Raw genomic sequence first — 144,179 nt, forward strand, 5'->3', positions numbered from 1 at the left:
TGCAAGGGAAGATGGAAACTAGATCGCTCACTCTACGAAAGTGAAGGAAATCATGTCAGAGCAATGGAAGGAAGGCACAATGACCCAGAGATCTGACAAGAAATGACATTAATGAAGGGAGAGAATGGTTGACTAGATCAACATGTCAGTTAATGGGACCACACAGGAAAGGTGACTCTAGAGGAGGCCATCTGTCCACTGGTCCTATGCCCTTTGCCTACTTTGGAGGTCACTACAAGCAGCCTTATGGGTACTGGTGGCTGCACCATCTCTGCCTGGTGGGGATCCTTGCCCTTGGAGCCTGGTCCAAGCCCACAGTAGGGGGTCCCTTGTGCCTGAGAGTTGGTGTCGTTGGAGCAGATATTCAGCAGCAAGGGAAGGAAATTGGTATAAAATACTCCAAGTCCTCATCCTCAGGAGGGCAACTCAGTTCTAAAAGGCTGTCAGGATGAGCAAGTCCTTGTGAGCAACGGTAATAACCCCCTCCAAACAGTCCCTCTTTAGCTCACTTTATTTCATCTTACTACCCACTGGCTCACAGTGCTTTCCAGAACCACCTTTCAATGAAACTAGTTGTCCTTATGTCCTTATCTCAAGGGAAACCCAAAGATAAACATCCAACAACAAACAAAAAAACTCCAAGCAGCCTAATAGATAATGGCTTTTGTGGTGGTAGACAGATAGATACCTTCCGTGTTAGGTGGATTCTCTAGTGGTTCAAGCCCCTCTGTTACATATAAGGGTCAGTGAAACCTGCTCTACACCACAGCCTCCTCGCTGTATGTTGTGGAAATTAAATCAAAGGAGCCAGTGTTCCCCCATCCCCCCACCACAGACTTCTGTATAAAGGAAAAGAGACAGCAGGAGGCACTGAGATGAGAGAAAGAGACTTCAGAGGAAACAAGAATCTGAGAAAGTGACTCCTGAAAGGAATAAAACCTTCCAAAGTATCCAGAGATATAAGTGACACTGATAAGGGTTTTCTCCTTATGCATTCAAACCATTTTAATTTAATATAAAGGAAAATGGTGGCCAAATCATATGGAAGACTTGGAAATACACAGGTGGGTCACCTAGACTTCACATTCATCATTTCATTGGGGTCCCTTTTCTGGGACTGGAATTAGGAGGTTAGACACAAATGTAACATTCCTTCATGGAGGGAAACAGGTAAGATATAGCATGAGTGAAAGACACAATGTGCACAGGAGTTCAGGGGGTAGGGCTGGACTCCCTCCAATGGGGGACTGCACAGGGCTGATGGGTGACAAGTGCTAACATTTTGTTTGACCTCTGAGAATCTGGGTGATTTGCACAAGGGGAACTGCAGAGTAAAGGGACACTTTGGTGTGAACCAAAGTACATGTTTTCACAGCCTATTCAGTAAAGTAAATGTATTCACTTTAGAGAGGACTAAATGACCACAGAAACAGATTTTTGACATATAAATTTTTAATTGAAAAAATGTATACTTTGCATCCAGAAAAGCAAAAATATGAGCAATAAGATGATCAATAGCTTCACAATCTCAAAGCACTAAAGCTTAATCATCCTTTCTAGATTTTTATTATCATGAATATTGGTGTCAAAGTGAAAAAGAGGTGCTAAGCTGAAGTGATCTGTATGCATTGAATCCAGCAAACTAGCCTGATGCCTCTTTCTCCCTTCTGGGAAAAATCACAGTGATGACTTCAGGACTGATTGTCTTGCCTTGTCTCTCTCTAGTTCCAGTAGCTCGATCTCCAGAGACAGCTTATACACCTCCAGGGCCATTTTCACTGCGTCTGGGTCTGGGAGACACTGTGTGAGTTTCCTGCCTTTGAGCACTTGTTCACAGCCTTCAAGGACCTCCTGAAAGAGATGTGGGTGGAGGGTGTGATGGAGACTCTTCTGCTGCCCATCCAGAAGTTGAACAGCAATACAATTATGGTCTAGGAAGTCATTCTCCCAGGTAAATGGGACCCTGCTCTCAAAGGGGCTTAGTTTTTCCTATTCTTAACTGACAGAAGAAAAACTTGCCACTTCCAACTCACCAGAGTGCTTCAGAGAAGAAAAAGGGAGAGGGAGAAGGAAAAGGAGAGGGGGAGGAAGAAAGGGAAGAGAGAGAGAGAGAGAGAGAGAGAGAGAGAGAGAGAAGAGAAGAAAAAGAAAGAGAAGAGGGGGAACACCATTTTTAGGGTTTGACTGCATGAACTTGCTTAAGTTGTGCCACTTACCCATTCACATGTGGGCACCTGTGGATACCAGGTTGCGTTTTCTGAGCAAGCAATACTTTGGGGACCCACCATTAAAAAGCCAGAGTTACAACTGATGGTGACATTCTCAGATTCAGTATACTGTTCCTTATCCACAGACAGCTTTCCGTTTTCTATCTCTGGTTTCAGACACCGAGCTATAATGGGAACATATTTTTAGGTAATCTGTAAATCTAGACAAAAAAGGAGTCTAGGATAGTGAGAATAAACTATATTTAAGTGAGAATTCTTCTTCTAGTTTTCTTTCATTCTGATAACAATAATATTGGTTGACATTTTTATTGCTATTGAGAATGAGGACTGAGCATTTCATGTGACAATCTCTTTTTTTTTTACATATATAATATGCATATATAACATATATTACATACATTTTATTTTTTTTTTTTCATTTTTCTTTTATTATTCATATGTGCATACAAGGCTTGGGTCATTTCTCCCCCTTGCCCCCACCCCCTCCCTTACCACCCACTCCCCCCCTTCCTCTCCCCACCCCAATACCCAGCAGAAACTATTTTGCCCTTATTTCTAATTTTGTTGTAGAGAGAGTATAAGCAATAATAGGAAGGAACAAGGGTTTTTGCTGGTTGAGATAAGGATAGCTATACAGGGCATTGACTCATCATGTGACAATATCAATTAACTCTCAACGTCCTATGAAGTGAATTCTATTTATCCCATTTTATATAGGAGACAGTTTAGAGACATAGACGGTAAGAAACTTGCCCATGCTTATAACATACTTAAATAAAATGATAGGATTTCTTTGGGGCTGGGACTGGGGTTTGAACTCATGCTTGCAAAGCAAGTGCTGGACCACTTGAACTACACTCCCAGTCCATTTTGCTCTGGTTATTTTGGAGATGAGGTCTTGGGAATTATTTATTTGGGCTGACCTCAAATCTTGATCCTCCAAACGCAGCCTCCCAAGTGTCAGGATTATAGGTGTGAGCCACTGGATTTATTTTTTAAGGGATGAGAACCCAGATTCTCTGCTAGCAAATTAACACTAAGAGTCTAGGCATGAAGTTTTCTAACTTTATCTGTGTGGAATGGAGACAATGGTTCCAAATAAATCCCAAGTTATTGTTAATATGGTAATATTATTATTGTATACATGAAAAAATATATACCCAATCTTGACTACTCCTGTTCCCACAGTTAGTTGGCACTAGGAGTCTCCTCGACACACATTGTCCACATCACGATGGTGTCCAGGAGGAGGTTCTAACAGAAAGACTTGTCTCTATGGCATTCGGATTCAGCCCAGGAGAGCCTATGTTCATGCTAAAACAAGCTTCATTGAAGATGTTACACAGGCCCACAGTACAATCATAAACACTGATGTTTTTACGATAAAAGCTGCTTCAAGAAGGTTGAATTTGGTGACTAGGAAAAAGAAGTAGAGGGGGAGTAATGTTTGTGTTCTTTGTACTTCTTGTGTGAGGTACCAACTGCATATATTAATCATTGAAAATAAATAAAATAAAATCAGGTGTTTTTGTACTGCCACTAGCCAAGAAGAACTTTGCCCTTGATCCTCTCGTGACTGTTCTACCTACTTTGTCATGGGGCTGAGAAACGAAAGCAGTTACCTTTACACTGAGGGACTGCTGGTAACCAGCGTGAAAAATCACAGGAGAGTTTCTCTTCTCCAACCAGAGTGTATCCTTCATCGCATTCATATGTGGCCTCACTTCCAAAGAAATTTGAATTCAATTTATAACGTCCATGGGCAATTTTAGGAGGAAACTTGCAATCTTAATAATAAGACAAAAAAGCAAGAGAGTGTGATCCTGTAGAATGTGTGAAATAGTACATCCCAGAATTTGTGTGGTTTGGAGAAGTCTTTTCTGCTTATAAGATCATTTGGTTAAACCCTTGCACATAGCAGCCTTCCTTTAAGTTTCATGTTTAAGCACTAGAAAGGCACAATACACAAGCTGCTATAATTTGGATGTTCAAGTTCCAAAAGTGGCCCCAAAACTAAAGGCTTGGTTCCCTGGGGCAGCAATATTGGGAGTTGGTGAGACCTTTAAGAGGTGTAGCAATGTATGAGTTCTTAGACATTAGCATTGTACCCTTGAAGGGGCTCTCTCTCTCTCTCTCACTCTCTCTCTCTCTCTCTCTCTCTCTCTCTCCTCCCTGACTCATGATGGTATAAGCAATTTTGCTCTATTACACACTGCTGCCTAGGCACAGGTCCAAAGCAGCAGGATCAACAGGTCATGGCCTAAAACCTCCAAAACTATGAAACAAAATGACCTTTTTTTCTTTATAAATTAGTTGTCTCAAGTATTCATTAGAGTGACAGAAAGCTGACTAACACAAACCCCTCAAGTCTTCTTTCAGTTTATTGACAGTTCATTCAACTTTATATTGTTTGGGGACCATTTTTGCATAAAGACTGGATTTACTCCTAAGTCACATTCAAAATTGACACATAACCAATTCCATGTTAAATGCCAAGATATAGAAAGGACACCAAAATATTTTCCATGAAACTTTTGGATTGTTCAGTTAAAGAGAGAGAGGACAAATGATAGACAGTGAATAATATTGAAATACATTGCATCTATGTATGAAGATAGTAGAACAAAATGTACTGAGAACTGTTGAATAATAGGGGATCATGGTGATAAAGAGTAAGTAACAGGGGTTGATCTGATTAAAGTACTGTGTGTGTGTGTGTGTGTGTGTGTGTGTGTGTGTGTGTGTAATACCAAGGAGAAACCACTTTGAACAATCAATACACACTTAAAAAATGAAGGATAGGAAAGTAAAACAGGTCCTGTCCAGGGGTAGGTAAATGGAGCGGGTGAAGGAGGACAAATATGGTGGATGTACTTTACATGCATGTATCAAAACACAACAATTAAACCTGTTGAAATTGTTCTAAACTGTTCTAAGAAGGCAGGGAAAAGAAAGAGGGAGAATGATGGAGGGTTGAATCTAATTAAGAAACATTGCAAGCACATATGTAAATGTCACAATGAATCCCCCTTGTGCAACTAGTATATGCTAATGAAATGTAAAAAAAAAAAGAATTCTTATAAGAGGAACACCAGCATCAAACACCAGAGATAATTATAGGAAAGTCCATTAAAGTACAAGATTCACCAATAGCAATAAAAAGAAGTGCTTATATGTCATAGAAGCTAAGTGAATGCAACATTGTAATGCATTGCAAGGACACCCATGTTTATCATGGCATTATTCACAATAGCTAAGATATAGAATCAGCTTAGGTACCCACCAATGGATGAATGGATTGAAAAATTTGGTATATATACACTATGGAGTACTATTAAGACATAAACATTTCTGGGGTTTTATTTTTTACATTTTCGTTTTTTCTAACAGAGTGTGCTGGATGTCTCGACAATTTTGTTCACAGGACTGCAGAATCTGGAAAAGCTGTTGCTGCTATAGATGCATACATACTGCTATTATTGGTATTTTATATAAATATATATAAACATATAAATAATTTGAGTATTTGGAAACTTTAGCTGTGCTGTCAAGTTGGAAAAATTATCCCAGTTTGCCATGTTGAGTTGACATTGTACAGAAATTAATAGCCATATCTGTCTAGAAAGATTAGGATTAACTTTTCCCATTCATACAGGGGTAACACACTGAATTAAATATGTAGGGTCTTTATCTATGTGGGTTTGATTACAGAATCTAATAAAGTATTCTATAAATTAAAAAAAGACATAAACATAAATGGAATTATGTCATTTACAGGAAAATGGGTGGAACTAGAGATCATCATGTGAAACAAAATAAGCCAGACTGAAAAAGAAAAATATTGCATGTTTTCTCTCACATGCATAATCTGTATCTTTTTAAAAATGAAAAAATAATATGAGTGAAAAAGGGGGGTGTTGGAGGGGAACAAGGGGGAAGGGGAATAGCAAAAGGAGAGGACAACAGAAGGATAAATATGATCAAAGTACAGAGTATACATGTTTGAAATAAAATAATTAAAGATTGTATGGGAGGAGAGAAAAAGTGACCTTGGGGGCAAAAACTAAGGGTCTGTGGAGCAACGCCTCCCAATACAAAAAGAAGGGAAGCTTCTAAACTGAAAGCAGTCCTGCAGCAGAAAACTGACATTTGACCATCCCCACCCTCAACTCACACACAGCACCAACTGTACACTAGGAACTACCAGAAACTCCAGCTAGGTTTCTTCTCTCTGTATAGTACAACAGATAGAGTCAATTGCCCTGCACATGTGTGCCTGAATGTTTGCCTACTGAGCTATACTCCAAGTCTGGTCATAAGAAACTGCATGTCACACTGCCAGTACTCAGTCCTGCCTGAACATTGAGAATACTTTGACTAAATTGATACAGATGATTAAAACTTCCAACTACAACCTGGCCTCAGGTGCACAAGTTCTAATTCAGAAATATAAGAACTATAATGAAAGCAAAGCAACATGACTACTCCAAAAGTTAACAGCTCCAGAATATTATACTCCAATGATAGTGAAGTGAATCTCTGGCAAAGAATCCAAAAGAATACTTATAAGAATGATCAATGAAATTAAAGAGGTTATGAATAAACACCTGAGTGAATTCCAAGAGAATACAAATAAACAGGTGAGTGAAATAAGGGGACCAATGCAGGATATCAAAGAGGATTACAATAATAAAGATATAAAAATCCTGAAAAATTGAATTGAAATTTGGGGAATGAAAAGCTCAATAAGTCAAATAAAAAACTCAGTTAAAAGCTTTGCCAACTGACTGGATTAAACAGAAGACATAATATCAGAGCATGAGATGAGGTAGATGAATTACAACATTCAGACAATGATAAGGAAAAATAATACAAAAATACAAACAGAACACCATTCAGAGACCAAACCTGTGTGTCATGGGCATAGAAGAGGAAGAAGTGCAAGTTAAAGGCATATAAAACTTTGAAAAAAAATAGTAGAAAATTTACCTAATCTTGAAAAAGAGATGGTCATACAGCCATCTTCTATCTATAAGAGGCCATTAGAACACTAGAGAAGACCAGAAAAAGATCCTCTCCACATCATATGATAGATAAAATATTGAGTACACAGAGTAAGGAACGAATATTAAAAGGTATAAGAGAGAAACACCAAGTCACATACAAAGGTTAACCCAACAGAATAAAAACAGATTTCTCAATAGAAACTCTAAAAGCGGGGAATGCATGTAATGATGTATTTCAGGCCCTGAAAGAAATAATTGTCAGCCTAGTTTTCTGTATCAAGAAAAACTATTTTTCATAATTGAAGGAGTAATAAAAAAAATCCTCTGTATAAACAAAAACTAAAGGAATTCATGACCACTAATCCAGAACTGCAGAAGATACTTAAAGGAATCCTACACACAGAAAAGGAAGATAAACACAACCATGAAAAAACTGAAAAGAATAAATCTCATTTGATGAATAGATAAAGAAATGAGGATTAGGAAAGACTCAAACATTACAAAAACAACAGATGCAACTGACAAGAAGCACACTTTGTAGAGAATGGGAGCATCACAGTTTGAAGCTAACCTAGGGAAAACGTTAGGGAGACCCCCATCTCAACAAATAAGATAGGCATGCTGGTACATGGTTATAATCTCAGGTATGTAGGAGGCCATAGGTAGGAAAATCATGGTCCAAGTCCAGACCTAGGCAAAAATATAACACCTTATCCAAAAAATAACTAAAGGAAAAAAGGGCTGGAGGCATGGCTCAAGTGGTAGAAGACCTGCACAGTAAGCATGAGGCCCTGTCTTCAAAACCCAGTACTGCCAGAAAGAGAGAGAGAGAGAGAGAGACAAAAGGAAGGAAGGGAAGGGAAGGGAAGAGAAGAAAGGAAAGGAAAGGAAGGAAGGAAAGAAGGAAGGAAGGAAGGAAGGAAGGAAAAAAGAAATGTACCTTACTGGCAAAGAAAAATATGCTTAAAGTAAAAGATGGAGAAGATATTGCATACAAATGGAGCTCAAAAGCAAGCAGGAATAGCTATACTAATATCTGACAAAGTAGACTGTAAACCAATACTAGTCAGAAGAGACAAAGAAGTTCATTTCATATTGATAAAGGAAACAACTCATCAAGAGGATATAACAATGGCAAACACATAAGCACCAAGCATTAGTGCACCCAATTCCACAAAACAAACATGACTGGACATAAAAACACAAACCCCAACAAATAATAGTGGATGACCTTAATACCCTACTCTCACCAACAGGTAGGTCATCTACACACACAAAAAAAAAATCAACAAAGAAACTTTAGTTAAATCATTCCATGAATCAAATGGACTTAACAGACATCTACAGAATATTCTACCCAACAACTTCAGAATGCACATTATTCTCAGCAGTCCAAAGAAATTTCTCCAAAGTAGACCACATTTTAGGTTGTAAAGCAATTCTTAACAAAGACAGAAAAACTGAAATAACTTCCAGTAATTTATCAGACCACAATGGAATATAACTAGAAATCAATGGCAAGAGAAACCACACAAAATACTCAAGCACATGCAAATTGGACAACATATACTTTTCAATGGTGACTTGATCATCAGAGAAATTGGGGGGTTATTAGAAAATTCTTAGAATCAAATGAAAATGAAAACACAACTTATCAAAACCTTTGGGACACAGCAAAGGCAGTACTATGATCTCCCACATTAAAAAATCAGAGTGTTCACAAATAAACTAATGATGCACCACAAGTTCTTAGAAAAACAAAAACAAGCTAAACCCAAAAGCAGTAGATGGAAAGAAATAATAACGATCAGGGCAGAAATTAGTGAAATGGTGATGAAAAGAAAGACACACAAAGAGTCAATGAAACAAAGAGTTGGTTCATTGAAAAGATAAGCAACATTAGCAAGCCCTTAGCTAAAATAACAAAAAAAAAAGGGAGAAGACATGAATTAATAAAATTACAGATGAAAAGGGATATCTTGGGCAGGGAGAGTAGCTCAAGCAGTAAGAGTGCCTGCCTAGTAAGTGTGAAGCCCTGAGTTCAAATCCCAATAGTGCCAAAAAAAAGAAAAGGAGTATTCTAATAAATATCAATGAAATTCAGAGAATTATTAGGGTATATTTTTGCAAACTTTTGTTCCAGTAAATTGGAAAATCTAGAAGCAATGGATTTCTATATACAATTTACCAAAATTAAACCAAGAGGAAATAAGCAACTTAAACAGAGATCTGTAACAAACAACAAGGTTGAAGCAGAATTAAAGTGTCTCCCAACAAAGAAAAGTCTAGGACCAGACAGATTCATTGCTGAATTCTACCACACCTTGAAGAAGAAATAACATCAATGCTCCTCAAACTATTTCATAAAATAGAAAAGGAGCACTTCCAAATTCATTCTATGAAACCATTATTACCCTGCTACAAAATTGGATAAGGACACAATAATAACAAAAAGAAAATTATAGATCAATTCCCTTGATTAATATGGACACAAAAGTTCTTAATAAAATACTTGAAAACTAAATTTAAAAATACACTAAAAAGATCATACACCATGATCAAGTTGGCTTACTTGACTCTTACTCAATATAGCACAGGAATTCAAGCCAGAGCAACAAAGTAGGAGAAAGAAATAAAGGGGATTCAATTAAGGAAAGAAGAAGTAAAATTATCACTATATACAGATGATATGATCCTATACTTAAAATTCTCTAAAGACTCCACCAAAAAACTCTTAGGTCTGATAAGCACTTTTGGCAAAGTAGAAGGTTACAAAATCAACATACAAAAATCAGTAGCTTTTCTATATGTGAATAGGCCAAGAAAGAAATCAGGAAAAGAATCCATTCTCAATAGCCTCAAAAAATACCTTGGAATAAACTTAACTAAGGAGGTGAAAGACCTCCAAAATGAAAACTATTAAACATTGAAGAAAGAAACTGAATAAGACACAAGAAGATGAAAAGACCTATGTTCAAGGATCAGCAGGATTCATATTGTGAAAATGGCTGTGTTACCGAAAGCAATCTACAGAATCAATGCAATTCCCACCAAAATTCCAATGGTGTTCTTCACAGAAAAAGAAAAAAAATCAATCCTAAAATTCATATGGAAGCATAAAATACTCTGTGTAGCCAAAGCAATCCTGAGCAAAAAGAGTAATGTTGGAGACATTGCAATACATGACCCCGAATTATACTCAGAACCATAGGAACAAAAAAGAGCACCATACTGGTACAAAACAGACATGTAGATAAATGGAACAGAATAGAAGACCTAGAAATAATCCCGTAGAGCTACAGCCATCTGTTTCTGACCATTTCCAAAACATGTTGGAGAAAAGACAGCCTCTTTAACAAATGCTATTGGAAAAACTGGATATCCACATGTAGAAGACTGAAACTAGACACCTATTTCTCACCTTGTACAAAAAAATCAATTCAAAATGGATCAAAGACCTTGATGTAAACACTAAAGCTACTAGAAGAGAAATAGAGGAAACACTTGAAGATATAAGCATAGGCCATGACTTTCTGAATAAGAACTCCAATAGCTCAGGAAGTAGAAATAAAAAATGGCGAATGAGATTGCACCAAATTAAAAAGCTTCTGCACATCAGATGAAACAATTACCAGATTGAAAAGACAGCCTCAGAATGACAGAAGATTTTTACTACCTATTCAACAAATAAGGGATTAATATCCCAATATAAAAAGAGCTCAAAAAATTGAACATCAAAAGAAAAAAGTCACCCATTAATAAATGGACTACCGAACAAACAGTTCTCAAAAGTACAAATGGCCAATGAATACATGAAGAAGTGTTCAACATCCTCAGTCATAAAGGAAATGCAAATCAAAACTACATTGAGAGTCCATCTCACCCCAGTCAGAATGGCTATCATCAAGAAAACAACAAATGCGGAAGAGCATGTGGGGAAAACAAATCTTCACACAGTGTTTGTGGAATGTAAATTAGTGCAGCCACTTTGGAAATCTATACAGAGATTCCTCAGAAAAACTAAAAATAGAACTACCACATGATCCTGCTTTTCCACTCCAAGCATATATCCTAAGGAAAATAAGTCAGCATACAGTAGGGACACCATGTTTATTGCAGCACTATTCACAATATTCAAGCTATGTAAGTAGCCTAGGTGTCCATCGACTCATGAATGGATAAAGAAAATGTGGCAGATATACACAAAGGAATGTTATTCAATCATAAAGAAGAATGCAATTATGTCATTTGCAGAAAATGCATGGAACTGGAGACCATCATATTAAACATACTAAGCCAGACTGAGAAAGACAAATAACACATGTGTAATTTAGACCTTTAAAAATGGAAAACATGTCATTAGTGCAAAAAGGGATGTGTTGGAAGGAGAGTGAACAGGATGGGGAGGACAAAAGGAGCAAGTGATGGGGGATGAATATGATTGAAGTACATTATGTGCATGGATAAAAACAGAATATAATGAAACCCACTAAAATGATATACAGGGTGAGAATAAGAAGGAGTGATCAAGGGGGTGGAATGATCAAAGTACATTACATGTATGGATGGAAATATCATAATGAAACCTCTTTATATGATTAATATATACTAAAAAAAATGTGACCTATTCACGTTGATTCAGAAAATAAGAGGAAACCTCAAGGAGAGGGAAGAAGCAAATCATGGGGGAGAAAGAGAAAGTTGGGTATATTTTAAGAATCATGCAGAGTATGTAAATTCCTTCACCTAATTTTAAGCCTCTCTTGGTGTGCATGCTTGTGTGTGTGTGTGTGTGTGTGTTTTGAAATAAAGCCTTCTATGTAGCCCAGGCTAGCCCTGGCCTTGAACTCTTGATCCTCCTGCCTCAGCAGCTTCTCTTAATAATCTCCATCACATTGATATAAAGAACCCCCCCCAATACCAGTTCTAAAAGTTCTTACTGTGATCACATGATGGCTTTCGTGGTTGCCATGTGCCATCTGATTTGCATACAGCTGAAAACATCTTGTTGTCATGACACATATATGATACTACATCACCATAGAAATAAGTTTCTTTAGGTTGAATGATTACAACATTTTCAAACTCTGGTCTTGGACAATATACCTCTAAAAAGTAAAAAATGAGGATAATGATTAGTAAACAAAATAAATAGGTTTTTATGATGAACAATCTCATTTCCACATTTGGGAGACCTCCCTACTGAAGAGAAACTGGGGAAACCGAAGAGGAGTGCTGGGGGGCTGTGCGCCCCACTCTGATTGCTAAAGAGCGCTAGTCCAGTCATTTCCCTCCAGCTAAGCATTTTCACTAGGAGCATCCAAATGAGAAGTCATAACAAAACTGTGTGAAAAATGTAAATTTTCAAAATTAACCCTACTTGGGGCTCCTACACCAGAGCCAATTATCTTGGTGAGAAGAGTAGAAAAGGGGATCGACTCCTGTTTCATTCCACAACCTCAAGTCCCATTGTCAGCAAGATGCCTTATAGGTTGCATATAGCACTGGAACTTTGCTAGAGTGATGGCTATCCTGTCAGGGTCTTCTGGACTCATTCTCCATGTCTGTACCTAACAGAGCCTCAGTACAACTGTTTTAGAAGAATGGCTATTACCCTGGAACTACCATTGCACATTAAGACATAGCTGCACTCTCTAGTAGATAGGAACTGACCCCACAATAAACTTTGATAATAAACAAAAAATTATTCAAGAACAGTGACAAATAACCTCTATGTACTTATGACTTCATTAGGTTGCCTTAAGATTAAACTCTACTAATTTATACTTCTCTACTTACAAGGAAGATGAAAGTTATCAACAGTTTCTATCCACATGACAGCTAATGCATAGATTAGAATAATTATAATTAGAATAATTAGAAATTATTGCTTATGGTCAAGATTTTTCTTTTTGATTCAAAATTTAAGAGAAATGTCTGTTCATTTTTAAAACAATAAGGGCTGATATAGGGATATAATTTTTCATTCATTAGTAGAAATATCTTAAGCTGGAACTTATGTTGCCTGGTGTAAAGTATTAGAACAGAAAAAAAATAAATTATTCTCCAACAAGGAACTTAACCATCATTAAAGGGACTCTTGTAGGCACACTCAAATACTTTCAGTGCTCATCTGTTTATGAAATATAATAAAATAACCCAACATTTATGTGGTTTGATATGATTATTATTATAATCATATAATGCCTTACAATATAAAACACTATTAAATATGTATGTCATAAAGTAAATTCCTACTTAATCATATTTTAAAATGTGAATAAATACTATTTCACTTCTGCTTTTTAAATGGTTAAAATATCCTTTATTAAGTGATTAAATCAATGACTTGTGAGCAAAATAAATATGATTAAAAAGTAGGCTTTTAGTCATCTTCAAGCCATACTTTGTTATGTAAGTGATGACAATGAGTTTTGTTGAATATATTTTAATTGAATTCCTTTATTAAAAACCTTTTATTCCACTTCCCCAAAATGACTCTAAAACTGCAGCTAAACTTCGTTAATTTTTAACATGAAATAAATAGTCTTTTGATAGGTTGATCTAAACTACCAATTTTCATTATTTGTGTGCATTTCATACATTTTTCAAATTCTAATCTGTACTATGCAATTCCCTGTACTTTTGGTTGCAATGTATTCACCTCTACAATGGCAAGCTTCTGGTATGTGGGTAGAAGGAAGCATTTTCTCTCTTTCTTGCTAATTTCATGGAGGCACATGAAATAGCAACCATCTGCCCTGAGATCCCCACAAGTAGACACTGGGTGCTCTCTGACCAGTAAATAGGAAACCTCCTTTCTAGGCTCCTGAGGTAAGAAAACTGGGTCAAGAGTTAGAATCTGTCTTCTAGAAGCAGTTGAGACCCAACTCTGTCAGCCTGCTCTCTCCTGGCTCAGAAGGCATGAAGCACTAGTCAGATTGCAATCAGTTGAATTCATGACTTATATGGATTTCCTTCTGCCCAACACCCTAAAGTTTACACTGGGAAGGAACAGGCTGTGAAGGAAGTCTGACTCTAACAATATTATACTGCTTTCTCCATTCTAGCTTTACCAGTAATGAAGCAAATTCTTAACCTGAACAATATTCAACTTCTGTGCCAATTCTCATTTGATTCTGAAGTGGGCTAAGGAAAAGTTTCAGAATCTTAGCATCTCAAACTGTAAAGCCTTTATTGTCCTTCTTGGCAAAAAGTAGTTTATTGTTTGGTTGAAATAATGTACTCTAAATTGATCTTGAGGAACAAATTACATTCACTTAAAGTAAAGAATCCTATCTCCTACTAGACATTTAGTATACAAAAATATTTTAAAAACAAAAACTCACTCTTACACCCTTTGAATGGGCTCCATCTGAAATTTCTCTCACAAGTCACAGTTGTAGGCTCATTTGTATCAGGTTTATAGCCAGAATTACACTGGTACCTTAACACAGTCCCAGGCTGATACATATCTCCTTTCCTTGGCCTGGGGTACCCTATCCAAGAAGCATGTGGAATGTCTGGTAAGTCGATGCAACTGTCTGTTCAGAAAGCAAAAACAGAGAGAAAAAGACACTGTTACCAAGGCTGCGACAGTACAGTGAACCTTCTCTACCAAAGGGTGTCATGTGTTCAGTCAGGAACTAGACTGCAATGGCTGATGTAACAACCATCCCAGAAAATACACAGGGACATTCACCCAACTGTGCCCAGCACCAGGGAGGTTATTATCAAGGGCACTACCAGATCATTTATGGGTGCTGTACCAACTAAACACCATATTACTTCTCCTTCCTTTCATTGTACTTCGAAAAGCTTAGTTTCTGAATGGAATGTTGTCAAGGTTCATCCATGTGGTGGCATATACCAGTACTTCACTTTTATTGTCACATGATATTCCATTGAATGGATGTACACTTCTATTTATCTGTTAGTCAGTTGATGGGTACTTGGGTTGTTTGGCTACTATGGATAACGTTGCTCTGATCCTTCATGCAAATTTTTTATGTGGATATCTGTCTTCATTTCTCTTAGAAAGATGCCCAGGAGTGTGGCTGCTGAATTATATAATAAAACGTTGGAAGAATTGTCAAAACTACTTTCCCAAATGGCTGTACCAATTTATATTTCTACCAGCAGGGTATGAGAGCTCTAAATTTCCACAAATGATGGTGAAGATATCTATTTTTTGTTATAGCCATTCTGGTAGGCATGAAGTATTATCTTATTGATTGTAGAAGACAAATGTAAGAAATAATAGAAAAAAATTCTTCAGGCTCAAACCAAGTGACACCAGACAGTATCTGAATCCACACAGGAAAACAATGAACACTTGAAAAGATCATTATGTAGGTAATTAAGAAGACCATAGGATGTGAGGGTGATCTGGCTGCAACATCTGTCACCCCATTGATCTCCAGGGTTGATTTGGCTGATCTGGCTGGCTAGGCAGGTGTCCCCTTTCTCCCTCACGGTTCCATGTGTGTCATTCCCGAAGCTGCACACTCCGTGGAAAAGGACGACCATCTCCCATAGAGGAGGACCATTCTTCAGTCAAGGGTATATGAGTAGCTGCAGTCCTCTGCTAGGTCCTCCAAACAAGCTCTCAAGAAGACAACATATAATCATTCCTCAGTATCCATGGGGATTGGTTCCAAGACTCCCTACATATAACAAACTTCACAGACATTAAAGTTCCTAATTTCAAATGGCAGCATATATCCATATAACCTACACACATTCTCCCATACACTCCAATCATTGCTTTGTTACAAATGTATCTAATACAATGTAAGTGCCATTAGATAATTGTTATACTGTATTGTTTATGGAATAGTGGCAAAGGAAAATGTACATATTCAATAGACACAATTTTCCTTTCAAATATTTCTAATCCACAGTTAGTTGAATCCCAGGAAGCAGAACCTGTAGCATTTCTTCTCCTTTATTTTCTTAGCTGATTTAAACAGAACTTGCATAAAACAAATAAGTAATGACATTATTATATCTATAACATGTGGAAATGTAGTATGTTTGATATTAACAACACAAGGGAGATAAAGGTGAACAAAATTGCATTAGAGAATGAAAACAACAGCAGATAATAACTTGAATCTACAGGGAGAAATGAAGATAGCCACGGCCAGAGGTGTAGCTCTGTGGTACAGTGCTTGCCTAGCATGTGGGAGGCACTGGGTTTGATCTCCAGAACTAAAAAGAAATGAAAATTAACATAGTAAACTATAAATATCTACTTATTCTCCTTTTTCTCTCTCAGCTATCATAACAAAAATGAAATGTAAAATTACATAAAGAAAAATTACAACGATGTATTGTGATGTTTCCAAAAAGTATAGACATGAAATGTTTTGCTGGATTCTTGGCTGATGGATTTTTTTTTTTCTTTCTGCACTTCGAATGTGTCATCTCACTGTCATCTAGCCACCATTGCTTCTGATGAGAAGTCAGATGTTAATCTTATTTATGTGTTGCTTTTCTCTTTCTGCTTTTAATATTTTCTCTTTATCCCTGACCTTCAAATTTTCAGTATGATATCTCCAGGACTAGAACTTCCTTTATTTATCCTCTTAACCTCAGTGAGCATCTTGAATGAATAGATTAATGCTTCTATCAAATTTGGGGAGTTTTCAACCATCTTTTCACTGAATAGATTTTCTCCTTTATCTCTCTTCTCTTTTGAAACTCTTATTGTACAGCTGTCTTGCACCTTAATAAGGTAGCTCACATTTCTCTTATATTCATTTTCCTTATTTTTTTCTCTCTGTACTCTAGATTGTATAATTTTAATCAATCTTCAAATTCACTGATTCTTTCTTCAGCTTATTCAAATCAGTCATTAATTTCCTCTTCTGAATTTCTCATTTTTATTTACTGTGCTCTTTGACTCCAAAGTTTCCATTTGATTTTTTTAATAATTTCTATCTATATTGATAATTTCTATTTGATAAGACATTAACATAATGTCTTCCTTTAAACATTGTTTCCTTTAGCTCTTTCAAAATATTTGTAATAGCTTCTTTGAACTTCTTTTCTGCTATGTCCAATCTCTGGGCCCCCTCAAAGGCAGTTTCTACTGTCAGCCTTTTCCTTTTGTATGGGTTACTCTTTCCTGTTTCTTTATAGTCTGATTATTGTTAAAAAAAATGATAAGTTAGATAATATATTGCAGCAATTTGGGATCTGATTCTCCCTCATCACCTTGGGGACCTGTTGTTCTTTCCTTGTTTGTCTAGAGTTTTGAGTGAACAGTTCAGTTAAATTTATTTTCCTCCAAGTATGCAACATCTAATGTCATGCCTCAAGAAATGCAGTCTTTGGGCATACCACTAGTCTTACTAACCACCAGGAATGTCTGTGGGTTTTTTTTGTTTTTTTTTCTTTTATTCATATGTACATACAATATTTGGGTCATTTCTCCCTCCTTCCCCCTCCCTCCCTTTCCCCTGCCCCCTCCTTCTTCCCCCAACCCCCTCACTACCAGGCAGAAACTATTTTGCCCTTATCTCCAATTTTGTTGAAGAGAGTATAAGCAATAATAAGAAGGAACAAGGGTTTTTGCTAGTTGAGATAAGGATAGCTATACAGGGAGTTTACTCACATTGCTTTCCTATACGTATGTGTTACATTCTAAATTAATTCTTCTCGAACTAACCTTTTCAATGACTGCTTTTTGTCTTCAACTCTCTCATCAAGTATTTGGCTAATCTGCCTCTTCATTATTACATGTAATGTTTAGCTTTCAGTATTAATAGCTAATCCATCTTTTTTTGTGTGTGTGTGGTACCAGGGCTTTAACTCAGGGCCTACCCCTTGAACCACTCCACCAGCCCTCTTTTTTTGAGATAGGGTCCCATGGAACTATTTGCCTGGACTGGCCTCAAACCGAGATCCTCCTGATCTTTGCCCCCTGAGCAGCTAGGATTACAGGTGTGAGCCATCCATGCCTGGCCAATCCATTGTTTTTTAACAACTCCCTTGTGGTAAAATGCTTCATAGTCAAATCAAATTAAAGTCAGGCCCTTAGGCACAAGGTGTTGACAGTCCTTGAAGCTTATTCTAGATCCCATCTGGAAAAACTTGTGCTACAGATCAAGAGCTAAGAGAAAAAAGGAAACTCCTTCATACATACCTCACCAAAATCCCTCCTATGGTATAGGAGCTATGAAGAGGGGGAACATGTGCATTGGGAATTAATACTTTCCTCCAGCTCTGTCCACAGCCCAGAGTAGTGGGATGAGATATGCTAATATTCATTGACTTTCAAATCTACCCATAATAGTTCTCCCATGTTAGAAAAATGGGAAAGATGAGAGATGGTACTCAGATGCCCAGCCTACTAGAACAGTTCTCTTGAAATATATAGCTGTGTAGGAAAGTTGCCTTACTTGGACCCTCCATATGTAATGGAAGTTGGAGTGGAGAAAGAGATGATGATGTCTGGCTGCTGACATCTGTTTAATATAATAAGCCTTTCACAGCACATGTCTTTGGAAAATTCACAATATTCACTGGCTGCCATATCCATCTCCAAATACCTCTTCTATCCTGGGGAGCTGGGAGAGATGGTAACTGCCACTTGTGAGCCCATAGAAACAGTTCTCCACAAGGTAGTGCTGTTGGGGACTAAGCATAATCCCTGGTCTTAATGGAATAAAATTTATATTGAGTCTCCATGAATTTTCTGAATAAATGCTCAATTTATTGTAAGCCTTTTGATCAATCTCCAAGAAGCCTTGAGTGGTTTTCTTCACTAATTTTGACCAATTTAATTGGAGATGAGATTTGTCTAACTCCTCACACCACCATTCCAGAAGTCCCCAGGGTAAAGGTTCTTGACATTTCACAAGCAAAACTAAACACAAGGTATCAGTGGCTTCCTCCCCTTACCAGCGGTATGATCTTAGACAAGTCACTTATTATCTGTGAACAGTTTCTTCATCTATAGAATGAGCAAAATAATAGTGCCCACAACTGTTCAGAGAATTCATTAATTTAATTCTTACTATGTACTGGGTTTAGTTCCAACTTAATCATTATTGCTTTTATCCCTATTTTAGTAATTGGCATTAGTTTATCATTTTAGAGTTAGAATCATAGCTAATTCATTCAATAGTTCCATGCAAGTTAGAAAAAAACCTTTTTCCTCAAATTATTGCCATAATGTAATGATTTTGTTAGGACAAGACAATTTTCTATCAACTTCCAAAACAATGTTTAAATAAATATACTAATCTACCATATCTACAATATTAAGGCCTCCCCATAGGACTGGAGTGTGAATGACATGCATAGGTTTATGTGACAGCCTTCTGTGATGATAGATGACCTTGAAGAGTATACCAAAATCATTCTTCTTTCTAACAAGAAAAAAATAAGCTGGGTTCCAGTGGCTCATGCCTGTAATCCAGCTGATCAGGAGGCAAAGATCAAGAGGATCATCGTTCAAAGCCCAGCCCAGCAAATAGTTTGTAAGACCCTATGTAGAAAATAACCAACACAAAAAAGGGCTAGTGGAGTATCTCAAGTGGTACAGTGCCTGCCTGGCAAGTGTGAAGCCCTGAGTTCAAACCTCAGTTCCAGCCCCCCCCAAAAAAGAAAAAGAAATATTGATCTAAATTTAAATTTTTAGAGATTCAAAGTAGATATAAGCATGCAAGTACTCCCATACCAACATTTCTGGATAGCTTTACATAGCAAACATTGAAAATCCTTCATGGTTCTTACTTACTAAGCTCACAAGTGGGAGGAGAAGGATTCCACTTGCTATCAGCTTCACAGTGGATCACACTGTTGCCTCTGAGGACAGAACCTTTCTGGCAGGTTAACACAATAGAGTCCTTGTAATGATAGATGGGTCCAAATCCAGAGATGATCTTCCCATGTGGAATGTCTGGTGAAGGACAGATGATTTCTAAAGAAATGTGAGGAAAGACAAGTGGATTTTAAAAGATGAATGGTAATGAGAATGCTACTGCTAATCCAGTTATTACTAGTACAAATGACTAATATAAATACATGTCAAATAGTTACAAAGGAAACATTTGGAAATCTTTAGGAATTTTTAAGCTGTGGCTTTGAAAAGCCTCAGTAAAATGAGGTCCCATCGCATTGGTCCTTCTATGGGATGACTGTGGATATTCCTCCAACTTGCTCACCAATAAAGTCTAGTCGTGTGTGACCCAGAAGAAACACGTGTCTGCAAGCCCCCCAAAACTTTCAGTATGATGGCCTAACTTCCTGGATGATTTTGATTGCAGGTCAGTAGCTGATGGAAATGATACAATATTTATGAAGAGGCAACCAGAGTATCAAAGACTGGCCCCCAGAAGTATAGACAAACTGCACCCACCCCCACCCTACATCCAGACAATCATCAAGTCATCTCAATAAAATCACCATTGACTCATCTATAATCCTAAACTCCTCCCCAGGCCCACTGCCATGGCTACTGTTGAAGCTATCTTCACTTCTTGCCTGGGTGGTTGCAGTAAGAACTGCCTTACTCCATCACTACTGCTATAACAAAATGCCTTAGACTGAGTAATTTATAAGTAACAAAATAGATTCCTCCACATTTCTGGAGACTGAGAAGTCCAAGATCTAGGCACCAACAAATTTGGCTCTGGTAAGGTCTTGCTTTCAGCTTCTAGGACAGTGCCTTTGTGCTACATTCCTGTCATGGAGGAAGGGATGAATGCTGTGGAGAAGGGTAAAAAGGACCAGGTCTATTCCTCCAACCTCTTTAAAAGGGCAGCAGTCTTATTAATGATGGCAGAGCCCTCATGAGTTAATCACCCCTGAGAGGTCTGCCTCTTAACACTACTACATTAGATTGTAGGTTCCAACATGATTTTAGAGGGACACATTCAAACCACAGTGGGTGCCTATTTTGTCATGCCCCACTTCACACTGTTGTTCCTCTTGTGGCCACAGTTACCTTCCTAAAATGCAGCAAATTTACTCTTCTGGTTAAAACCCTTCAGTGTCTCCCCTTCCCCTACACTCTGAACTCCTGAGAGTGACACAGGAGGCCCTTTGTAATGGGGACTTTACTCATTTTTCTAGCCTCATCTCCTGTCTTGTCCATCTGTTGCAATTCTGACTCAGGCATTTGAACTATCTGAAGCATCATGGTCTCCTGTCTCCCTGATTTGATAGTGTCCTGAAGTGGGTGAGAATAGTAAGTGATACTGTGTAAACACTTCAAGTTAGCAAACTAATAGTACCATAGCATACTTTCCGGTTCTATTATTGCTGAACTTGTCTTGTTGACTTTCTGGTATTTAGTAAGTTTTGTTTTCCCTTAATGCATATGTGAGTAACATTACACTGCTAATAAATATTTCCATTCCACTTTCTGAATAGATAAAAGACTATATCCCCCAGTCCTCTAAGAGAAGGTAGGGCCTACACGACAGTATTCTAGACAAAGGCTGTGATGAAGAATGACATGTGGTCACTTCCAGGCCAGAGATCTTAATAGCCAAGGTACATTTTTGATATGGAGATGTCACAAGAGCAAAGCAACCTGAGCTGTTGATCTGGTTACTAAGCTAGCACAGCTGTCCTGAAGACTCTTCTGGACATGCAGTAGACTCCATATGAATGAGGAAAACTTACCTTACCAGTGAGGTAACGGTACTGTTTGCTACCATATTCTAACACAATAAAGATCTATTGCTCAAAATAAATGACTGCACCAGTGCTATCATTAGTTTGTCTTGAATTGTGCTATTTCCTCAATGAATTCACCTTCTTTTTTCTTATAAACCAACAATTCAAAGCAGAACTTGTCACTGTGACTTACGTTTGCAGGTAGGAGGACTGGGGCTCCAGACGCCTATTGTTTTATTCTCAACTGTACAGGAAATGGAAGCATTGCCTAAGAGTGAGAAGGGAGGGTCACAGTTGTAGGTGATCGAAGAGCCATACGTGTAGACTTCTTCATCTCCACCATTGTGCTTCCCGTTGCTGATCTTTGGAGGGGGCTCACACTTGGCAACTGAAATGAGTGAGAAGCAAGAAAGAAATACTCAGCATGGACTTCATTACAAATGTAAAATTCCTGCAAATTCCTATGGAGGGTATAAGTAGCAATAAAGATGCACATAATTGCTAGTCCCTAAGAGAGTTTAAGTTTATAGCCAAGTCAGAACAAATCTTGTATGCTAACTCAAAAATAAAATAAAATGTGGTATCTATACACAATGGAATTTTATGCAGCCATGAAGAAGAATGAAATGTTATCATTCACTGGTAAGTGGATGGAATTGGAGAACATCATTCTGAGTGAGGTTAGCCTGGCCCAAAAGACCAAAAATCATATGTTCTCCCTCATATGTGGACATTAGATCAAGGGCAAACACAAGGGGATTGGACTTTGAGCACATGATAAAAGCTTTAGCACACAAGGGAGGGGTGAGGATAGGTAAAACACCAAAAAAAATTAGCTAGCATTTGTTGCCCTTAATGCAGAGAAACTAAAGCAGATACCTTAAAAGCAACTGAGGCCAATAGGAGAAGGGGACCAGGAACTAGAGAAAAGTTTAGATCAAAAAGAATTAACCTAGAAGGTAACACCCACGCACAGGAAATTAATGTGAGTCAACTCCCTGTATAGCTATCCTTATCTCAACCAGCAAAAACCCTTGTTCCTTCCTACTATTGCTTATACTCTCTCTTCAACAAAATTAGAGATAAGGGCAAAATAGTTTCTGCTGGGTATTGAGGGGGTGGAGGGGAGAGGGAGGGGCGGAGTGGGTGGTAAGGGAGGGGGTGGGGGCAGGGGGGAGAAATGACCCAAGCCTTGTATGCACATATGAATAATAAAAAATAAAAAGAAAAAAGATATATAGATAAAGAAAGAAAAAATCTTTACTTACTTACACATACTGGGAAAGGATTACTCCACTCAACTCCTTTATCTTGGATTACACAATGACTAGTGGTTGAGCCAGTTAAGATATATCTGAATAAGATAAACCACAGATTGTAATGGAATTCTTTCTACCCTAAATTAAATGGGATAAAAAGGGCTAAACAATTGAATTATTAATATTAAAATGAAGAAATCATTTTTCTCAGTAATCACATCCCATTGAGCACACGACTTAGTAAAATTTCACCACTACAAAGCAATGTGTGTTTGTTCATTTGCCCTTTTTCTTTTAATCTAGAATTGAAGATCAACATGAATATCAGGCATGAAGCTCAAGTAGGACTCACTCGAGTGTGAACTGCAGTTTTATTTGATTGACAGTGCCTGACAGATTCCTGACCCCAGCCTTTCCCGGCCTTGCTAGCTCAAAGCCTCCTTCTACTAGAAGATGCTTGGCTTACTTGCATACACCACTAAGTCCCCATTTGCCACATTCTTTTTTATGGATCTTCACAAGACCTTAGTTTTCTTCAGTTTGACTTCCCTCCAGGTCTTATGATAACAGAAAAATAAAAGGCATTGCTAGGATAACTTCACATTGTAGCATTGTCAAGGAATAAGTGTCACTAAGGCAAATGTCACCTTTAGTAATCTAAAACCTCCTGGAATATACTGAGGAATAACTTACTTAAGGGAAAAAAGTGTATTCTTCAATAAGGTAAAATACAGCTAGAATTAACCATTCCTTTACTTTGAATTTCCTGAAAAAGTAGTTTTTGTATGAAAAGCAAACAGTATTGTTTCTGTTATTGCAACAGGAGCAAATTAGTGCCCCAACAGCACCTTAGTTCTGAAATATTCTCACCTTCTCTCTTAAGAGACATACACAAAAGGGAAAACAGGATAAAAACAAAAAATCAAACAAAATAAATTCACAACAGAAAAAAGATTACAGAAAAATAACAGATATCAATGACAAGCCAGGAAGAATAAGCATATGCTTTATGGAGAACAAAATAGCTATTTTAAAATGTACATCTGTTGGGGTACTTTAACTTGCAGCCCACCTAGCCTAGAAATCAGCTATAACTGGCATGACCCTTGGGTAACCTCGTGAAGAGGAAGATAGCCTTGAAACAGGGTTGTAAACCATGGTAAACTGTCAATTAAAAGCTGTAACCTCGACAGAGCTGTGAGGAATTGTTCATTAGAGCCATGCAAAAGTTCAGACTGAGATGAAAGGCACCATGCAGAGATAAGCACCCATTCCTGCCTTTCTTTGTCTCCACTTGTAAATAAACTTTCCAAAGCAGGACTCCCCTGCTGTTCTTATCTAAACCTTAGGTTTCTATTCCACTACTAGCCCCTAATTTATGGGAGAACACATTCCTTGTAACCTGATAAGTAAGCCTCTGGTGTTTCCCCAGTTCCCAATAAATAATATTACCCCACCACCAGGATGTGGGCAAGATCAGGAAAATGTGACCCCAGGGGCATGAGGAATTCCTATCTGACGATGATTGATGCTTTAAAGAGTATAAGACCTGCTTAAACTTTTCTCTCAGTGTCCTTGTTGAAACCTGCTGCGTCAGGCGGATGCTCGGACCCTAGCTGGCTAGAAATAAACCTCGCCTTGTGACTTCCTTTGTCTCGAGTGTCCTTTGTCTTCTCAAAAGGTTGTCAGCCTCGTACCCTAACACATCAAGTACAGGTTACTGAAGTAATACTTTAATGTACATATTAAAATTACACATCACATAGAAACAAACATTAAGAGGCGTGGCTTCAGTTACAATGCGAGGGGAATAAATGGCAGAAGTGACTCCATTTTAGGTAAGAAAGACAGGAAGGCATCTTTAAAAGCAAACATCTAAGGAGAGGTGAGAAGCCAGACTCTCACCAAGATAATGAAGTACAGCAGTCATTCTCCTAGATAAGGGACACGGGAAGCATCTTTAAAAACAAACATCCAAAGAGAAACAGGCTCCTAAGGAAAGTAAACCAGCAAATGTCTCACCAAAACAGCAAACATGAAGCTATAAAGTGTAAATGACAGGCCTCAGGGCCAGGAGGGCTGACCAGACCCTCCTGGAATGTCCAGTTCCATTAGGATGGGGTGGCCAGGTGGTCAGGTTCAGCAAGAAGTCAACAAAATGATATCCAGTCACAAACTAGTTCCAAGGTAGACTAGGAGGACCTTAGTCATCAGAGCCATATATCATCTCCTAGACTTCAGCCATTCCTTGGCTTAGCCCTTTTCATTAAGCCTCTCCCATCACGGGAGCTTTGCTGTCCTTTTAATAAACTTTGTGCTTACTTTACTTTTAAATTCCTGGTCCAGCATCTTTGACACAAACTTGGGATCAGCAATCCAGTTTCAATAGAGCACTTGCCTAGCAACTATAGGGCCTATGTTTAAGCTGTGATACCAAAAAAAACCCCCAAAAAACAACAAAAAAAAACCACTAAGGAGCTGTGGTGGCATACATCCCCACACTAGGGAGACTGAGACAGGAGGACTGCCAGTCTGGGCTTCATAGTGATTTGAGCCAGTATAGGTTACATAGTAAGACCCCTGTCTCCAAAAAAAGAGTAAAATCATTAGATTTCAAAGATAAAGAATAATATCTTTGGACAGAACATCCAAGTTATACATAAGAGAAAAAAACTGAGTTGAGTGCCAGCAGCTCACACCTGTGCTCCTAGCTACTCAGGAAGCAGAAATCAGGAGGATTGCAGTTCCAGGCCAGCTGGGGCAAAAATTGAGACCCTATCTCAAAAATACACCCAACACACACACACCCCTGGAGTGCCTGCCTAGCAGGCATGAAGCCCTGAGTTTAAACTCCAATACTACTAGAGAGAGAGAGAGAGAGAGAGAAATTGAGGTCAGCTTTAGAGTTCTCTACAGCATCATCCACCAGCCAAAATATGATACATACCTACAGAGACAAAGTACACTGTCTCTTAAGTATCAACAGCTCAGGCATATTTCAACGTGCAGGAGCACAAGAGATAATTTTCTTTTGGTTTATTGGCTTGGTTTGGGAGGTTTTGTTTTGCTTTCTTTGTGTTTTAGGAAAACACTGCAGAACATACTATAGCCAACCAAGAAACCACAGGGCAACTTTAGCCAAAAACAAAGGAAAAGCAAAATAAAACAAAAAAGTGGTAGTGAGCATTGAATATGTAGATCAAAGACAAAAACCAAGATAGGGTTAAGAATTATTGAGTGAAATATAAATGTTATATGCTTAGGCAGTGCTGACATGATATAACTAATAAAAACAGATCTTGCCTCTTCTGCAAGATTGGGAGTGATATCAACCTATGTGTGCTCATTTAACATTAATGTTAAACACAAGTACTAAAATAATAATGAGGCAGGTTAAGATAGGAAAAGTTTGGGACTCTTAAAACATCTATGACTTAATATTGTATTTCAGTTTGAACATTCTATGTTTTCTCTGATCCTTCTTTTCAATTGCAAACACGTGAAGATTGTTTTCACCTTGGCCCAGGGACAACTCAAACCACTCCCACTTCAGCCCAGGGGCCATCCATGCCCCTCCCACTCATTGATTTTTGGTGGATGGGATTCACCACGTTTTTCCCCTCCCATAGGTTAGTGTAGATTTTTAAAGCACTTGAAAGAGAAAGAGGGCCCCCTTTTTCCTTTTCTATGCATCTCCCTCATATCCCATCATGGCCGTTTGAAACTTTTTCCATAACTTTTAATAAAGTCCCTTACCTCCCTTACTACACCCACATGTCCTGCCTGGATGCTTCCAAGTGGAACACAAAGAATTTGGGAATATTCTGATCAGAGACTACACAAGCCTACAATAATACAATTAATACAAATTTACTGCTAGAAAAGATAGAGAGGGTAAGAAAGGAAGGAGAGAATTCCAATTTATTGTTGCTTACAAGGAATAAATTTAAACATCTAAAGAGAAGCAAGAATAATAATAGTTAAATATATAAACATAACCACTAGAACCAAGTTCTGAGCCTTCCTAAATGTCAAGGACATAGGCATATTAATATTAATGTTAACTGATTAACATTAATTATGAATTATAATCAATTGATAATAAACTATAGAATATTCAACATTCTCTGTTGTATTTATATCTGTCAGTCTAAATATTGAATAGAAAAAAAGATGCACATGCATACATGCATGAAATAATACAACAAAATTCTATATATATATCAAAAATGTAATTGCTCTCCAGCAACCTACTGGAAAAAATTTTGTGTGTGTTTTTTTTTGTTGTTGTTGAGACTGGGGTTTGAACTCAGAGCTTTGCAGTTGCAAAGCAGGTGTGGTTTGAGTCACACCTCCAAAAAAAATCAATTAATGGATGGATCAAAATTCAATTTTATGTTGTATACAAGAGACACTCTATAAGAGCCTCAAACATATTAAAAATAAAAGGAAGGGCAAAATTATATCAAGTAAACGCAAACTAAAAGAAAAGCAGAGATAAGGATTTCAAAATTCCATGGCTTGCACATCAGAGCCAAGATTGATAAATTACACAAAGATCAGTGTTTTATAATAGTAACTATTTTGATATTCAGTGAATATTTATAAATATATACCAAAATATGTGGTAGCCATTTTAATAAAATAAAAACACAAAGGATATAAAAAGAATGATCAAAATATGCTATTAATTACTGTTAATTTATTTTTTAGTATTTAAAATAATTATGAAAGCTATTAAGTTACTTTAATTTCTTTATATTTAAGACATATAAAAAAGAACACAATGAAAGATTAAAAACTCATCAACAAAGATCTGATCTATACACTAATCATAAAAAGAAATCTTCATTTCAAGTGCCTGTGGAATATTAATAAAAACTGACCATATATTAGGATGCACCCTAAAACCTCAGTAAATTCTAAGGCAGAAATAAGCACTATTCTCTATTGTCACAGTTTTAGCTTCCAATGGAGTAATGCTTCTATCATGGTAAACAGCAAGACTTTCAAAGAGAATGGCCAGATAGGATGGCTACTTTTAAAATTAAACTTGAATTTCATATAAACAACAAACATTTTTAGGGTAAGTGTGGTTCAAGTATTGTGCAGAGTATCCTTAAACTAAAATGATGTGCTGCTTATATGAAATTCAAATGTAACTGGGTATCCTTGTGTTTTACCTGGCAGTCCTAAATTGAACTTGAGACCTGTGGACTCATGGCCCATTGAAATCTGTCAACTCTTGGTCCCCTCATACAAGTGAATGAATAGGCAAAGAAGTGGTCATTCCTGTGGCTGAGGTGATTAATCCTGATTATCAAGGGAATTGGATTGCATCTGCACAGTAGTGACATGGAACTATAGCTGGACAAATTTACATACATGTATCTCCCTGTACAACTAAGATATGCTAATAACAATTCTGTGCAGTTGAAAAGGAAATTAATGCAGAACTTCCTTATATCCAAACATGAAATTTTGCCAATATATACTAATAAGTAAAAAAGCAAAGTGAGATATAAAACCACATTTGTCTAAGGAGACCCTTAAAAAGTTTTTTTATTTAAAAAAAAAGCCACATTTGTTATTGGAAGGGGAAAAATTAAGAATATATGCTAATTTCTTAGCTAAATTTAAGCTATATATAAATCTAATATAAGGATACTCTAGAAAAATATATAAGAAACCAATAAAGGTGAATCCTTTCTTGAAGACAGGAAGAAGTACAGTATATGGAGACAGGATGGAAATGAGAACTCTTAATATGTATCTTTTTATATCACTTTACAATTTGAACTATATGAATGCACTAGCTGTTTCTTAAGTTAACTTAAAATCATTATTTCTTGATTACTTCGCACTCACCCTTCTGAACAGCTGAATTCTATTTGTGATCCAAGAGACAAATCTGTCTTAATTTCCACATGTCCATTTGGTAAATCTCCTGGATTTCTACACCGTTTTTCTGGGAGAAAAACTTAAATGGTTAGTGATTCCAAGTTTTCACAGAGAAGACATCAAAAAAGAAAACTAATGGATCAAGTTCCACTTCTGCTTCCAGAAAATCCTAGTTGTTTAGATTTGTACTTATTTTATTTTGTTTTGTACATTTATTTACTTATTTAGATTTTATTGAGACAGGATATTATCATGTAGCCCAGACTGGCCTCACACTCAGGAGCCTCCTGATTCTGTCTCCTGAATCCTGGAATTACAGACCTATATCATCCCACACTTGACTGTAGAGTCACACTTGTTTCTGGTCCTGATTCACTGAATTTTTATTTTGAAGGAAAAATGCTTGCAAAATTTGATCCTTTTTTTTCTGGTACATTTTACCAAGGACTATGTGTCAGTTACAAAAGGGACAAAATAGAGTAGGTATAGACTGTATACCCTTATATTGGAAAACATCAGAATGAATTCCCAGCTGATACTGAGTCACCTCCTTCCAAACCCAGCAGATATTTTGGGCAAAATTACTTTAACAGCCATATCACTACTTTCTAGCCACTTGACAATTCATAAAACTTTAAAGTAAATCTTGTTTTCAGTACATCAAAATGGAATTGGTGGTTCATTTCTGGGTTTTTTGTTTGTTTGGTTGGTTTTTTTTTTATCTTTTGACAGCACTGGAAAGATAAACTTGGGCCCCCGTGCTTGCTAAGCAGATGCTCTTACTGCTTGAGCCATTCCGCCAGCCCCTGTGGTTCATTTCTTGAAATAAGTGTTTGGTTAATTACAATATAGAATAGACTTCTTGCTGGAGATATTGTTCAAATGGTAGAGTGTCTGCTAGCAAGCACCAGGTATTGGGTTCAAATCTCAAAACCCCCACAAACACACACACACACACACACACAACAAACAAAACCAAACACATACGTAGAACAGATTGATATCCTCAGTGCACTCTGTTTTTCAAAAGTGTCACATATGTGACCACTGAAATCAGTAGTCAACAAACTGGATAGTTTCTTAGTGACTAAGGGTTCAGGAAGCTTAGATCCTAAGACAAGTCCAAAGTTGGCAAAAGCACCATGAGAAGAATAAATGTTGACACTTACTGTTACAGAAGTTATCTTCATAGAACCATGTGCCATCCCTTGTACAGACAACATTCTGATTGGAGGAGAACCTACTATACCCAGGCCGGCAGGCGTATCTCAGAGTAGTTCCGGTTGTGAAGTTTGTCTGGTCCAATTTGTTTATATGAGAGGCAAAGGCTAACTCAGGTGGGGGACCACAGTTTCCTGGACACAAAATGACAAGAAGTACCAAATATTATTTCTTGGGACACAGCATCTCAATGTTTCAGTAGTATGATTTCAGAGCAAGGACAGTTCTTTCTTCTTCTAATCAAGAAAACTCATAATTCCACTACACTCTCTGTTCAGTGAATCCTGTCACCAGTCAGTAAATATGTTTGTTGATAAATGGTAATTATACAAGGCATTACATTTTTGTCTCTATTATTTATGCGATAATTTATCTTAAAAGGATGACAGACACAACTTTCCTCAGCCTTTCAGATTTCCTATCTGGCTGACTCAGGATTATCAATGCAAAGCCCGGAAGTCTGCCTTAACAGAAACACACTATCTCGTTAAATAAAACATTACAAGCCAGTAATGCCAGTAATCTCAGCCCTCAGAAGGGTTAGGCAGGAGGATTCCAAGTTCAGATCCAGCCTGAGCTACACGGCGAGTTTTACAGGCCAACATGGGCTATTCTGCAAGACTCTGTCTTAAAAACAAAACAAAAAATAGAGTATTATATAACATTGATTGCTTCAGGGAAAGGAAACTGAGTAACACTAGCAGAGATCAGGAGGACAGAGGTTCAAAGTCAGCCCCAGGCAAATAGTTCTTGAGATCCTATCTTGAAAACACCCATCACAAAAATGGGCTGGTACAGTGGCTCAAGTGGTAGAGCACCTGTCTAGGAAGTGTGAGGCCCTGACTTCAAACCCCAGTACCACCAAAAAAAAAATTTTAATTTATATATTTAAAATTTGGACAACATGGTAGAGGAATTATAGAGTCCTTGAAACATTAAACTCTTAATCCTACTTTCATCACAAAAATTAAATTCAGGACTGATTAACATTTTAAGAGCTTGAAGAAGTATTCATTTCACCTCTCCATTCTGGATATACTGGCAGGCAATGAAAACTATTTAATCAGACTGATAGATGATATAGATTTGTTTCAGGTCACAATTGGGAGACAGTTTTCTTTGGAAACTCTTATAGAAGAAATTCTAGAGCAATTGTCTAGAAAACTTCCTCTTTCACATACAAAGCAAATTCCCCCTAAATTCCACCTGGCTAAATAAACACTTTGTTGCAGAAACTGAATTTCTGCTAGAAGCTTAACTGTCTCTTTTTTAGTCTCATATATGCTGATGGTCTTAATGATTGTTCACCTGGACTTGTTTCCCACTACTCACCAAGAACAGTAGCCAACAGAGCAGCAAACAAGGTCATTTGGAACAGAGTTGGATCAGAGCCACTGCAAAGCCCAGAGAAGGGCCAGGCTGCCATTTCCTCCTTTCTATGAAGGGTCCCATTTGGAGCTCTGGAGGGGTGCATGAACTGCTGCTCCTTCTCCAACGTATTTCTATCACAAAAACTCAATTTAATAAGAAGTCATTGAATTCCTACTTGTCATAAAAAACTAAGATAAATGCTGTGGGATCCATGCCAAGAAATTTACAGCCTGGAAGAAAAGACATGAGCATAAATGTCACAACACAAGATAGTGAAGGTTGGCCTCAGCAGAAGCCCTGCTCAGAAGAAAGACAGATTCTAGGTGGAGAGAGTGGACTTTTGTAAAGTGATTGCATCTGAACTAAGTATGCTGTGAAGTTAGAGAATTACATGTAGGTCATGCTAGGGGAAAGGAAGGGGGGTAGGAATTACTACTTCAGTTTGCAGGTCAGCAAAGTGTCTGAGATGGGGAGGTGGGTGTTAAGAGGACAGCTTAAAAACAAAAACAAAAATAAAAAAAAAAAAAGAAGAAGGGGACAGCTTAGGTGCATCTGAAGAGGTGAGAAGGCCAAGTTTAGGAATTTGTAGACTCTACTCTTTGAGGGATAAATAGACACTGTTTTTTTGTTTAGGGTTTGGTTTTTGAATTGTGTGTTTGTAAGCTAAGGAGTGACATGAATATTGTCTTAAGAAGATTGCTATATTCAAAATAAACTGAAAGTTATAGAGAAAAAGAGAGGGAGATTGAAACTAGTACAACCGCTCTGGAAAAAAATTTGGAAGCTACTTAAAAAGCTAAACCTTGATCTACCATATGATCCAGCAATACCACTCTTGGGGATATACCCAAAAGACTGTGACACAGGTTATTCCAGAGGCACCTGCACATCCATGTTTATTGCGGCACTATTCACAATAGCCAAGTTATGGAAACAACCAAGATGCCCCACTACTGACGAATGGAGCAAGAAAATGTGGTATGTATACACAATGGAATTTTATGCAGCCATGAAGAAGAACGAAATGTTATCATTCGCTGGTAAATGGATGGAATTGGAGAACATCATTCTGAGTGAGGTTAGTCTGGCCAAAAAGACCAAAAATCGTATGTTCTCCCTCATATGTGGACATTAGATCAAGGGCAAACACAACAATGGGATTGGACTTTGAGCACATGATAAAGCGAGAGCACACAAGGGAGGTATGAGGATAGGTCAGACACCTAAAAAACCAGATAGCATTTGTTGCCCTCAATGCAGAGAAACTAAAGCAGATACTTTAAAGCAACTGAGGCCAATAGGAGAAGGGGACCAGGAACTAGAGAAAAGGTTAGTTCAAGAAGAATTAACCTAGAAGGTAACACACATGTACAGGAAAGCAATGCAAGTCAACTCCCTGTATAGCTATCCTTATCTCAACTAGCAGAAACCCTTGTTCCTTCCTATTATTGCTTATACTCTCTCTTCAACAAAATTAGAGATAAGGGCAAAATAGTTTCTGCTGGGTAGCGAGGGGGTTGGGGGGAGAGGGAAAGGGCAGGGAGGTAAGGGAGGGGGTGGGGAAGAAATGACCCAAACATTATATGCACATATGAATAAAATAAAAATTAAAAAAAAAAGAGAGAGGGAGATTGATTTAAAAGACACTGAAAATAGCCAGATGAGTCACCAAGGATATCTGAATAAGGAAATGGCAGTGGAGTTAGAGAAAAGAGAATAAATGTGAAATCAAACAAAGCAAAAAAGGCAGGAAAGGGATGAGCTAGAGAAAAGAGTTTGTGTCACTACATATAGTATTAGGGGTTTCTCATGGCAACCAGGGATAATAGTCACACCATCAAGCAATTGGTAGTTTCAAAAAAAATGTTTTATATATGTGAAAAATACACATGACAAAAGTGATTTCATTTTTAATCAGGCTATTTAATGACTTGTTGAAAGAAAAATTACCAAGGACATTTTTCCTTTTCACCACCACTTCCATCCCTTTCAGAAAACACAATATATCCTGTTTACATTAGACATGTTCTGTTTTCAAAGAAATATGTGAAGTTGGCTCCCAATAAAGTATTGAATTTTTTATTGTATTCTCATATCTCTATCAGATCCAAAAGGTCAACATTGCCATGTGTCCATGATTCAGACTAAGGCCATGTGCATTTAAGGAAAGGGAGTTTCCTCAGTGTTTCTCTCAAAAACGTTTCTGTCCACATTATGGGGGTGGGAGTAGTTTACAGTGGCCCTTCACTGTATGTGGAGGGGCCTAAATTCTTCACTGAGTGAAGACTCATATAAGCTTCTCATCTTTCTAAAACCCAGTTCTTACAAAGCTATTCATCTCCTATTGTCAGTGGTGGGCACCCTGCTTCACCCACATTCTATTCTATGAGCTCTATACATGGTGACTAGGACAATTCTGACAAGATATAAGTTCACCTACAGAAAACAATTTGCTTCTGGAAATATGGTTGCAGAATTTGCACTGAATGAATCCAGATTATCTAAAGAGTTTGGGATGAACCAGGACCCTCATGCTTCTGTCTTCCTTATGTTTCCCCTTCCCTTTTTCTAGAATCCTCTTCTGTCTCTAGTTTCTCCTCCTTCTTCCTAGCATTATGAGGAATTTGGAAACAGCTGAGAGATAACGAAGTTGCATATCATGAAAAACAGCCTGCTAAGTCACCTGTGAAATTTACAAAATGTGATTAATCAACTTCTCCTACCCAATAAAAACCTCTATGAATTATGAAACCCGTAGGAATAAGTTTCTTTAATTTCTTTAATAATCGGGTCAACAGATTTGGTATGTTTATTGAATGTCAGCAAACTGAAAAGATTAAAAATACTCATTGGTGCTGGCTCAAGTTGTAGTGTCTGCCAAGCAAAAGCAAGGTCCTGAATTCAAAACCCAGTACAGTTAAAAAAAAATACCAATGTGTTGGCAAAAAAGACTTTAACTATGAAAAATCAAAGAAATAACAGTATACAGTGAAAATTTCCCATGTGAATTGCTGCACTTATATTAACAAAAAATCTATAAATATTGAATATATCCAGGATGATAGTCATCACTATTTTTATAAGAATATAGACATAAGATTAAATCCTTAGCTTTAAGAACAAAAAAAATCTAAAAAGCTGTTAAAACACACATATACTTTAGCTGTATTCAAAAGAATCAATTTATAATTATAAAATATGCTCAAAATGAATATTTCTGAAACAGCATCAGGTAAATTGATAGTTTGATAAATTCAGCAAATTGGTTTCAGTGAACTGAGCCTTCAAGAATTGACATTTGCTCTGGTGGCTTTGGTGACTTTCAGAAGTTTGACATGAGTCTCCTGTCCTGGACAACTGGAATTCCTGACTGTTCCAAATACTTTCCCAGCTCCTATTCCTGCCCACATCACTTTTTCTCTCCCCCTTTCTGGCTTTCACTCATTCTGTCAGTCCCTTCTCCAACGTCCCTTTATCTTCCAGACCTGCCTCCTTATATTAAGTTCAGTTTCGCACTTACCATTCTTCTTCTGACTTGTCAGTTTTGTAAGTAACATCTGAAGTCTGTCTTTGCCACTAGACCATATGATCTCTGAAGTTGGAGAGTGGGCACCTATTCCTTTCTTCCCCAGCTAGTACCCAGCACTGTGCCTCACAAAGTCAAATTGCTCAACAAATGTTTGCTGAATGTAAATCCCAAAGCACCTAAGTGATAAGTTTCAAAGAAAAATAATACTGATCCATGTCCATACTTACCCTTAAAGTGTTTGCTTTGTCAAGGTCAGATTGTAGCTGATTTTAAAGCAAGGCACATTTGTATTTTAAGGAAAACCAACCACCATTAACCTGAATCAGGTTGATAATCACATCATCAACTAGTCAACTGGGAACAGCAAAAGAGGGGAGGGATAAACAAAACCTAGTTCACCTTTCTCCTTTCTCCACTGGTTATGATACAAACATATATAGACCCTATACCTATATTTTACTTCTCTACTTCAGAATCACATCATGGCCACAGCCATGGTGCTAGGGCAGGAAGGCACTGTGCCCAGGACCATGGGCCTGGGCTCTGGACTCAGATCCTGACCATGTGGGTTTAAGCCACCATAGGCAAACCAAGTCTTGAGGGCAAGACACTCAGTCCTTCTGTGCTTCAATTTTCTCCTTTATAAACTAAGAATGATAATTGTACATGTCTCTCAGAATCGCTGAGAGGAGCTTGGCACAGTGCAGGGGTGGCCCATAGTATACACTCTAAAGAAACGTTAGAGGAGACTTTGATGGAATTGCCCTTGGAATGGCACTCCTAGAAGTCAAAATATCATTACCAAAATGATTTGAATTACAATAATGCTGACTGCAATTACAATAATGCTTACAGCAAAGAAACACACACTGGACATAGGGCCAGAAGCCCTTGGTCTGATCTCTGTGGTCTTTGGTAAGGTTAGGATCATGTGAAACTCAGAGCAGAGAGACACTGACTGGCAGGCAGAAGGGGCTGTCCTGGGCAAAGGGAGGGGGCTCCTCCCTCACCCTAAACTTTCTCTCTGGGAGGAATTTGTTCACATCTGGCTTTGGTCATTGCACAAAAATTACTCATGGATCTCTAGGCCCAATTGTGTCCTGTAGGTGTAAAAACTTACATATACCATAAATTAAATTGGTAAAAATTATTCTGTCTTATCCAAATCTTCATACATGTAAATTTTAAGCCATTCAGGCCTGTCTTCTTCATTCTGATTGTTCACTAATGGAATTCCTGTGCTCAGCCTTAAGACTATAAGCCTTTATAAAGTCAGTGAAAGAAATGAGGAACTATTTTCTCTTCCCCTGCAGCTACAAAAGCAGAGGTGACAGTTGCAAAAACCTCAAAACGTTTGTAGCCAGCTTCCATGTTTACACCACTATATCCCTCAAAAGTAATTTACATGTTCCCCAATTCCCCATTCCTCTCCCAACTGTCTACCCTCCCTCCCTTTCACAAATAGACAGATAGAACAACACTGCAATTCAACCTCATGAAGGTACTCACCTTTCCCAAAACACATACTGGGTTATTTTAAAAAAACACTTGTAAGCATTTGCATATAATGTCTGTTGTGCTTGAATGCTCTTACCTCTAACCTCTTCTTTATTCACTATCCACATCAACTGTCACTTCCTTGAGGAAAAATTGCCGGACTCCACCAAGAAATCCCAGTGTCTCTGTGTTCCCCTGGTGCTTTTCAGACACCTTAATTGAACACAACATTATATCGCAACTGTCTATTTACAATTTCCTCCAGGACTGTGAATTCATTGAAGACAAGGAAGACATTTGTTCAACTTTCTATTTCTAACCTGTTATTATAATTGGTATATAATAGTTACTCAATAAATGTAAAATAAATGAAACTCAACTTCAATTTAGTTTCATCTTCAGAGTGAGGATGATTAAATGTCCCACTGAGGACCAAAGGGACTAATGTATGTGAAGAGCTTTGTCCACTTTGAAAAGAAGTAATGTGGTGTTTAGATGTCTCTCACGTATTCACTTGTCCAGCTGCCTCTTGGGTTCCTCGGAAGAACTTGCACAGAACTCAGCCATCCCCAGTGTGGGGATGCAGAGAAGGACTTGCAAGTCAAGGAAACCTGAGAATGAGCTCAAACAACAACACAATCTAACTCTGTGATCTTTAAGAAGCTACATCAGCTTTGTGGGACTCTGTTTCCTCATCTCTATAATGCTGACATCAAACTTAGTTTATCTATTTTATTCCCTTCAAATTCTGCAATTCTGTAACTGCCCACTAAAAACCTCTGACTACACTAGCAAATGTCTTTGTAGTTCAAGGGTGTCATCATCTGTTTAATTTTGAAAGAAATTAAATGAACTCATGAATTATAATCAACCTGGCAGATGTCTCATGAAAAAACACTATTGGCACTTGCCTATGGAGTACAATTTGAGAGATGTTAGGGAACTTTTCAGTCCCCCAATTTTTCCTCCAATTAGAGAGATTATCTTTTAAGTTATTGTATTTCCTGTCTAAATTCCCCCTTTTAAAATTCAACTTACCTCTGAAAGAGATAATATTTGTCCTTACACTCAGGAAGAGTGTCTCCTTCCTTACACCCAGACTCTCAATTATATCACTTGCTAACACCCCCGAAGAACTTTCTTTCATACATCCCCCTCTATTCCTTGAATCTCTCTCTCTCTTTCTCTCTCTCTTTCTCTCTCTCTCTCTCTCTCAGCTCATTCCTCCTATGCTTATATTGTATTAGCATGTATTCCTAAGACTACTTACTGCAAATCTTATTAGATATTTCTGCTCCTTCTATATACTCTTATTTTTATTATCCACCATATTTATGGATAAGGAAGGGTTATTCAACAAAAAGACAATTCAGATAAGGACCAGAATGGTACTGTGACCTGACCAACCAAGGAGGAAGAGAATTTTAAGAAGAAAGGGTTTATTGGCATCATCAAATTTGGAAAATGAGGGAGAGAAAGGAGATGAGGATGACTAAGTCTTCTAGTTTCAAAGACTAACTGAAAACTGATCAATGTTTTCTCATGATCAAATCTAAAGGTCTTTTCTTAAGGTGATGGAGATTCAGAGGAATTAATAAAATCCCCCCCCAAAAAATGGTACTAATTTTTAGAAGACAGACTGGGGAAAGCTGGTCTCCTGTAATCCCCTTTGGGAAGTCTGGTTTACCTCTTGCCTCAATACCCCTAGGTGGGAAAATGGTGAAGGATCAACAGACCAACACACTTACCTCTTAGATGCAATGACAAGAGCAATGTCATTTTACACTTCTTCTTCTGCTTTACTTTATCTTAATATGCACTATTATTCCCCCAACACACTTATAATAAAAGGCTCAGAAGGGGTTAAAAGTGCTTTCCAATGCAATGCTCCTGAAAAGGTTTCTACTGAAAACGCTGCCAAGATTTTGTCTTGGCCTTGTCCTTCCAATCCTGCACTCTGTAAAGAGACAAAACACCAGTCTTTTCCCCAAGTGCCCAGTAGCCCACTGACCTGCAATAGCAGAGGAAGACAACTCTATGATGGTGCTTTGATCTCAGTAGTCTTAGTTTCTCCCAAGATCAGGGCTTGTCATTATATCCTGTTGTTGGCACTAACTGCTTCACCAAAATGTCCCCAAATTCTACCCATGCAGTCAGCAGCTGATCAGGGATAGCTGAATGCAGATGGATGAGCAGAAAATCTCCTTTGGCTCAGTGAATGATTAACACCAGAACCAGACCAACAGTATTTACCGGACCTCCTTCCTCTTCAGCAGTCCTCATTCTTGATCAGATGTTGCAATCATTTATTTTCTCCTCTGCCAACCATTTCCCCTAAGTGAGAAAGGTAATTTGAATGTAATGCCAGAATTCCTTTTTTCCTTTTATAAACACAAGAGGATTATGCAAGACACAATCCAGTGAGTCTGGAAACTTTAACTATTGAAAGGTTCAGACAAGCTCCACCAAAATGACCCACTTCCCAAAGCAACAGGTCCAGAGGTTTCCTGGGATTTCAGAGTCTGGTGGTCTTGCTATTCACTGATCTCCATTCATCTAAGAAAGCACAGAAGGTGTAGATTTATCAATTTATTATAGATTCGTCAGTTTATTGGCAGGGATTGATTTCCTGTTGTGTGCTGTGTTCCTGGAACATACTCATAGATCAACAAATGTAGTGTAAACAGCTACCACCACCACTACTGCTCATGCCAGACATCGAAGGATCTCCAGAAGTTGGCTTGTCATTGATGCTGCTCAGAAGAATGTAATAAGACCTAGGAAGGAACCCAAGGCCTGACATTGACCAATTAAGATATAAGTCCTAAAACTTCAGATTTGTGTGCCCATGAGATTGCTATTAAAAAAGTAGTTCTTTCCAACAACATAGTTTTTTTTTTCTTCCTGTAACAAAACCTAAAAGTTCCATAAAGGTTTTAGAAAGGAAGAAGTAAACCATAGCAGGTTGAGTTCATCAGGGAGGATTTCACAGATGTGAGATTTAGGCTGGACTTGAATGAGAGATAGAAATTATTAGATGAAAGCAAGTCTATCGGAGGTAAAACAACATAGCCACATCACACAGGTGAGAGAGACTGATTTGACAAGTGTGAGCAGAGAGGAGGATTCCAGGTTGTACAGTCTTGAGAGCTAAGTTGGAGGAAATTAAACCGTTAGAATTTGGGGGTTGGGTGTGGTAGTACTGGGATTTGAACTCTGGGTGCCATACTTGTTAGGCAGGCGCTCTACCACTTGAGCCACTCCATCAGCCCTGAAATAAACCTTTGAACTTAGGTCTTCAAAATATTATTTCCTAATATATCAGACTCTTTTTCTCTACTTTCTACTGTGATTGTTGCAATTATTCTCTTCGGGTCACCACATTCTTACTCTCAGAAGACAATGTTACCTCCTATTTTACTAGTAATCAATCATTCTACATTATCCACAGCAGTATCGAATTTTCTCTTATTCACTCCTGAGTCAAAGAAGAATTGCTTCTTCTCTTCCTTCTTCATTTTCCTTGTGTGTCTAAACCTCAGATTTCATTTTCCTTCCTTTTGTAGTGAGATGCTACCCTTCTCAAAAGTGTGACTATGCCTTCTGCCCATTCTTTCCCACTGCCTTTGAACCTGGCTTCTACCATCTTTCTCTGAGTCATGTCCTCCTTTCCAAATCCAAAATGTCTTTTATTTCTTATGGTTTCTCGATAGCCTTTGACATTGACTACTTCCTCTCTAAAACTCTCTTCTCTTTAGACTTTCATTACCCTAAACTTTCCTGATTCCCTTCCCTTATTAATTTCTCATTTACTTTTTTGTCTCCCCTTCCTCTTAAATGTACATCTATTCCATTTCCTTCTTTTTAATTTTCTTTCTCCATAATGTCAATGAATTTAGCAACTCCCACAGCTTTAACTGTTCTCAGTAGGAGGGCCACCCCATGTTACATCCTTTTCTCTGACTACTCTCCTAAGTTCCAGACATACATCTTTTGTTTCTGCTGTTCACTACAGGACATCTTGCAAATACTTCACACTCAACACATTCGAAGAGGAACTTCTCATTTCCTGCCCAGAAGTTTCACCACATGACCCCACCTCTAATCTAGATTCTCAGGAAAGAATTTCAGGCTTGCCTTTGAACTCTTCTTTATGTAATTCAGTTCCTTGATAAGTTCTACTGATGCTTTTTCATTCCTGCTGCCATCAAAGCAGTTCACATAGGTCATCATTGTCTCCAGAGAGGATGTCTTAGTCTATTTTCTTTTGTTATAAAAAAATGCCTGAGACTTGGCACCTTTATAAAAGTCAGAAATTCATATTTAGTAGTTTTGTATTTTTTAGCTTTTGTGGGGCTGGGGACTGAACCTGGGACTTCACATATGTTAGGTCCCTGGCATTCTTGGGGTGGGCAGAGAGTCCCAAGGCTAACATTGAAACCAGACCCCCCTGATTTATGACCACTTGCAAAACTCCCCTGATTGTTTCCCTGCTTGCAAAATCTCAAGGACTTCCCGTTTCTCAACTCGCTATGCATGTTGACCCATTCCATCTGGTGATCACAGATAAATGGAGGCCAGAGGCCTGGCTGTTCTCTGGGAGGAACATCTTCCCTCCCTCATGGTGTGGCCCCTCCTATAAAGCCCCCTACCCATTCCAGCCAAGCTGCTGCACTCTGAACCTGAGAGGGGCAGCCCAGCAGTCTGTGCTTCAATAAATCTTTCTTTTCCACATGTGGTGTGGTCTTTATTCAGCAATTCCTTACAATATGAAAGGCAAGCAGCACTCTGCCACTGAACTACATCCGCAGCACTTTATTTCTTGTAGTTCTAGAGGGTGAACTGTCCAAGTTTGATGAGCTTGCGTGTGGAAAGGGTCTTCTTGCAATATCATTCCAAGGTGGAAGGCACAGGGCAAGAGAGCAGACATGACAGAAAGAGGGAAGGGAGCTAAACTCATTCTTTTATCTGGACCCCTCTCCTGTAATATCTAACCCACTGAAAAACAATACTAATCCACTCATGACTTAATCACCTCTTTAAGGTTCTACCTTTCAACACTTTTGCATTAGAGGTTAAATTTCCAACACTCAATCCATGGCAGGGGACTATTGCAGTAGCATCTTTATTGCTTTCTCTTGTCGCAATTCCTTCCCCACCTCAACCAATACTGTGTACTATTGTGAGAGAAATCTTCCTCCATGCTCTATTCTTCTCATTTCCTCACTTGAAAGTCTCCTGTGCCTACTCACTGCCTAGTAAATTCTCTAATGTGCCATTCAAAACCCTCTGTTAACTGGCTTTCACTCATCTTTTCAACCTCCTCTCTCACCCCTTCCATGCTTCATTCAGGCTAACCCAGGCTATATGCTATTCCCTAAACACATCCTACCTTTCCTACTTCTGTAATTTAACCATCATAAGACAACAGTTTTCATCTGTGTCTATTACTGTCCAGTCCTTTTTGCAAAAATAAAGGTTTTACATAAATGTAATCTTAAGTACTTATCATTATTCTAATTTTACTTATACTTTCAAGATTTTTTTACATCTTTAAAATTATGCAAAATGCTATATAACATTTAATGTACCATAAATCTTTTAATATTTTCCTAAAATTGAGCCAGGTATTGTGGCAAAAATCTGTAATCCCAGTATATGGGAGGCTGAGGCAGGAAGATCACAAGTTCAAATTTAAGTAAGACCTTATCTCAAATTAAAAAAAAAAAAAAGACTTTTCCTAAGATTGGACATTTTAAGTGTCTACAGGCTTTGATAGCATAGGCAACATAGATAATAATATAATAAATATCTTCAAATTAAAAGCAGTATGTTTCAATTAATTAATCCTAGGAATTGATTTACTTTGTTCAAAAGCTTAAGACTATTACTCAATTAAAAAAATCTTCTTTCCACCTGGACTGTTCTCCTCCTTAATCTTTGTCTCTAAATCCTACTTTTAAAGGTTCAAATAACTATCACCTTCACCCTCCTCCCAGCAGAAGTGACCCTCTCCTCTTCTACACTGCCATAGCATATCGTTCTCTGAACAGGTTTTCGTCATTCTAATTACCTTAAAACAATGTGATGTGTATATGGTTATATGTCTGCTAAAGGACTCTCATTCTCCATTGTAATGTCACCTAGAGATTTTTCCACTATTCAAGCTGTCTTCTGTTTTTGATGTAGTTTATCCATGTCCCTTGTGTGCTGCGGGTAAGGGACAGGGTGGGAGATGCTTGGAGAAGCCTGTCATGTCAGCTCAGTATAACATTTTCATCCATGGAAAGTCCCAGGATTCTTACTTCTTCTTCTTCTAAAAAAAGGAGAAGATCTTTAGGAATGGGGACCAGGAACTAGAGAAAAGGTTAGATCAAAAAGAATTAACCTAGAAGGTAACACACACGCACAGGAAATCAATGTGAGTCAACTCCCTGTATAGCTATCCTTATCTCAACCAGCAAAAACCCTTGTTCCTTCCTATTATTGCTTATACTCTCTCTTCAACAAAATTAGAAATAAGGGCGAAATAGTTTCTGCTGGGTATTGAGGGGGTGGGGGGGGAAAGGGAGGGGGTGGACTGGGTGGTAAGGGAGGGGGTGGGGGCAGGGGGGAGAAATGACCCAAGCCTTGTATGCACGTATGAATAATAAAATAAAAAATAAATAAAATAAAATAAAAACATTTTCATCCATGGAAAGTCCCAGGATTCTTATTTCTTCTTCTTCTAAAAAAAGGAGAAGATCTGTTCCTTTGTGTTGCTCCATCTCAGACCTCACGGCAATGTTGGGCTGGGTTTCATCCAAGACAATAAGCAACACTGCTGCAGAAGACTTAGAAACCTGGTTTCATAACCCATATGTAAGAGAGAGTTGGGTCTAACTGCTGTCTCAGTGGGTCATTTTAAAGGGTGTAAATGTTACAAGATTATTTCTCCAGAAGGAGATGTTAATTTTTAAATCATAAGTTTTGGATAATTTGAGGTTCATATTTGCCTCATAATTCATGTCTCATATTAAAACAGGAGGGAAACTTTAGTGGAGATCCAAGCTCCCTTATTCTCTTGCACACAGGAAATTACACTCTCCACTCTCCATTAATGTGTTGCCAATTTTGATCTTAAACAGATAACCACCACACTGTCCCTTCCACATTCTAAGTACAACAGTTCACATAGACAGACAGACAGACACAGGACATTATCCAACTGCAGCTGGCTACTATGAAGTGGCATTTCAGCCCAGTAAGAGACCATCTGAAACCAGTTTCAGAACCAAGAGGAAAATTTATTCATTTCTATTACTAGTCTGCTCAGCTATAATATTTCAACAACACTTTTTTGCCTCCAACTCAGCTTTCTTCGTCTCCAGAAAATATTTTACATCTTCCATTGTTAAGCCACTTTCCTGTAATCTTTTCATGAAGTTCTCTGTGGCACTGCAAAGGTCCTTAGTCCCCTGAAAGGCAAGCTGAAGAAGGAAAAAAATTGTTAAATTACAGCTGGAGAGCTGAGACCAGCTCTGTACCCTGAAGCAGTAAACCCCAGGTAGGTCTTTGAAGGAGGGAAGGGGGAGTTCAGAACCAGGGGGTATCAGCAGGGATCTGGATATTCAACACAATGAATCATTTACATTTTCTGACCAAATATTCTGATTAATATTTCCCCAGTAACAAATGTGGACTAAAAAGAATCTGAGGGAAAATAGATCTGTTTAGTGCTTATTGGAGTCTAGAATTTTAGAGACTTTTCACAGCAGTCAGTACTAACAAATCTGAGGTTCTGAATTTATCTACCTTGTTATACAAGGCAAATGAGACAGTGATTCCCACCAATGGATTTTTACGAAGCATTTGTGATGGTGGTGAATGGAAATGTCCTTCTTTAGAAATGTAAGTTGACAGTTTATCAGTCTCCTTCTGAAATCAGGAAAAGGGTAATCCATGCAAAACCATTATCCCAAACTGAACAGATATCTACTGAGCATGTGTCAGCAGCAGTGCCCAGCTGTGAACATGCAGCCGAGAACAAGGCAGACAGGAGCCCCTACTTACAAGTGCCTTCTCCAACCCAGACTGCAGAGCTGTTTTGGGAGCTTCCTGGATCCACTTACAGGTGGGAAGTCCACTGCTCCACTCACCATCAATGCACTGCAGCTCCTGTGTGCCCACTAAGCGGTACCTGAACAGAAGTTAGAACAACACCAAGACTTTCTATCTTCCAAATTGGGTAACTGAGGCTGGTTTTGTGTTGTTGTGTATTTCAAACTGTGACACAATCCACCTCCCTGCAACTGAGGCTTAATATATGCTTAAGTTATCTTAGTCTTACAAAACAGTTATAAAATAAAACCACTCTTTGGGGAGGACACAAGGGATGAATGAACCCACAAAACAGAGAGGTGAAAAATTCTGAATCAGTGCATTTGAGCACAGTTTCTGCGTGGTGAGGGTGAGGGAAGAAGCACTTTGTCATTCAGTAACCTAAAAAGGCATCTGTCATCCAAGTTCTAGAAAGTGAAGAAAGTTAAAGACACCTCTCAGTGGATGGGCAAAAAAAAAAACCAACTTTTAATCAGAAAAATGTCATAGCTGACTGCAAAGCCTATGGAGGTATGCATGAAACTGAAATGTCAGGGAAGCTACATGACTCCACCAGATGGAGGCATGAGAAAGAAAAGGATACAAGACCCATAATGGGGAAGAAGCAGTCTAAACTAAGGTTAGAGGTTAGCCAAGCAAGGTGGCTTATGCCTGTAATTCTAGCTACCAAGGAGACAGAGATTAGGCGGATCAAGGTTCAAGGCCAGCCTGGGCAAAAAGTTAGAGAGACCCCATCTCAACAAACAATCTGGGCATGGTAGTATGCACCTGTCATCCCAGTTACCCAGGAGGCATGGGTAGGAGGATCACAGTCCAAGGCCAGCTCCAAGCAAAAGGTGAGAGACCCTATCTAAAAAACAAAGTGAAAGAAAAAAATGGGGTGGAGGCATAGCTCAAGTGGTAGAGCACCTGTATAACAAATGCAAAGCCCTTAGTTCAAATCCTACTACCACCAAAAAAGTTTAGACTTTAGTTAGGACTCTTTAAGGGTCTATACTGTAAATCTTTGTATTTCTGAAGTTCTGTGTTTCTTTGATTTTTTGTTCTTGACTCTTTAGGAAACATATATTTTTAATACTCAAAATGGTATTTTTGAGAGTAAAAAACAATGATACTTTCCCTGAGATAAACAGCATACTCTAATGGAATCGGTCTGTTTTTTAGGGATTGAGGAGAATTAGCAGTGGGCTGAAGCAGCTTTCAAAATCAAAATAAACCCAGAATCCTGAGGCAAGAGGAAATTAGGGGATTAGGCAGGTACAGACTGGGGTCATTCTCCAAAACAAGGCAGCCAAGTACCAAAATCTCATAGTTGATCTAGATTATTTTTTCCCTTCCCCACCTCCAACTTGTTAGGCAAGCACTCTACCACTTGAGTCACTCCCCCTCTAAGACCTCCTATTCGAAAGGCTGTGTGCACCCACCTCTCCTCACAGTAAAAAGCAATGACAGCTCCCGAGGTGAAATCTTCTCCTTCAAAATAGCCATGGTCTGGATTCCCAGGAGAGTCACAGTCTCCTGAGAGGGAGAAGTACAAGAGTGACATGTGGGGGAGGGGAGTTGTGCTCAGTGAACAGCACCCCACCGCCAGCAGCTGCATCTGCACAGGCCATGTGCACAGCAGTGCAGGCGGGACCCTGGGACTGTTCGCCTCCATTTATTTCCTTCTCACCAAAATCCTACTGGTCTATGGGAAAGACCCCTGTCCTGGCTTGTCCCCTTCCTTATGAGGGATTCTGATTATCAGATTATCAGAGCTCAAGGAAAGGAAGTATCTCCAATCTCCCTGAGATAGGAAAGGTGGACAGAGATGTGAAATGTGAGCGCTTCAGAAAAAAGGGAAAACCCAGCTGGCATGCTAGGAGTTGTGAGTTTTGATTCTGGCTCTTCCACAAGCTGCACGGCACCAAGGAGACCATTTAGCCCCACCTCAGCTTCCTTTCTAATAGTTTAAGTAGGTTAGATATCACTATTATTCCTTCGGTCCCTCCTTATCAGCTCCAACATTGTATGAAGTGGTGATCAAGATTAAAGGCTAGCACCTGCACACCCATGTGTATTGCAGCACTATTCACAATAGCCAAGTTATGGAAACAGTCAAGATGCCCCACTACTGACGAATGGATTAAGAAAATGTGGTATCTATACACAATGGAATTTTATGCAGCCATGAATAAGAACGAAATGTTATCATTCGCTGGTAAATGGATGGAATTGGAGAACATCATTCTGAGTGAGGTTAGCCTGGCCCAAAAGACCAAAAATCGTATGTTCTCCCTCATATGTGGACATTAGATCAAGGGCAAACACAACAAGGGGATTGGACTTTGAGCACATGATAAAAGTGAGAGCACATAAGGGAGGGGTGAGGATAGGTAAGACACCTAAAAAATTAGCTAGCATTTGTTGCCCTTAATGCAGAGAAACTAAAGCAGATACCTTAAAAGCAACTGAGGCCAATAGGAGAAGGGGACCAGGAACTAGAGAAAAGGTTAGATCAAAAAGAATTAACCTAGAAGGTAACACCCACGCACAGGAAATCAATGTGAGTCAATGCCCTGTATAGCTATCCTTATCTCAACCAGCAAAACCCCTTGTTCCTTCCTATTATTGCTTATACTCTCTCTACAACAAGATTAGAGATAAGGGCAAAATGGTTTCTGCTGGGTATTGAGGGGGTGGGGGGGAGAGGGAGGGGCGGAGTGGGTGGTAAGGGAGGGGGTGGGGGCAGGGGGGAGAAATGACCCAAGCCTTGTATGCACATATGAATAATAAAAGAAAAAAAAAAAGAAATAACAGCATAGAACTAAGGGTGTGGCTCAAGAGATCGGGTGCCTGCCTAGCGAGTACAAGGCTGTGAGTTCAAACCCCAGTATTGCCCCCAAAGAAACAAAGAAGTAGCATAGGCATAATGATATATGGTTATATAAAACATTCATTTCAGCATTGTTCACAGTAACAAAAATATGGAAATCAGGATCCATCAGTGTGAGAAGTGAATAGTAAATCATGGTGTAACTACATGCAGTGGGAAAAATTCCCATGGATATTGTTATGTGAAAAAAAGGTATTTAAAAATACATATAGCAAGATCTCATTTATATACATACATATATATATATATATATATGTACACATATACATAAAATCATACCAAATCACATCAATGTAGGACAAAGACCATAGGTATGCCTTGTGTGTTCATATATATAAAGTATATACCTTGTGCATATGTATTTGTAAATGTACTATACATATGTATACATGTATGTGTATTTATCTATACACACACAAATGCTTTCTTAATGTTTATTTAACTTAAAATATTTTATTTGGGTACTTGCTTTAAACGTGTGCATAAATACAAGAACAAGTCATAACATAAACACATCCAACTGATGACCTCTGAGAAGCATTAATTATAGGGATATAAAGAGTGACTTTCACTCCTTCAATATAATTTTGCAATGGAAAAGTTATGGTCTTTTTTCCAGTTTTTTGTATATTTTCAAATGACAACTTTAAGTCACTATCATGAAATAAAAACACAACATAGTCAATGTCCCAAACTACCTTTCAGTAGACTTAGTAGCACAGGAATCCTACTTGCAAACAGAGCTGTTGTTTGGACACTGCTCATTTCATTAGGATGTTATCACCTGAGTGGTGGTTTGCAAATTCCATTTGTTTCCTGGTCATCTGCTAGATCTCAAACTTTTCACAGATACAGAAAAGAGGAAAGATTGCAGGTATTTGGGAAACATTAGTGTGACACCACTAATCAGTATTTTTGGGTGTCCTGATTGCTTCCTTGGAACTTACGACTTTTGCAGATGGGAAAGGGAGGCTCCCAGGTGTGGTCCTCCAGGCACTGGCTCCAATTGCTGCCCTTGAGGAAGTAGCGGTCGTTACACTTAAACGTGATTTTGTCACCTATATTCACAGGCCCTGAAGAATTGAACTCGCCATTCAGCAGCACAGGGTCAGGACAGTGGCCCACTGAAAAAGAAAACAGATAATGACCTGCAGGGGCCAGATTGAAGCCTATGATAGCAAAACTTCCTCAGGCTTCAGAGAGAAAATAGTCAATTGGAGTTTAATGCTCCCATTTTTAACAGGGATTGGTTCATGGTACCAAATGATATCAATGCAGGATAAGAAAAGACCAGTTTGCCACAAGTATGGCAAAAAATAGTCTTGGTCATATACAAAAATTGGCAATTGAATTCACTAAACATAATTAAGCACCTAAGCAGAAATTACCAGTACTGTGTTCAGTTTGCTTTTATGTTAAACATTGCTCCCCAAATTCTTGAGTCTATGTTATACACAAGTCTCTCCTTCCCTTTCATCCAGCCAAATATATGTAGTCACTGATCACTCTTTGCTATGTTTTGTTTTATTCTGTTATTTCTCTCCTGTGGAAAAACAGGAAAGAATACAGAACGATGTGAATTTTTTCCATATGAATAAAAGTTAAAATATTTAGTGTAGGTATACAGAGAACTAATACAGCTATTTTAAAAAATAGTAATAATAAAGAAGATATGAATTAATTATTCTCCATCTCTACAGGGGATAATTAGTTTTGTGGCCTCAAGCACATTTCTCACCACATTTGTAAATTAAAAGCATATATATTTCCTCGTTTAAGAGTTATATGATGGGTGCAATTATAATAATAAAAAAGGATGCAGATGAAACAGGATTGGTCATGTATTTATAACTGAGGAAGCAGTGAGATGAGTATAAATGTCAATTTGACTTTTCTGAGTTTTGTATATATTTAAACTTTTCAATAAATATAAGGAGGTTTTTGTTTTGGCAGTACTAGGGTTTGAACTCAAGGCCTTACACTTTCTAGGCAGGCATTCTACCACTTCAGCCACTCCTCTAGCCCTTTTTACTTTAGTTATTTTTCAAATAGGATGTTGCTGTTTATACTCAGGCCAACCTGGACCACAGTCCTCCTATTTGCATGCTTTCCTCCTAGTTTGGATGACAGGTGTGTACCACCATGCCTAGGTTTTATTAGTTTAGATGGGATCTCGCCAACATTTTGTAGGTGCTGGCCTCCAAACAAAATCCTTCTGATTTCTGCCTCCCAAGTAGCTAGGATTACTGGTGTGAGCCACTGCACCTGACTTCAATAATACAAGAATTTTAAAAAATAGGATGAGACTAAGTAAGTTATAGTGAAAAAAAACTAGCTTTAATATATAAAAAAATTCTTTTGGAGGACTGAGTAGTAGAGTGTGTGCTTAACATGTATAAGGATTTGTGTTTGATCCCAAGTACTGAAAAAAAATTAAAAACACTTCTCAGAGGAATAAATGATTCTATTAATTCAACTAAATTAGAGCTAATCAAGAGCTGATCTTACACTTTCCAAGAGAAGCTTAACCACTACAATGCTGCAAGTGGATTCCTAGCAGGGCATGGTGGTACATACCTATAATCCCAGCACTGAGGAGGCTAAGGTAGGAGGATGGTGAGTTCGAGGCTAGCCTGAGCTACATAGTGAGTTCCAGGCCATTGGCATACATAAAGAGACCCTGTCTCAAACAAAAGAATGAAATTAAGCCATTTTCTGGAAAATGGGACAATTATGGAGATCAGCAAAGTGCAACAAGCCATTCGCATAGACAGGTATTACATATTTTCTATCACTAGTGGAAGCTGGGGGAGAAATAAAACAACCAAGGTCATGAAAGTAAAAGTGGGACTACTAGGGAGGCAGAAGGGGAAAAGGAAAGGGGGAGGAAGGAAGCAAATAAGACAGAGTAATAGAGAGGAGCAGTACGGTCAAAGTACATTGTATGCAGAGACATGGACCAGGCACACTAACACCCCACACTATGTACAATTTAATATACACCAACAAAAAGTGACAGCATAGTGTATAAAAAGTGGATTCCTAGAAATTAAGAAGTTTTTGAATAAAGTTTTAACATGGCCTACAAACAAGAGGGGCAAAAAAGCAGAAAAATCCAACTTACAGTAGCACTCAGTGGTGGAGACATTCCACTCTTCAGATTCATTGCAGAAAAAGGTTTTCTTTCCTACCAGGTGGTAACCCTTGATACAAAAGTAAGTCCCCAGAATTTGCCCTTCCACCTCCGTTGCGACAAATACGCTGTTATTCACTGGAGGAAATTCTGGACAGCTCTCTGCTGGAAGGAAAAGGGTAGCAGATTTATTTGGCATATGGCTGGCTTTAACGGACCACCAATTAGATTCCTGCACCCAAGGTCTTTTTTGGTAGATTACTAATTGTGACTCCTTCATATCTATGTCCATCCCTGTCCCTCTTTCTCCAAGGGCTTCCAAAGGGTAACAGGTATGTCACTCAAATTTAGCCACAAGTTATCTATTTCTGAACAAACAACTCCCTCCCTAAATAACAATTTTTGAGTTTATAATAGGTACAACCTCTCAAGGGTTTGAAATTGGCACCTTTTCTTGCTCCCAAGATAGGAAGAGAAAGTGAACAGTAACCACCCACTTCGCAGAGCACCCACTTCATTAAATATACACTAATTCCCAATGAGTATAGAGCTTTAGGTGAGGTAATTTGAGGCTTTTCAATAAATGAAACAAATATCACAAATGTGAATTTCATTAAAACTCTACATGAATGCCTCATAATGCACAAGCTAATACCAACTGCCTTGTAAACTAAGTTTAAAGAAAGCATACATACCACTTGAGGCAGAAATCTGCCTTACTATCATAAGACAGCACAAAATCCGACAAAACATCTGGTGATCAATTATCTGACCCAGACTGGAACTAATCCAGCCCCGATACCTAGCTTGGATCAAAACAGATCTTCTAGTACTGCTGAAAACCAGACCAACCAATCAAGGTTGTATTGATTTCCCTTCCCTTGAAAAAACGTGCAAAAAGAAAACTATATCCAGAACAGGAAATAAAAACAGTGGTAAGGAAGCTGGTATAGGTGAGAATCTTGCAAAGCCACAGAGATAGGTAAAGAGCTGCCAGTTTTAAAACTCAGTTTCAGAAATTGAACTGTCTCTTTTAACTACAGGTTAATCCTTCCCCAAAAGACGTGAGCCAAATGGTCTTGTCATGACCTTGATTCCTGTCAATATTTGCCAGGGTTTACAGTCCTTCTTCTGCAAACAGGGGATTAGAGGACAGGGTGCAAATCAGTGGCACTTTTCCAGATGAGACCCACCTCTGAGCGCTACCTCCCTCCCCTTTCCCAAATACCAGCTATCCCAAGGTTGGAATCAGCACTGAAGACTGGAAGCTCAAGGAAGTAAGCTAGCCTTACCTGTCTCTGTCCTTCAGGTCCATGGCTTCCCAGCAAGGAGCTGGACTCCAAAGTCCTGAACACCACTTTATCCTTGTTTGCCAGGACATTGCCAGGCTTCCCACTCTGTAGTTCTTCTTGGAGTAGGCTTTGGCCTGACTCCAGAGTTAACCAAATGAAAGCAGAGGTGAGGGGTGAGGGGACTGCCCTGGTATCAGGAATGAGGTCATGTTAAATGCTTTGGGGTTCTTATACCGTGTTGCTCATGAATATCATAGCACTTGGTTGGTTCTCTTTGCTTCAATTATAATATTGGGATAAAATTTCTACAAAGTTTTGGATTTCAGTGAAATATATGGTAAGCATTTAGGGACACACAGTGAGCACTCAAATAATATTCTTTTCCCCACCTATTATCATTATCTTATAATGATCTTCTGATGTCTTCTTCCTGAAGGAGATCAGACTATGCCACTCATAAATATACCACTGTCCTATAAAGATGATTTAAGCTGAAGGCATTTCTAGTTCAACAGGTGCAGGGGAGGGGGCGGGGGAGCTTTCTCGGACCTTCCCCTATCTAAAAGCAGCAAACTCTGAGAACTGATATAAATAGACATACATTTTCCATCAGTGCAGATCTACTCCCAGAAGGGAGAATGCCAATAAAACCAAATTCCTTCTCCAAGAGAGTTTTATGGCCTTGAAGGAAACAAAACCACCATTCATCCTCATATGGACAAATATTATGAAATGTCTTACCTCCTTGTTGTTCTGAAAGCCCATTTATCTTTCAAAAAAAATCATCTGTTTTCTTATATTTTCTCTTCCTTCCCATTACCTATTAAGATGGTATATAAACCCCTACGTCTAACCACTCCTTTGAATTACTCATACTCTAGTTCTCCCATACGTATTTGGTTTAGATTAACTATTTTTTTTGTTGTTGTTAATATGTCTCTTGTTAGTTTAACTCAAGGTGTCAGCTACTGAATCTAAGAAAGTTTTTTCCCCTCTTCTATACTCCAACACTAAACCATTAACAATTCTGGGATGGGGCCAGTGCCTCCTTTGTGTTGTATTCCCTTCCTCCCATTGCTCCTCCCATTGCAAAGCAGAGTTGTTTGCTAAATGAAGAAACACAATGTAAGAATAAATGAAAAGAGGACTGGAAGTGTGACCTATGTGGTAGAGCACCTGCTTTGCAAGCATGAAGGCCTGAGTTTAAACCCTGGTACTGACAAAAAAAAAAAAAAAAAAGAATGGAAAGAACACAGGCATTCAGAAACTACCATAGCACCCCTCCCCAAATCCATAGGTCATTTTATCATTTATTGTGTATTGCCTTATGCTTTTTTCATCTTTTCTCAATTTGTGAACTCATGTAAATTCTTTGTAAAATATGATTTTTCAACATTAAAAAATGACACTTGTGTGAATATAAAATGAGTATGTCAAAGATTTTATTCAACTCCTTAGTTATGAGGAGCCATTAAAATATTACCAGTAATACAGAGAAGAATTTGAGAAGTAGAGATTTACATAGTCAAAAGCATTCAGAAATGACTTTTCTAATAGATGCAAAACTAGTTAATGTCCTAACGAACAATTCTTGGGACTTTTCTACATAATGGTAATTAATTAAAATAAAATGGACAAAATTCATTTGCTTTTCTATCACCACGAACATGTGTATCGTTCTCAGATAAGAATAATTTTCATTTTCATCCATTTGCTATGAATTAAGCTCTATTCTTAGATAGTTTTAGAAGAATCTAATAGAAAGTCAATCAATGCTGCAGACCCCTATGGAATTGACAATCCCTAGACTGTTTGCTTAAAAAAAAATGCCCAGTAATTCACTGAAAAATTATTCCAGTGATTATTTTTTCAGAAAGTTTTGAATTACTATATCACATATTCTATTTCTCGAGGGATACATACTCTTTAGTGTCTTATATACAGCTATGTACAAAATATTTGTACAAGAAAGGATTTAAAATGGAAAGAAAATCTAGTTTAGTCCTACCTAAATCTAGACATAGAGCACATATTGCAGAAAAAGGCAAATAAGTCTTCACTTCAATAGCTTACTTCAGATTTATCACTAGTAGGACTTTGGAAGTCCATATTACTTATACTATCGTCTTACTGATATTTCTCCATTACATATAAAAAATACTTACACAGGTAGGATATATAGACTATAAACATCCTCACAAGTTCAAGCCAGGTTTTATTGTTAAATGAATTAAAAGAAAACTTTGTTTTCAAATTTTGCAATTACAGAGAAATGAATGTCACTTGAATATATACATTTTCTAACATGTCAAGGGGAGTAATAGAGGAAGGAGTGTGCTCATTGTCACCTAGCTCCTGTTTTCCTACCCCAAGATCCGGGGCTGGGCTTCAGGATGGTGATCCCTTTAAACTGTATGTGAAACTAAAGTGCACCTGCCTTTTTCTGGGAAGAGAATCCTTAGCTTGTCAAAGCTCAAATGAATGAATGTAGGTTTCCAAGAGAATAAGTGTAGGTTGGATGGTGCAGAATATGGGTAGGAATCACATATTGTGATAGCATAATGCTAGGCCATTGCCAGCCGGCCACAGGAAGTGCTGGTGACTGAGCCCCAGGCCTCACATTTACTGCACTTGTTAGGCAAGCACTCTACCACTTGAGCCACACCCCCAGCCAGTTTGTTTTTGTTTTTGAAATAGGGTCTTGACAGCTTTGCCTAGGCTTGCATCAGTTATACTCCTACTGCCTCTGCCTCCAGAGTAGGCCAGTGAGGGGTTGTCATGGACAAGGGTAAGCTAGTGAGCCTGAAGGTTGACACTGCTCACAAAGAGTCCAGATTGAAAAACTTAGAGAGGTTTAAGACATGATGTAATAATTAAAGCTACAGGAGAAATGCAAATAATAAACACCAGAGCACTCTCTGAGTCATTTTCTGGCTTTGATGTCTCTGTTAAGCTACCAGCTACATTTTAAAATGATATGGTATGTGTTTCTTGGGTCTTCACTGTTACAAATCTGACCGTTTACCTTGCTGTGAGGCACTGGCTTTGACAATTCCAAGTTAGGTATATCACTGAATAGGGTGGGTATTCATTTACCTACCTGTAAAGAAGGAGAATTATTCTTTTACAGGGGGTGGTTGGATGCTGAATTAGATAACACTTGAAAAAGTGATTGGAGATCTTTTCAATGAAATTACACCTTTGATGTCATCCCGTCACTGTCGTTACTCTTCTAGTTACACTATGAAAGCACAATGTATGCGTCAATACTGATAACCTCTCTCGCTCACTTTCAAACTTGAATTTATAAGTCATTTTTATCCTACCAGAAGAATCCTTGAACTTAGAGAACTTGGAAATGCTTTATTGCTATTATGGACATTTTATTTATCTTGGCTATTGGCCAAGAAGAATGTTCCCAGTTCCTTTATCATACACATCTACATTTACATAACTACTATCTAATAGCAATTTTGGTCAGTCCTTCATGAGGGGAGAGAATGGGCTCCTGACCTGCTGCTAACATTTTCCTTTCCAAAAATATGCTCTAGAAAAAGGGTAGGGACTTGTTTGAGCCATTGCCTGGCAACCAGTGGGCATTCATTAAATATTTGGAAATAAGTGAATAAAAGTCTGGAATATGAATAATGCACGAGGGTAATAGTCTCCTGATCACAATGAAAAGCGAGTGAAGCTTGACAGATATGAGTCACCAATTAAAACACCACTGTGTCTGAAAAAATACATATTGTCTAATAATTTCGGAATCATTTTTAAAGAAGCTAGTTTCAAACACATTTTGGACCATTTTATTAAAATTTTATGCACGTATAATGTACAAATGCTATCTTCTTTTGTGTATGATCACAAAAATCAATTGCTTTCTTTAATTAAAAATAACTTTTATTGTATCTTCTTATTACAAAAGCAATACATGTTACTGACATATTTTAACATGATTTTATTTACCAAGGAGATGGACGTTACTCCAGAAAAATACATCTCTTGGCTTATAATAAAAATCAATGAGAAAAACAGTATTTAAAAAAACTCACTGTGACATAACATGTTATTATCCTCTTACAGAACAGATGTTCATAGTCTAGAAATTTAACTTAAGGTAATACTATGAACATAAGACTTGAAAGTTCAAGCCAACTACATTTCTACCAAAAAACTGACAACATAAATTACATTACATTCCGATTAAATACATGCAAATGCTGATAATGAGAACTTCAAAATGCCTTACATAGAATAAATAACTCAATAAAAACACTGATCATCAGAAGATAGGGTTTTTAGATGCAGAGAGAAACCTGCACCGCAAGAACAAAATCATTACAGTACAGCATGCTACAAGTAGCCAGCTGAACATCATCTACTACAGAGCAGGGTGAGGAGCCTTTCTGAAGGCAGCTTGTGCGTATAAAGTAAGTTCTGCATTGCTGGATGCTGGACTGCCTGCAGTCCAGCTCATCACATTTTAGATAACAGTCTTTGTATCATCTACAGTATCAAAGAACCATTCAGCAAAAGCTGTACGTCATTACTTTTCTTGCTATTTATCCTTTTGCCCAACAACTTATCTTAGTGAAAGGAGGAAAACATTTAAAGTTAAAAACATCCAGATCTTAAAAAAATAGATATAATTTACTTGGGGGAGTCTGCATTCTTCCTCAGGAGTAGTAACATATTAAAATCACATTTAAAGAGACCTATTTGTACATTTGACACCAATTGACTAATGAATATATCAAGGTCTTTCTTCTCCCGTGCTTCTGCAGTGTGACATGAAAGACCAGCTAGCAGATCATGATAATGACAACTAGCTCAGGGGCAGCTCTCAAAGTCACAGCACAGCTCTGTTAGAGACCCCAACAAGGGGCATATCTATCTCTACTTGTTTTGAAGCCGAAAAAACAAAAAAACAAAAACCAAAAACTCCCTGGTAGAGTTGACTCCCAAGGAGTCATCTTTCTTTCTTTCTTGGATATAAATAACACCCTACTTTTTTTTTTTACCAGCCCCCATTCTCAATTATCCAGGAGTGTTAAACCTTGGGTAGAAAATAAAGTAGTTACAAAAAAGAACTTAAAGATGGGCACCCTTTGGGGGTAGCAGGTGTCTTATAGTCATTCTGTCCTGGAAGGCCTAGAATGAGAATAAGTTCTCTGAGTCAAAGGGATGCTAGAGAAACACTCTTTCATTACTGTAGAAGAGACAATTCAGGGACTGATTTCTCAGATACCCTCCATACAGCAGGCGATTTGTCTCGTTTCAAGTGTGACCAGAATGACTGCTAGCATACAGGCACTGGACTCCAGTCAGCTTGTCTGCCACAGATGCAAATACCAGCTCTAACTGCATGGGAAAGGCTTCCTGGAGTTCATTCCTCTCACCTAGAAACTAATTTTGAAGAAGTGTATTTGCACTTTAGGCAAAGGATAGCCAGCTGAGGGTGCACACAGTAACAGGGTATAAAATGCCTAAACAGAACAATATTTGTAAACCTGAGCCAATTTCAGCAAAGAAACAATAAAAATTCATCAGTTCAGGCTGTTGAACATTGTGAGGCACAGTATAGCTAATACTCCCATTAGGAATGAGGGGAAAAAAGGTGGTGATATTTTTCTAGGCCTCATTTTGGTGGCCCCAAATTTGCAGACCCCACTTAACTTCCTGTTCTAGCCTCAGTGGTGCTGACTTCCCAAGCTTTTCAGGAGATGGATTCCGTGGAGATGTCTGGCCTCAGCCTCACAGCATCGGAGCACAGTGTGAGGGATGCCATGGAGGGGGGTATAAGCACAGCCTTCACATTCTCCTAGGAGTCAGAGGGGAAGAGATGCAAAGCCATTATACCACAACCAAAAGACAAACTAAGGAAAGTGAGCAGAATCCCTCCCCAGCCCTTCCATTGTCCACCCCCATCCCCATATCCTCATGCATGGAAGGACACAATGGTGTCCCTACACACACAAACCTTGACTCTGGGGGGGTAAAGCAAACTCTAACGGCATAGCTATATGCTTCTTTTCCTGAGAAACTGATCTTGTGACGTTGGGCCAGGTGCCCCCTTCACACCTGGACCCTAAGCTGAATACCCAGGATATGATGCTGAAGTGATTAGATACCTGTGCCAAGAAACAATGCCAACAAAGTGACATTGCTGTCAGGAGCTACTCGGTTTCTGAGGAGGGTCCCTGCCATTGCAGTTACCTTAGACCATTCTGAAATCAGTAATCAGAGCAGGAAAAACTTCTCATAAGCTAGACTTTAATGTTTTACCTTGTTAGTAATTCTTCCCTCTGTGACAGTGTTTCTCAAATGTTAAATGTTTCTATGAAGCACCTGGTGACCCTGTTAAAATGAAAGTTCTGGTTCAGTAGGTCTGGAATGGGGCCTGAGGTGTGCAGTACTAATGAGCATCTGGGTTTTGTTAGAGTAACAAGGAATAAGGCAAGAGAGCCTCTTTGAAATGATTCCACCTGTATTTCCTGTTCCAGAATGTAAATACCATCTTGTACCATTAGCAATATTCTCTTTAGAAACAAGGGGCATAGTTTAGAAACAATAGCCCACCAAATTCTAAAAGGTCTCCCAAATTTTTTTATAATACATAATATAAGTTATACATTATTAATGGGAATCATAACACTATATGCTCAAGGGTAAGTTTTTCTTAAATCTTGTATAGGCACCTGTAAGTACACATGACTAATCAAGTTTGTGTGCTTCCCAAAATGCCTTCCCATATTCCCCAGAGGGTGGTAAAAGTGGGTCATGCCTACAACCATGGACTTCACTCACAGAACTTACGTTAGCTTGCCTAAGTCTCAAGTGTTATATAGCAGCATGGGACAAAGTTTTAGGGGTAGGTGGTAGGTGGGACAGAAACACAACCCAAAATACAAAATAAAAAACCCAGAAGCCTTCTGATAGGTTCAAGTTACTCAACAATTTTATTTACCCATTCTACACACACACGTACACACAAAAAACCCCAAATTCCTCAAATACAGTAATTCATACCTTAAATAGATCTGAATAAAATATTTTGTTATCAGTGTCACCAGATTAAATCAGAATGCTATGAAAGATAGACATTCTCACTTTGAACAGATCTGTGCCTAGGAAGTCTGCAGTGGAACTCTGTTCCTGGGCTTCCCAATCTAGCCCATTTCCATCCAAACCAGGGGTGACCAGACCCACTCCTAGTCCCCTCTAAAGGACACCATGTGTAATTAGTCCTTTGCCATAGAAAAATCATCACCATATCGGAATGAGTTCATCATATTACTTCAACATAAAAAATGTGTACAAGCAATTCAGACACAAAAATGTTGAGCAAATATTGATCACAGATATCCAGTGAAAGTCTTACTGCAAAGAATATGCTATCCACTCTTAAAAGAAGTTTTTAAAAGCAAAATTTTCCTTTGAATTTTTACTTATTATATTAGGAGTAGAAGCCAAACACATGGCAGACTAAACACAGCAGCACTCTCCAATGGAATGCTACATTCCTTGACAGGGTAAGTTGAGAACACAGAGGGTTCAGGAACTGATGGTGGAAGCCCCAAAGCAGGGGACTGGGTGAGAAGACTTCAAGTACAGGTCACAATTTCAGGCTCTGAACAAGCATTACCTTAACTGAGTTCACAAAACACTATACAAGTAACGTACAGCTCTTGTCTTACAAAACAATGAGAATATGGATGCTATTATATGAGTCTATGAAAAATTAGTGTACAGACTTCCCCATGAAGAGAACCTGTGTGCAGTTCCTTTCTTTGTAGGAAATGTGCTACAGACAGAGAATTACAATGATGTACATATACTACAATGAGTACAATGAGAAATCAGGCAGATTATTGCCTTATAAACTACTAAAGTCAATCGACACACAAACCCCACTAGAGATAATCTTCTGGACACTATGAATGTAAATTCTTGGACATACTTCTGATGTGTGTCACCTCTAGGGAAAAACCAAAGATTTAGCATGCTAATGTTGCAACCTGACTCAATTATTATATATTCTGAAAATAAAAATATTTTAAAACACAAGTCAATGGAGGGGGTGAATTCAAGTATGATATATTTGATACATTGTAAGAACCTTTGTAAATACTACAACGTACCCCCACCCAGCACAACAATTAAAAAAAACACACAAGTCAAAATGCATCCAAGGAAAGCTAGGTAAATCTGCGACACTTCTAAACAACAAATACCACATGGCTTCTAGGCTTGGAAAGGACAATGGAATGTGCACGAGATCACATTACTCAGCTACAGTTGTCTCAATTACGGGACATGTTTCACCTTGTCCACTGGCCTCCCTAAACCCCAAAGACTTTCTCTGGAACTCAGATCTTCTGCTCCAGGGAGGGGGAAAAATTGTAAGATGCATTTATTTCCAAACAGTTATCACTCAAATGCCAGAGTTTTTGAAGATCAAATGTGGATTGCAAAGAGGACTGCCTGGATCCTCAGCTGAAATTCTTAACCACTCAGTCTATGAGTACAAATAATATATTGTATCCCCCAACTCTAGCTTATTGGGAATCAGAGACAGTGACATAGACCCTAACACAACACGTTCTTAAAAGGTTTTCTTTTTCTGCTTTCTAACTTAATGTGAAACCATTCCTTTCCTAAAACAAAACAAGAGACAATGCTGATAATCAGAGAAAGGTAAATTCCAATTTGGAAATCAGGAGATAAGCACAAAAATGGGTTCCCTAAATCTGCTTTAGATTCCTCTTACAAATATATTTACAGACTTCCTCATTTGCCTTTGAAGCAAGCAAAAGAAAACAATATATTACGACTTTCTTTTCCTCATTTTACACTAGATCAAATGCCAAAGTCTTCATCAATTCCCCCCTATAACAAAATCCAAAGCCTAGCAAAGAGTACTCTGGAGGCCATTCTTTGTTTGTAGGACTTGTGATATGAACCCAAGAAGAGAAATGTGTATCTACCACCAAAATGCTTTCAAGTTAACGACAGGAGAGAAGGGCAGAAAAGATGGCAAGTAATACTTGCCTAAAAATTGGAATGAGTTCTATTCTGTTCTATATCCTCCTGGCTTCTTTCTCCTGAACATCTCTGAAGGGATCTTGTTCTAAAAATTGAAGGATGTTGAAATTTTGTTGCTTTCAAATTACAACTTCTCCTGTCCTATCTAAAAAGACCATCTCAGTCCTCTTCCAGAGGAAGCAAATCAGCACAAGGGGAGACTAGAACAGTAATGGGCAGTCTGAGAGCCAGAATACATGTCCAGTGACTTGTCTCTAACAACAGTGTTTATAACAGGCTAACTCAATGCTAGTTGGTCATAAAAGTCTCCTTTGCTTAGATGAGATACAGCCTAAAATCTCAGTCTTTGGGTCAAAGTTCTCTCTTTTCTCATTCATTCTGAATTATTCTTACAACAGAGGCAAAGTCAGCACTACTAGATTCAGTGTGTTGTTCTTTTGCAAATGTTCATTTGTCATAAGTTACATAGCCTATTTCAAAGCAACATTATTCAGGGAAAAGATTTCTTCTTCTTCTGGGTGTCCTGCCCCTACCCATTCCAAAACCCCACAAACAAAGACACTAAAGACATTGTGCAACTGGTTATCAGGAATAGCAGGTTACTTTATGGCTTGGACACAATCTCAAAAGTTTCCCAACATTGGAAACTGACTGAGGATTCTATAAGGAATTTCAATAGTAAGGGCTCAAGGCCAGGAGTCAGCTACCCACAACGACCACCTTCCTCATCCTATGGGTTTTACCTCAGCACCTCTCTCCAATGTGCTTAAAATCCCCAGCTTTTACCCAAGAACATTTATTTAACTTAGTAATTTGTTCTATAACCCCCTGCAATGTGAAGGGTAAGATAGACTAGAATTTAGAATAACCTTCTAAAGCACAGCAGCCTGCCTATGAGGGGGTTATTTCACTGAATATTGTAATCTGCTCCAATATCTAACTCCAAAGAACTGTCCTCAGAACAAAGAGGAATTAAGAATTCCAAGGCTGAAACTTATGTAAGAAACTACTATCCTGGTATTTTCCCATGCAGCTTCATAAAGTAGAGTTCTTAAGCTGGGGTATGAATCAGAATATTAGGGAAACACACACATGTCCAGACTTTAACTCCAGAATTCTGAGTCAGTACCCAGTCTGATTCAGGTGAATCCAGGCATGTATATGCTTCACAAGTTCAAAAGGGGATTCTAAGGAATGTTTCTAATAAGAGTAATGGTAAAGGTTTTCCATCACAAAACAAGGCAGAGTGGCTCAAGTGGCAAGTGGCAGAGTACCTCACCAGCAAGCATGAGGTCCTGAGTTCAAACTCCAGTACTGCCAAAAAAAAAAAAAAAAAAACCACAACACTTGCTCACATGAATTCTTAATGTATGCACAATCATTTATTTTATGTGCAAAGTTGGGAGAGAGGTTAAGCAATCATAGACCACCAAGGGGCTAATAATCCTTTCTTTAAACAAGACTTGTCTTACCTTAGGAAGAAAATGGAACGACAGAAATGATAGGTAAATATAAACACTCAAGAGCTAGACCTCCAAGGGACACTTCAGGACATTTACATGAAATAGTTTCTTCTTAAAAACAAAATACCCCAATAAAAGAGATTGAATTCATCATCAAAGCTTTTCTAACATTTGAGGAAAAAATGCACATGTGAAAAAAAAATTTACTTTAGGACAGTGTTCTGGAAATTACTAGAAAATAATGAGCAGCTTTAGTGAACTGTCTCTAGCAATCCAGACTTGAGTGGTGACTCCTGAATGTAGCATCATCCTTTTAAACAGCCCCAGAGGTCACTGGCTATTGTAGGAAAGTTGCTATGACTGGTAAAGAACTTGAAAGTCACAGGAAAAAAGTCTGGACTGAACTGAAAGCCTGCAAGCACTAAAGGATTGCCCACTCTCTTACTCACTGGAACCCCACTCCATAGTCAGCAAAAGACCACATCTTCAAGGTAGAAACACAAGCCAAGACATTTCCCACATCCTCAGAGCCAGCTCCCCTAGGCCATCAAAAACTTGGAATTGTTTGTCATGAAAAGAGGCAAGAGCTCTCACCCTATGTCCATTTGCAAGCTCCAGAGCATTCTGTGGATGTTCTATAGCCTGGGCTGACCCTTGCAGGACCTGGCTGGAGAGGAGGGGAGAAAGGAAAGGAAAGACTACCCCAGTGCAGATCCATGTAGACCCACTGAAGACAGAATCAACGGAGCCCAGACTTCTTCCGCACCAACCGCCCTTCCTTCCAAAGCCACCACAATGCCATGCATTACACTGGGCAATCCAAAGTGGAAATGGAAGAGGGGAAGTCAAGTAAGTATTGTGAGTAAAAGACACATTAAAGAGACAAGAAACAAAGGGGTTTTGTCTCTCTCCATTTAACACCACCCCTCCACTTAATCAACACAAGGACATTAGTCAGTTTAGGTGACAGGGAACAGAGAGAAGAACCAAGTACATGAGGCATGCGTAGCCCCAGGGAGTACATACTCTTTTCCTCCTCCTTCAGACCATCCCATCTGGGAACCTGTCTTAAAAGACCCAACTTTCCATCTTGCCCCTGGGTAAGGAGATGTTTCAAGTTGGAGAATGGCTAAATTTAGTTTTATATTCTGTGTTAACATTTATGGTGAGGTGCCAAAGGTAGGGATAGGGGTGGAAGTTAAGTGACTCCCTGCTGATTAGTGACAAGGGCTGGAGAGAAACACACGGTTACACCACCGGAATGCTGACTTGGGTCTTCGGCTGGTTGGCCCCTTCTTGCATGTCCAGGGCATGGAGAGGGCTGAGGGGCTTGAGGGGCCGGCTCCCAACACTGTAATTTCTTGGACGCCTGATTGTATTCGAACTGGACAGAGGCGTAAAGCTGTTCCTTCTCATCCTTACAGGGGTTTGGTTCTTGGGAAAGTTGTTCTGATTGGAAATGGAGGGACACCACACAAATGAAAGCCATGCCAACAGCTCACCCATAAAGGTCAAACAATGCTTGTAAACACAGCAGCTTCCTTCCTCCTGCTCCTTTGCACAGCGGGCCTTACACAGGATGTGGTCTAGTCTCACAGCCCTAAGGACTGTAAGGATCATAATGGGAGCAGCTCCCTGAGCATCACGTTCCAGAACAGGAAAAGGGCCCAACAAAGAAGGGCTTTACTTAAGACCAAACAGATTACCAGGGACAGATGGAGGAACCACCATAAACCTACTGACCTCACCTGGTAGGCTCCTAGTCTAGACCCTGATTTCTAAAGGGAGGGCTTCCCAGAGGGACTAAGAGGGATTTGTATTTCACTCCAGGCAAACACTTTTCATGTTTAACTAAATTTCCAGGAGCCAACTTTCAAGGCCAAGATTCATGAAAGAGGTACTCATTGAAAATTTTAATAGTTTCCACATCTTTTCCTTTTGGATATAAGCAGACTACATAGGCATGAGTTCTGAATCTCTCTTCCTTTGGTACATAAAAGAAACCTCAGTGTCTTGATGCCAAAGATTCAAAGGCTCAAGATGGCGGAAACCTGGCACCTGTGTCCATGGAACAATACTTACAGTTGGCTTGTCACGGTGAGTGTTCACAGCCTCCACGTTGAGTGTAATTGTTTCTACTTTGCACCCTAAGAAAACAGAAGAAAAGCCTTCAGGAAAAGAATCAAAGGAAAATTGCTTAGTTTCAGTGTGGGAAAGCACATCATCAATGCATGTATGTACTTCTACATACACTCATATAAGCACATCCCTTTAGAAATAGAAGTCAAACTTCCAGATGACCTTCAGAGATAACTCAGATATCCTACCTTCTCAATCCCCACCTCTGCCAGCCCCTCAACTCATAGTTACCATAAGCCACAGGAGTAAGTTTGAAGATGGTATGGAGTGGACACCTCAAGTATGGCAGTTCATCTGAAAGCAGAGAGAGCAAGTGAGGGAAGTCTCTTAGGACTATGGAGCAAGATCAAGTGAGTAAAAGAGAGAATAAAGGAGCTCATGAATTTTCTTTACCCTGACTACCACCTAAAGTTGAACAGCTCCTTCCCTCAGCCCCAGACAATTATCAAGGTCAAAGAAGTCACCCAAGCTACTGAGTAATAAAGAAGGAAATAGGGCCATTCTCAATCCTTCTGTACAAGCAAAACAGAAGCAAATGCTATAGCCAAGGGCCCCCTGAGAGGGAAGACTATGGCCCACCTGGTAATCAAAGACCATTCTGCAGACTTCTAGGTACTCAGGGAGTGGGGAAGGGAAGGACCAGAGAAGGGCAGCGGCATTTCCTTACTGGTCTTTCCAGAAATGGTTGCTCTACCTCCAACCCAATAGATACCTCCTCTAGGCAGCCAGAGTGACAAGCTGGGGCTATTCAGCCACTCTCCTGATGCTTCCAGAGTGTCAGCTCAACACTGGCCCTTTAGCTAGGCAGGATCAAGCAGTGCCAGAGCAACTACCCTCCACGGGGGGCTTTTGTAGCAGCAGAGTAAAGTCAGCAAGTAGTTGATAGATGGCTGCTAGGAGCCCTACTCTGCTGCCTGAAGAATGTACTCTAATTTGAGTGGAAGGAGGGAGGTCTGGTAGCCAGGAATCCTGGTTCTACTGTGAGTCTAGCCTTCTCCCCACAAATATATTCCCACCCCCTACCCCACCCTTCCCTCAAATAGCACCTGCACCCTTATCCAAGAAGTAGGCAAGGAGACAGCGCATGACAGCCTGGTGGCAGATGACGAGAACATTGCCCTGACGTTCCAGCTCCATGATGACAGGCTCCAGCCTCTGTACCAGGTCCTGGTATGACTGTGGGGTGAAGTGGGATAGACTGGTAGGAGGCCAGATGCAAACTGGCAGCCAAGTCAGTGGCTGAGTCCCAGAGTCAAGAGGCCACTTCTTCCCTAGCTGGCTTTCCTCCTGGAGGCTCAGCTCCATGTTGCCTAGCCAACCCCCTTCCCAATGTCTTAAGAATACTAGCATCTTTCAAGAGCAATATTTAGACAAAGAAAACCACAAGTCAAGAAAAGGAAATTTGAATTCAATTTGTGTTTTTGGGTTATTTTGCTTTTCTTCCCACAGATGAATAGGTAGTGTGTAAGGTAATGAGAGACCCTAGAAGTTTCCTTCAATCTCTGCCAGTCTATATATTTTCTTTTTGGTGGGGTTTGAACTCAGGGCCTACACCTTAAGCCACTCCACCAACCCTTTTTTGTGATGGGTTTTTTCGAGATAGGGTCTCATGGAACTATTTTCCCAGGCTGGTTTTGAACCTTGAACCCCCGACCTCTGCCTCTTGAGTAGCTAGGATTGCAGGTGTGAGCCACCAGCACCCAGCTCTGTCATTCTATTTTATTTATTTCTGCATTATACATTATACAGAAGCCACTTAGATGAGAAAACAGCCCAAAACACTGATGATGATGGGAAAGTAATTCATGTCCCATGTACTTTCTATTGACTCTATTGGCTTGAATGGGGGTGGGATTGGGGAAATAGAGTGAAAAAAAAAAACAAAAAAACCATATCGAGTCTACAACCTTCTGAACACAGAGGACATCTCGTCACCTTATTCCCTAGAAAGCTTAACAAATTAATGAGGCATCTGACTGCCCAAACTGAATTAAACACAGTATGACCTAAAGGTAGGAAGATAAATGATGCCTAAACCACCTTTCTGTACTCCCTCCCACCAAGATCACATTCAATCCTTTCCCCAAATTAAAGCTCAACCCCAGCAGAGGACTGGGCAGTTAGTCCACATGAAGGGAGTCTCACCTCCCCACCAGGATATCGATACAGATACTTCTCTTGATCTCGAAGTGCAAATTCCTCTGGGTACCGCTTTTCAATCTCTGCATACGTCATCTCCTCACACACGCCCTGCAAGGAGCCACACAGATGTGAGGGGGCAGACTGGCCCACACCCTTTCCATCCCAAATGAGGAAGATGGCAATGAAGAACACTAATTCCCACTACGTGCCAGGTCCTGTGCTGGGTACTGGGACTGGTTGTGACCAGGGTGTTGCAGGGTAGGAGTCACTGCAGAGAGGAGGCAGTTTCTATACCTTAAGCTGCCACTGTCTCCTATTACTGGGGGGAACTTAAAAATCAAGAACAGTCAACAGGACAAAAGAAGTGGGAAGCAGGGAGGGAAGGAAACCGAGGGAACTGGAGATCTTGCAGGAGGAATGAAAGAGTAGGAGGAAGGGAAAATGAAATATTCACAAAGTTTTATACTTAGGGATAGATAAAGCCAAGAGAAATTTTGAGGACTCTTCTAGAATAGCTAGTCAGATGATCTAAGCAGAAATTAGTGAACTGCATTGTTAGCTATTTCTTTTTTCCCAGGAAGTAAATATACAAGGGACAAAAGGAGTCCTTGTTAGCCCCACTCTCCCCAGGTATCAGAGTGGCTGGGTCAAAAACTGGTTTGGGTCCCACCATTGGTGTAGATATTAGAGCAGTCAGGAAGCTCTGATTGGGGCTACAATTGTCTCCACTTTCTCCCCCAACACCGAAAAAGACCACAGATGCAGATTTCTCCACATTTCTACTTGATGGTTCTGGTTTTCTGGATAAAACTACTCAAATCATAACTTATAAGAGTTTTCTGCCTGAATCAGAGTTCCTACTCACAGCATCAATTTCATTCAGAATCTTCCACTGCTCGTAGGTCACCCCAAGAGATTCAGCAGTCTGGATAGTCCTCTTCAACTGGCTTGTCCACACCTTGAGGTCTTGTATCTCCTGTTCCTCCAGAAACTTCCTTAGAGCTTGGGCAAACTGGAGTTTAAAAATAAAAGTTTAAAAAAGACACACGAACACACCTAACTCTATGTATAATGGGAGTTTGTCCAGCCATGATCAAAATAACCCAAGAGGAAATGAACTTTAACTGAAGCACCTTGGAGCACCTAAGAACATAGGTGCCCAATAACACCCAATAATTGCCTAACGGCTAGATGATCAGAGCAGAAATGGCTTTAATACAGAGGTAGGAGCAATGAGCAAGAGAACACCTTCTGGACTTGCTTAACTATCTGAAACAACTGCCTAAGCCCTTAAGAAGAAGGGGATAAGACAGATGACCTCCAGCATGCCCTTCTAACTCTAAGCCTAGGACATCCACCCTGCTGGCTGATTACGCACCTGTTTTCCCCGCACAGAGAGGCCCGAGTCACCCCCAATCTTCCCTAGGAGATTGAATTCACTCTCCCCATGTCGGCAGAGGTAAATTGTACGAGGCTGGACGTGGATATTCATGAGGTAGTACACTATCTTGCTCTGGATGTAGTCCTGGACTCTGTTGACCAAAAATCGCTGGCCCACATTCATCACCTTGATAAAAGAAAGATCCCTGGGGCAAAGAAGGAAAACAGTCCCAGGGTAAGAAGTCTGAGGATAACAGTGGGCTACAGGAAGGATTGTTATAGATATTTATAGACCACTGGTAGCTTTTCCTCCCCTCCCATCCTTTCCATGTTTATGGAACCACATGGTAAGAGATGGATGACTCCTCAAAACCAAGATGAAGTACAATTTCCTGAGCTTCTAAGCAGCCTGTACTATTTTCTAGCGCCCCTGTGCCATGCAATGTAGGTAAATACAGTAGACAAAACTCAGGCTTCCCATCAGGGGCCAGACTGAATGGCATGAAGATTTTGCTATGCCCAAAATTTGGTGAGAATTGTAAACTCCTTATGGAGCCATTAAAACCTGGTCAGAATATGGCAAAACTAGCAATGAGGTGAGGGAGGAGGCATCGGAAGCATAGGCAGAGAAGCTACTTGTACCTTACACCTATTTAACCCAGGATCTTTCAGAACAATTCTGGAAACTACTTGCTTGGTGGCCACTATGGATTTTTCTCAATATAAAAGTACTAAAGGCTTATTCCAAAAGAAAAAATTTAGAACAAACGTAGAACTAGGCAAATCATCCATCACCCTACAACCAGAGATAAATACCTATGAACACATATACTCATATATAGAAATATTCTTCTAGAAGCCAGGTACCAGTGGCTCACACCTGTAATCCAAGCTACTGGGAAGCTGAGATAGGGAGGATTGCAGTTTAAGGCCAGCCTGAGCAAAAAGTTAGCAAGACCCCCTTCTCAACCAATAGATGAGTGTGGTAGCACGGACCTGTCATCTTAGCGACAGCAAGAGGCATAAACTAGGAGGATCACAGTTCAGGCTGGTGAGCTCCAAGACAACCAGAGCAAAAATGGCTGGAGGTATGGCTCAAGTAGAGTGCCTGCCTTGCAAGTGTGAAGTCCTGAGTTCAAACCCTGTACCCCTGTACCATAAATATATATTTTCTTCTAAAATGTTCTGCTATGTAGAACTTAGAGCTAATTAAAGAAGATCTTGTTCTGCCACATCTCAGGCAATGGTTTTCAACCATGTATTAAGAAAACACTTGCAAATACTAGCACTCTGGGCAACCCATTTGGCAAAACAAAGGTTCAAAACATTAAACAGACCAGTGCAGCAGCTTAACAGTGTGCCATGCACGCTGGTCTCGCTGTTAGCTTAGCTGCAGGGTTGTACCTTATTTGAGCAGAGCTGTTAACTGCCCTGAACACACACTCTTTCATAAGGTCACATTTTCACAGGTTTCCATGCGCACACTGTCTTTGACATTTTGCTATGGTTCTTATACCTCACACATGAATGAGGTGAATCTGTATTCTATACTACACTGCCAATAGACACTAATGATGACTAGCACTGACCGGACTCTTCTGGGTCAGACATATTCCTGTGGCTTTATGTGTAATATATATGAAATACAGTATGCAATACATTACATAAAATGTGTTAGGTTATAATGTATTACATGTGACACAAGAACATGTTTAGTATGTATAATATTATATAGTAAACTTTAAAAGTTAATCAAAAACTAGTGACATATCTCCAAGGAGTGTCCTATAACACCCTAGGTCAGAATCTGGAGCTGTGGTTCTTAACTGGGGGTGATCTTAGTGCCAGCAGACATTTGGTAAGGTCTGAAAACATTTTTGGTTGTCACAGCTTAGAGGTGCTAATGGCATCAATAGACAAAGGCCAGGGATGCTGCTAAACATCCTATAATGTACAGGACAGTCCCCAACAACACAGAGTCATCATCAAAACGCCAATAATGCCAAGATGGGAAAATCTTGCTCTAGAGAACAGGGAAGAAAAACATGATCAAAAAAGTTTCAGTATTTAAGTACAAGATGCAGTGCCCCCAAAAGCCACAAATCTATGCCATGTTTCTTTGGAGTAATATAAACAGTAAGGTTCTAGATTACCAGAAGGAAGTTAGGGGGTGGAAGGAAAAGGACTCTTTTCCCAGATGAGAGCCCTGCCTCAGCCCCTCCAAACCTCCTTAAAGCTTATTTCCTAGGGTGGAGTGGCTCAAGTGGTAGAGTGCCTGCCTAGCAAGCGTGAGACCCTGAGTTCAAATCCCAGTACTGAAAAAAAGATTAGTAAACCTTACTTCCTTAAACCTTACTTGTCATAGTTGTCTGGGTCAAGGGGTCGGTAGGTGACTTTATAGCACTCAATTCTCTTGAGGAAGTCCTCCATCACATTCTCTCTGTTTCTTTCAGGGTAGTCAGGACTTGACACTTTTACCTCCTAAAATCACAGGAATATTTACAGCCTGGTCAGAGGTCTGCCCTTAATAGCTCTCCTACCAATAGCCACTGCTTAAAAAAAAAAAAAAAGTCCATAAAAGTAATCTTTCACTAGAGCATTGGCATTCCCCTTCATTGAGCACCCCCTGCTCCCATCCCATCCTGTGACCCTGGCAACCAAGAAGTGAAAGACAACTGGGGAGTCATGTGCCTGCCCTTGGCTGAAAGACAGAGGCAGTCACGCAGCTGACACTGCTTCTGGGCCCAATCCCTTTATGTAGTTTCCTAGGAGAACAGAATGGGCTCCAATTTTCTCCATCACCTGACTGAGACCCAGTGCCTCTTCCTCAGATGACCCCAGCTCCTACACTGCTGCAAGGGTACCACCGGGAGACCATGTGCAAGTGTCTACTTAACACAGAACAACACAACTAATTGGATGGGGACTGTCTTATGCAGGGCATGAAGAGCTCAATACATAGGATGCTGACTGGTTTATTGAACAATTACTGGGCAGATGACCTTCCTATAAGGTATCCAGGTCTTGGCATCCAGATAATACCAGAACAAAAAGCTAGAACTCCCACAGTCCCAGCCTAATTCTTACTTTATTCTCCAAAGCCTCAGTTTCTTCTCCCAAAGGAAGTGTGGGGAAAGTATAGATTAGAGCTCTGTTAGATAGAAAAGACGTCTCTGTGATGTTAAGCATGTCTGTTTCTGTTTCTTTCTTCCATTACTCAGATGCCTCTCTATACAGGCACACACACACATACAGAGGGCACAAAGGTGACAGGGAGGGCCATCACCCACCAGGATATTGGCAGCAATGACATCAGGATCATCACAGACAGATTCCACAAAGAATACCTGGCCATGGAGAGAAAGGAGTAATAAACAAGTCAGTCATGCCAGGCTGGTAATTAAGAAAACATGCTTATCTACCCAACCCAGCAACCACATCACCCAGGATTTTCTTCATGAAAGTAGCCTTCAAGACCTCCTCATTTAAAAATACCTCTCACCATGTCTCCTGGGCCTTAACATACAAGCAAAATTTGGAGAAAGGACCTAAAAGTACATATTCAAGTATTGGGGGTATGCCCCAAGAGAAGAGAATCAGATATCCAATACTTAGCAGATTCTTACCAGATTCAAATAGATCTGCACCCCTCCACTTTCTAATTTCCCATCTCCACTTATCCCTTTTTCCTCCAACATGAAGTCAGATCCTACCTTGAAGGAATTCTGCTTGGCAAAGTCCAAAATCATGTCCCTCCTTTCCCGGGTCGTATTGGTAGCATCAAATACCTAAGCAGAAAGCACACAAGGTAAATGACTGGGAAAAGAGAAACAGAACCCCACCAAGGCAGACCCAAGGGAGGGCTGAGCAACCAGGATGCTAAAAGAGTTGAGACCAAGAAGGAGAAGCAGACAAGACTTACTGCAATCTGCCCATTCTCCTCAGTGAGGTAGGCCTTAACATCCTCCAGTGCTACCAGAGCACACTGTCTACGGGGAGAGCAAAGGAAATGCGTGAGAAGAGTTAAACTCCAACAAAGTGTCACTTCTCTTCCCACTGGTCAAAAGGTTTCCCCAACCACATCTTTCAACTTTCCTACTGAGGTTTTTATACCATCCTATATCTCCCTCCCCGCCCAGTGAATTTTCAGGCTTAGCCTACAAACAAACAAGCATTTCCCCAGCCCTGTTCTCCTATCCCCTCAAGCCCAGGGTGATCCACCAGTCAGAAAATTTCCACCTAAAATTCCCACACGATGTTTATTAAGGAAAACAAAGCCTTATCACAGCGTTGACCTGAAGGTCAGGCCTTAAAAAATACTCACTTGCGGATCTGCATGGCCTCCTTGTTATCATGCCGAAAGAAGTCATAGGATTTATAGGACTTCACTGCTTCACGGCGATACACTCCAAGATTAAACACTGCAGAAGATACCCAAATCCATCAACAGTAAAACAACGGTAGCCCCACCAAAGGGGATTTCATGGCCTAATGTCAGAATGACCAAAGGGATGAAAAACCACTATGGAATGTTGAGAACGATACCAGATTAAGAGTCAAAAGGGGGCTGTGAGTGGTGTGGATGTCTGCAATCCAGCTACTAATGAAGTGGAAGGAAGAGGATCCTGGTTTGAGGCCAGCCTGGGTAAAGTTAAGGCAAAGACCTTATTTGAAAAACATACTAAAATGCAAAAAAAAAACAGGGCTCTGGCTCAAGTGGTAGAGTACCTAGATTCAAGTCCTGACTTAGGAGACCATGAACAAGTCTTAGGCTGTCTGAGTGGCAATTTCCTCAGTCACTCTATTACACCAGGTTACTGCTAGGGTTAGATAACACCACACATGTGCAAAAGTTTTGAAATATAAAGCCCTATTCTCACTTAATTCTTAATACTCCTATCAAAGGCATTCCCTCAAACCTAGGTCAATCTGTCCAGCCAAGGAAGATACAAGTCTGGGACAGAGAAAAAAATCCAGTAATTAAGGAAGCAACCACTATTTCTGCCAGAAGCATCCTATAACCTTGACGTCAGAGAGAATAAGTCTCCCAGAGGCCTGTGGGGCCCAGGAACTAATCTTTCTCTTCCCAAGGAGTGACTCATGCCTACCTTTGGTGGGCACCCCAATCCAGTTGAGATAGCGGGTTAGTTTCTTGGACACATAGGTTTTACCCCGGGCTGGCAAGCCAATCATAACAATGAGAGTTGGAGAGTTGGTCATGTAGGAGGCCCACGCTAGAAAGAAGTGAAACAAACAAAACTAAATGATTGCAGGCCTAGTACCATTTACACACTGGTCTAGGAATTTCATAGTCATAATCTCATCCTCATAAATCTGTGGGGCAAAGGTCCAGGAGGAGTGGGCAGACAAACTAAGACTGTACTGGGAAGATTCTCCTGAAATATATTAAGGGGTCATGCAGATTTCCAGAAAGTACCCAAACTAAGACATGTCTTTCCCATATGCCTGAAGTCTTCCCAGAGGTATGGGGAAAATGGGGAAAGTAGCAAGAATTAGGAAGAAAGTAACTATGTTACCTCTTAACATGAGAACCCTGAGTCATGAAAAATCCTACAGCTGTGATTCTGTCAGTGCAGAATTGAGCTAGCTTCAAAATGGTTCCTATAGAGTTTCTATCTTAAGGATCATACCCATCTCTTCAGGGTCAAGGCCAGGAATTTATTGCATGATGCAAAAAAGAACCTTGCCCCAAGCTGTTTTGCCCTCTATACTCTGGCCATGAGCTCCTCCTTAAGTCAGAACTTCTTGACCATGATGAGATTTAGTGGGCAAAGACTATCTGATACAGGTTTCAATAGACCTTAGGAAGCTTCAGGGTAGAGCTAGCTCACAGGCATCAGGGCCAGCCTGCCTCAACAGCCCATAAAAAAACAAGGCAATTGAAAAGCAGAAAGAATTGTTGGTCCACCCTTCCTTCAGTAAACTAACTAATTTCATGAATGCTCGTTTGCAGAGATGAGTCTCACTGGATAGGTGGGCTTAGAGGTCAGGGGACTTGCCTAAGGACACACACTGAGCCAAGATAGAGACTGCTTTTCTCCAAAAGAGGCCCCTCACAGGCTTGCTCACAGGGTTGATTTCTCCCTACCCATCCTGCAGCAGAGGAGAGGTCAGAAGGACCTGCATGTACACCCCAAGATGAAAACTAAGGATCTTCAGGGAGGGCTCAGGCTCTGCCAGCTGTTCCCAGCAGGAAAGAAACATCTTGACCTTCTGCTTCCCAATACCACTTTCTAGAAGGGGCCCTGCAAGTTGTGACTGGTTTTCTACAAAACCAAGTTGATCTGATAAAGCTACGAAACTATTCTGTAGAATGGAGGTTCTTGCATGAGAAATTAATCAGTCATCTTTTGAGAAAGAAATGTGACAAGATTCCAATGGTGAAGTGGGTAGAAGAGCAAAGGGAGAGAACTGACCTCAAAAGGAAGTTTCAGAGGGGTGGCTGGCAAGAAGTACCAGGAAACCAGAGTGGCCCTGTGGTGAGAGAGTAGGGAGATGCCCAGACTTGGGCCAGAGGGCTGGGCTTTTAGTCCTCTACCCCCTGTACATGTGGGGAAATCCTGATTCTGGGCAGAAGCCCCTCCAAGGAGGTAATGGAGCAAGACAAAGTGGTTTTTACCTCTGTCCAAAGAGAGCTGAGAGGCAAACAACACTACCCTGCTGCCTTGGAGGGCATTCATTCCCGATCACTGATCCCTAATGGGCAGGCAGTCTTTGCCTGGCATCAGCTGCCTCAGGCTGAAGTGGTAAAATCCCCTGAGTCTTCAGGTTCTCCAGCTGAGCACACACCCTCCTGTATCCCCCAGGATGCAGCTCATTACTTGCACTTTTAGGCCTGCTCTGTCCACACTTTCCAGCCCATTAGGTCCTTCCCCCAAAGGTGCTGTTACACTTCCTGAAGCTTAAAATGAATGGCCACTTAGAAGCTGCTCTGAGGGCCACCAGGGAGCCAGCTGTTCAGTGTTTACTATAGTGGACAGAGAAAGCTAGGAACAAAAGAAAACCTGGGACTCTACACCTTGTCCTGTAGTACCACACCTCCTGCCTCCACCCAGCACAGATTCACACCCACACACACACACCCACACACACACACACCCTGCAGCAGCCAGGGCTTCTCATTTTCCAAGTAAAAAAACCTACCACACCTACATCAAACTGCCACATCAGCAAAGCTAAGAACATTCTGTCCTGCCTGTTAAAAACACACAACCACCCCCACTACCTTAATTTGAAAGGAAGATACTTCACAGTGATTAATTCCAGAAACAATGTAACTTCATCTCTTGAAATACAAAGGAAATCTGTTTCAGTACTGAAATTCTTTTCTGTCTTTTTTATACAGTCTCTAACTTATTTTCTTAATCTTAAACTCATTTTCTCTTCATAAGCATGTTTAGATGAAATGAGGGCTTTTCAACTTCCCCCATCTAAATGTAAAAACTCAAGTCCAGAGGAGTTAAGATCTTTGCCCACAGTCTCACAGTAGAAAGTCAAGGTCAGTGCTCTTGACTAGATTCCTGGTTTAATGACTACCCATCCAGTCCCAGCTGCCAGCTCTTGGGCCTTGTGTCAGCACTTGACAAAACAACTCCCATGGTACACAAAGTTATGTTCACCATGCTCATCTAGAAGGATGGTCTAGGAGAGCAATGGTTTCTAGCTTTTCCATGGCCAAGGTCTTCTTCCATTATTAACTCTAGAAAGGATCAATATTTTGACATATACAGCCCATAAAGCATGTTTCATTAGTGATATCTTACTTTTCTTAATCAGAAGTCATAAAAACTGATAATCTTCTGCTGTTTAACTGATAGGCATAAAATAACCAAGTTCATGTAAGTGCAGCCAAACTCTAAGAAAGCCAACACTTTAGTTAACCAGTAAGACACATTTTATAATGGCCAGCTTCCATCAGATATTCTAAAGTAATGGAAACAGCTTAAAATATAGAGCTTAAAAGAGCAAATTACTAATAGGAATCAAATTTCCAATGTGTCTGTCATTTCTCCGATTATTTCTGTAGGAAAAATTGTTGACACACATGTGCAAAGGTGAAAAGATGCTAATTGAAGCATTCATTATTGATAATGAAAAACTGAGAATGGTTTAAATGCCTATCAGTGCGAACCACAATGAAAAAAGAGTAAGTTTTTAAAATGGAAATGGGAGAACTAAGTGTGTGTAGGATGAATCTCTGTTGCTTGATAGGATACATCAGAATAAGATGCCTAAAAGAATCTAACTGAGTAGAGATAGGAGAGATTATAAAAGATTTTTACTTTTCACTTTCTTTTTCTTTATTATTTGAATTTTCATGAACACATACTGCTGTTGTATTTGGGTAAGATACATATAGGAATTTGTCTGCACTAGATGTACTCAAAGTAGCAAAAAAATTAAAACAGAAGAAGTAGGAGGAGGAAGAGAAGGAGAGGGGAGGAAAAGGGAAAAGAAACAGAATGCAGAAATCCTCCCCCAAGTTCTTCCAGAGAACCCTGAAACCAGTCATCTGAGCACCTTAAAGACACCTCAGCCAGTACTCCCTCTGCACCCCATCCCTGGAGCAGCTGACAGGCCAATAATGCTCCTTTGGAGGTTTTGGTTCCCTAAAGTCATTCTTCAGCCCTGAAGTTCTCAGCCCAATCACTTCCCAGACTCAAAGTTAGCCAGCACAGGTGTAATTAGCAGCACGGGAATAGCAGTTAAGCTATTAATATATATCAACTCCTGGTGTGAACACTAACCAGCCAGGAGCCTGTAACAAGGTACATTCAGAACGAAAATGAGGCAACTCTAAGCCTAGATTTCCCAACGTGGAAAAGATGTCCACAAGCAGTGAGCTTGTCATAAAGGATGTAGTGGCAGAACAGAATACTTACAGTATGAACCTACTTTCATAAATAAGATATACCCTAGTAAGACATTTGAAAGAATCAAACTAATGTATGCCTCTAGCAGAGCAAAGAAAAACGAAATAAACTACATGTATTCACATAACTGTTTTCTCCTTTGAGTATGGCCACTATAGTCCCACAGTCCATCTGTGAGGTGAGGAAAGTGGAATGCATGAATGATACTGGTTTCAAGACAACCAGAGTCCTCCAGTTGGGTAGAAAAAGCAGCTTAGAGAAAAGAGTGGAGGCTAGAAAAGAGAAATTAGAGGCAGAGCAAGAATGAGAATCTAGAAAATGTGAAAGAGACCCGGAATTCCTGCTTCCTTTATTAAAAGCCTTCAAAAATGCAGAAGAGACAGGAGGGCAAGTAGAAGAAGAGAATAAGGTGGAGCTAGAAAGACTGCCTATGGGCATCCCACAGTCAGAAACACCCACAAAGATCAGTTCTGCTCCCCTCTCTGCTCTCTACTCTTTGGGATCACACAGGTTATAGAAATGTGACTGCACCGCTTTAAGAGGGACATCATGAATCACCAAATCTGAGCTATAATACTGTCACACAGAGGAGAAAACACTCTTTACCGAAAAAATAATCCTTCACAGGGCTCTTTTAAATGGTGAGATCCCAGGCTGGGTGTGGTGGCTCGTACCTGTCATTCTAGCTATTTGTGAGGAGGATCATGGTTCGAGGCCAGCCCAGACAAAAAGAGTGAAAACCTATCTGGAAAAATAATTAAAGCAAAAAAGAGCTGGGAGTGTGGTTCAAGTAGGAGTGGCACTGAGTTCAAACTCCAGCACTGCAGAAAAAAAAAAAAGAAAAAGAAAGGGGGCAGAGGTGAGCTCCCAGCACTTAAATGTAATTCAATTTATATACAATGTTTCAGGAATAAATACAAGAGGCAGACAGTCACCTGTGAAAAATTACACATATAAGCTATGTCCAACACTCTTCTAAGTGCTTTGCTGTATTTGTTCTTTTAATCCACACATCACTCCTGAGGGAGAGACAAGTATCCCTCACTTTATAAAGAAGTAAACTGAGCCAGCTGTGATGATGGTACAAGTCTGTAATCTCAGCACTCAAGAGGCTGAGGTAGGAGGATGAAGAGTTTCAAGCCAGCCTGGGATACATAGATCCCTGCCTCAAAAAAAAAAAAAAAAGGGATAAAGAGAAAGAAAGAATAAAAGAGGTTTATATATTAAGGAGTAAACTGAGGCATAGAGAGGATAAGTAACTTGTTGAAGGGCACAGAACTAGGAAAGAGTAAAACCAGGGTTCAGATCCAGGCAGCCTGATGACACTTAAGCATTGTGCAACACTAGTTCTCCCTTGTGGGGCATTCTGCCCTTTGTACATGGCTTCCTGCCCTGGCAGAGAAAGGACCCTAATTGTAGGTGTGCCGACCCCAGCATCACATCCAAACCAGCAGCTTCTGTCCAGGGGCCTTGTGGGTGCTCAGCAAAGACAGATTGTGGTCATGAATCATGAAACTGACAAGAGCGTAACATCAAGGTCAAGGTCGAGGCTCTGGGGAAAGCTTTCAACATGAAACAATTCCCGGTCTCATGTTTGTCAGCTCCTTCCACCTGCTGATATATATAACTACTGAAGTGAGAAGAACTGACAGGGTTCCAAAGGAAAGGTGCAGTCCAGAAACACAGGCAAGATTAGCATTCCTTGAGATTCCCAGAAACATCTGAGACCAATGTGCCCAACTTTGGGGGAGCTCTGCAGCCTATAATGATGCTTAAGAATGCAGATGCAAGGGGACAGAAATGATGTTTCATCCCCCTGCAGTCCCTCAAGCTGTCTACATCTAAAAGACTGGCAGGAAAATGTTCCTGTGTACCAAACATGGTGGCATATACATGTAATCACAGCACTGGAGAGTCTGGGGTAGGAGAATGGCAAGTTCAAGGCCAGCCTGGGCTTCATAGCAAGACCCTCTCTCAAAAAAAGAAAGAAAAAGAAAATACTCCTGTGAAATAGTTTGCAAAGCACAAAGGTTAAATTGATAAGAGGGTAAGGTAGGTACCCAAGACACTGTGAGATGTCACATGTAGGGGCTCAGTCCCGTGAGGTCTGTAAGAATGAGAGAAGACAGCACTGACTTCTACCAGCAATTTCTGCAAAGAGCAACACCCTCCCAGAACTTAGCACAACAGATAAAGGAAAACTAAAACAGTAACAACCCCAAGTAAGGCCTACACCCTGCTACTCTACCTTCTTGTGTGAACAATAGTTGCAGATGCTCCCAAAGGAAGTGTTAAGAAACTGCCCAGCCACATAGCAGTCTAACCCCAAAAACAGACATTTCACTTAAGTCTACTTATTCCTGCCAGAAATGGCCCCCTGGGAACTGTTTTAAATTCCCATGTCAAAGAATTATTTCTCATTCTCCTCCCAAGCAGCAGAGTCTAAGATTACAACTATATTCCCAAAATAAAATCCTGAGATGGCAGCCCCTTATATTCTCCAGCACTCACAACATTTCTTTTCTGACATTCGAAGATTTGGGGGTTTGAGTTTACAGCTTCTGTTGCTGTTTTCTGAGGAAGATGCACAAGTCTCAGACATGGTAGCTCTTCAGGAGGCACCTGGAAGGGAGAAAAATAATGCAAGGAAGGGAAGGAAGATGTCCCTCAAAACAGTGCAGAGGATCAGGGTGGTATAAGTGAAAGAACCTGGGCCAAGAGTCAAGTCCAGCCCTCCTTCTCCCAGTTAATAGTACCTGTTCTTGGATAAATCATGAGCCTCCTTGGGCCTCGTTTCCTCACCTATAAAGAGAGATGCACTTGAATTTTGTATTTATTTGCTGACTTAGGAGTTTACATGCACATATCTATTCTTCTGCAATCTTCCATTAATCACTTAAGATGTTAGATTTTGGTATCATTGTTACTTCTTCCCATTTTACAGATCGAAAAACTGGGGTTAACCAAATTAGATGGCTTGTTCAAGTTTCTTCTTAACTTCAGACTACAATTTTATCAATCTGGGGAGAATAGTGGTGGCAATTTGGGGTGGGTGGTGGTGGGGACAGAGCAAGTACATTATCAAGACAGCAATTCTAATCCAAAGATAAGACTCGGTCCTGAAACTGGAAGGAAATCTCAAAGTGACGAGCTGAACTGTGTTCCCTGACAGTAAAACTGTTCCTGAACTCTGAGACACTCCTATCATGTCACCATTTCTCCTCTGCGTTCTCATTCCCAAGTCCTGCTCTGAATGTGCCCTTGTCCCTATCCTTACCCTGGGGCTCAGAGGAAATAAATGATTTCCTCAAGGTTACCTACAAAATAAGGCTAAACCCTGATACTACGTGGGGTGGGAGAGCCCCAAGCTCACTCCCCAAGCCCAGATTCCCAAGGACTCTTGAGGACATACGGTCCCGCTGCTTCAAAGCCTCGCATGGTTCCTCTGCTGATCGCACAAATCCTTCCTACCCCAACACCAGCTGTCTCTCCCAGTCCCAGCTAGTCCACGCGCGGGGTACTGCGCTGGGGCCGGCACTTCCCAAAAGGGCTAGACATCATTGCCCAGCACCTGGTCTCACCGCACACAGCCCCTCATCCGTCCCGCCGGCCCAGACACCCAGACGCTGCACAGCTGTGGCTCACCCTAGCCTGTGACCGATCGAAAGATCCCCCAGGGCTGTGGCCCGGGCGCTTCCCCGGAACGCCGCAGACCCGAGCTGACAGACGGCGGCTGGGAGCTGGGCACTCCAATCCCCGGCAAGTCACGTGGCCCCTCTTGGCTCCGCCCACCCACGCGTCAGCCCTTACCTGGAGAGAATCATCGCCCAATGAGGCACCTGTAGGGCCCAAGGGGCGGGTCCCAGGCGGAACCACAGACCCAACCTACAGAAGGAAGATGGAGCTGTGAAGGAGAAAGATCGCCGGCTCCCAAGTCTCCCAGCACTGTAGAGGTTGGTTGCATTGTTGCTTGGTAACTAGTGGGGCTGGGGGCGGGGTTAATAAAAAGTCTCAAGTGTTTTGTTATTCTCGCGAGAGCAGACTATTGGAGCTGTCTTGAGGAGTGACTGATGAAAACACTGCGAAAATTAACGCCTTCATTCCTGAATCCCCGCTAGACTTCGTTACTTCCATAAATTGGAACATAAGCTTTCAAAAGTGCTTTGCAAGCTGCCGCAGTATTTGAACTGATTACGCCTTAGGGTGTTTGCGTGCCCTTTGCACAGGTCAGACGCTGCCAACCTAAGTCCACTGCGATCTGTACCAGACCTGAACTCCTGTACCCATCCGTACACCTCAGGACACTTCCGACCACCTTCCTTTTTGGCCCGTCCTACTTGGACCCAATATCACCTATTGCAGTCACCTTGAAGAACAGGGAAGGAAAACTCCGCCAGCAAAAGACTGAGTGCTGAAAGGTGTGAAAAGATGCAAAGATTTCCTATAATTGATTCATAGAAAGAGGCTTTTAGTGGAGTTTGCACATTCTAAGTGAATTACACCTTTCATATTTGCCCCAGCACGCCCGTTTGATGCGTTATTCTATTGACAAATCCTCTGGGCAGGTGGGATTTCTTGCTCTAAATTCAGGATAGACAAAATAATAAGCATGAATTTCAAAGGCAAATTTATACCTTCTTCACCTGGGAAGTAAACCATCTTTCAAAACAGTTCAAATATTCTGCAGCTTTATACAACTCCCAGCGTGTTATAGCGTCTTGCCGTCTCTGTGTCTTTAACCCCTGTCTTTATGCATTCGGTATTTATTGAACACTTTTTATTTGCAAAGCACAGCCTCAAGTTCTAGACATACGGGGTTGAAAATGGTCACATAACCTAAGATTATCCCATGGCTATCTGTCTCTTACTCCCCACCGCTCTCGACTACAATAAGTACTTGTTATACGGAAGGTAGGAATGAAGTCTTCATACTTATATATTCAGGAACTGAATTCGGATGACATGAGTTAGCCCTCTACATTCCTCCTCTATACAGCCACCACCTGAATGAGGCAATTGCCCTATGGCCAGATGCTGACCTCACACTGTGCTTTCTGATGTGGCAAATGTACATTTACAGGTTACAGTCCCAGGGAGGTGGAAAGGCAAGTCGTCTGCCCCCTTAACCCTAATGAGTCAATGTTTGGTGCAGCCAGGAGACTAGTCACGAGTCTCTGATTGTTTTTGACAGGTCCTTTGACTCACTGACTATGCTTGGCATTCGTTTGCGTTCTCGACTATGATTCTGTTTCTCCTGGTGTGGTTTGGAAGGCCTAATTTAATCATTTCCGACCGGAATACAAGGCTACATTCCACCCTACTTGATTCAGGAACTGCTTCCCCCGCCCTCTTCCCTTGAGCATATATGCTGCCGACGCCGAGGGCGCCTCACTCGCCGTACAGGTAGCGAGAACAGCAGTCCTTCACGAATACCTACAAACCATCCTTTGACTCGTCCTGGTAGCCGGAAAAGTTAGCTGTAGCTTTAAGAGAATTCGCGCTTATTTAAGTGCCTAGAGCCGAGTCCGGGCCAAAGTATCGCGAGAATTGTAACAGCGGCAACTTCTCGCGATGTTTGGACCTGCCAAGGGTGGCCATTTTGGAGTCCACCCCACCGCTGGTTGCCCTGGCTGCGTCTCCCAACCTGCAGCCGGGACCAAAACTGGCCCCGCGGGTGGCCGGCCTGTGGGCGGCCGGACCGACACCATGTGGCGGCTCCGCTGCAAGGCCAAGGACGGCACCCATGTTTTGCAGGGGCTGTCCAGCCGGACCCGGTTGCGGGAACTCCAGGGCCAAATTGCCGCCATCACCGGGATCTCTCCTGGCGGTCAGCGAATCCTCGTCGGATTTCCGCCCGAGTGTCTGGATCTCAGCAACGGGGATACCATTCTCGGGGACTTGCCCATCCAATCAGGTAAAGGGATTGGGGCGGGAGCCGGGGGAAGTTCTGGGGTTGAGGGGTAATGAGGGGAGAAGATGGAAGCAGCCCAAGCAAGGTGGCTATGGGTCGGCCGGGGGCTTGGAGGACAGGGGTGAGTTACTGAGCAAGGAATAGAGAACAGCGATGGAGGCGGGAGCAGATGTCTAGCAACTCCTTGTCTTCACACATGGCGTCCCCCTTCCCCAATCTGCTTTCAGATCTACCTCGAAACTGTCCCATTCATTTTTGTTTTCTCCGAATTCACAAAAATGCAGGACCTGAGTCTCCGTCTCGATGGTTCTTTTTCCCTATTCTGATCTGCAGGTCTGAATCGTGCAGGGTGCTTTTTTGTTACTGTCCTTTCCCGATATCAAAGGGACTGATTTTTGCAGTCCCTTTGATATATACTTAACTTGACAGATCTGTTTATTGTAAGGTTAGCTTTCAAACATCCACGAAAAGCCCTTTCAAGTAATAACAAACAGCAGTTCTTTCTGCCCGGAATTAAAACTTGAGTGGCAGCGTTGACAATTAAAAGCTTCCATTGTGTGTCAAAGATCCTGTAAACCCTAAATAGGGTAGGCAGTGTGGAGTTTTTGGAGGAGAACCCCCTAGTGGCCTAGTCTATGATGAACACCTGGAAGACTTGTGTTTTTAGATGCAGTCAGCATAGAAGGAAATTTTGGTTTTGAAATGCATTTGTGGGGTTTTTTTTGTTGTTGGTGCTAGGGCTCACACTGGCTAGGCAGGCACTCTGCTGCTTGAAACACATCATCTATTCCTTGAAATGCATCTTTTAAAGAAAGTATAAAGGTGTGTATACCCAGGCCTCTTCACTAAATTGAGATACGCCTGAAGTAGTTTCTTGTAAGTCCTTTGCTTTGTAATTTAAAGACTTGACTAGTAAACATCCAATTTCATCTGTAATTTCTCTGCAGTTCTGGATTTGTTTTATTTTTAACAGGCGACATGCTGATCGTTGAAGAAGACCAAACCAGACCCAAACCTTCGCCTGCATTTCCAAAACATGGTGCTCCTAGTTATGTCAGGGAAACTTTGCCTGTGCTTACCAGAACCTCGGTTCCAGCAGACAACTCTTGCCTCTTTACCAGTGTATACTATGTCGTTGAAGGAGGAGTCTTGAATCCAGCTTGTGCCCCTGAGATGAGACGCCTCATAGCACAAATTGTAGCAAGTGATCCAGACTTCTATAGTGAGGCAATACTGGGAAAAACAAATCAAGAGTACTGCGACTGGATCAAAAGGGATGATACTTGGGGGGGAGCAATTGAAATATCGATTTTGTCTAAATTTTATCAATGTGAAATATGTGTAGTAGATACACAGACAGTAAGAATCGATCGTTTTGGGGAAGATGCAGGATATACCAAAAGGGTTCTGCTTATCTATGATGGCATCCACTATGATCCTCTCCAGCATAACTTCCCTGATCCAGATACCCCTCCTCTGACCATTTTCTCCTCTAATGATGATATTGTTCTTGTACAAGCACTGGAATTAGCAGATGAAGCTAGAAGAAAGAGACAATTTACTGATGTAAACCGCTTCACCCTGAGATGTATGGTGTGTCAGAAGGGATTAACTGGACAAGCCGAAGCAAGGGACCATGCCAAGGAGACAGGCCATACCAACTTTGGAGAAGTGTGATCTATGCATGATGAGGGTTGAAGCCTACTACCTCACAGATCCAGAAGGCTCTGGGTTTTCCAATAAGCTATTCGTAACCCTAAAGAACAAAAGGACACAATGCTTGAACCATCCTTTTAACTTAAACCACTAAGACGCTGAAATTCCTTGTTAAGATTAAAATTAGTGTGCAAGTTTACAGATGTGTGTCTACAGTGGTGATACATGCCCTCTTTCTGCTAGGGTGACGGAGTGGTGGTACTTACCATCTACTGACACTAACCTGAAGATTGGATTTTATTATTATAGCACCCAGCAGCTTTAACTTTTAGAAGAAAACATCTGATTTTGGGTAATGTGGAAGGATCATGTAAGGCTACTGGACATATGCCACAACCACAGTTTCTCCAATAGTTGATTCCTTTTAATAACTGAGCTAATAGTTTCTAAATTATGAATTGATTCATCAAATGAAGATACTCAGAATTGTCAAAATTGATTTTATATTGCAATTTGGTAGACTTTATAAGTGTGTACTTAACCACTTATAAGTGCAATTCAAATAGAATTGAGTCTATTCCTTGAGGATGTTTTCTAAAACAGGAATTGCTAGGGTCCTGTTGAAGATGGCTAGTGTATAAAAGTAAAATGGATGAGGGGAAAGGTGCCTGAAGCAGCTTACTGAAGCTTTAAAAGACCGGCCTCGTTTCAATGCAGTTCATGTATTGGTCTTTGTCACATTGGATAAGATTTTCAAATTAAGCAGGGTTTTCTCTTTTAATTGAAGTTTCTTCAGATTTTTGCTTTTTTTATATGCAGATTTGTCTGGAGGGATTTAGTTTCCTAAGCTTTTTTGCTAAGAGCACTTCCTCAAAAACAAAAACAAAAAAGCCTTCATCTAAAGTGATAATATTCCAGTTTGGTTTGGTTTTTGTAAGACTTTTGCATATCGAAACAGTGTTTGTTTTTGTGCTAGCTGTGTCCCTCCACTAATGCTCTTTTGAATAGTCCACATTTTTGCAAGTTAACACTTCGCTTACTTGCTATCTTTGACTTTCAAACAATTTTAAAGTAATTGATGTAATACCGTTGAATGAGTTTATTTCACTTCCAAAGTATGAAAGTTTTAAAACCCTTGCCTTATTCAGCTTTCTCAGAATTCTGCTTCTTCCTAATATCAGATGTGTAGCCTTTTGCTTGTTGGATTGATCCTGAAGGCATGCCCTCTAAAACTTAGCTTCACTACAAGATCTTCCAGATAAAGCTTTCTACCTCTTAATTCTTCTGAAGATCAGGGATGCTAAATTATAACTTGTTAGTGTATTATTTCATACAATGTGAAGAGGCTTGATGTGAAGTGTTGTTATCTGGGTCTCATTTTTTATTAAGTATATTATTTAGAAAACTAATAGAACACTTTAAAGCACTTATATCTCTTTCCACATATCTTGGCAAATGCTTTAAAATTGAGATTTACCTTTAGAACTTTCACTTGGTAAAGGTGGCCATGTAAAATTTCGTTAAACAATTTAGGGGAAAAGTAACTTTTAAGGAACAATTCACAAAGTATGCTTAAATGTTCAGTTGACATTTCTTGAGTATGTTTTGTATGGATAGCTGTTTTAGGCATTATAAGTTATTATGGTCAGTATGAGTTGAAAGTGTTTAATTTTCTTTTTTACTAAGCCTTAAAAATAGCACTTGTGAGCTTAGAATACTTAATGTTTGGCAATCATAACATGTACGAATGAATATGATAAGAAAATCTCTTTGTACCTGTCATCTGCTCTAGACAGTTTTTGTATCTCTTTCATTTCTCCCAGGAAATACTAAATTTAAAACTATAAATTAAGAATGTACCATTGGGAAACATCCATCAAAGTAAGCTTTATGCATCATTGTTCATATGTGTTCCTTTCTCTGTCACTTCAGGAGCCATATTTCACATTTGCTTACCCAAGTTTTAGATCTACAAGTTTATTCATGCAACAAATATCTGTTGAGTAATTTATAATGTGTCAGGCATGGTAGAAATGTTTCCCAACATAATTTTTGTCACTTTATATTATCTACAATGAATTTAGCAAAGGAAATAGAACACTAAATTTTTACAAAATCAGGCCCTTTGTTTTAAGTGTTTTGTCAAATATTTGACTTATTGTCAAGTGAGGGATCATTTTTAATTCTATTTTATTTTTTACCTGGTTGTCCATTCACCAGGTGGACACTAAATCAGATTCCTTTCAAAGATGACCATAATCATTTGCTGAGAGTCCTCTCTGATACTTCAGTGTTCTGATCATGGAAAACTCAAGATAAAGCATTATTTGCAGATCATTTGATTTAATTATTATGGGTTAAAAACCTAAACTTCTCATTCTAAACTCAAATCTGTAAGCCTCACAAGATTTAAAGGATTTTTCATTTCTACTGTGCTCATTAAGCTCTTGAAATTAGTTATTACTGTGAGTAAATTCTCATCTTGAGAATTTTGAAAAATCTATGGATTTAGTACTTGCAGCAGGATTAAAAGAAATTTTGTCCTAAAATTGCACTGGAGCAGAATGAAACCTTTCTTCCTATTCAGTTTTTGTATGTCATACAAGAATTTCTTTTTTAAAGAAATAAGGACAGTTTACATTAGTGGCCAAACAAAACAAGTTTGCGCTTATTCCCACTCCCCACCTCCTCCTTTTCCTTACTCTTCTTTGGATTACAAATTAAGTGTAGATCTAAGAAGATGTGCTCCTAAATAGTGATTTCAGAAGTCAAAATTAATTTTTCTGAGAATTTTGTGATTTGATAACCAAACAAAGACCTCAGAATGTTACATCTTTTGCTAGTGGTTCATGGTTGACTTATTAATTGTTCCCATGAGTGAGAAATGGTCATAGTTAAATGGTACTCTTGAAGCTTGGCTGGTGGTTAACCTGACCCTGTTGTTAAGGACTGTTACACAGACACACACACCCACCCCTGTGCCATGAAGTTCAAGTCCCAGCAAAATCAGAATCAGGAATTAACATTACTTGTGTATCCATATATGCTCCTAAGTGCCCACATCTGACTTGCTTACCTAGTTTCTTCCTTCTGTCCCGTGTGGGAATTAAAACATGGTTATTGCAAGTTGCCCTAGCTAAATACAGTTTCTTGGCTTTGAAGAAAATTACTCTGGGGAGTATGTAAGATTAAGCAACAGTGACTTTTTTTTATATAATCAGGTGGCCTTCTTAAACTTAACATATATTAAGAATTATGTTCATTCATGTGTTGAGACATTATTATTTCCAGCACTTTAAAAAAAGATGGAATAAAAGTTTACATAGCCCTTTTGGGATCTTATTGAGGACATTAAAATACAATTCTTGGGCTGCTAGCCATCAGCTCTTCTTTATCAGCAACTGCTGTCAGTGTTTAGTGTATCTAGTGTATTACATTTTGGTGTTTTGATAACAGTAGAACTCAATTTCAGTAACTATTAGGAGTCTGGCCTATGCCCTAGCATAGAAAATGTTACTTGTTACTATAATGTGATCATCCTTTATCATTTGCTTTACATCACAGTGTTCAAATTTGTCCTTGTAGCACAAAGATGATTGATAATTTCTGAAAGACTAGATTCTGAAAGCTCTTCATTTGTTTCTGAGGAAGCTTTTTTTAAGGAGGCTGATTATTTAGTCAGAGGCCTTAAAAGTGTCCTATAAGCAAGTCTAAAGTAAAACACTTGATTGGAATAAGCTGCTTTGTTATTTTGCTTTTGCGATTCTGGGTATTGAACCCAGGGCTCCATGCATGCTAAGCAAGCACTCTACCAGTGAGCTATATCCCCAATTGAAGATGTTTTCTTAATAAGCACTATAATATTTCAGCACATTTCATCAAACATGAATGAATTTAAGACTTCCCTGATCATGGGGAAATGCTCGCTGGCATTTTGTTTACAGTGCTTTGAATGTTTGACATGGAAATTTGATACTGAATTGTGGGGTGCTGACTTAGGTCTTAATTCACATGCATTTAAAGGAAGTTGATAAGCTTCCCTATGATATTTTGAATTGAAAGGAGAAAGGGGTAAGAGACTTAACATACCACTATAAAAGGAAGAGATTGTCAAATGAATGCATTCCAGTAATAAAATGTGCTTTCCAAAAAAATTTTTAAGCAATGCCTTTCTGTCACTCCAACCTCTTTTCTCCATTTCTTGGTGTAGAATGTAGCAGGGCCGTAGGTCAAAAAGTTTGTCATTAAAGTATAAGACCATGATACAAGCATTTTGCTGTGATGCCCTTTTATACTTATGTTTTTAAAATTCTAACCTGCATGTAGGAGGTTAGGAACAGTATAGATATGATTTGGTTAAGGCTATATGTAAACAAAGGTTACCCTTAGAAAGGTTTAGGATTTTTACTAAGATTCCATGAGTCTGACTTTATAAGTGGTATAGAATCTGTAGTTAATTATAGCCCATAAGTTACTTAAAGGACCAGGGGACTCAATTAATGTCAGTTTTCCAGTTCACATGGTGCCATTCAGGACTCGAGCTGTTTGTAAGAAATATATACATAGCAAAGTAATTTTTCTCTTTAAACATTTGAACTCAGCTTAAAATGCAGAAAAAGTACATGGAGCTTGTAAAAAGAGAATTCTCTAACAATAGTCCCATAGTTCCTGCATTGGCACAGTAGAGGCAGAAGTTCCTGAAGCAAGAAGAAAACCACAAGTAGAGACTGTCAAACTTAGAGCTTTAGAGTGTGACTTGAAAAGGTAGTAGAGAAGAGCAAAACAGAACAAAGTTGTTTTTCTTGGCATAAGAAAATATTTTGTCTTAATGAACATGGACAGTGTTTTCTTGTTTTCAAAATGTTCTTATGTCTGTTTGCCAGCATATTTTTCAATGTTAATGCACTGCTGCTACCTGGAAGATGTCTGATCTCATTTGTACGACTCATGATTTAGCCATTGTTATTAAGATGCATTGATTTTATTTATGAGGTGTGTGATTTTAAATATCAAATGCTGTATGCAGTGACTTCTTTTAAAGGAATAAATGAAGTGGAAACATTGTTGTTTGAGGTTATTTTGGGCCAGTGAACAACTATGTACTCATCAAATCACCACAGCTTTGACCTGGTTACCACAATCTCAAATCCCACCAACTTAATTTCTTTCTAATCTCCTGAAAATTACCCTTCAGTGTCCTTTACTAATATTGTCCAGGGGAGAAAGTTGAATTGCTCCTGTTCAACATTTTTTTCTTTGGCAGCACTGGAGTTTGAACTCAGAGTGTCACACTTTCTAGGCAGGCACTCTTACATCTTGAGCCACTCCACCAGCAATTTTTTGGGATGGGTTTTTTTGAGATAGGGTCTCATGAACTATTTGCCTGGGAATGTCTTTCAACCACGATCCTGATCTCTGCCTCCTAAGTAGTTAGGATTACAGGTGTGAATCACCAGCTCCAGACTTCTGTTCATTTTTAATAGACTGAAGTCTGCATGAAGTTTGATGTTTGAAAACAGCAACTCTATGGGAGAATTTCAGTGTCAGCATTTAAACAATTAATTGAAACAACACTGACAATTAGAATTGGTCAGAGTTAGGGCTTCCTAAATAGAACATAACCTTCTCATTGGAAGTTTACAAAATAAAGGAGGGGAATCATAATGCAGTTTACTCAGTTTGTACACCAGAACAAAACACATCTCGGAATCAGCATAAAGCCAACATAAGTCAAGCCAAACATATTAAAAGATAAGTGGGCTCCATTGTGTGATGGTAGCTTGAACAATTAACTCTACCCATAAAGCAGTGATTCTCAAAGTAGGTCATCACTTGGGAATGTGTTAGAAATGAAAACTCAGAAACTAGAATTTGATGAGACCCAACAATTGGTTTTACATCAGTCAACTTGGAGAGGCTTCGGATGGCTTAGATCAGGCCTATGTCCTTGGCTTCATGCAATTTGTGAATTCATTTTCATCATCAACCTAAATACAGTTAATGAAATTGACATAATATAAATCCGGAGAAGACTGGTACTGCAATGAATGACAATTTGTAAGGCCCCAACTCCCAACATTAATCATAAACGTGGAGTTCTGTCATTAAGTCCTAAAACAAACTATTGTGTGAGTCTAATATGGGGGCAACCTAACTTTACAATTGACTGTAGAATGATGTACTAGTACTCAATTCTAATTCCAACAGGGTGATAAGACAGGTTGCAGAAATAGCTGCATCTTAATAGTTAAAAGATGAGAGACAAAGCAATGTTAACGTTAGCCATGTCACCTTGGGATCATAGATGTGGGCTTCACAGCAACACATGATAAAAAAGTAAGGACTGGCAACTCATATGTGAAGGCTGAAGAAACCAGAGGAGAGAAGGATTTCAGGTTGACATGATGGCTAACTTCAACTTCTGGGAAATGTGTGAAAGATGAATTAGATTTATTCTCCAAGGCTCTAGAGGGAAGAATTCAGACCAATAAATATTGCAAAGTAAAATTGCCTTAAAAACTTAAATGGAAAGAGGTGAATGGCTTTGATACTACTTTTTAGAAGCTCAAGTATTGTAATATAGTCTCCTGCATTGTGAGAAATCGTACCGGAAGTCAGAAGGTCTCTGCCATCTTAAAAAATCTATTTTAATGCGCATTATAAAATGACAGTTCCAGCTGGGCGCCTATGGCTCACGCCTGTAATCGTGGCTACTCAGTCAGGAGGCAGAGATCAGGAGGAGCAAGGTTTGAAGACAGCCCAGGCAAATAGTTTGAGAGCCCTATCTCAAAAATACCCATCACTAAAAGAGCTGGCGGAGTAGCTCAAGGTGTAGGCCCTGAATTCAAGCCCCAGCAATGCAAAAAAAAAGATACTTCCCCCCCAAAAATCTCCCTCCTTTCAAATGCTGCTTATGAAATGATAGTACAAAAAGGAAAAAGTCACAAGGTCTTTCCCCCAGTCCTTTACCATCCCATTAGAGTTTAGACAAAACAAGTGTCTTGCACTCTTAGTTATATGGCAGAGGCTGCAAAGAAGAACATCCATTTTTTACAAGTATATTTTTGGAAAGGGAATATATATTGAATTACATCTCTAAACCTGAAATGAGAATTCAGGAATACAAAATAGGCATCATAAGTATATTTTCTATTTTAAGATTTTGTTCTAATTTGGATTGTCATGTCTCAATGTTCATAGATTTTGAATCTATTTATTAAACAAAAACAAGTCCAAAGTATTACAAGCGTATTTCTCTTAAAAATTCACTAAAAGTTTTATGCTCTTTATGTGTAGATATTTAAAAAAATTAAAAATTCATATAGGATCAGTTTTCAGAATGAATAGCCCTTTTTGCATTAGTAAGTCTTCTCTCTTAACCCCTCTGCCTTTCTGACATTCTAGAATTCCTTCTGTAAACCAAAAGGAGCTTTCTGGTCTTATTCCCATGGCATTTCTCAGAATTCAACTGGAGTACTTAATTAGTGAATCTAAGATATTACAGTAAGTGTTGCATTGAATTGGTCATATTCTAAAATCCTAAAGGTGACCCTCTTGAATAATTAGTATAGGCCAACAGCTATATATATATGTTTGGAGTTGTAGATTTCTTGGGAGTCAGGTTTGAAATCAGTGCTAAAGTACAAAATGTATAGACAAAATTATTCCTAATAACCTCTTACCTATCTCACAGAGTATCCAGACATAACCATAACTTAGAAAGCCCAACACAACTTTTCCCAGTGTTGGAAGACTTCATGCTCATTCCTAGAGTGTAGCACTCTGAGGCCCCAGCCAACAATGAGTGTGGTTAACTAGGGCCCTGGAATAACAAGTCTCCAGAGCAAAGTGGCCCCAAATGTTAGATGTGCTATGTTACACATCTATCCTCATCATGATCCAGGCTAGGTAATTTCTCTAAATTCTTCACTATCTTTTTTAGTATAGCAGCCTGAATAACCTGGTCCAACATTCCTGGAAATGGAAGTCCTCAGCGATACCCTTCTTATGATAATCAAGAAATAACTGCCATAAATTTTGTAAAACATACAACCTTGGAAAAGGAAATATCAGTTATGACATATAATTTTTCTGTCAAGAATTGAGGAGAGAGGATTTGGAGCTGTCCAAGAGAGAAAGGTGAGGGCTGGTGGAGTGGCTGAAGTGGTAGAATGCCTGCCTCGCATGCATGAGGCCTTCAGTTCAAACCCCAGTGCTGCCAAAAGAAAAGAAAACAAAATCCTACCAAAAGGCAAGGTACTTTATCAAGTAACCATGAATGTTTTTAGTTGGATATTTATATCAAAGTAAATAAAATATGTCCTTTGTCATGGAAAAAATCAAGTTTTAGAGTTTATTACATGGGATATTCACAAAATTACCCATACTGATTTTGAACAGAGCTTTACAGCTGTTAAAATTCCAAACTTTCTTTTACTCTGACTCAACTGCCTTGCATTGGAGATGATAAATCTCTTGTGAATTTTATTGGATTGAATTACTCCTCCCAGAGCTTGACTATTATAAACTGGTCAAGTTTTTAAACCTATAAAAGAAGAAGGAACAGACTGAATTATGTTGGCCTTCTGCCAAAGTAAGCCTCCCATTAGATCCACCCTTTAAGATCCAAAGATCCAGTTTTGTTTTTCTTACTTTTACAATGAAGACTGAGAAGATGATTTTGAATTTTCTAGTAGAAACTAAGTAATAATTTATCTCAGGTAAACTGTTAAACAGTTCAACAAACCCTCACTGAGATTCTACTTGTTGCATGATATGATAGAAATATCTCAGGATTTCATCCAATAAGCATTTTGTTTGATTTTTTATTTTTGGCAGTACTAGGGTTTGAACTTAGGGCCTTGCACTTGCTAGGCAGTCACTCTACCACTTGAGCCACACCTCCAGTCCCATTCAGTAAACATTTTTGATTGTTACAGTTATGGAACTGCCCTAGGTCCTGGGTCTACACTGGACAAAAAAAATAATAGCATAGGTGCTAGGAAGAGAAAAAAGGGGTGGGAGAACCAAACTAAAATTGGTAAATCTGGAAAGTGCCATTTGAACTAAAATCTGAAGCATGAGTAGGAATTAGTCCTGTAAGAGTAAGATGAACATCCCAAGTCTGAGGTATGACATTTGCAACATGATGTTGCAAGAGAGATCTTTTCCAGACCTGTCTGGCCAAAGTGTGATAAATATGAAACGAACACAAGCCAAAGCTTTAGAAGTAAGCGATGGCCCAGATTTGTAGTATCAGTAGCTATAGTAAGCACTTACCTCACTTCAGAAATACCAGGTTTTATTTATATATATACATATATATATATATATATATATATATATATATACATATATATACATATATATATATATATATATATATATATATATATACATTTGTAAACACACACACACACATATGCATACCCAATTTAGTTTGTAAATTCCATATAGCAGAAATCAGTTGTTTCTCAGCACCTGGCATTATGTATAGAGACAGAGAGTGAATGAATGAATGAACACATGAATAAATGAAGTCAAGATATAAGGAAATGCACACTGACCTTGGCATTTATTGTAAAATCACTAGGGGAACAATAAAGAATTACAAGGAAAGCATCAGATTTGGATTTCTCAAAGAAATGATTTACTTGTACTGGAAAATCCAAGGGGTTTTAACCTGACTAGAACCAGAGGTTCAAATAAAGGCTTTAAAACTCTTAAAGCACCATTGAAATTTCAGAATAGTGAGAACAAAGAGAAGTCCCTGAAATTTAGAATCAAATGCTTTGGGCTTTTCAACAACAACACTGGAAGCTAACAGGCATTAACTTAAAAGTCTACACCTACCCACACTATCAATCAAATGTATGAACAGAAAAAAAAGGTATTTTCAAACATGCAAGAACTCATGCATTCTTTCTCAGGAAACTACTGGAGAATGTGTTCTGTTATAGGAAGGGCGCTAACCCAAGAAAGAGGAGAGTATGAACTCCAGATAATCCAACAAAAAAGAAATAAAAGGATTTTTCCCAGTACTATGTTGGAGACAGATGTCAAAATGATAGCCAGAGAACAGCCTACCCAAATGGAAGCAGAATTCTCTGGGAAATATTTTTTGCAGGATGAAATTGATAAAAAACAAACAAACAAACAACCTAAAGTATTTAATTTACTGAAAAGGGATTTATATAATGGCTGGATCGGGTGAGGGATGAAAGGAAATATAGAAAAGGAAGAATAGAATTAGTATACCTACTAGCTCAACTGTCAATAACGCTTACATAGCCATAATAGTAAACTCTATGTATGGTAAATTAAGTATCATAATACAAGAAAATATGGGGGTGAGGGTGGAATATAGATGTGATGGGGACAGAGCATAGTGTATGAAAGAGAACAAAGTCCTCATCTTCCATAGTGGAAAGTCGGAAAATATCAAGACATAGCATATAAATTGTCATGAACATCAAAAGAATTTGGAGAGTGGGAAATGGGATATTTGGATGTTATCAGGTATTATAGTCTTGTAACAAGTCTCTCTCTCTCTCTCTCTCTCCTTTTTTTCTCTTTGAGACAGGATCTCACTATGTAGCCCAGGCTGGCCTCAAAGTCTCATTTCTCCTGCCTCCACCTCCCAAATGCTGGGATTAGAGGCGTGCACCATCATGCCCCGCACCATTCTGTAACAAGTCTTTTAGAACTATTTGGCTACATATGTGTGAATACAACTTTGGGGAAATTAGAAAGTAAGTAAAATTCTTAAAAGGTAAGGAAATGGAGTCACCATATGTTTACAACTTGAGCTATTATGAAAGGAAGCCAGCAGACAGGGAGGACACAAACAGATAATAGGCTCAAGGGGGGCAGAGGGAGAAATGAAGCTTTAAACCACCAGCAGCTTACATATATTAAATGTTTACTGTGTATCAGGTGCTTTGAAATACTGAGCATGCATTAACTAATTTACCCTATTAGTATCTTCAACCAATGCCATAAGTAGGTTGACTGAGTTTTGGAAAGGTTAAATAACTTGCCCAAGGCCACACAGCCAGGAACTGGAAAAGCAGATTCGAACCTAGTTATTTGGTCTTAGGAACATTAGCATGGTGTATTTGAATGCCGGGAGTAAGTTCAGTAAAAAGGTTAAAATGATGCTGGAGAAGAGAAGGCTGCAGGCACAGAGTTGGTGAGATGAGATCCAGAGCGCAGGTAGATGATGGAATTTCATAGGAAGGACATTTCCTCTATTGTACCATAAAGAAGAAAACAAGTGAAAAGGAAAGAGGAAAGTAGGCCTGTCCATTTGTTGTTGGGAATGTGGAGTTCCTGCCTTCTAGCTGCTGTTTTCTCACTAGTCATTTTTCAGAATTTGTGACAAAGTTATTATCTGAAAATGAAGGAAAAGATAAGTAGGAAGTTCGATGAGAAAAAAGAGTAGACTCAACAATGGGAAATTCAACTTCCCAGAGAAATGGGGTAATTGACTGGCAGTTTGTAGTGCACCCTTTTGGGGTTGTTACTTATGGATTTTAATCACATCTGCTAATATGATCAACATGGAGATATTAGTGGCCTGAAGGAATCAATATCAAATAAAAAACAAGTGCTAGGTTGGTGGAGTGGCTCAAGTAGTAGAGTGTCTGCTAACAACCATGAGGCCTCAAGTTCAACCTCCAGCACCACCCTCCCACACACACACAAAACGTCAGTGCTGGCAAATGAAGCAGAAGGTTGCCATTGACATTTCTGGAAACCAGAACACTAACAGGGAGAAGACAGAGTAATTACAGTCCAGTCTGTCTTTCTTACAGCCATTGCCATTGTTGTGTGTGTTCTGTGACTCTATTGCTAAGGATGCCTCATTTGCTTCATTATAGCAAATACTAATAAATTTATACTGATAGAAGATTTTGTGCAAATTCTACAAAGAGTTTTGCAAGAAATAACAAATTTGGGAAACGATCATTTATTAGACTAGCGATTTCAACACATTAATCTGTGTAGAGCTGTTAAGAGCTTGCTGGGAATCTAAATGTTATCCAGTAATGTTCCCTGGCATTTCCACAATTTGAATATTTTCTATAAAGCTACTGTCATACAACATGATACTTCTTATTTATCGACCAATTTTAGATATCCATAATAATGAGTAAAGTATGTTAGAAGCAAAAAAACAAAATTAGTCAGTTCACTACTAGACACATGTTAAATTGTTGCTATGTAATCAGCTGGAGGCCTTCACAACTGTACCAGAGCCACCGATAGTGTAGTGGCTCAGATAAGGTTTGAGTGTGTCCTCCGAGGACTCATGGTTGGAAGGTCGGTCCTCAGGATGGCAATGGTAAGAGGCGATGGAACTTGAAGAAGTTGGACTTAAGCCAGGAGGTCTTTACAGACCCCACCCATGCTCTTTGGCTTCCTGCCCAGTGAGCTGTTCACCAGAGCTGGTGTCATGTGGCCTGGACTTTCAGACTTCAGAACTGCAGACTAAATATACCTCTTTTTAATCAGTGCACAGCTTTGGGTATTTAGTTATAGCAATGGAAAATTAATACAGACATACTCATAACATCAAAAGATCAAAAACCTGTGAAAACAATTCTGATGTTCCAATATCCATTGCTTCTGAGAACAATGCACAGTTTAACAGTATGGCAAAGGACAACATTGAGGAAAAAAACAATAAGCAACATAGTAGCAGGTTGTCTACCAACACCATCTCAAGGAATGGACAAAGTCTCACTATGTAGCCCAGACTGGCCTGTAACTTGCTATGTAGCCCAGGTTGGCCCCAAACTCATGATCCTTCTGCCTTAGCCTCCTGAGTGCTGGGATTACAGGAGTGCACCACCACACCAGGCTTACAGGCAAGTCTCTTAAGAAATGGACTTCAGGGCTGGCTGGGTGGTTCACTGGTAGAGTGCCTGCCTAGCAAGTATGAGGCCCTGCGTTCAAATCCTAGGACCACCAAAAAAAAAAAAGTAATGAACTTCAGTAACTGAAAAAAAATTATCACCAGTTTTGACAGTATATAACTGTTAGAAGAGTTATACATACAAAATTTTGGTGCCCTTCATGAATTCCAAATTTACAGTGAGAGAGACAGTTACACCAAGTGGGTTAAATCTACAGATATGTCCATTGTGTTAAGAGATGCAGTGAAATAGCACCTTACATCCTTTCCCAAAAGAAGGTAGTGCTTGAGCTGAACCTGGAAAGCAGGATAAGACAAAGCCAGGGGACAAGGGTAGAAAGGGATCCAAGCAAAGAGTGCAGCATGTGCAAAGGCCCAGAAGCATGAAAGCATGGCAGTTTCAGAAAAAAAATGGTTGAGGCCATAGTAAAAAATATGAGAGAAGAAATGATAGGAGCAGCATGCAAGGCCAGCTTGTGAAGGTCTCTTTCATGTCATAATAGGTACTTTTTATTTATTTATTTATTGTGATGCTGGAGCTTGAACTCAGAGCCTTCACCTTGAGCCACTCCACCAGCCCTATTTTTGTGAAGAGTTTTTGAGATAGGGTCTCAAGAATTGTTTGCCCAGCCTGACTTGGAACCATGATCCTCCTCATCTCTGCCTCCTGAGTAGCAAGGATTATAGGCATGAGCCAGGCCCTGGTTCATAATAGGTACTTTGAATTTCATCCTGAGTGCTATGAAGACCCACAAAAAGATTCAAAGGAGAGGAATGATTAAATATGCACCTTACAAAAAGGAAGATGTGTAACAAGTAATTTCTATCTCTATCTCTAAAAAGTCCATTATTCTACAAAGTGTGAAATCCTGAACCAGAGTAGAGAGGATGAAGAATTGGAAAGAGATAATGATAGGTATCTCCCAGGAGATAGTTGAGGATTGCTGTGAAATGCCGAACCTGGCACAGGGAGAGAGGAAAGAGGAAAGTTTGAGGACATTACAGGTTTAGTTTTGAAGTGTCAAGATTTGGTGTTATAAAATTTTGATGACCTCAGCCCTCAAACTTATTAGCACTGGGAAGAAAGAGAGAGCTGAATCTTCTAAATTTCCGTGGTAGATGGGACAAATAAATACTCCCAGAAACTACTTAGTGATTAAGTAATGACAGAACTCCTTCACCCAGAGCTACTTAATTACACCCCTGAGTTCCCCCTTAATTGTTTTAGGCTTAAGACTAATATTACTTTGCTGAGAATTTGGTGACCTATTAGATGGCTTAATCTGGCCTATCCTACACTTTATAGCCAAAGTAAAATGACCCTCATTGGAATTCTGCCCTCCCACCGTACATTCTCTATAAAGCAAGCTCCTGGTTCCCCAGGCCCTACTTGAATCATGAAAACTCCCCCTCCCTCCCTCCCCAGTATTTTAGAGGTCACACTTAGGGCACCAGCAAATAGTATCATGAACATGCAGGGCACAAAACGTTTCCTGAGAATGGTGGCAGCACATTTCCAAAGACACCGGTAGATGTGATTGTGATGTGAATTAGTAAGGGTCATGAATGGCTTGAGCAGAGGCCCACAAGCATCCTTCAGAATCCAACTGTATAGGGAGCCGCAAGAGGAAAACCAATGACTGCTTTATTTTGGTTTTAAAGTGGGGTGTGTGTGTGTGTGTGTGTGTGTGTGTGTGTGTGTGTACATATGGATAGGGGACCTGAGTGCCTCATTGGGAGGTAAGACTGAGAAAGGAAATAGTAAACAACCTCTGACAATGAGGGTGGTTGACTACACCACAACAGGCTGGTGAGGGAGGACAGGGAGTGTGGAAATAGATGAATCAGGTGAGCTAAGCTGTAATTAGATTTCAGAGTCAGGTCATCAAACAAGAATTCACATACAAAGAGCAGCAATACACACTCCTCCTCAAAAGACCTACTTCAATCAGTGAACTTTATTCTTTTGGGTATTTCTGGCTTTGGAAGTCCTCCTTTTTCTGTCATCCAGGCCACCTTCCCAATTGTCTTGGAATCTTAGAGGCTTCTTACTTTTCCAAGCAAAAAATAAAGCAAAGCAAAACCAGTATCAATTCCAGGGAAAACAATTAAAGGACATACAGAATAGGAAACACCAAAGTCAGAAAGATTTCTTTCAGCTAGGACGTATGTGTGCCTTGAAGAATATGAGAAGGCTTGTAACCTCAGCTGTAGTGTTAATGTCCTTCTCCAATTGGGCGTTAGGTATAGTGCTGTTATGCCAGGGGATATCTGAAATATTTCATAAGTTTTTTTTAAAAAGGAATATCTAGGAACAAATATAAAAACAAGAAAGAGTATTTTGTCCTTGCATCTACCCAGAAAAGATAGGGATCCCTCCTGATTATCCTAAATTTATAATGGAGTGAAAAACTGTATCTGTTCATAGACAAGACAGTGCCTCTTATCCTCTTGGAAGTTCAATTCATCTTTATAAACAGATGTTCAATTCACACACCTAGGAAGCTGAATCAACTTCGGTGGCTCCTTCCATTGAACTTCGGATTTGGAGATGCCCTTCCTGTTTTGTTAACAATTATGACATCACGCATGTTTGAATGACACATCAGGAAGAGAGGTCATAGCCCTGAAGTGCTCAGTCAGCTCTGCTAGCTGGTAGGGTACTGGGTTGTCCCAAGCTTCCTCAAATTCCCTTCCTAGTCATTAGTCTGTCCTGCCTCTTCATCTTGGCCCCAGGCTCACTACACTTCTTGTTTTCCTCCCCAACTCTGATCACAGAAAGAGAAAAGATGAAAGCCGTGTGTCATCTTCTAAAACATATGAATAGCTATATCACAGAAGTGATATAGGAGAGGATGACTCAAATGGTTAGAATTAGACCTGCAAATTGTCTATGTATTTCATATTTCCCACTTGGGATAGTCTTCAAAATAGAAGCAGACACATCATGCTAAAGCGTAGCAACCTCAAGGGCACAGTGCCTGAATTAAAATCCCTGCTCTTCCATTGATCTTGGCAAACTATTTAACCTCCCTGTGAAATTTGGATAGTAACGGTGTTTTCCTTTTGGAGTTGAAGCAAAAATGAGATGATACATGAAAATGCTAAGCACATAGCAAGAGCTCAACTATGCTTGGATTTTAACTTTTTCTTCTTGCCTTTTTAATGCTAGTAAGTAAAATACCTGAAAAGTTGATACGTATTAGCAATAACCGACATCCAGGAACAACCAGCTTCCAGGCAAAAATCCTCACTGGCAAGAGTGGCCTCCATACCTGGAAGAAGCTTTCTTCCAGAAAGCTGTGAATTTCTACCTACTTTCTTCTTCCTACAGGTGTCAAAAATCTGCCCATGAAAGGAGACAAGAGTTGCTAACCTGGTTGGTACCTTATCTTATGTTTATTAACTATTCATTACCACCTTCCATGATCAGCTAAAAGATACCAGAGACCCAAATGATGGAATTCAAGGCCCTTCCCTCCAGACTGTCTGGTCACTTGTTCATCACGACAAAGACCTCGAGGGAGAGAAAATGGTTTCATTTCCTCCCAGAAATAAAGGAGGCCAAGAGGATTCTCAGCAAGTGCCGGGGTGTGGATGGCTCAAGGACACCAAGCCAAGCCCCTTCTCTTTATGTGGCCTGAGTGGAGTTTGTAGGCTTATGAGCTGCTAGAAAAAGGCTTGCCATGAACATGGTTCTGAACAGCTAGAAACACTAGTGGCAAAACTGCCCACAAAGGATTTTAGCCTGGAGAATTCAGAGGAATACTTAGCTCCAAGTGGAAAAGGCAATTCTAAATCAAGTTTTCAAAAGACCCTTACAAAAGCACACTGCCCAGTGGAACTGTCTGTGTTCCCTTATATCAAGATTAAAAATCACAGTATCTTTGGCCTACTCCCAGTCAATTCCTTTCTCTCCTTTCCTGTACTCCCCAGTTTAAACTTGCTCAATCTCCTCCCCTTCAGCCCTCCTTTTTTTTTTTTTTTTAAAAGGGCTCTTCACTGGCTCTAAGCAGGGGAAGGAGAGGGCAGGAGATGATTGGCTAACCGAGAGCAGCACCGCCCTGCTCATTCCCCTCCCAACCCCTCCCACGAGAAACAGCTGGAATGAGAAGTAGGGAGGGAAGCTAGGATTGGCTGAGAGTCAGATAGGGTGTGGCAAGGCTGCACAGATGAAGCATTTACCTGTGTAGGTAAGTCAGGAGGAGGTCAAAAGCAGAACCTAGGAGGCAGGGGGAGCTGTCTCTGTCTCCATCTCTGCCCTTTGGAATACAAGGGTATCTTTCCTCTCTTCAGCTCCCAACCCAGTGAAGGTGAGTTAATCACTAACTGTTGCTTATTCTTCAGCAAGAAGAAGGGCTTCATGCATTTGGGCAGGGAGGGCAGGGGTGTCCCTCTACACCCAGCAAGGGGTTTTCTTCTCTGTCCCTTAAGGTCCTGAGCCCAGCCTGGGATCAGAGCCAGATGGTAGCTTTCTAAAATTGGAGTCATTTTGTGAAGACTAAGTCTGGGAAACATCTTTTTTCCATTTACCTATTTAGGTTTGGTAAGGAAAGAAAATAGAGCTGGGTGTGGTGGCTCACAGCTGTAATCCTAGCACTCCAGAAGCTGGAGGATAGATAGGCTTAGGCTAGGCAGCCTAGGCAACCTGGCAAGCCCTGTCCCAAAAAACAAAAGCAAAGCAACAACAACAAAAAATTGTTTTGGAATTTTCCATCTCCCAGCAATTGAGATTGAGTTGTGATTTTGGAAGAGAATAGAACAGAGAAAGTCAAAATGGGGGACGCCCAGGTGAGCAGAGTCCCTTGGTTTTCCATTGCATTTGTAACAGGAAATTCTTCCATGACTTTATCACCTCAGTGCCTATCTTTATTTAAATAAAGGGTGCAGTGTATGTATGGCTGATCAGGGAGGGCGATAATGGAGCACTCTGTGGACAGCTGTGCAAAGTATGAACTGTGCTAGGTTGTTTGTAAGGGGATGTAAGGTTTGCACATGTGAAAACTCCACTGCCAGCTCATCTTTGCAAAAGCCACAGAAAATCTAGCCATAAAGTCAAGTTTATTTGAATTCAGTTAATAATTTTCAGACTTTGCTTGTTAATAGATCCAGACACTGGCAAACAGAAAGCTACTTGGCTGTGCCTGGCCTCACCCAAATTTTATTTTACAGCAGCATGTTAAGTCTGGTCAGAGTTCCAACTGGGGCTTCGGCCAAGGTAGTGTGGCAGAGTCCATGGGGAGGAGAGGCTTTGTGGGGTGGTTTTGCTTTGTGCTCCTTCAGGCAGTTAGTGTAGCAGGTATACCTCACGGGACACTGGATATAGAAGTCCAGTCAAAGGAGCAAGTCAGCTCTCCTTATCCACCATGGGTGTTAGCACCCTGGTGCCTAACTTTTCCTCCTTGCCTTCTGCTACAGAGGAAAGAGAAGTGGGAAGACCAGGTTTCCAGGGCCTGATACATGCAGTCCTGAAAGAATATATTGGGTTTCCAGTCCTAAAAACTGGAGCTTTAACCATTAGCTTCCCCGGCATCCAGAACCAGCCCACTACGTTCACAGCCTGAGGGCTCCATAGATGGTGAACTTGTCAGCAGTGGAGGTCACTTCTGTGGAGAGAGTGTTTTTACCCACATATTCCCTCAAACCACTGGAGAAAGAGAGACTTAAGGTTGCCTAAACACACAGAGAAACTTGCCTGTGTGCTTGTGGCAGAGGAACATGCACAAAGTGCAAATTTCAGTCTGTCTGGCATTTTTCTTAGGATTTTCTTCAGCTCAAGGCAGAAGAAAGCCTTTCTGAGTAACCAGAGGTTCTGGTCTAAGGGACAAAGGAAAACTCTCTGACTTCTAGAAAGAGAGGCTGAGCTGTTAGAATATATGAAGGTGGGTTCATAGGAGGAGAGTGCTAAGTGGGGCCTGGGTCTGTTCAGAAGATCTGTTTCAGCCAGCCTAGAATGGGGCTCGAATCCTCTCCCCCTTCAGGTGCCAGAACTCCACATGCTATTTATTTACTCTCTTCCAAGACTTGGCTAGTTTCAGTGGAGTAGTTAATATTTAATGTCTTTGGATGGGTGGCCCTAACTAAAGGCTGTGCATATTTCTTAACCCATCCCCTCTTTCTATTAAGTCCCCCAAAGAGGTCAAGGGTGAAAAGATACTAAACTCTCACCTTGAATGTTTTGCTTGTTTCTCGGGTTTCTTATCAGGCAGAAATGCCTCCAGTTTCGATGGCTGACCTGATATATATATAAACCCACAAGTTTCAAGGTTGTAAAGTTGGTAGAAGGAAACCATCTAGTTTGGGCTGAGCTGGTGAGAGAGTGTGGAAAGGTGGATAAAGAAAAGACTTTTTATTCACTGCGCTGGCACCTGAGGGCTTGCTCAGTTCAGTTGGAGGTCCAGATTTTTCTCTTCAGTGATTGTATGGTGCCTGCTGACAGGAGCTCCAATGGCATTTGGTGTCATTTCTTTACTCAAAAGGGTCTGTTGTTGGGGCGGTACACTGGCCTGGAAGTAGAAAGATGACCCAGATACTGCACACGTTTTAAGGTTTGAAGTAGAAGAGAAAGGTGGTCTTTGGGCTTTGGCATTTAGTCAGAGGTGGTCAGTGATCCTTCTTTCCATGCATGTTCTGTGGCATCTTAGCAGTCCCAAAGATGCCTTTTAGAGTTCTGGAGGAACAGACTGCCCTGTACATGTAGGAGTGGATCATCCCTTACTTCCCTTAGGAAGGGGTAGTGGGAAGAGCGCCATTTTTCTCATCTGTGAAGTGAAGAAAATGTCATAGTCTGCCTAAATTACCAGGTTATTCTGAAGATCTTGTTAGCATAGCTGAAAATATTTTGTGAACTGTAGCATGCTCTAGTATGCTGATAGCATGTCGGGTTCTTGTGAGGCAGTGCTACTCCTATTGCTTGAATCTCTTTTAGCTGCTTCAGGCTCTGAAGTGAGAGTTCTATAAGCTGTCCTGGGAGGAAGGAGAGGCTGGCAACCTTCTGTAAAGCCTGAAGCCTACTTGGAAGAACAATGGTTATAATTTCTTCTGAAAGTAAGAGGCAGCACCTGCTTGCCCATTCAGAGAAAATATTATCTTAATTACAGTGAGTCAATTTAAATATTTATTGCCACAGTTTTTACATAGAAGAAAACTGGAGCCAAAAACCAGATGCTGGGATCTACTATGACTGCTTGAAAAAATGACTTTGTCTGATATGGTTTAATGCCCCCCAGTACCTATGAGGTGCTCATAAATGTCAATTTAACCGAAAACATGCCCCAAATTTTGCTGAGCCATTTATTCTCTGTGAAATAAAATATTTAAGAAAAAGCTTACAGTAATGATTTAGAAGCCAAGAAGAGCCTTCTAACAGCTCTACCCACTAGACCCTAGAACAGGTGATAAGCTTCTTCAGAGAGCATTTTTTGAGTGCCTTCTGTGTGCCTAAGCTTGTGAGAGATGGATGCCTCTGCCGTAATAGCCTCAACCCTATAGAACATCAAGAATGGAACTTGGACAGTCAGTACTGGAGTGCATAACTGAAATGACTGAACGTCCCCCATAGTTCTCATGTTCCTGTTTCTTTGGGTTCTCCATATTGAGGAACTCCCCTAATGGAGAAATCCTAGGAGCTCTCACCCAATGTTAATTTATCATTGAGCCTCTTTGGTCCTCTCATCTCCTGAGAGGTTCTGTGCCCTAATGAACCATATGTGTCTAGCTCATTAGGGATTTTCCCCTTCTTCCCCCAGTGTCCTGCCATTCCCTACCTGCACCATTTGAGGGGCTCCTCCCAAGAAGAAGAGTTGCTCCATGAGGCCTTATACTCGCCAGAACTACTGGGTTGGAAGGCTGACTCACCCAACCCAGCCCAAACCTGACTTTGGCACTGGAAGCAACTATTGACAAGGGGATATCTGCCTTAATCCCCAAGTCCCCACATCTCAGGTAGAACACATTTTTATTATAATTCTAGCTCTCCCCCAACTTTCTGTTTAAACTTAAAACTATTTTTTGATCAAATTATTTTTGAATTTTATTTTACATAGAAGAGTCACCCTTGACCTGCCTAATTGTGGCAGAGTATATCCCACAAACAGACATAGGAAAATCCTTGGGACATCCAGTGATAGCACTGACTTCCTTTTCTGTTACTATTGTCATAATACACTTGAAATTTTTTTCCTTAACGAGTTGGAATTGGAAGGACATTTTTCTTGTTCATCTGACACAGATTAGGGAATTTTGTTGGAAAGACATGCAGGAGGTGAGGCAAAGAAGGGAAACTGTGTTTGTGCCAACCCCTACAGGAGCCATGTTCATGTCACCCAGACAGGAGACGATGATGGCCATTGCTTTGGCAGTTGTGATGTTGATGAGATTGACTATTATGGCAGCTGAAAATTATTTGTCCATGTGCCATGCAAAGTGTCTTACATGGAGTATTTTATTACAGTATATTCTCGTAACAACTCTTAAGAAGTAGGCTGTACTAAGGTCCCTGTTTCTTTTCTTGAGCGTAATGTCTCCCACTTAACCAGAACCCTTCTTTTCTAAACTCTTGTTCTGATGATTTCAGTTTAGTTTGGTCCTAGATGGATCTTGTGTTTTTCTTACTACCAGAACAATAGTAGTTATTCCTTTTATTCATTAAGTGTTTGGTTTACTACCAACTACACTGTGCTGTTCTCATTTGATCCTTCCATTAACCCTACCTAATGAGCAAAAAACAGACTCAAAGAATAATTTGCCTCAAGTCAAATATCTATAACTGAGATTTGAACCAGACCCAACCACATCTAGAACTCAAGTTATTAAATCCTGTAATACCTATTGTTTATAATAGTGAAAATATAGGTGAAGCACCCTGGTTTTGAGAAAAAAGTAACTAAGAGAAGGGATAGAAACTCCTTTCTTACTAGACTGCCCCTCCACCACCTAAGTCCATCCTTCTGCCTGTATCTGAGCCAGCTGATATGTCCTTCCATGCAGGCTGGGGGTGGGGTTTAGGTCATGTCTGTTCATGGCCCCCTTCAGCTCTCTGCTTGCTTGGTTGTCTTTGCTGCCATGCTGCCCCGGGGCCTGGGCAGAGCTTTGCAGAAGCCTTGGCTCACACATGGCTTTGATTCTTCTCTTTTCAGGCCCAGCTTGGGACATTCTTCACTTCCCTTCGCTTCCCCTCTGGGAGCCCCTTTCGCCACCCCTGCACCTTGCTTCAGGCGATGCCCGAGAGAGAGCTGTGGCCAGCGGGGCCCAGCTCAGAACCCGTGACCCGCATCAGCAGCTGTGACAGCATGACGAGCACCACCTCCACCCACTCTGGATCTGTACGTACTCCTTCCTGCAACCTGGCCAGCTCTCTGCACACCTGCCCTGCCCTGCCCTGCCTTGCCTTGCTCTGCTCTGTCACTCGTCATCATTCACTGTGCCTTCTCTTTCATCTTCCTCGTCAGTGTCAGCGAGTGACTCACACAGCAGTTGGGTGCTTTCTGCCTCTGAGTCACTCCTGGTTCTGTAGAGAATGGGGTGGGATAGCCTTAGAGAGAAATAAGACCAATGAGGCTTTTCCCCCAACTTTGGTTAGGTTGAGAGGTTGAGCTGGAAAGAGGGAGCAGGCCTATGATCTGAGGTCATGGTGGAATCCAGAAGGTTCAAATAGCATGTAGATTCTTTTTCTTTTTTTTTGGTGTATCTGGTGTTTGAACTTAGGGCTTCATACTTGCAAAGCAGGGCTTGAGTCACACCTTGAGTCCATTTGCTCTGGTTATTTTTGAAATAGTGTCTTGCAATCTATTTGCCAGCACTGGCTCAAACCACAATTCTCCTAATCTCAGTTTCCCACGTACCTAGGATTACAGGTGTGAGCCACTGACTCCAGGCAGCACATGGCGTCTTGAAGTTCTCTGCAATGAAAAACATTACTTCAATCTTTTACAAATATCAAAGATAATAGAGATTAGAACCTTAAACCCTGGATCCAAAAAAGTCTGGGTTTTCTGCTTACAAGCCACATGGCCTTGGGCACAGTACTTAGTTTCTCTTAAGCTTTGGTCTCCTCACTCTTAACCTGGGGATAATATTAACATCTAACTTACAGAGTTCTTGGAGGGAATTAATGAGAGGCATAGAAAGCACTTAGCACTTGCTACTGTGTAGAAAAGAAACAGCTCATCTTGGAGCAGAGACCAGGAAACTTCCAAAGTCAGTGTCTAACTATTTGTGAGTGGCATATGTAGTAAACTGTCATTTTTCTGGGCTTGAATTTAAATCTTGGTTGTTGTAAAACTGGTGTGAAAGAGTAAATCTGTCCTTACATCCAAATGTAAGCCTTCTTTTGCTGTTCATCCTTGTTACATATATAATTACGCCGAAGAACTTTAAGTTTACTTCATTATGTTCTGTACAGGTATTTGAAAATTAAGGATTATAAAGATCTCTACTGCATAGTAAAGATGTTTAATATAGTTAATGAGTTTTGACATATAAAAACAGAAGAGAAAGCAACACACACAGACACACACACACATATCCAAAGTGCAGACAGTCTATACACAATTTCTTTTTGACCGTAGAAGATAAGGACAGAGAAACACCTTCCTGTTTCTGATAGGAGAGGCCAATGTAAATTGTCACATTCCATTGGACATAAAATGTGACAAGGATTAAAGGTTTTCAAAGTGAATAATCTACAAAGGAGAAATTCAGAGTTGGCTTTTCCTTGGCAAGGCTGTTTTAGAAGGAAGACAGCAGTAAAACAGATCTTTGTTTAGGAAACTCCAAGGGCTATATTTGGGACTTCTCTTGATGTGTAGGCCCAGTCAGTAACCTGACCAATGACTCTTCAAAGGGAGGGGCAACTGGAAGGGTTATTTAACAACCTTCTTCCCTCTCTCCAGGATATTTTTAGGTGTATCTCAAAATTTTCCTTGGTCATCTGAATGGCTGGAGGGTATAGAACTCTAAAGTGTCCCAAATATCAGGAAGAAAGGTGGACATACCAAGAAAAACATTCAAGCCAAATTTCTTATATTTCCTTTTGCCCTTTTGGTTTTTCCTTCAATCTTCTTTGAAGAGCAACTTTTCTATCAGTCTTCCTCACCTGTAGAGAATGGGCAGAGATGGCCATAATATCTTCCTCCAAATATGCCTCTGTACTTTCTCATAATGAAAATGATCTACATTAATGCTTCATAATATTTAATACTAAGTTGCTTTCCCCTCTCACGAAATCACCCATGTTCTTCATCCCCTTAAGCTAATATTTGCTTTAAAAATACACACTTTATTTGAATGTTAGCTAGAGACAAATGCCATCAAGAAAGTAAATATGCGAGGGGAAAAAATTCTGTATGGAATGTGCTTCAAAGTCAAGTATAAATTATTAAGTACATTTATCTGTGGCGAGTCGTGCCACTGTTCACATTGGCCTGGGAGCCAGTAGTTGGCTACATTTCCTGTTTGTCCTCATTCTGTCCTTGACATATCAGAGCAAGTATGCAGAAGTACTTTGGAAAGTTAAAAGTAATACCATTCAAGTTTCAGGTCAAACCACTTTCTTACTCATATAATTTGGAGTTAAATCAGAGACACACACAGTGAAATGCTTGACAAAGATCACACAGAACTGGAATTAGAAGCTGGGACAGCTTCTGATCTGTGCCACTGAGCGTTCTACCCAAGACTGGGCAAGAGAAAGGCCCCTTGCCTTCTGTCTGCCTGGCCTCTAAGACTGGGTGCTGGTGGGCCCCCAGCCTGACAATCTCTTCCCTTCCTGGTTCCACAGTTTTCAGAAGCAACTCCAGCAGGTTTGCAGAATAGCATCAGGGAAAGGTTGCCAGTACCTTCAGCATTCTTTCCCCATAGCAGGGTGGTTCTCAGGCCCCGCCAGTTTCTGCAAGAGCTCCCTCTCACAACTCCTTCTCCCACAGAGTGACAGCTACGACTTCCTGTCTGCTGAAGAGAAGGAGTGTCTGCTCTTCCTGGAGGAGACCATTGGTTCTTTGGATACTGAGGCTGACAGTGGACTGTCCACCGACGAGTCGGAACCAGCCACCACTCCCCGAGGTTTCCAAGCACTGCCCATCACACAGCTGGCTCCCCACGGTAAGACAGACTATCTGGGGAACAATACCCAGAAAATCAGAGTCTCTTTCTGTCTACTTTCTACCCCTGCCCTCTGCTCCAATGGTCACAGGCAGAAAAAGGAATTATGCACTCTTCTGGCTGGAATAAAGCTTGTCTCTGGAGGGGAAGAGGGACCACTAGCAAACCAACTCCCTATGTCTTTCTAGGAAATAGCAGAGGCATGAGAGGGAAAGGGGTAAGCCAACTCCCATCCTCTCATCCACAGGTAGGGGAGAGAGGGAGGGCTAGAAAGGTGGCCCTGGAGAGACTGAGTCAGTCTGGAGAGCTAATCTGGGTGACCCAGAGGGCAAGGCTGCAGGAGATAAGAGGAGGGAAGGGCTTCCCAGCTGCAGAGGGTGGTGGCTCAAGGCTCTTGTTAGAGAGGGTAGAGAGCCAGGAGTGTTGAAACTCAGCATAAGGGGATAGAGGCACACAAGAGTGATCCATATGTTCCAGGGTATGTGGAGAACTTTACTCCAGAGAGCAATCCCACTCATATCGAGCTACACTCATCTACCCATTCACTGGACTAATATTTATTAACAATGCATTAGATCCTCCCTGGGATAGGTTACAAATGGGGACATGGGGCTTCACTGCCCCTTGAGGCCAAGTCACTAAGCCAGTGAGCCTGAGGTGTCTGCCACACTCACTGGAAGGCAAGAGGCCATGTCACTGTCTGGTGCAGGGCACTATGCTGTTATAGAATTGTCCAGATGCTCATGGTAAAGTGGAAGCAGAAGACAGAAGGCAGAAGGCTGGTCAAGTCAAGAGCAAACCACTGGTTAGAATGCTTCCACTAGGCTCAGTTACCTTGGAGCCCCAAGATAGCTTCAAGGAACGGTCCCGATTCTCTTCTTAAATTGGGTGCATCTGTAGAAAGCTGGGAGGGCCTGAGTCAAGGGCACAGAGCAATCACGGGGCAACCTCCCCCAACCATTACAGAAAAACAAATCCTCAGTAAAAGGAATCTGCTATTATTGACCTATTAATCTAGATGGACAAGAGTGTTGCCTCTTTAAAAGCAAAGAAAACAGACTGACAAAACCCATTCACTGTTCTTTAGGAAAGAAAGTTCAAGAAGTACTTGCTTTCGCCTCTGCGGCAGGGCTTTCATCTCTGTCACTCTTTTTTTTTTGCCTGTTCTCCCTAATCCTCACAGGAAACCCAGAGGAGACAATCATTCAGCAGGGTCCAGAGTCAAGGAGAGCAATCCAGTCCTCCGTATCCCATCCTCCTGAGCTCCAAGGCCTGGGCCTCAAGTCTGGCTCCTACAGCCTTCCCAGAAACATCCACATTGGCAGAAACCAGAAGCTCAAGAAAAGTACCACCCAGACTAACGGCCACTTCCCTGGTGAATCTCACAGGCTTATAGCAGAACCTGGGAAAGAACAGGTCAGTCAGAGCAGCCAGCCCAGTCGGGCATCTGCCAGCCCCCAGGGTGCTGCCCTTGACCTGAACGTGGTGCTCATCCCTCCACCAGAAGCCTTCCAGGACATCCACCCAGAGCAGTGTAGGGAAGACAGCCTGCCCAAGGGGCCAACAGAGCAGAGTCACACGCCCCAGCTCCACCCATCCGTCAGCCCCCAGAAGAGAGAAGAGGTATCTTCAGAAGCCATGTCCCGTAAGGCCAGTGAGAAAAGCTCAACACAAGGCTCAGGACAACCAGGACTTGCTGAAGCCCCTCCCCTCCCATCAGGGGGCAACTCGAATGCTGGACCAGCTCCCCTCACAGCCCCGAAGCCCCGGAAGCTGCCACCTAATATTGTTCTGAAGAGCAGCCGAAGCAGTTTCCACAGTCATCCCCAGAACTGGTTGTCCCGCCATGCTGAGGCTGGAGATTCCAGCCTGGTCTCATCTTCCCTGCAGGAGCAGAGGAAAGCTCGCAGAGAGGCACTGGAGAAACTGGGGCTGCCCCAGGACAAAGAAGAGCCCGGTGTCCATGTCAGCAAGCCCACTAGCTCTATGAGATTTAAGGAAGCTGGGCATCAGGGCTCTTCCCCAGTGCCGGTGCCAGCCCCAGCCCAGCCAGCCGCTCCACCTGTTCCTGCTGCAGGGAAGGCTCTGATTCCAGCACGGGGGCCTTCCCCAATGAAGACTCCAGGCTCAACGTCTACTCCGGGCAAGGTTTGGATTCCTACCCAGGAAGCCCCTCCAGAGAAGGTCGCAACTGGCCAATCCATGCCGATTCCTATCCCTAAGGCCCCAAAGGCACACACTCCCCTCTCTCAGCCAAGGCCAGACTCTGGGCTGACTCTTCAAGAGAGCAGTATCCCTGGCCTGAGGCAGATGAACTTCAAGTCCAACACTTTGGAGCGTTCAGGCGTGGGGCTGAGCAGCTACCTCTCTGCTGAGAAAGACCCCAGCCCCAAAACCAGCACGTCTCTGGGAAAAGGTTCGTTCTTGAACAAAATCTCACCTAGTGTCTTGCGTAACTCCCGGCCACGCCCTGCCTCCTTGGGCACAGGGAAGGACTTTGCAGGTATCCAGGTGGGCAAGCTGGCTGACCTGGAGCAGGGCCCAAACTCCAAGCGCCTGTCCTACCAAGGACAGAGCTATGACAAGCTTCCTCGACCCCCCTGTGTCAGTGTCAAGATCTCCCCGAAGGGCATCCCTGATGAAAACAGGAGGGAGGCTCTGAAGAAGCTGGGTTTGCTGAAGGAGTAGGCTGTAGCCACCATGCTGGAAGCACTGACCCACCAGAAGGGAGAATGGCTCTGCCTTGAAGCCTGTGCAACCTCAAGGCTCAGAACTGGGACAGTGGCCGGGTTCTCTCAAATGCTCCTTGGTCTCTGAAGTGAACAGAAGGACAGGCTTGAGTCTTAGTATACGTTTATATTCAGAGTGGTTATACACGGAGTTCCTGCTTAGATCATCATGAAGACGCCCAAGAGGGTGCACGCAGCATGTGTGTGTGTGTGTGTGTGTGTGTGTGTGAGAGAGAGAGAGAGAGAGAGAGAGAGAGAGAGGCTGTATATATATCATTGACATTATTTATGTAACAAAAAGAATTATTACTCAGTTCTACTCTTGTTGGAGTTTTTCTTACAATGGGTAGCGTTCAACCTACTCCAGAGCTGAGTGGGGGGGGGGCAAGCCTGAGAAGAAAAGTCAAGTGAGATAATGGATATTCATGTAAGTAACAAAAAACTTTGCACATAAAGGCTCGTGTGAAATATGGGCCTCCTGGAACCCCTGCAGTACATGCAGGTTGGCCAATACCTTGCTGGATTCCTCTCTCCCTTGAACTCTCTGAACAAGGCCTGGGGCCAAGAGGAGCTGGTTTGTTATCTCTTCATCCACTGCCTTCTCAGAATCACCAGTCCCAGCATAGGACACATCCCTGTCACTGAACCTCTTAGTTCACTGATAGCAGAATAGCTCTCCTCAGTCTGAGAAGGCAGGATAAATGACAGCACATTCACTCCTCCACCTTCACCTGTGAGTGTCTTTGCCAATGAGCATGACAAATTCAACAATAAACTGTGCCATGATCTATGACTCTGATGTTCCTGTTCTTCTTGCTCTCTGGTCCCCTGTCTCATGCTACACTTGACTGGTTTGAGGTCACTGAGGTAGAAGCGCAGCCACAGGCTTTGTAAATTCACAGAAGTGTTTCAGACCTTCTCCCTGCTGTTGTAGGTAGTTGGTTTGTGATGGCAAACCAACACAGTGCATAGACCATCAGAGTTGCAGGGAATCCCAACTTTGGGAGCCAATGGTTTTGGGGGAGGGAAATGACTCATCAGGGTCACCCTGCCATTAGGAACAGAGTTGAGATGAGACCCTGGGGCCCCTGATTGCCATTCCGTGCTACATCTGCTGCCTTCACTGCCTCCCTTAGCCAGTGTTCTAGGACACCGACACAGCACCTCCAAAATCCAGAGTCATTACCGGAGATTCAGCCCTAGGCCCCTCAGAATTCTAAAGTGTCCTCCAAAGCATCAAGGATTAAATATCCAGGATTATATTTAGTGTTGCAGTTTTTAAAATCTTATGTTGTCTTCAGAAGAGTAAACGATAATTCGTTCTTTCTGCAAGGGGGAGGATTGAACCTAGGGCTCAGTGAATGCTAAGCAAGAACTCTACCACTTGAGTGACAATTCCAGCCCTTTTGTTTTTGAGACAGAATGTCACTAACTTTCCTATGCTGGCTTCAAACTCATGATCCTCTTGCCATGCCCTCCTGAATAGCTGGAATCACAGGCATGTGCCACCACGCCTGAAAACTCATTCTTAACCAGAACAACTGCTCCCCCCTCATTTCTCTTACCATGTTGCACATATTAAACAAATGCCAAACGAGTAATATGAGTAGGTGGTGTGGGCTCGTGATTCAAGCTTGGTGGTTAGACGTGACGAGACATGACCCAGCTTCCCCGTAGGAAGTACATCTTATTATGGCTGTGTCTAGATGTGAGGGGTAGATAGTGACTGTTGTTGGAAAGGCACCCTTTAGGTCTATTGAGCATTTCTGGGTCATGTCCTTACAGAATCATCACCGTCAAAGCTCAGAATTTCTGAAGAGGATGAGAAGGTTGGGGTTAAGGACACAAATGGCTCCACCCTGTCGTGGTATGTGGGTGTGGGTGGGGCAGTTTCTATGCTTACTCTCATACAGATGCACACCCAAAAGCCTGGTGCCTCATTCCCAGGCCTGGGTGAGGACCCAGCCTGTCACAGCTGATAGGGGCTCCCACACTGGCCAAACTGTATATTATTACAGGCCCTCAAAAGAGAAAAGGCCACTTCTAGAGGGCTGATTCAACATGCTGTACTAGATGAGCTGCTCTGTGTGTATATTTCAAGACACAACTTGATTCCTTATTTATTAATTGCCCTGATTAATAGGCAACCATGATGTTAACTGAGACAGTGGTGATCTGGAGCCTTGGTGTCAATACAAGGCTGACTAGTACTGGAAAAGGAAATTTCACAACCTGTATCTGCCCATCTGCACCCTTATCCCCTTTTCTTCTAATCTGAAAGACCCCATCCCTTTTACTTAAAGAAACCATGCTTCTCTATGTCCTTGTCCTGCAAAGAATGTATTCTGCTTTACAGATGGTCTTCGGGCTCCAAGACTACAGTAGTAAAGCCAAACTCAATTACCTTCATTTTGAAGAAAGGGGCAAGGGGCTTCGGAACATCCACCTTTCTTAGGTGATGCTTAGACTCACCTCAAGTAATTTGATCCTTCCTCTTGCATCTGCCTAGCACCGCTCTTCATTCTGATGGAAATATTGACTGGGAGAGAACAATCTGGTCTGAGTTACTCTTAACCTATTTTCAAAGGATTTTGGATGAGAGTTTGTAAAGTCACCTGTTTGACTTTAAGAACCAAAGTGACAGCTCTACTTCCACTTGACCTTGGATCTCTACTGTACTCCTGCTGGGCACAAATCACCTGCCAAAATACAGAAGTTGGCCTCTTCCCAGCCTGGCACAATGGGGTCTGTGCCCTTCAGATGTGTTGACGCTGCTCCTCTGAGTCACACTCATGTGCCACCCTGGGAATCCTACACTCTGATTAGGCCTATGTGCTATCTAACACAGAAGTCAGAACAGGCACTCACATCTGATGTGCCTCACTCCACAGTGAGAAGTGTGGTCTGGAAGTCATCCTATAACCTTGAGTGGGCAGGTATACAAATATTGGTGTTTGTTTCATGGAAGGAAAGGCAGGGGAAAGAGGAACTGGGCCCTTGTTGATGTGCTGGGTTTGAGCTGGAAGTTGAAGAGTCTGTAGGGCGTGTGAGTGTGTGAGATGAACCCCTCTCTTTCTGGATTCCATGATGTCTCTGTGAGCAGAGAAGGAGTATCCTAACAGAATATGAAGTTGCAATCTCAAGGACTGGTGGAGGTGGGGGCCCAGGGGGTGAACATAAGAAATTCTGTCTATCTTAATCAGAATCTAAGAAGGATTGCAGATGTAATGCTTCGGTGCTCCTTTCATTGTTGATTAATTAGGAAGCATATAAATCTCTGCTCAAATTCAGCCTCCATCATGGATCATTCAGGCTGAATGTCACTGTAACTTTCTGAACCTCAGAGTTCTCTTCTGTAAAATGGGGAACACATTACCACCCTTTGAAGACTGGGATGAATAAGTGACATAAAATATGTAAATCTCGCTCCTTTGCACAGTTTAGCTTATCAATAAGTTGTAATATTATCTTTTGGATCTGAGTCTTTTCTCCTCAGAGGGGGTAAATTTAGAGAGGATTGGAAACTCATCCAATTCAGCTCTGAGAAAAAATAGAAGACAGCTTGCTGCACATTAAAGTCCCAGTAACATCTAGTCTTTGGCACACCCTCCAGGTGACTCAACTTCACCCACATCATGTTTCCTGGAATTGGAAAAGAAAGGGGTCAGCACAAACCTGATATTTGTGTCCTGGTGAGGCTGAGCTGCTGTTTCCAGCTTAACCTGACCATCAGTCTCATGCTTCCTTCTCATGACCATATAGTTTACTTCTTTACGTTTCCTCTGGCTTCTTTGCTGTGTGGTTCAGAGAATTATATGCTGGTCTGTAGTTATTTATTTTTTAAATGGAAGGAGGAAAGCTTATGTAAGAGGAGGGAACTGTGGATAAAATCAGAAAGAGACAGAAGCTAGAAAATAGTCAGGATTCCTGGAGCATTTTTAAAAAATTGTGTAGGTTTCTCTCTGGAATGAATGAGGCACTAGTTATAAGGAAGCTAGAAGTATATGGGATGCCTCTCAAATTCTTTTTGGTGTAGGAACTCTGGATTGCAGGAGTGATATCCACCATAATAGTCATCCCTGATACTCAGCACACCAAGTCAAATAAACAGGTGACATTTTAATTTCAGGCTTCATTAGAATTTAATTCTAATTTTCTGTTCCCTCTTGCCTAGCTGAATCCTTGTCCTTACTCAATACTTGTAGCCAGAGTTCAAAATAGCATGAAACACAATGGTATCCTGGCAGAGTCCTGGACCAGGTGAGCTTCAGTGGGTCACTTTCATCTCACTCACAAAATGGGGTATTTGGACGGTCTCCTAGATCCAAGACAGCCCTGGAATGTATATTCATTTAGGTCCAAACAAGTTAGTTAGAAGAGTAACACCCTGCCAAAACCAGTCATTTAGCAGTTAAGGTAAATGATACCTTACAGAATCCAAGAGCTGGAAGGAAACTTAGGTTTTCTAATCCAAGCTCTCACCAAAAGAGGAATAATGTTTATATACACATACAAACATTATATATTTATATGTATAATGCACAGTGACATATATATATATATATATAAAATGACCAGAGAGATGTTGGATGGATGGACGGAGGGATATACAGGTGAATGATGGGTGGATAGGTGGGAAAGGACAGAGAAGACAGGAGAGAGACTGGGAATGTGCAGTGGCCAAGAACATAGGCTCTGGAGTCAGGTTTCCAGGGTCTCTGAACCTCAGTTACTTTTCCTTTTTTTTTGTTTGTTTATTATTATTATTCCTCTAACTTCCTTTGTTGTGTGGTTCAGAGAACTATCCACCGTCTTACAGTTATTGTTTATTTTTTTAATGGAGGAAAAAATGAACTTATACTACAACAAGATGGAACCTTATATGGGGAGGCAATAATAATAATACTCCTTGCAGTTGTTGAATTTTTATCAACTGTACCTAGATAGATGAAAATTAATTCATGTAGAGGATCCTGCATATAATCCTAGCTATTCAGGAGGCAGAGATCAGGATGATCTTGGTTCGAAGCCAGCCCCAGGCAGAGTTCATGGGACCCTATCTTGTAAATACTGACACAAAAAAGGGCTGGTGGATTGGGTCAAATGGTAGAGCACCTGCATAGCAAGTGTGAGGGCCTGAGTTCAAACCCCAGTACCACCAAAAAAAAAAAAATCAAAGGAGATAACACATATAAAAAAAGACTTAGCACACTGCTCCATAATTGGTACTACTATCACATACATACGTAACTTAGATGCCAACGGGCCCCCAGGAGAACTGGACTAAACATAGCCTGCCTTTCCTCAGGCTGAAACAGCTAAGGTGCTCTTCCAGTCTTCAGAGCCTCCTGCAGCCACGCTCCTCACAGTTCTGTTCTATCTACATCTGTGTGTGTTGTGATGAGGCCTCCTCACACCTGTCCACCTTTCTTTCACCACCCTCACTAGTTCTATCACTAGCACCACACTCAAAATCCAGGCCCATGAGGAATCAAGTGACTACATTTTGTTGTTTCCTGAGTCTCTTACTGTAGTAGATTGGAATGGGGATGCCAAGAGAACTATTGCAACCACACAGACCGCCACTACCTCCCATATCACTCCTTTCCTCTCTTTTCCCTGCCAACTTGCAGTCAACCAGGAATTCCTTCTCACCTTCACTAATACTTGGGGCCCCTTATGATCAGCCCAATAGACTTTCAAAAGATTCCTCAACATGAATAGAGTCGACTCATTGAAATCATCACTTCCTCCTGACCTTCATGCCTGAAAGTAGGGAAGGAAATGAAATACAAGATTACTGGCGGCATCCACACCTCCTCCAATTCCCACTGACCTCACATTCTTCCTAAGGGTGTGGACAGGTTCTGTGCAGGCCTTCTTTGGATCATTTCCCTGTTCCATCCAGTTATTTGGATATAAGAAGGTGCTTGTCACCTCCTCTCAGAGAGACTCCCTAATCCCAGTCCTTCCGCTGGGGCTCCTTTGCATCAGTAGACGCCTGGGAGGTCTTAGTGGAATAAGGTAGGTTACATTTTTGTTGCAGTTAGTTCAAATATGGCAGCCTTAGCATTTTTGGGGTAACTTGAAAACAGACTTAGGAAGACATTCTAGACCCAGAGGGCAATTGGGGGAAGAGCAAGAAAATAGAGAAACAAGAGAAATGCCTAATAGGTAAACTAGCTAGAGGAGGAGAAGTGGACACTAGCTTTAGAAAAACAACCTCTTGTGTGCTGGTCCCTTCTTGATGCTGTGAATGACAGCAAGAGAAGTAGTACAATATAAAGATGAAAGGGACATGGCCTCTACATTCAAGGAGCTCACATGTCTAAATGAAATACAACATCACTGGGATCATTGCAGAAGCCAAGTTTCTGAGGCAGGAGTTTGCACCTGAGTGCTGTTCTGGAAGAGATGTCCTATGCAGCTGAGCTAGGAAATCTTGTGCCTTCCAAATGTCCAGCTGACATTCGGAAAGAAGCCATTGTCTCTATTTTTCAAGTATGCCGTGCAGTGTGTTTTTAGTTCTGAACAGTTTAGGACACACATCTTTTCATCCTCTGCACAGCCTGGCATCGGAAAGCACCTGCTGTAGGAAGAAGGGTGAAGGTGAAGTCATGAAGTTCCCCATTCTTGGCTTTCAGCCCCTTCAGGCCACCTCCAAGCATTGAGGGCCTCCTCACTTCAGGCTCCTTCCAGGGGAACATTGTGCTATGGCTTCAACCCAGGATGCAGTGGGCTGCCTGGAAAATGAAGTCTTATTTCTGGTGTTTCAGGGAATTGCTGTCAGATACAGGCAATGACATTCCAGTAAGAATGAGCTCATCAAGTACCAAGATCTTGGTTTGTAAGTACCATTTTCTAAAAAAAAGGAAGCTAGAATTCTTTGGAGAATTTCAGAGACAAGGCAGAAAAGATAAGATGAACCTAAAATGTCTTGTGGTACCAAAAAGTAAAGAAATTTTTTTTAAATGAAAGTGGTATGTTAAAAAGACAAAAGCCAACCCAAAGCACTCTTCATCAAATGTGAAAGAAGTGGAGCAATAAAATAAATGACAGTTGTGAATTATATTCTTTGAAATAAAAGAAAATATTCACACTTCCATACTGATATAAATCAATCGCTTTAAAAGTGATTAAGTCAAAGGAAAGAGACAGTTATTCTTTGTAGCATAATCCTAATAAATAAAGGTAGAATGAAAGACAGAACCAGAAGCAGCAGAATCTGGCAAAGATTCCAGTGTTACCAGTAACAGGCAAGATGACTGAAATTCATGGATGCTAAAATTCATGAAAGAAAACAAAGTGAGACATCGATGGAGTCTCATAGCTCTCTATAAAAAGCATTCATTACAAAGAGAAAAATTGTACTTTTAGAATGAAAGCAACCTGACAAACACAAGTTTAACCAATGATCCTCGACAAAGTTACCATCACCAATTGTGACATATCAGCATCATGTACCTCCCTGTTACAATGCCCCGAGAAGGACACAAAATCACTTACATGGTGTTCTTGCCAAGAAAAGTGCAGCCTGACCTTAAATGTGAGGAAACACCAGATGGAGAGACATTTTACAAAATCGTTGACCAGTGCTCTTCAAAAGCATGATGGTCTTGAAGGAATTATCACACACTGGAGCAGACAAAAGAGACATGAGCGATAATGCCGTGTGGGATCCTGGGTTGGATCTTACTCCAGAAAAGGACATTCCAACTTGATTTTTAAGTGTGCCATGCAAGAAAATTTAGGAAAGCTGAGTGAAAATCACATGGGAATTCTTTGCACTTGTTTTACAACTTTTTTGTAAGATCAAAATTACTGAAAATTTAAAAACTAAAAAAATATTTTTTCAATATAGAAAGCTGAAGTACACATCACCTGACTTCCCCACTTCTCCTAGGATAAAGAAATGGACTCTGAGTTACATAAACTCCAGCATAGACAGCCTCATTCCATCCCTGTTGCCTCCTGCCCCACCCCATCTGAGTTGTAGTCTCTTCTCTATTGCATGGAATTAGTCTCCTCTCCAAAGAGCATTTGCTCATAATTATTGCACTAATGCTTTCAATCCATTAGACTAAACTCCATGGCACGGGCAAACCACACCTCAGTGTATTATCATGCACATTGCACAGTGCTGAGGATGCAGTTTATACTCAATGAATGCTTGTTCAATGAATGAATGCCGAATAAGGTGCAATGTGCCTCAAAAACTCATCACTTCTATAGCTCAAACAAAGGATGGGATGCTTCTGATTGACTGAGTCTCAGGTGCACCTTTAAATTTTTTTTAATATAGCCAGTGTACATTGGCGGTTACCATGTGGTTGGTAACCAATTGGTCCTATTAGTCTTCTTGGTAGTTAGGGAAAACAAATATGTAGGCATTGTCTCTACCCAAGGTCTTGGATTGTGTTGGAGCTCCTAACCGGACGTGGAGAACCTGCTCATCCCAGCTCTGTAGCACCATGCCTTACCTTGAGAGGCAGAAAAGTGCAGTGTAAGAGAACAGACTCCACAGGCAGATCTTGGGGTTTATTTAAGAACTGTAGAGATTCCAAGATGGCGGCTAGAGGTAGGAAGCAGAAAGCGAGCCTCCTATAGTGAAATCTTGGAGAGATGCTGGAGACACACTTTGCAGGAATAATCACTAAGAAAAGACATAACTTTGACCTCTCCACATCTCCAGCCGGCGCAGAGAACCTCCACCTCACATTGAACGGAAAAACGAGGAGGGCCCCCAGGCCGCCAGTGGCCAGCGCCCAGACAGCTTGGGAAGAGGTGAACCAGGTGAGCTTTGCAGTACTGCGGTACCCCCCACAGGCAAGCCTGGGCCAGAGCAGCATAGTCCCCTGGACACACTGACCTCCACCTGGGGAAAAAAAGAAACTGAGTAATAAGCAATAAGAACAATTAAGACACACTGGAAAGAGGGTGAGGCCCCCTGAGCACTGAAGATTGGGGGAAGGGAATCCTTCCAGGGACTGTAAATAAACAAGCCGGGCGGGCCGGAGAGCCTCTGGCAGGAGCAGGGCGCGCGCCCAGCAACCAGGAGCAGGAAAGTTTGTGAGAGTGGCGGAGGGAGGAAAACTCCACAGGAGAGGAGGGACGACCCACTTCCCTCATGAACTGTAAACAAACATGGCAGCTGGCAGGAGCAGCAACACCGCCCAGTAATCAGGAGCAGGAAAGCTTGTGAAAGTAGTGGTGGGAGGAAAACTGCACAGGAGAGGGGGGAAGACCCACCTCCCACATGAACTGTAAATAAACACGCAGGCCTGACAACGCAGGTGCAGTGTCACCTTTTCCGGTGCTTGGAAAGGGGAAAGCCTGTAGCAGAGGCTCCCGCACAGGAGAACTCTGAACAAACAAAGCCTGTGGGACCAGGTGAGTGCTAAGTTCACCCCAGAGATCTGCATAAATAACGCCGCCAGCAACAGCAGACTGACAGCAGCAGGCAGGCAAGCCACATCTGCAGATACCATTTTCAGAACTGTCTCCAGACTCTTTTCTTTCTTTTTCTCCCTACCTTTGATGAGAGAACAACCGAATTACTGAAACTGTATTGCATTTGAATTTGGGACACTTGGTGGGGCTTTGTGTGTGTGTGTGTGTGTGTGTGTAGTTTTGTTCTACTTTATGCATCCCCTTTGATGAGACAACTACAGAACAACATCTGAGGCACCATCTCCAGGACTGGAGACTGAGATGGACACCCAAATTATTAAGACTGAAATTGCATTGCATATAAACTTAGAGGTTTTTTGGGTTTTTTTTCTATTTTCCATTTTATTTTAATTCATTTTTATATATAGTTATTTCTTTCATTTACTTATTTTTTATTTTTTTTATCTTTGATTTTCAATCCCCTCTCTGTCTCTCTAATGTCTGTTCAGCTGTCAATTAGTACACTAAAGCTCCCTGTTTATACCTTTGAAACTTTCTTATCTGAAACCTTGTTCTGCTTTCTCCCTCTTGTCTGTGTATTTTTTTCCCCTTTTCTTTAACTTCTTGCTTTCCATCTCAGCTCACCCTTCCATTCTAAATATTACCATTGTTATTATTACAAGCTAGAAAATACTTAATTGCACACAGTACAGGGACAGTAACAACACCAAAGACAATGACGGGAAGGCAGAAAAAACAGGGAAACCAGTTTCCCCACAGCAAAAAATTAGTACAGGAACAAGAGGGGAATGAAGAGAACAGAAACTCAGATCCAGACTCCAACAAAATGAAGATAAGCTATGCCAAAGGACCCAATGAAGCCCATAAGAATAATCTAAAAGAAGAACTACTACAGGTACTCAATGAGAATTTTATAGAGATGATACTGGATAGGGTCAACCAAAATGTACAGGAGACACTCAAGAAATTCCAAGACAACAAAAATAGAGAATTTGAAAAAGCAAAAGAAGAAATAAAGGAAACCATAGAAGCACTGTATAAACACCAAAGTGAAAGAGAGAACACAATGAATAAATGGATAAATGAACTCAGGACAAAAATAGACAACATTAAAGAGGAAACCACCCAGGATATGGAAAACCTCAGAAAAAAGAATGAAACAGAACTGCAAAACAAAACGGAAGGCCAATCCAGCAGAATAGAACAGAAGACAGAATCTCAGAACTCGAAGATGAAATGGTAATGAAAGGAAAAACCGAAGAACTATTAATTAAACAACTCAAGACCTGTGAAAAGAAAATGCAAGAACTCACTGACTCCATCAAAAGATCAAACTTGAGAATCATGGGCATCAAAGAAGGAGAAGAGGTGCAAGCGAAGGGAATGCGTAATATATTCAACAAAATAATAACGGAAAATTTCCCAAATCTAGAGAAAGATATTCCCATACAGATGCAAGAGGCCTCCAGGACACCAAACAGACCAGACCAAAATAGAACTACTCCACGACATATCATCATTAAAACAACAAGTTCAGAAACTAAGGAAAGAATATTGGAGGCTGTAAGAGAGAAAAAACAAGTGACATACAAAGGTAAACCCATCAAAATCACAGCAGACTTCTCAACAGAAACATTAAAAGCAAGAAGAGCGTGGGGTGAGATCTTCCGGGCACTGAATGAAAATAACTTCAACCCCAGGATACTCTACCCAGCAAAGCTATCATTCAAAATAGATGGAGCAATAAAAGTCTTCCATGATAAGCAGAAACTAAAACAATATGTGACCACAAAGCCACCACTACAAAAGATTCTGCAAGGGATTCTGCACACAGAAAGTGAAACCCAACTTAACCATGAAAAGACAGGCAGCACCAAACCATAGGAAAAGAAAAAGCAAGAAAGTAGAGAGTAACCTCAACTTAGGTACTCACAATCAAACCTTCAAACAACTAAGACAACTAAATGACAGGAATCACCACATACCTATCAGTACTAACGCTTAATGTTAATGGACTTAATTCACCCATCAAAAGGCACCGCTTGACAAAATGGATTAAAAAGGGAGACCTAACAATTTGTTGCTTACAGGAGACTCATCTCACCCACAGAAATAAGCATAGGATTAGGATGAAAGGCTGGAAGAAGATTTACCTAGCCAATGGCCCCCGAAAACAGGCAGGAGTAGCAATACTTGTCTCTGACAAAGTAGATTTCAAACCTACATTGATCAAATGAGATAAAGAAGGACATTCCATACTAATAAAAGGGGAAATAGACTAAAAGGAAATAATAATCATCAACCTGTATGCACCCAATGTCAATGCACCCAATTTCATCAAACTTACCCTGAAAGACCTAAAAGAATATATAAACGCCAACACAGTGGTTGTGGGAGACTTTAACACCCCATTATCATCAATAGATAGGTCATCCAAACAAAAAATCAATAAAGAAATCCAAGATCTAAAATATGCAATAGGTCAAATGGACCAAGTAGATGTCTACAGAACATTTCATCCAACTTCTACACAATATATAATCTTCTCAGAAGCCCATGGAACCTTCTCCAAAATAGATCATATCCTAGGGCACAAAGCAAGCCTCAAGAAATTATACCGTGCATACTATCTGATCACAATGCAGTAAAAGTAGAACTCAACAACAAAAGTAAAGACAAAAAACATGCAAACAGATGGACACTGAATAACTCATTACTTAATGAACAATGGATCATCGATGCAATAAAAGAGGAAATTAAAAAGTTCCTGGAAGTCAATGAAAATGAAAACACAACCTACCAGAACCTATGGGACACAGCAAAGGCAGTCCTGAGAGGAAAGGTTATAGCCATGAGTGCATATATTAAAAAGACTGAAAGATGCCAAATCAATGACCCAATGACACATCTCAAACTCCTAGAAAAACAAGAACAAGCAAATCCCAAAACAAATAGAAGGAGAGAAATAATAAAAATAAGAGATGAAATCAACGAAATAGAAACCAAAAAAACCATACAAAGAATTAATGAAACAAAAAATTTGTTCTTTGAAAAAATAAACAAGATCGATAGACCCCTGGCAAACCTGACTAAAATGAGGAGAGAAAAAACCCAAATTAGTAGAATCAGGAATGCAAAAGGGGAGATAGCAACAAACACCATGGAAGTCCAGGAAATCATCAAAGACTACTTTGAGAACCTATATTCAAGTAAATTTGAAAATCTAAAAGAAATGGACAGATTTCTAGATACATATGATCATCCAAAACTGAACCAAAAGGAAATTAATCACCTGAATAGACCTATAACACAAAATGAAATTGGAGCAGCAATCAAGAGTCTCCCCAAAAAGAAAAGTCCAGGACCTGATGGATTCTCTGCTGAATTCTATCAGACTTTTAAAGAAGAACTGATACCAACCCTCCTTAAACTGTTCCATGAAATAGAAAGGGAAGGAAAACTGCCAAACACATTTTATGAAGCCAGTATTACACTTATCCCAAAACCAGGCAAAGACACCTCCAAAAAGGAGAACTATAGGCCAATCTCCTTAATGAACATTGATGCAAAAATCCTCAACAAAATAATGGCAAACCGAATTCAGCAACACATCAAAAAGATTATTCACCACGACCAAGTAGGTTTCATCCCAGGGATGCAGGGGTGGTTCAACATACGAAAATCAATAAACGTAATAAACCACATTAACAGAAGCAAAGACAAAAACCACTTGATCATCTCAATAGATGCAGAAAAAGCCTTTGATAAGATCCAACTTCATTTCATGATAAAGCTCTAAGAAAACTAGGAATAGAAGGAAAGTTCCTCAACATTATAAAAGCTATATATGACAAACCTACAGCCAGCATTATACTTAATGGAGAAAAACTGAAACCATTCCCTCTAAAATCAGGAACCAGACAAGGATGCCCACCATCTCCACTCCTATTCAACATAGTACTGGAATTCCTAGCCCAAGCAATTAGGCAAGAAGAAGGAATAAAAGGAATACAAATAGGTAAAGAAACTGTCAAAATATCCCTATTTGCAGACAACATGATCCTATACCTTAAAGACCCAAAAAACTCTACTCAGAAGCTTCTAGACATCATCAATAGCTATAGCAAGGTAGCAGGATATAAAATCAACATAGAAAAATCATTAGCATTTCTATACACCAACAATGAGCAAACTGAAAAAGAATGTATGAAAACAATTCCATTTACAATAGCCTCAAACAAAATCAAATACCTAGGTGTAAACCTAACAAAAGATGTGAAAGACCTCTACAAGGAAAACTATACACTTCTGAAGAAAGAGATTGAGAAAGACTATAGAAAGTGGAGAGATCTCCCATGCTCATGGATTGGTAGAATCAACATAGTAAAAATGTCGATACTCCCAAAAGTAATCTACATGTTTAATGCAATTCCCATCAAAATTCCAATGACATTCATTAAAGAGATTGAAAAATATACTGTTAAATTTATATGGAAACACAAGAGGCCATGAATAGCCAAGGCAATACTCAGTCAAAAGAACAATGCTGGAGGTATCACAATACCTGACTTCAAACTATATTACAAAGCAATAACAATAAAAACAGCATGGTACTGGCACAAAAACAGACATGAAGACCAGTGGAACAAAATAGAGGACCCAGATATGAAGCCACACAACTATAACCAACTTGTCTTTGACAAAGGAGCTAAAAATATACGATGGAGAAATAGCAGCCTCTTCAACAAAAACTGCTGGGAAAACTGGTTAGCAGTCTACAAAAAAACTGAAACTAGATCCATGTATATCACCCTATACCAATATTAACTCAAAATGGATCAAGGATCTTAATATCAGACCCCAAACTCTAAAGTTGATACAAGAAAGAGTAGGAAATACTCTGGAGTTAGTAGGTATAGTTAAGAACTTTCTCAATGAAACCCCAGCAGCACAGCAACTAAGAGATAGCATAGATAAATGGGATCTCATAAACCTAAAAAGCTTCTGTTCATCAAAAGAAATGGTCTCTAAACTGAAGAGAACACCCACAGAGTGGGGGAAAATATTTGCCAGCTACACATCAGACAAAGGACTGATAACCAGAATATATAGGGAACTTACAAAACTAATTTCTCCCAAAACTAATGAACCAATAAAGAAATGGTCAAGTGAACTAAACAGAACTTTCTCAAAACAAGAAATTCAAATGGCCAGAAAACACATGAAAAAATGCTCACCATTTCTAGCAATAAAGGAAATGCAAATTAAAACCACACTAAGATTCCACCTCACCCCTGTTAGAATAGCCATCATCAACAACACCACCAACAACAGGTGTTGGCGAGGATGTGGGGAAAAAGGAACGCTCTTACACTGTTGGTGGGAATGTAGACTAGTACAACCACTCTGGAAAAAAATTTGGAGGCTACTTAAAAAGCTAGACATCGATCTGCTATTTGATCCAGCAATACCACTCTTGGGGATATACCCAAAATACTGTGACACAGGTTACTCCAGAGGCACCTGCACACCCATGTTTATTGCAGCACTATTCACAATAGCCAAGTTATGAAAACAGCCAAGATGCCCCAGCATTGACAAATGGATTAAGAAAATGTGGTATCTATACACAATGGAATTCTATGCAGCCATGAAGAAGAATGAAATGTTATCATTCGCTGGTAAATGGATGGAATTGGAGAACATCATTCTGAGCGAGGTTAGCCTGGCCCAAAAGACCAAAAATCATATGTTCTCCCTCATATGTGGACATTGGATCAAGGGCAAACACAACAATGGGATTGGACTCTGAGCACATGATAAAAGCGAGAGCACACAAGGGAGGGGTGAGGATAGGTAAGACACCTAAAAAATTAGCTAGCATTTGTTGCCCTTAACGCAGAGAAACTAAAGCAGATACCTAAAAGCAACTGAGGCCAATAGGAAAAGGGGACCAGGAACTAGAGAAAAGGGTAGATCAAAAAGAATTAACCTAGAAGGTAACACCCACGCACAGGAAATCAATGTGAGTCAATGCCCTGTATAGCTATCCTTATCTCAACCAGCAAAAACCCTTGTTCCTTCCTATTATGGCTTATACTCTCTCTACAACAAAATTAGAAATAAGGGCAAAATAGTTTCTGCTGGGTATTGAGGGAGTAGGGGGGAGAGGGAGGGGGCGGGGTGGGTGGTAAGGGAGGGGGTGGGGGCAGGGGAGAGAAATGAACCAAGCCTTGTATGCACATATGAATAATAAAAGAAAAAAAAAGAATTGTAATGTCAGGCAGCATTTACTGCAGTTAATATATATAAGACAGAGGGGTAAGTATTTACCCATCTGCTATCATTTGAATCTTAAATGTCCTCTGAAGGCCTTGTTGTGTTAAAGGCTTGGTCCTCAGCATGTGCTCTTGGGAAGTTATGGAAACATGAAGAGGTGGAGCCTAAGGGGAGGTCTTTATGTTATTAGGGGCCTGCCCTTGAAATGAATTATGGGACCCAGCCCTCTCCTTTCTCTGTTTTGCTCCCTGGCCATGAGGTGGACCATTTGCTCCACCATATGCTTCCCACCATTGCCATCTGACAACGCTACCAGAAACCTAAAAGCAGTAGGTGTGCCCAATAGCTGCAACCTCAAAATTGTGAACTAGAATAAACCTTGTCTCTTTATAACTTGATTATCTCAGGGTTTTGTTATAGTAACAGAGAGCTAAAACACCACATGTTTAATCCTTACAACAAGCCTAGCACTGTCTCCATTTTGTAGAAGAGAAAACTAAATTGACAAAGAAATTAAGAGACTTCCCCCCTCACAAATCACACAGCTTACAAGTGGTGTCAGTCTTCAGGCTCTGGATATTGCACAAACTCCCTAAAACTGTCCCTTCTACATCATCTTCTCAATGAGGCAATATTGTTCAACCTTGGCAAATGTTCCAGAAGGAAAGGTCTCTAAAAAGCCTATTCCTAGCTGGGCATAGTGGCTCACACCTGTAATCCTAGCTACTTAGGAGGCAGAGATCAGGTGGATCACAATTGAAGGTCAGCCGGGGAAAACAGTTAGTGAGAGTTTATCTTAACCAATAAAAAGCTGGGTATGGTGACACACACTTGTCATCCCAGCTATGCAAGAAAGATACATAGGAGGATCAGGGTCCAGGTCAACCTGGGCATAAAAGTGAGACCCTACTCAAAAATAAATAAAGCATAAAGATATGCTGGCATGGATCAAGTAGCAGAGTGCCTGCCTAGCAAGTGCAAGGCCCTGAGTTCAAACTCTAGTACTACCAGAGACAGAGAGAGAGATGCTTTGAAAGCTAAAGGGAGAAAAGACCTCCCAGAAGAGGCCACATTCAATAGTATTAAATGCCTGTAAGTACATGCAATATGATGACAAAAGCATTTCCATGGGATTTGGAAATTGAGGGGTCGCTAATAATTTCAGCATAGAATTTTTGTTCGTCTGTTTTGAGAAGGGCCTCCTTATGCAGTCCAGGCTGTCCTTAAGCTCTCGCTCCCCCTGCCTCAGTCTCCTGAGTGCTAAAAGTACAGGCCTACACCACCATACCCAGCTCTGTGCAGAGACGAACATGGACACCTAGCTTTAATAGATTGTGGAGTCAATGGCAGTGGAGACAGTGACTGTAGATTTAAGCTTAGCTACAAAGGGAGGAAGAAAGCTAGGAAAATTGACAAAAGGTGACCAAGGGAGTCCAAGCTTTTTAAAATTATTATCATTCATTTATTCATTCATTCATTTATTCACATGCACATACATTGTTTGGGTCATTTCTCCCCCCTGCCCCCACTTCCACCCTCTCCCTCCCACCCCCTCCATAACCAATAATAAAAAAGACAAAGCGCTTTTGCTAGTTGAGATAAGGATAGCTATACAGAGAGATTCCTAGCATTGCCTCCATGTACAAATGTGTTACATCCCAAGTTGATTCATCTCTAACTGATCTTTACACTGGTTCTTGATCCCCTTCTCCTGTTGACCTCTGTCACTTTAAAGTTTCTGCATTAGTTCCTTTGGAATGGGGACATCAAATGCTTTCATGTTTTAGGTTTTCTACCTACCCCCATAACTCCCGTATGCGCTCTCCCCTTGTCATGTGACCCAAGTCCAACAACATTGCTGTATTTGCCCTAGATCAACGCCCGCATATGAGGGAGAATATACAATTTTTGTTCTTCTGACCCTGGCTAATCTCGCTCAGAATGTTCTCCAGTTCCATCTGTTTACTTGCCAATGATCAGATTTCACTCTTCTTCATGGCTGAGTAAAATTCCATTGTGTATAGATACCACATTTTCTTGATCCATTCATCACTAATGGGGCATCTTGGTTGTTTCCATAACTTGGCTATTGTGAATAGTGCTGCAATAAACATGGGTGTGCAGGTGCCCAGAGTGGTTGTACTAACTTGCATTCCCACCAGCAGTGTACAAGGGTTCCTTTTTCCCCACATCCTCGCCAACATTTGTTGGTGGTGGTGTTTTTGATGACGGCTATTCTAACAGGGGTGAGGTGGAATCTTAGTGTGGTTTTAATTTGCATTTCCTTTATGGTTAGAGATGGTAAGCATTTTTTCATGTGTTTTTTGGCATTTGAATTTCTTCTTTTGAGAAAGTTCTGCTTAGTTTAGTTGCCCATTTCTTTATTGGTTCATTGATTTTGGGAAAGTTTAGTTTCTTAAGTTCCCTGTATATTCTGGTTATGAGCCCTTTGTCTGATGTATAGTTGGCAAATATTTTCTCCCACTCTGTGGGTGGTCTCTTCAGTTTAGAGACCAGTTCTTTTGTTGTGCAGAAGCTTTTTAATTTTATGATGTCCCATTTGTCCATTCTTTCTCTTAGTTGCTGAGCTGCTGGGGTTCTATTGAGGAAGTCCTTGCCTATACCTATTACTTCCAGAGTGTTTCCTGCTCCTTCCTGTACTAACTTCAAAGTTTTGGGTCTGATATTAAGGTCCTTGATCCATTTTGAGTTGATACTAGTACATGGTGATAAACATGGATCTAGTTTCAGTTTCTTGCAGACGGATAATTACATTTCCCAACAATATTTGTTGAAGAGGCTGTCTTTTTTCTGTCATATATTTTTGGCACCTTTGTTAAAAATAAGGTAGGTACAGTTGTGTGGATTCATAGCCGGGTCCTCTATTCAGTTCCACTGAACTTCATGTCTGTCTTTGTGCCAGTACCATGATGTTTTTATTGCTATTGCTTTGTAATATACTTTGAAGTCAGGTATTGTGATACCTCCAGCATTGCTCTTTTGACTGAGTATTGCCTTGGCTATTTGCTGTCTCTTGTGTTTCCAAATGAACTTTAGGGTAGATTTTTCAATCTCTGTGATGAAAGTCTTTGGGATTTTGATGGGAATTGCATTAAACATGTAGATTGCTTTTGGCAGTATAGCCATTTCTACTATGTTGATTCTACCAATCCATGAGCACAGGGGATCTCTCCACCTTCCATAGTCTTCCTCGATCTCTTTCTTCAGGGCTTTGTAGTTCTCTTGTAGAGGTCATTCACATCGTTTGTTAAGTTTACTCCTACGTATTTGATTTTTGGGCGGCTATTGTAAATGGAATTGTTTCCATATATTCCTTCTCAGTTTGTTTGTTGTTGGTGTATAGAGAAGATAATGATTTCTGTAAGTTGATTTTGTATCCTGCCACCTTGCTATAGCTGTTTATGGTGTCTAGGAGTTTTTGGGTAGAGTTTTGGGTCTTTAAGGTATACGATCATATTGTCTACAAATAGAGATATTTTGACAGGTTTTTTTTTACCTATTTGTATTCCTTTTATTTCTTCCTCTTGCCTAATTGCTTTGGCTAGGAATTCCAGTACTATGTTGAATAGGAGTGGGGATAGTGGGCACCCTTATCTCGTTCCTGATTTTAGGGGAAATGGTTTCAGTTTTTCACTGGTAAGTATGATGTTGGCTGTAGGTTTGTCATAAATAGCCTTTACAATGTTGAGGTACATTCCTTCTATTCCTAGTTTTCTTCAAGCTTTTATCATGAAGTGGTGTTGGATCTTGTCAAAGGCTTTTTCTGCATTTATTGTGATGATCAAGTGTTTTTTGTCTTTGCTTCTATTAATGTGCTGTATTTATAGATTTATGTATGTTGAACTATCCCTGCATCCCTGGGATGAAGCCGACTTGTTCATGGTGGATGATCTTTCTGATGTGTTGTTGGATTTGTTTTGCCATTATTTTATTGAGGATTTTTGCATTGATGTTCATTAAGGAAATTGGCCTATAGCTCTCTTTTTTGGAGGTGTCTTTGTCTGGTTTTGGGATGAGAGTAATATTGGCTTAATAAAATGAGTTAGGTAGTGTTCCTTCCCTTCCTATTTTGTGGAACAGTTTAAGGAAGGTTGATATTAGTTCTTTAAAGGTCTGATAGAATTCAGCAGAGAATCCATCAGGTCCTGGACTTTTCTTTTTTGGGAGATTCTTGACTGCTGCTTCAATTTCATTTTGTGTTATAGATCTATTCAGGTGATTAATATACTCTTGGTTCAGTTTAGATGGTCATAAGTATCTACAAATCTGTCCATTTCTTCAAGATTTTCAAATGTATTAGAATATAGGTTCTCAAAGTAGTCTCTGACACTTTCTTGGATTTCTGTGTTATTGTTATCTCCACTTTTGCATTTCTGATTTTACTAATTTGGGTTTTTTTTTCTCTCCTCATTTTAGTCAGGTTTGCCAGGGGTTTATCAATCTTATTTATTTTTTTAAAAAACCAGCTTTTTGTTTCATTGATTCTTTGTATGTTTTTTGTTTGTTTGTTTATTTGTTTGTTTGTTTCTATTTCATTGATTTCAGCCCTTATTTTTATTATTTCTCTCCTTCTGCTTGTTTTGGGGTTTGCTTATTCTTGTTTTTCTAGGAGTTTGAGATGTAGCATTAGGTCATTGATTTGAGATCATTCTGACCTTTTAATATATGTACTCATGGCTGTAAACTTTCCTCTTAGGACTGCCTTTGCTGTGTCCCATAAGTTCTGGTAAGTCATGTTTTCATTTTCATTAGACTCCAGGAAACTTTTAGTTTCCTCTTTTATTTCATCGATGATCCATTGATCATTGAGCAATGTGTTGTTCAGCTTCCAATTGTTTGCGTGTTTTTTACTGTTGTTTTTGTTATTGATTTCCAGTTTTAATGCATTGTTATCAGATAGAATGCATGGGATTATTTCTATTTTCTTATATTTGTTGAGGCTTGCTTTGTGCCCTAAGATATGATCTATTTTGGAGAAGGTTCCATGGGCTTCTGAGAAGAATGTATATTGTGTAGAGGTGGGATGAAATGTTCTGTAGACATCAAGTAGGTCCATTTGAGCTATGGTGTGATTTAGTTCTAGAATTTCTTTATTGATTTTTTGTTTGGATGACCTATCTATTGGTGATATGGGGGTATTAAAGTCTCCCACTACCACTGTGTTGGAGTCTATATATGTTTTTAAGTCCTTCAGAGTATGTTTGATGAAATTGGGTGCGTATAAGTTGATAGCTGTTATTTCCTTTTGGTCTATTTCCCCTTTTATTAGCATGGAATGTCCCTCTTCATCTCGTTTGATCAATGTAGGTTTGAAGTCTACTTTGTCCGAGATAAGTATTGCTACACCTGCCTGTTTTCGAGGACCAATGGCTTGGTAGATCTTTTTCCAGCCTTTCACCCTCAGCCAGTGCTTGTTTCTGTCGATGAGATGGGTCTTTTGTAGGCAGCAGATTGTTGGATCTTCCTTTTTAGTCCAGTTTGCCAAACAGTGTCTTTTGATGGGGGAATTAAGTCCGTTAACATTCAGTGTTAGTATCGATAGGTACATGGTGATCCCTGTCATTTGGTTGTCTTTGTTGTTTAAGGGTTTGCTTGTGTGCAGCTGAATCAGTGTTACTGTCTACTTTTTTGGCTTTTCTTCACCTGTGGTTTGGTATTGCCTGCCCTTTCATGGTTTTGTTTGCTTTCACTTTCTGTGTGCAAAATTCCTTGAAGTATCTTTTGTAGTGGTGGCTTGGTGGTCATATATTGTTCTAGTTTCTTCTTGTCATGGAAGACTTTTATTGCTCCATCTATTTTGAATGATAGTTTTGCTGGGTAGAGTATCCTAGGGTTGAAGTTATTTTCATTCAGTGTCTGGAAGATCTCACTTCATGCTCTTCTTGCTTTTAAGGTTTACGTTGAGAAATCTGCTGTGATTTTGATGGGTTTACCTTATATATTGTTTGTTTTTTCTCTCTTACAGCCTTCAATATTCTTTCTCTATTCTCTGTACTTGTTGTTTTAATGATAATATGCCGTGGGGTAGTTCTATTTTGGTCAAATCTGTTTGGTGTCCTGGAGGTTTCCTGTACCTGAATGGGCATAGTTTTCTCTAGATTTGGGAAATTTTTTTTTTTTTGGTGGTACCAGGGATTAAACTCAGGGCCTCATGAATGTGAGGCAAACACTAAACCACTGAGCTATATCCCCAGCCCCTCTAGATTTGGGAAATTTTCTGTTATTATTTTATTGAATATATTATGAATTCCTTTTGTTTGCATCTCTTCTTCTTCAATGCCCATCATTCTCAGGTTTGGTCTTTTGATGTAGTCAGTGAGTTCCTGCATATTTCTTTCACAGGTCTTGAGTTGTTTAATTAATAGTTCTTCAGTTTTTCCTTTAATTACCATTTCATCTTCAAGTTCTGAGATTCTATCTTCTGCTTGTTCTAGTCTGTTAGAGTGGCCTTCCATTTTGTTTTGTATTTCTGTTTCATTCTTTTTTCTGAGGTTTTCCATATCATGGGTCACTTATTCTTTAATATTGTTAATTTTTATCTTTAATTCATTTATTTCTCTATTTATGGTGTTCTCTGTTTCACTTTGGTGTTTATTTAGGAGTCCAAGCTTTTTATCATCTTATTTAATTAAGAAGAAATGGATTTAAGAGAATGATGGAGGAGGTGAATTTAACTAAGATAAGCACTTTGTAAGTGTCACAATGTACCCCAGTACAACAATAATATGATAACCAAAAAATTTTTTTAAAAGGAGGAATAGATTTGAGCATGATCATATGCTAGAAGAGAATCAGTAGAAGGAAAAATTACATATAAGAGAAAAGTGGGGGGATAGGGTGAGGATGGAGGGCAGGGGGGAGAAATGACCCAAACAATGTATGCACATGTAAATAAATGAATTTTAAAAAAAAAAAGAGGAAAGTGCTCATACAAAGGCTCTTAAGTGAAAACAGAGGACACAGTCTAGGGAAAAAAATGTCTTCTTCTTGGGGAAGACGATCAGCACCTTTTCATCCAGGTCAGGAGAAAAGAAGGAACACATGGATAGGTGTAAAAAACAATACCTTGTGAGCAGAGGGTGGGAGACAGAGGAAGCTTGGAGCTTGAACTCAGGGCCTCACATTTGGTACAACTTGAGCTGCACTGTCAGTCCAGGAAGCTCCCTCTTAATAGATTGTATTTGGAGGCAATGTGAGTTGCTGAGAGCAAGGGATGTAGAGGTAGGGTAAAAAGCTTGGTAAGAGAGGAAAGGGGCCTATGGTCATGGATTAAGCAGAAGAGTGCCTGCCTAGCAATCATGAGGCCCTGAGTTCAGCGTCCACTCCAAGTACCACCAATAAAAGAGAAAGAGAGAGAAGACAAAGGAGGAGGAGGAGGAGGTTTAGAATAGCCCTGGTGGGCAGAGGAGAGAAACAGTTAATTTGGAACAGTGACAAGAAAGAATGCATGATGACAGTAAAGGCCCAGCTGAGGTCAGAGACACCTGTGTGTTCTTCAGGAAAATGTAAGTCTGTTCAGGTTCCAGGGAGTCCTGGGCTATCTCCATCCCTGTGATTTAAAGGAAGCCCTCTGCTCCATTCTACAGCCACTATACAGCAACATCCCCAAAGAAAACAGAGTTCTGAGCAATTTCCAGCATTTCTTACATAATTAAGCAAACAGTTCTTGCCACCATGCTTGCTAATTTCCACAACTCATGAGAATTTTCCAGTATCTTGATAGTACCTGAAGGAGCTGTTAGTACCTGAAGGTGAGGCAGGATAAATAGATGAGGTGGCAGAGAAGTTAAAAATGATTTAAAAAAATATTAAATGGGAAGGAGGTAGGAATTAAAACAGAACCAAGAAGTGAAGTCAGGTGACTGGGCAGAGCTGAAACTCTCCTCTATCACCCCCCTTACAGATGTTAGTGAAGTTACAGTCTCCTTAAAAACAGAGATTTAAAGGACATGTCTGCCTTCTCCTTTTAGATACCAAGAAGATGCACACTGAGTAGGTAGAGAGACAGAAACTCAAATAGTTTGTCTGACAAATGGATGCTCTAAAGTTATGTTTATTGTCCTTATATTTTAGGCAAGCTTAGGCCATTTATCTCCATGTTTTTAGATGATAACAAGACCCGTCTTTGCTATAGTTTGGGTAATAGACAAGCCCTAAACCCATTGTCTCTATCCTTAGACTTATAAAAATTATTAGGGGTTGCTAGGTGATATGACCAGGTATCTAGGTGAGAAATCAAGATGGAATCCCCAAATAAATACCCCAAAACAAAAACCACCATTTTGAGTCTTCACTCCTGTCTCCTGCACATGAAGCAGATGTTTCTCTTTTCCTTCCTCATTTCCCCCTACTTTGTCCTGTTTTACTAAAATAAATCCTTGCTAAACTTTCACTTTGTGAGACTCTCCTTTTCGTGAGACCCTTCAAAATGCTTTTTGTCCATTCCAGTCCCTGTGAGTTACATGGAAATTTGGAAACCGAGGGACCCCCCCCCAATCCTTCTCTTTTCTTAGGTAACAAAGGATGCTCAAAAGGGACATGTTATATACTGTAAAAGCACTGAGGCGTGGGACTGTACTTATGGGGGTGAAAAGAGCTCTTCTGGAAATGGCCTGGGGTGAGAAGACCATGAACCTGGTTCCCAGTGTTATCCCAGATCCTCATTTTTCAATTAGGGCAGATGGTGGAAAGTGATGTGAAGCAATCTGAGGATGTGTGGGAGTTTTGTGTCTAGTTGGAACCCTGGAGTATGGAGGAAGGATCTGAATGGAGTGCTGGTGTGGAAGGCCTCTGTGGGCACAGCCTGAAGTTCTGCCCAGGGAAATCAGCAGTATATGACTCTGAACCAGCACAGCAGTGCACAGGCTGGGGGTAAACTCTTTCCTCCCAAGCATCACTTCTCAGAATTGGGAACTGGAGGTGTCAGGGGAAGAGGAGGTGATTAACTAAGCTGAAAACCCTCCTTTCTTACTGAAGCAGGCAATAGTATTTAAGGCTTGGAGGGCTTCAGCTAAACTCACTTGCTATCATTTGTCAAGGCAAATCATGGAAAGGTTGCATGTTGATCTATATAAACTAGTATGCTGCTTATGTCTAGCTCTGAGACAGAGACAGAGAAAGAACTCTTTCCCAGAGTTGGGAGTTGCCTTTCTCTACTTTCTCTTCTAATTTAATATCTCCCCAACACAGGTCTTTCAAACACTATGCTTGAGAGAGGTGTGGCTAGAATCAGTGCTTAACAAACATTTAAAGAACAGGGTGTATGCACCACTGTACCCAGCTATTGGTTGAGATGGAATCTCACAAGCTTTTTGCACAGGCTGGCCTTGAACTGCAATCCTCCCTATCTCAGCCTCTCACATAGTTAGGATTATAGAAGTGAGCCACCACACCTGACAGGAACAGCATGTTTTGTATTCAGGCTGTGAGCAGAAAGAAGGGAGATCCCAGGAAAATAGGGGAGACATAAATCTGGACCCTCAAAGAGCATTGCACTGTGGGAGATAGAGCACACAAGTGAGAAATGTCCTATGAAGATGAGGGCAAACACACAGCCCAGATGGGGTGGTGAGGAATAGAGTGATCAAAAGAAGGTGGCTGAAAGCAGAGGATGTTGAACTCCATTCTGAAGGATTAAACGCTCAGCCCAGGAAGCAAGAGAGAAGCATACTTTATTAACAGGGTTTCATTTGGAAGGGAAAAGGAAAGGCTGTAAAGATTCCTTATCCCTGGGCAGGAAGCCCTGTGCAAATGCATCACAGCAGCCTGTCCCAGGGTCTCTTACCCTGAGCTGGGTCCCTTCCTTCCTACTGCACCACTGCCTTCAGAGGCCACAAAACAAAACTGGAGGCTCTGGGAGGCCTCCCACCTCTGGGAAAGTCTGGGCAAGGAGGTGACAATGGACTAATGTTCAGCTCAGGGGACAAAAGGCCCTTTGATAGGACCCTTGCCTTGGCAGGCTCTTTCTCTCTGCAAATAAGTTTAGATTCCATTTGGGGTTAAAGCAAGGGCAGGAGGCAAATGAAGAAGGGGCCCTTGGTCTTGTCAGAAGAACGTGGTTTTAGAATGGGGGTGACTTTGGACCCTGACCGTTTATCAAGCTTCTGTTAATCCCCTCTGATAAGGCCCTCTTCACACCCAGCAGTTTTGTACCTGACTCTAAAAGAGGTGGGGCTGGAGTTTTACACACACACACACACACACACACACACAGAGAGAGAGAGAGAGAGAGAGAGAGAGAGAGAGAGAGAGATCCCCATATGCACAAACACCTGTGCCAAGAGAACTTTCCTAGAGGCTTATTTTCCTCTGAATAACCAGCTCCATAGTGAATCTGTTACTTAAGCTAATCACCTTTCCAAGGGAAAAGCAGGAGAGGTCACGCAGCCCTTCAGGGAAAGGCGGTAGTGAGTATGGTCAGCTGGCTTGAGCAGAGGCACAGTAGGCTGAGAATGAGGTAAAGAGACCTCCATGCAGGGGCTGGGGAGGAAAGCAGGGAGCGATCTGAGAGAGGGCAGACCCCTGCTGGGCGCACCTCAGGCTGTTTAAAACCCCAGGTCAGCAAAGTAAGTAGTCCCAGCTCCTCATCTGGCCTCCCTGCTGGTCTGCTTGGGTGCTAGCATTGCCCTGTGCCTGGCCTCCAAACATCTTGATCTCTAAGGGGCCGAGACCAGGTATAAACTCTATTCCTTCTTGGGATTATTTTACAGAGGATTTTATAGAAAGTTACAAGAATGCCAGAACCAGGCTGGTGGAGTGGCTTAATTGGTAGAGTGCCAGCCTAGCAAGCATGAGGCCCTGAGTTCAAACCCCAGTACCAAAAAGAAAGAAAGAAAGAAAGGCCAGGTGCCAGTGGCTCATGCCTATAATCCTAGCTACTCAGGAGGCAGAGATCAGGAGGATTGAGGTTTGGAGCCAGCCCAGGCAAATAGTTTCATGAGACCGTATCTTGAAAAACCTTTCACAAAAATAGGGCAAGTAGAGTGGCTCAAGGTGGAGGCCCTGAGTTCAAGCCCCAGTACTGCAAAAAGAAAAAGAAAGGAAGGAAGGAGAGAGAGAGAGAGAGAGAGAGCCAGAACTCCCAAATAAGAAATAAGAAAATGCACAGACTTGTGGCTTAAATGGTAGAGTGTCTGCCTAGCAAGCTCACGTCCTTGAGTTCAAACCTCAGTAGCACCACCCCAAACAACAACAACAACAAACAAGCAAGTGCAGAAGCCAAGACACAGAAGAGTCTCTGAGTTCAGATTCCTTACCTGAGTCCAACCACAGACTGACTTTGCAGGGTGCTGGTTATTAATTCTGCATCTTTGTCACAAAGAACAGGGTAAAGCTGGGGTGGGGGATAGCACACAGGGAAAAGACTGGATTCATTATTCTATTTACTCTATTCTCCCAGGTCCTAGCACAGGGCCCCACATCCTATAATTTAGAAAGTGCATATTGGATGGATACATAAGTGGATTCCTGGCATGCAAGAGTAAGGAGTGACTTTAAACACACACACCACTCATCCAAACACCTGGTTGTTCCAGGGAAAGCTTAGCTTTTCTACCATTTCCTCCCACTCCCCACTCAGGGCACAGAAAACATCCCAAACAAATTAGCCATACACAACTTGGCTAAGGTGATGGAAAGAGTCAAGTGTGTCTAGAATGCTCCCCATTTTCAATAAAGACCCTGGAAATATGAACACAAGAGAACCACATTGGAAAATGCAGGTAAGTTCCAATTTCAGTAAAATATAAGCCTCTCTGGGCCCCAGCAGTCCCTGGATGCCTGTCTTTCTGTGGGTGCTGCTGCTGTGTCTCTTCATCAACTCTCAATGCTTCAGCCTCTCCATCTCCTCTGTTTCCCTGAATCATGGGTCAGGTCCTGTGTCTAGAACTCTCCCTACACCGGCCTCTCCGGGCCTGACCTCCAGAGGGACCCAAAGCACCTCCAAAGTGCCCAGAGCTGAGCAGCTGTGCACGAGCAAAAGACAGTGAGCCAAAGGTATGGAAGTCCCCTGCAAGCATGTCTGTAGGGACACATGTCCCCAAAAACACCTATGATCAAGCACTGTTACCTTAGGTGACTGGGAGGGATCTGGTACAATCAGACATTTTGTAGTCATTTTATTTTTATAAGGATGGTACATGCACTTGAACAATACACTGGCACTTTAAAAAAATTTCTTTAGGAGCTCCACACAAATGAAAATACCTGGCCCTGCTAAGGCATTTTCTGTGAAAAGTAAAGTTGCTGTGTCAGCTAAAGCATGGCCAATGTTCCTTGTCCACAACATATAAGATGTACCACATTTTAAACAGCAAGGAAAACTGGCAGGCACTTTGGGTCCTTTTTGCTTTTTAACAATTGACTCTGATGAGTTACACCCACCATTTAGAAGATAAATGTACCACAAATGGCAAATTTGGTGGAGAAAGGAGCTAGGCTGAGGAAGATGTGTAGGAAGCATTCTAATGTCTCAGTGTTTGAGGCTGGGGGAGCGGTGCCCACACATACTTGTAACCAGAGCTACTCAGGAGGCAGAGATAGGCAGATCAAGGTTTGAGGTTAGTCTGAGCAAGAGTTGGTGAGACCCTATCTCATACACAAGTCAAAAACAAGCCAGGTATGGTGGCACACCTGTGGTCCTAGCTACTTGGGAGGCAGAGGTAGGAGGAAAAAGTGTGAGGCTCTATTCAAAACAAAATAAAACAAAAAGGACTGAGGTACGGCTCAAGTGGTAGAGTTCAAACCTCAGTACACATTACTACTAAAAAAATAAAGTCTCCATATTTGTATGTGGATAACTCACTTTTTCTTTTTTTTGCCATACTGGGGCTTGAACTCCGGGCCTACACCTTGAGGTGTATCTTGAATATTTTCAAGATAGGGTCTCTTGAACTATTTGCCCAGGGCTGGCTTCAAACCTCGGTCCTCCTGATCTCTGCCTCCTGAGTGACTAGGATTACAGGCGTGAACCCCTGGCACCCAGCTGATAACTGACTTTTTATCCTCCACTCCCCCCCTAAAAAAAAGCATAATGAGTTTGTCCTCTTTTGATACTCAGTGATGAGGAAATGTAAAAGGAAGTGTGTTTAGAAGATTGAAATACGAACTTCTCAGCACAGTGACTTAAAGAGTGGGGACTTACTAAATGAACAGTGACTATATTTGAAGTCATAAGATCAGAGGGAGGAATGGTTGATGACAGATGCCACTGCAGGGCAGCCACTCAGTGAGTGCATCCTGGGTGAGCACAGCCCCCTGCCCTCTGCCTCTCTATCAGCCCCTGTCAACCTACCCATCACCATCCTGCTCTGAGACAATGACCATCTCTTCCACCTACCCAGCCTTTCTCCATAAGCAGACATGCTCACAGTCACAATCCCACTGAGTCTCAAAACAGGGAAGGTGAGATTTAAATCTCACCTTACTCATCTTACTGATGAGGAAGCTGAGGCTCCAAGAGGGTAAGTAACTGACCCAGCTCACCTGACCATCCCGGCTGTGCCCTGGCTCTCACTGTATCTGCGGGGACTTGAGTTCAATGCTCCTTGTGGCTCCCCCCTGGACACTTCTCCCAGCAGTGATCCCTCACTGCTGCCAACCTCATTGGTAGACTTGTTAGACTGGTGCCACCTCAGTAGGTCTGCCATGATCACTTTAGACCTGGACTCCAGAAAAGTCCAGCTCTTAGCTCCAGAAAATCTCTACTGTAGCCAAAGTCATCACCCTATGATCTTCCCCTGCCACAGTCACCTCTGAGGCTTGCCTCACTGCTGGGGGCAGGGGGATCTCTCCCTTTGGAGATTTCGCTTACTGTCCATTTCCATGGTGTAAAATCAGAGGCAAGCATGTCTTCAGGTGATTTCCTACATCTTTTATCTTTTTCTTATCAACTGTTCTCCTATTCCTTGAAGACAGGCCAAGATCTCTTACCTCTTTGGGTTCCCCAGTGAGCCAGGAGAGCTGAGAACACAAGATGTGACCTGGACTCACACCTCTAGGCCTGCATCCAAATCCTGGCTCTGCTCCTACTAGCTATGTGTTTTGGGTACTCATGTTTCTCAGCTTTGAAAGGAATCATTTCACTTCAGCAGAAGGCTGCTTTGTTAATGCACTTATACACTGAGTAAATATTTGAGGACCTACTATGTTCCAGAGCTGTGCATTTCAACACACATCACTACATCTAATCCTCATAATCTCAGTGGGATGATTTTAGCCTTGGCATGCCACACTCCAGCATAAAGTTTGTGGAAACTAAACTAATTAAGAGCCTCCTAGCTACTTGGGAGGCCAAGGTGGGAAGATGCAAGTTCAAGGTCAGCCTGGGGAAAAGTTAGTGTCACCTATCTCAAAAATTACAAAATTCAAGGGCTGGGGACATGGCTTAAGTGGTAGAGCACTTGCACGTGTGAGGTCCTGGGTTTAATTCCTAGTAGCACACACGTGTGCGCACGCACACACACATATACACGGAAGTGTTTATATATGGACACATGGTGGTACCAGACAAGTTGTTGTTGAATCTTAGTATTACATCCTCCATAAGTAATTATTAAATTGAATCTAATTGGCTCACTCATGCATAGTGAGTAGAACTATGATATGCTTCCTTCCTCCTGGAACATTCAAAGGGTGAAATTGACATTAAATAAGCAAGAAGTGTTACACTTTCGAAAAGTGCCATAGAGGGAAAGTAGGGTGTACTATGAGAACACTTGAACCTAATGTAGGGTACAGAGCTGGGGTAGACATCACTGAAAAAGATACTGAGGCTCCAACCAGAAGGATCTAAATAATGCAAATGGGAACAGGGAAAGGAAGGGATTTAGAGGTGGGGCCAATGTTCTAGGCAGTGGGAACAGCAGGTATAAAGCTCCTGAGTCGAGAAAATGCAGGGTTCCTTCCAGGAACTTGAGCTTATCTTAGCTAGTGAGGGCAGAGGACAAGGGAAAGCTGAAAATGGGCCAGTCCAGAGCCTTGCTGGCCATGGGAAGGAATTTGGATTTGATGTATGTGGTGGCCTCAGGCCAGGGGAGTGACATGTTCATTTGATTATTTTGGAAACTCACTCTGGCAACCATGGAAAGAACAGATGAAAGAGCAAGGGTGGACTCCGGAGAAGAGAACGGAGTTAAGGAACCAATACCTGCAACACTCCAGTAAAGACCCCACTGTGTCTGTGGACCTGAAAGCTGACACCAGGATCCTGCTCAGAGGAACAGAAGCCTTCACCTCTCCTGCTGCACACCTGACTTGCCCCACTGCCTCCTGTCTGACCTAGTCTCTTCCTTCTTCCACAGCTTGGCTTCAGGTGGGGGTGGAAAAAATGCCACCTCCACCCCCTTCTGAAGTTCAAGCAAAGCTGCAAACTGGTTTGAACCTGTGCAACCAGAGCTGGCTCCAAGGCAAAGACCCACCTGCCCTAGCTCAGAGTGGCTTCTCCACATTCCTGTGCCTACGCTTAGCCTTGGGAGGCCAGGGCCTCCTCCACCCTTCCTCCCTGATAGCTGGCAGCAGCCCAGCTTCCACTTACATAACCAAGCTCCAGGGTGACTTTCGGGCTGAGTGGCTCCTGGGGGTCATTCTGGGGTAGGTTCTGAGGTACTAATGTGTTTCCATTTCCTCTAGTTCTGCCCACTGAGACCCAAGGGGGCTAAACTTCTGGCATAGCTGTAGTTTAGACACCTTGGCATCAGATGGGTACCCCAAAGCTCACTGCTCTTCTCTTCCCATGTGAGAAATTGGAGTGACCTTTGCTGAAGTCAACAGACTTTGGTTTTGGACCTCTTCTCTGTTGCCACTGTAGGCAAGCAACACAACTTCTCTGGCTTTCTTTTCCTCAACTGTGAAATAGGGAAGTTGTCATTCCTGCTGTGACTCACCTTCTTGGACAGAAAGACCCCGGTGAAGGTTCTTAGAGAAGTTACAATTGTAACATCAACTGAAAAGACTATTAGTAGCAATATCTATTGTAACAATAATTTGTCCCTAGTGATTCAATTATGGTTGCCAAACACCAATAATCCTCTAAGGGGAGCTC

At 40.7% G+C, this 144,179-nt stretch overlaps 5 protein-coding genes across 15 annotated transcripts; 2 read left to right on the forward strand and 3 right to left on the reverse strand.

The window, feature by feature from the left end:
- Positions 1–1,434: 1,434 nt before the first annotated feature.
- C4bpa (complement component 4 binding protein alpha) lies at positions 1,435–38,920 on the reverse strand. 3 transcript variants are annotated; one of them, XM_074048449.1, is made up of 13 exons: positions 38,661–38,918; positions 36,747–36,862; positions 31,585–31,754; positions 30,201–30,386; positions 28,999–29,098; positions 23,140–23,225; positions 22,065–22,259; positions 19,986–20,168; positions 14,584–14,778; positions 12,175–12,342; positions 3,851–4,015; positions 2,217–2,392; positions 1,435–1,851 (listed from the first exon to the last, which is right to left on the reverse strand). In XM_074048449.1, exons 3-13 carry the CDS (start codon positions 31,724–31,726, stop codon positions 1,678–1,680), a joined length of 1,770 nt encoding a protein of 589 aa, XP_073904550.1. In that variant the 5' UTR covers positions 31,727–31,754; positions 36,747–36,862; positions 38,661–38,918; the 3' UTR covers positions 1,435–1,677. The 3 variants fall into 3 exon arrangements, with proteins under 3 accessions (XP_073904550.1, XP_073904551.1, XP_020025823.1); XM_074048450.1 differs by lacking the exon at positions 36,747–36,862 and having other exon boundaries at positions 38,661–38,920; XM_020170234.2 differs by lacking the exons at positions 36,747–36,862; positions 38,661–38,918 and having other exon boundaries at positions 31,585–31,773.
- A 4,994-nt stretch (positions 38,921–43,914) lies between these two features.
- Positions 43,915–51,819, reverse strand: C4bpb (complement component 4 binding protein beta). Of its 2 annotated transcripts, none has more exons than XM_074048458.1 (6): positions 51,453–51,819; positions 50,749–50,919; positions 48,572–48,748; positions 46,174–46,267; positions 44,702–44,828; positions 43,915–44,118 (listed from the first exon to the last, which is right to left on the reverse strand). In XM_074048458.1, the coding sequence occupies exons 1-6, from the start codon at positions 51,508–51,510 to the stop codon at positions 43,975–43,977; spliced, it is 771 nt and encodes a 256-aa protein (XP_073904559.1). In that variant the 5' UTR covers positions 51,511–51,819; the 3' UTR covers positions 43,915–43,974. The 2 variants fall into 2 exon arrangements, with proteins under 2 accessions (XP_073904559.1, XP_020025786.2); XM_020170197.2 differs by having other exon boundaries at positions 50,749–50,922; positions 51,453–51,817.
- Positions 51,820–55,832: 4,013 nt separating this feature from the next.
- On the reverse strand, positions 55,833–81,073 carry Pfkfb2 (6-phosphofructo-2-kinase/fructose-2,6-biphosphatase 2). Of its 7 annotated transcripts, none has more exons than XM_074048457.1 (17): positions 80,761–80,894; positions 79,872–79,917; positions 79,627–79,737; positions 73,330–73,455; positions 72,546–72,642; positions 72,144–72,210; positions 71,935–72,009; positions 71,512–71,568; positions 70,578–70,702; positions 68,220–68,427; positions 67,707–67,853; positions 66,845–66,949; positions 65,746–65,875; positions 64,931–64,993; positions 64,643–64,707; positions 58,338–58,409; positions 55,833–57,873 (listed from the first exon to the last, which is right to left on the reverse strand). In XM_074048457.1, the coding sequence occupies exons 3-16, from the start codon at positions 79,715–79,717 to the stop codon at positions 58,380–58,382; spliced, it is 1,386 nt and encodes a 461-aa protein (XP_073904558.1). In that variant the 5' UTR covers positions 79,718–79,737; positions 79,872–79,917; positions 80,761–80,894; the 3' UTR covers positions 55,833–57,873; positions 58,338–58,379. The 7 variants fall into 7 exon arrangements, with proteins under 7 accessions (XP_073904558.1, XP_073904556.1, XP_073904555.1 ...); XM_074048454.1 differs by lacking the exons at positions 55,833–57,873; positions 58,338–58,409; positions 80,761–80,894 and adding exons at positions 63,357–64,009; positions 79,176–79,222; positions 80,926–81,073; XM_074048455.1 differs by lacking the exon at positions 58,338–58,409.
- Positions 81,074–82,287: 1,214 nt separating this feature from the next.
- Yod1 (YOD1 deubiquitinase) lies at positions 82,288–89,745 on the forward strand. The gene is made up of 2 exons (XM_020170210.2): positions 82,288–83,029; positions 84,000–89,745. Exons 1-2 carry the CDS (start codon positions 82,687–82,689, stop codon positions 84,701–84,703), a joined length of 1,047 nt encoding a protein of 348 aa, XP_020025799.2. The 5' UTR covers positions 82,288–82,686; the 3' UTR covers positions 84,704–89,745.
- Positions 89,746–101,743: 11,998 nt separating this feature from the next.
- Positions 101,744–113,222, forward strand: C11H1orf116 (chromosome 11 C1orf116 homolog). 2 transcript variants are annotated; one of them, XM_074048459.1, is made up of 5 exons: positions 101,744–101,914; positions 105,350–105,545; positions 106,739–106,924; positions 109,526–109,700; positions 110,884–113,222. In XM_074048459.1, the coding sequence occupies exons 3-5, from the start codon at positions 106,820–106,822 to the stop codon at positions 112,386–112,388; spliced, it is 1,785 nt and encodes a 594-aa protein (XP_073904560.1). In that variant the 5' UTR covers positions 101,744–101,914; positions 105,350–105,545; positions 106,739–106,819; the 3' UTR covers positions 112,389–113,222. The 2 variants fall into 2 exon arrangements, with proteins under 2 accessions (XP_073904560.1, XP_020008686.2); XM_020153097.2 differs by lacking the exon at positions 105,350–105,545.
- The last annotated feature ends 30,957 nt before the right edge of the window (positions 113,223–144,179 follow it).

This window comes from Castor canadensis, chromosome 11 (assembly GCF_047511655.1).
Source record: "Castor canadensis chromosome 11, mCasCan1.hap1v2, whole genome shotgun sequence".
Classification (NCBI taxonomy): domain Eukaryota; kingdom Metazoa; phylum Chordata; class Mammalia; order Rodentia; family Castoridae; genus Castor; species Castor canadensis.

Bases quoted from the DNA above. Each gene is read 5' to 3' on its own strand.
- C4bpa (XM_074048450.1), bottom strand. From the start codon at position 31,726: ATGCACCCCTCCAGAGCTCCAAATGGGACCCTTCATAGAAAGGAGGAA. The intron at 30,387-31,584 runs GTGAGTAGTGGG...TTTTGTGTCCAG, and splicing joins TCTGTTGGCTACTGTTCTTG to GAAACTGTGGTCCCCCACCT. The intron at 12,343-14,583 runs GTGAGTTTTTGT...TTTACTTTTTAG, and splicing joins CCCATTCAAAGGGTGTAAGA to AGGTATATTGTCCAAGACCA.
- C4bpb (XM_020170197.2), bottom strand. From the start codon at position 51,510: ATGTTTTGTCGGATTTTGTGCTGTCTTATGATAGTAAGGCAGATTTCT. The intron at 46,268-48,571 runs GTAAGTTCCAAG...TCTCCCTCTCAG, and splicing joins CTTTCCCATCTGCAAAAGTC to GAGACTGTGACTCTCCTGGG. The intron at 44,119-44,701 runs GTAAGTAGGGGC...TTCCTTCTTCAG, and splicing joins CTGGGTTGGAGAAGGCACTT to CTTGCCTTTCAGGGGACTAA.
- Pfkfb2 (XM_074048452.1), bottom strand. From the start codon at position 79,717: ATGTCTGAGACTTGTGCATCTTCCTCAGAAAACAGCAACAGAAGCTGT. The intron at 72,643-73,329 runs GTAGGCATGAGT...TATCTTCTGCAG, and splicing joins GATTGGGGTGCCCACCAAAG to TGTTTAATCTTGGAGTGTAT. The intron at 64,708-64,930 runs GTAACTATGAGT...CTGTTTTCTTAG, and splicing joins ACTTACTCCTGTGGCTTATG to GGTGCAAAGTAGAAACAATT.
- Yod1 (XM_020170210.2), top strand. From the start codon at position 82,687: ATGTTTGGACCTGCCAAGGGTGGCCATTTTGGAGTCCACCCCACCGCT. The intron at 83,030-83,999 runs GTAAAGGGATTG...TATTTTTAACAG, and splicing joins GGACTTGCCCATCCAATCAG to GCGACATGCTGATCGTTGAA.
- C11H1orf116 (XM_074048459.1), top strand. From the start codon at position 106,820: ATGCCCGAGAGAGAGCTGTGGCCAGCGGGGCCCAGCTCAGAACCCGTG. The intron at 106,925-109,525 runs GTACGTACTCCT...CTTCTCCCACAG, and splicing joins CCTCCACCCACTCTGGATCT to AGTGACAGCTACGACTTCCT. The intron at 109,701-110,883 runs GTAAGACAGACT...TAATCCTCACAG, and splicing joins CACACAGCTGGCTCCCCACG to GAAACCCAGAGGAGACAATC.